Source organism: Panthera onca, chromosome D3 (assembly GCF_046562875.1).
Source record: "Panthera onca isolate mPanOnc1 chromosome D3, mPanOnc1 haplotype 2, whole genome shotgun sequence".
Classification (NCBI taxonomy): Eukaryota; Metazoa; Chordata; class Mammalia; order Carnivora; family Felidae; genus Panthera; species Panthera onca.
Genome location: NC_138350.1, coordinates 44,047,330 through 44,190,942, shown reverse-complemented (window position 1 = coordinate 44,190,942; position 143,613 = coordinate 44,047,330). Strand labels below are relative to the sequence as shown.

Below are 143,613 nucleotides of genomic sequence, written 5' to 3'. Positions count from 1 at the left end.
AAGGTTTATAATAAGGTCACCCAAGCTGGGGGAATCATGGGCATTGGAGATGTCTCCTTGAGGACAAGACATCCCTGCTGAGATCTGGGGGTTACTAGGATTTAATCAGGGAGGCAGGGATGTAAAGGGGGGAGGAAGATTTCAGGCAGAGGGGAAAGCTTGTGTAAAGGCCTGAAGTATGTGGGACACCAGTGTTTCCAGGAGCTGAAAGGGAGCCAACATGACTACAGAGAGGAGATTCGTGATCCAGGGGCGAGTGGCATAAATAAATCTGGAAGAAAGGCTGAACAAGATCTAACAGGGCCTTGTAAATTATGCTGAAAGATTTTAAACTTGAGAGCAAGGGGATACCAGGAGGATTTTCAGTTAAAGAGGGACATCATTTTTCCATGTACATTTTCAATGGCAAATGGATTGTGGGAGCAAACATGAAGAAGAGAGCCCTGTTGGGAAGCTCCTGCAGAAGGTCCAGATGAGAGATCCCAGCAGGTGGGTCTGGGGCACTGGTTATTATGTATTACCTGAAGCCACCCACAAGTGCTGTCATTCAATTCCTAAGCCCAAGCCTGAAGCAGTGAAATGGATCATAAATGCAAAGGAGTGAGCAGGGCTGAAGCAACAGGCCCCTGGTCTAAGAGAGAGCCGCAAAGGACATTCAGTGCAGCCAAAGACAATGAGGGGAAGAAGGTCACCTCCAACAGTGAAAGGTACAGAGGAAGGACAAGAAAAAAGCTAGTGCCTACTACTGCCTGGGCTGACGCTTTGAGCAACCGACAGGCCCAGGCAGACAAAAGGACACAGTTACCACTGGTAACTGAGCCAAGCTGCCTGCCAGCTCTGTAACCAGATCTGTGATAGCTCCAAATCCCTGCAGGACCAAAGTTCTGAAAACCCCTTTGGAACCTGGCTCTGACCTGGGGACCCCAGAGAACTGGTGGAGGAAATCTCAAAAACAGTGTGTGTTGTGGGGGCAAGGGGGAAGCAGTGGGGACAAGCCAGAGTAAGAAAGGCTAATTCAATGAAAGAAAGCCGATGAAATCAGCAATCAGAATAAAACTCACGCCAAACTAAATTTACTTTATAGAACACAAACTATATCATTTAGAGGGCTCAAACAATGGAATAACTTTCATTTTAAAAGTATAAGAATAATTTTAAAAACAAAAATAGACAAACAAGTATAAGAAATTATGAGACAGAAATAGTAAGAAATGAAACATGAACTAATGGATGTCAATAATCAAAAATCTTGGAAATAAAAAGACGGTCATTAGCATAACAACAAATAACTGGGATAAACTCTAGACTGAACCAGAGAATGAGTGACAAGGAACTAGTCCTGATGAAGGTCAGGCCTGTTCTCTCTAAAACTGTCAAAGGCAGGGGCCTTAAAGAAAGAGAAGGACTGAGGAATTGTTCTAGACTGGAGAAGACGGAAGAAACATGGGACCTAAACGCATCAGGTTTCTGGATGAGATCCTAGACTAGAAACCAAAAGCAGACATTAATGGGACATACGGCAAAATCTGAACGGCATCTATTGGCAATACAGCAATGATTTATCAATGTTGAGTTGGAAGTTATTTAATGATTATATGGTGAAGTGCTGGGGAATCGCACCCCAGAATATTTGGGATTTAAGGGGCATTATGTCTGCAGTTCATTCTCAGATGGTTCGGAGAGACACTAATGGTAACCATTAGGAAGAGTCAGGGGTGTGGGGTGAAGGAAATGGGTGATGGTGGTAAAAAGGTACAAACACTCAGTTATAAAATAAGTAAGTCCTGGGGATATAATGTCCAGCACTGTGACTATAGTTAACAATACTGTATTGTATACTTGAAAGTTGATAAGAAAGTAAATCTTAAAAATTCTCATCATGGGGCACCTGGGTGGCTCAGTTGATTAAGCATCTGACTTCGGCTCTGGTCATGATCTTACCATTCGTGAGTTCAAGCCCTGGGTCAGGCTTTGTGCTGACAGAAAGAAGCCTGCTTCAGATTCTCTGTCTCCCTCTTTCTCTGCCCCTCCCCCCTCTCAAAATAAATATTTTTTTAAAACTCTCGTCACAAGAAAAATCATGTAACTATGCAAGGTGATGGATGGTAACTTATTGTGGTAATCATTTTACAATTATATTCACATATGAAAGCATTCGGGTGTGCACCTTAAACTAATACAATGTTATATGTCAATTATATCTCAACAAAACTGGGAAAACTCATCAGGGAGAGAGGGAAATGGTGATAGAGCACACACAGTGAAATATTAATAGTTGGGGAAATTGGGCAGGGAGATTTGGGAGTTCTTTGCACTGTTCTTGCAATTTCTCTGGAATTTTTAAATTACTTCAAACTCTCTATATTATAAATAGAAGTCTTAACTATATTTGCTACTATGACCCAGCATAGCCTTAAGCATGAATAGCAGATTCTTCATACCAACAATTCTTAATGAAACAAGAAAACATGTGTCTTACTACCTAAAAACTATTTCTAAAACCCAGAAATAGGACGTCACCACTCTTCCTCTTGAAAGCAAGAAAGAAGGAAAGAAGGAAAGAAAGGTAGGAAGGACGGAAGGACGGAAGGATGGAAGGAAGGAAGGAAGAAAGGAAGGAAGGCCCAATTAGGCTTTATCTCAGGAAAAGAAATGAGATTGCTGTCTATGCTTATCAATAGTGAATTGATTTTTTTCTGTTTATCCTTCAGAAGGCAAGACCTCTTTAAAGAGTCAGGAAGGTTATGGGGTGCCTGGGTGGCTCAGTCCGTTGAGCGTCCTGCTTTGGCCCAGGTAATGATTTCACAGCTCATGAGTTTGAGCCTGCGTCTGGCTCTGTGCTGACTGTGCTGACTGATTATGTGTCTCCCTTTCTCTCTGCCTCTCTCCTGCTCACACTCTGTCTGTCTGTCTGTCTCTCTCTCTCTCTCAAAAATAAACACTGAAAAAAAAAAGAGGAAGGTTTGACTATCAACTGACTAAAGTTGAGGGGAAACTGCCTTATTGTCCTCAGTTATTCACTTCTCCCCATATTCATGACTTTAATCACTTCTTGTGGCTTTTGGGTTTCTTTCTTTCTTTCTTTCTTTCTTTCTTTCTTTCCTCTTGTTGTTTTTTTAAAATATATAGTGTTAGTTGTTTTAAATTAGCAATAATAATAAAAGTGAACTTTTATTAAATGCTTACTATATAAATGAAGTCTTCATGTGACTAACTTTTCTTACAGGAATGTAGGGAAAATTAAAGGCAGATAATTTACATCACAAAAGCAGGATACTGTTTAAAGTATTCAATATCCTACATGTGGTTTATATAGTGAGGTCCGTCCAACTTCGTTGTTGTTTTTCCTTCTGTGATAACAGAGAAATGGCAGACAGCACGTCTTAAGAGTGACATGGGTAAACGCGAGCGCTTCCTGAGGAAGTGACGAGATGGTGAAGAGTCTGGGAAACAAGGCCTAAGAGCATGAGTTCAAGGAAGTGAAGGTGTTTATACTAGAAAGAGAAGTCTTCAAGGAAACACAAGAACTGCTTCCACATCCCAACAAGACTGGGCTTGGAAAAGGGATTACAGTATTCTGAGTAGTTCAAAAGGACAAACTTTAACCAGTAAATGAAATTCATAGGATGGAAGATTTGGGACTAAAAAACAAATGGAAAACGCACCAATGATTCAAGCTATCTGACACAGGGTGGCTGCTGCCCTACAAGTATCAGAGCTTTAGAAAAGTGATTTTTTAATTAAGGAAAAAATTATACCAGATGATATCAAATGCCATTCCAAGTCTAAACTGCTATTATGATGCCTCCAAAATTATAATAGCTTTGATTCACTACACTACTGAATACTGAAAATTTTACTTTATTTTCTTAATTTGTTTTTGAGAGAGAGAGAGAGAGAGAAATAGATGGAGAGAGAGAAAGAGTGTGAACACCAGTGGGGAAGGGGCAGAGAGAGGGAGAGAGAGAATCCTGGGCTCCATCCCACGACCCTGGGATCATGACCTGAGCTGAATTCAAGAGTCGGACGCTTAACCGACGGAGCCACCCAGGTGTCTCTGAAAAATTTACTTTACATATAAATCTCAGAAACATACCTGTGATGAGGTCAGTCCACATGTATGTGATAGTTATGAACTCCCAAATACACAATGGACTGAGTGAGGATGAGAGGCTCTTACTGAATTAATGATTCATCATTTGGCAAAGAATGGGCCTTTTTAAAGAAATAGAATGATATTTAAAGTCTATAAAATAAGTGTGTATTCAGCCACATAATATTGATTTCTTGTACATCTGTATTAAACATATGCATGTTTAAATGGATGTTTAAACATATATATGTTTAAAATCACTATCCATTCCTAAGCCTTAGCTCTATTCTCTACTGGGGACCTAAGAGCTCTCATAAAAGAGATACTTTAGGGGCGCCTGGGTGGCTCAGTTGGTTGAGCATCTGACTTTGGCCCAGGTCATGATCTCATGGCTCATGAGTTTGAGCCCCACATCAGGCTCTGCGCTGACAGCTCAGCCTGGAGCCTGCTTCGGAGTCTGTGCCTCCCTCTCTCTCTACCCCTCCCCGACTCACACTCTGTCTCTGTCTCTCAAAAATGAATAAATGTTAAAAAAAAAAAAAAAAAGAGGTACTTTATAAGACGGGTGCACGGCTCGGGCAAGAAGAGCCCCCATTCTCAGCCTCAGGAAAAGCTGAGCAGGACCGAATCCATCCATGGGGTAATAATTATGCTTCAGAGCCAAAGCCTAGGTTCCCCCCAACACACACCCATGTTCTCTAGGGAGGTAGACATGATCTACACAGAGTAAGGGAGAAAAATTCCAGAGACATAGATATGCCAAGAAAGGTCTTTTTTTTCCCCCTTTATGAGTCAGCAGCAGTTTGAACACATGCTTTACTTTAACTCATTAGAATGCACCTCGGGACGAGGCGGGTGGTGCTGCCGGGAAGGGGCAGTGTGGGGTCCCCCCAGTGGTGCTGGCATGGTTCTGTACCTTGATTTAGGGGGTGGTCATCTGAATATACATGGTGATAATGCTGAACAGAACTACACACACACACACACACACACAGGCATGTTAAAATGGGTGAAATCTGAATATAATCTATAGCCTGGTTCACAGTTCTGTACAAGGTCAGTTTCCTAGTTTTGATAATGTACTAAAGTTACACAAGTTGATACCTTTGGGGAAGCTGGGGGAAGGCCAAAGAGGGCTCGGTAGTATTTATACAGCCACTTATGAGTCCATAATTATTTAAAAATAAAAAGAACAAAACAAAGGAAGTAGGAAGAGGAGGAGAAGGAAGAAGAAGATAGTGGTGCTTTAGTCACTTGCTTCAAAGCTGGGGAAGAAGAGGGAAATATGAAAGGGAAAGGAAAGAAACCCCCATAAGAACCGGATTGCCTATTTCCTGGATCCCTTAGTTGCAAAGAGTCCTTAACTGGACGTGTTTCCCTAGCCTTGTCTCCTTTAACTCCATGTTCCTCTTGGCCACCAGGTATACTTTTTAAAAAATCTGGCCAAGTCTCTGTCAAGCTTGCCCATCGTTCACAGGGCAGCTTGTCTGTACTGCTCTCCTCCACCCCGCGGACTTGGCCATCCAGGGATGCCTGAACACACTCTACCTTTTTTTTTTTTTTTAATGTTTATTTATTTTTGAGAGAGAGACAGAGACAGAGAGAGACACAGAGAGGCAGAGCATCAGTGGGTTAAGGGCAGAGAGGGAGGGAGACACAGAATTCAAAGCAGGCTCCAGGTCCCGAGCTGTCAGCACAGAGCCCAATGCTGGGCTCAAACTCATGAGCTGTGAGATCACGACCTGAGTCGAAGTCAGATGCTTAAGTGACTGAGCCACCCAGGCACCCCAGGCCTTTTAACACCTCCTCTCACTGGGAGCCACTGCCTGGTACACCCTTCCCTTCCTCCTTAACCTGACTCTTCCTCCTCTTTAAAGTCAGCAGCTCAGTACCCGGGATTCTGAGATGCCTAGTGGTTGGGCTAAGTCTCCCTTCCTTGGTGCTCTGCTTGCTTCTGTCTCCGGATATTCACTGCTGTCTGGGCACCGTCCACTCAGAGCAGCAGCCCAAACAGTTGGAATGCAGGCGGGTCACAAGCATCAGGTTTGCCTGAACCAAACACTCGAAGGGTATTTCAGTACCCCTTCTTTGTAGCCCTCAATTCTCCATGTTGTTTTGCAATGCAATATCCGTGTCTGGTCTGCTCCCTGGGCCGAGAGCTTCTCTGGACCCGTAGTGCCTGGCAGAGTGCCCTCCACAAGGTTGGTACACAACAAATCTATGTTGAGCTTACCTCACCAAGAAGACAGACAACCAGGCCAACGTGTTGCTTAGAAGCAACTACTTCCTATCCAAAACTAGGACGCAGGGCAAGCAGCCTTTTCCCAAGATGTAAAAAGGCAGTCAGAGAAATCACTGCGCCCAGAGTCAGTGGAGACCAAAGGAAGTGTAGGATAGAGACTGGGGTTGAGTCAGAGGGAGGCTGTGGAGGCTGAAATGGCACAGCTGATGGTGTGGCTCCTGGCCAGGATGGGCAAGATGGTCAGCGCAGGACAGCGACCAGCCACACAGCCAGGGAGAGGGCTCCTCAATCTGGGAACCTAACCAAAGCACGGTTTTCCTGAACACGAAGAGGGAAGTGTGTCCCATAACAGAGAATTTCATCAGATTCAGGAATGTGCGGATGAAGAGTCACAGCCGCAGAAAAGCAGGAGCAATTAAGGTAGAAAGCTACGTGCATTTCAAAAGCCACGGACGAGCCCGGCAGCTGGCTTGAGTCAAATACAGGACAGCAGTGGAAGAAGACCCACATCAGCAAGGATGCGTGGAGAAGCCCAGGAGGGGGTTACATGAAGGAGAACCAGGCCTAGAAGAGTTGGCCAGTCTCTTGCATTCCGCGGTGATGTCAATGTCACAAGCAACTCTTCCATAGTTTCCTCAGAGTCCCCCAGTTTTGTTTGGATGCTTCTCGATTTAGACTTCCAAGCCTCTGAGTGGCAGATTCTCATCTAAGTTCTATAAAAGGAGAAACGATATAAACCAGAGTGGAATCAGCCATCATCTCAGCCTGATTTCAATGCGTTTTTTATGGTCGCCCATGACTGAATCATCCGGGCCTCCAGGTTCATGGACACTGGCTTCCCAAGGGAGCTCTAACTTGTGAGATTCTAAAGATGCAGGCCTCAGCTGACCTTGCAAAGATTCAATGACCTGGCTGCGGTTTGCACTTGGTGAAGTCCTCAAGTGAATGTGGTTCAGGCATTTGTTGCCGAGGGAAAAGGGGACAATTCAGACCCTCGATGCTTTAAAAAGGACCTGGAACTCATTTTTTCACAAGTGTAAAGTCTTTGGGGCCTCCAGGGCAAATCAGGCAGATAAAACCTGCTCCCCTTCACAGCCCCTTCTCCTTGAAGGCTGCCCTAGGCATTCACTGAGAGCTGAATATTTCATTTGTACAATTATATTCTGGAAAGGAAGGGTCCCAACCAGCACCTATGGGTCTCCTCCTCTCCTCTCCCTCTGTTTCCCCAGCTCTTTAGGATACTAACTCTGAGCAGGTGCATGCACACATTGTATGCAGTGAAAAGTGGGAATAGAGAAGAATGCTCACATTAATTGAGTACCTACTTTGTACTCTCTCTGCCCCTCCCCTGCTTGTGCTCTCTGTCTCTCAAAGAATGAATAAATGTTTAAACAATTTTTTAAAAAAGAACAAGGAATAATTTAATTTTTTTAATGTTTATTTTTGAGAGAGAGAGAGAGAGGGAAAGAGGAGGGGCAGCAAGAGAGGGAGACACAGAATCTGAAGCAGGCTCCAGACTCCTAACTGTCAGCAGAGAGCCTGATGCGGGGCTCAAACCCACTAATGGGAAGATCATGACCTTAACCGAAGCCGGATGCTTAACTGGCTGAGCCACCCAGGCACCCCTTTTTTATTTAAATAATTTTTTTAAGTTTATTTACTTATTTTGAGAGAGAGGGAGAAAGCACAAGTGGGGGAGGAGCAGAGAGAGAGAGGGAGAAAGAGAATCCCAAGCAGGCTCCGCACTGTCAGTGCAGAACATGATGGGGGCTCGAACTCATGAAGCATGAGATCATGACCTGAGCTGAAGTCGAATGCTTAACCAACTGAACCATCCAGGTGCCCCTAGAACAAGGAATAGTTTTTAAAAATAATAAAACAAGGAATAAAAGCAAGGAAGAAAGATAAATAACTCCCAAAAGATCTGTTTGAGTTCCATCATGGTCCATTATTTTCTAAATTCAGGGAAGCTCTGTGTACAAGTACCTCTGCCAGGTAGCATTGCCTTTGGCTTGGAATCAGAGGCAGCTGGGGTTTCTGCATCTCTCAAGAAGTTTCTGAATGACAACCTCACACCAAGGCAAAGAGGTGTTACCCTGAGATCTCTAGCTGTGGGAGTTGGGGAGAGCATTAGTACAGGTCTGCTTTTCAAATATATTTACATTCCAAGGTAATGGATGGGCAGTATCTGGAAATTAGTCATGGAAAATGTTTTTTTTTGGTAAATGCCAACCTCCTAACCAAAACAGCTCCTTTTCCCTATTATTCCTCAATAGCTAAAGAAGAAATGGGGTAGGGGCACCTGGGTGGCTCAGTCAGATAAGCACCCAACTTCAGCTCAGGTCAAGATCTCGAGGTTCTTGAGTTAGAGCCCCATGCCGGGCTCTATGCTGACAGCTCAGAGCTTGGAACTTCCTTCAGATTCTGCGTCTCCCTCTCTCTCTGCCCCTTCCCCGCTCACACTCTGTCTCTCTCAAAGGTAAACAAACATTTAAAAAAATTTTTTTTAAAAGAAGAAGAAAAGGGGCAGGTGGTGAGGTGAGGGCATGGAGAAGTATCCCAGATTATTTTCCACCTGGCTTTGTGCAGTAAGCGGCATAATAATAAGGGCAAGAGTGCTTCAATAAGAGGCACTGACGAAAAAGGAGTTCTTACAAGCAGGTCCATCTTTGGGCCTAGTTTGTGATTCTTAGGCTAAGATTAAAAATAATCCCTCATGGAGTGCCTGGGTGGCTCAGTCAGTTAAGAGTCCGACTCTTGCTTTCGGCTCAGGTCATGATCTGACGCTTTGTGATTTTGAGCCCCGTATTGGGGCTCCCTGCTCAGGAGGGAATCCCTGCTTGTGATTCTCTCTCTCTCTCTCTCTCTGCCTCTCCCTCTGCCCCTCCCCTACTCTCTCTCTCTCTCTCAAGATAAATAAATAAACTTAAAAAAAATCTATTAAAAAAAAAGATCCCCCTGATAGAGACTCAGGAGGACCCTTGTGTGAAAGCCCCGCTCCCAGACCATGCCTGACACCTAGTCAGTGAGGATTTGCTGAAGTTCAGAGGTCAGCCTCACACAGGAGGAAAGGACAGAGGACATGGAGAAGTGCCTCCTGGACAAGGGGCTTGAGGCGTACTTGAGATTGGTTGCCTCCTGAGAGTCCAGAGGGCCTCTGTGTGGGTCTCGTCAGAGGCTCACTATCTCAGAGAACATTAGACCTTAATGATTCCAGCGCCTTTATTTTATGAATAAGGACACTGAGGCCTGGAAAAGTGATGTGCTATGTCCAAAGGTTTAGAACAAGCTGGCAGCTGGCACTTGGGGAGGCGGGGGGAGCCTTTTCCCAAATTTAGATCATTGATTTGGGCTAACCAATTTTTCTGATCCTGAACATAGGGGCTGCTGCAGGCTACTGTCTTGTACCAGAGGACTACCAGTGGCCTGTCCTGTCTTCTGTCAAAAGTATCCCAAACAATCAGAAAGAGAGTTTGGAGAGAAACACTCAAATCTGACTTTTTTTTTTTTTTTTTTTTTTTGTAGCAAAATGAAAAGAAAAAATAAATAAGTAGCCCAGCATCTCAGTGACCAACAATTTCTAACACGACTGTGTAGAGTATTTGTAGAGAACCATTAACAGAACCATTTGGAAAGTTTGGTATTGTTTTCCTAAAGGCCCACGCTTTGCCCTGCCTGGAGCCAACTGTGAGCTTGAAAGGCTTTGTCCTGACACTTTCCACTTCCTGCTCATCCTCCTGTTACCAGGATGTGAATGGGGTGCGGAGGATGACAGAAACTTCCTGCGGCCGCAGAGCGAAGACTGGGCTATTCCAAGCTGGAGGAGGCTCTGTCCAGTGGAGACGGGGAGGAGGAAATCTTGTTTCCTCTTAAATCACCCAAGAGGTGGTACAGAGGGATGTGTAGGAAGTCAGTTAATTGTTGCTGAAGTCACAGTCTGTTTCTTAAACAGAGGATCACAACTTCAGTTACCTTAGAGCTGAGACGTGGAGGGAACTGAACAAAAGTTTTCTTCAGCCACTTGGAGAATAAGCTGCATTTTGGCCTAGGAAGGTCATGAGACACCCCCAGCTGTGAAGTCCAGAACCGGGCCCAGTGAATGCCTTGCCTTCCCATAACCAAAACCTAAGGGCACCCCACTTAGCTTTTTGCACTGCCAAAACCAAGCAGGAATGAAATTCTGGTTTTGAGAGCTGTTGTGCTATCATTCAAACAGGACCATTCACCATGCTAGGGAGGGGGCCTAGGGAAGGAAGGCATTTGGGAACCATTGTTAGCTGGAGAAAAAAAACACACACACTGTAAACATGCATAAATGGTCAGGGTAACTTAGTTGCCTGAGATCCTGTTGAGAACTTTTACTCATTACTCTTGTTATTGTTATTGTCGGAGACATTCCCTCCTACACATCCTTCCTTGCTCCTGGCAGGAGACATGTCTTGATCAAAAGCAAAGAATATTCACTCTCCCCTTCCAATTATGAAAGATGGGGTTGGTCGAAGGTGAGGGGGGAAAGTACACAATCAGGGCAGTTTTTCATCATTAGTAAGGAATGGGGATTTTTATAGGCATGAGCCAAGCCGAGTAACTTCATCCAAATAGTGATTTCTGAAAAGGAGATACAAGGCCCATGCTGTAGAAAGCTATGAAGAGCAATTTAGGATTATCCTTCAGCAAGGGAACATGGACAACATGCTTTCTATCAAACCCACAGAGACCGGATGCCATACACAACCAGGGACCGAATACTCTTGGGTAGGAATTTACATTAAAGTCAATATAAACCTGGCAACCAGAAATGGGACAGCATTTTTCCCCCTTTAAATCAGGGCTTCATCCACCCTTAACCTGCCATCATTGAATCCATGAGATCGAATGTGGACGTTCATCCCTCAAGGCTTGGGTCCAAATGCTACAACATCCTCAAGACCCTCCCTGGATTCCCCAGTCAAAATAAACGTCTTCCCTGGATGATCCCATAACACCTTCTCCCTCCTCTACAGAGAGCTTTGCCTGGTACAAAATAAGCACTAAATAAATGTTCCCTCGATGGATTACTAATCCCACAAATCACTGAATGAATGAAAGATGTCAGAATCGCGGACACGTCTTTCAAAGTGAGGGCACAGCTTTTGCACTATAAATGCGTTGGGAACATTTATCCACTTCTGGAAATATTTTCAAAAAATAAAGATTGTACTTTGAGATTTAAACTTAAAAATCACACTCAAAGCAAGGAAAGGAATACTTGTCACTTATTCTTTGAGTAGTGGTAGAAACTAAATATTTGCCATGGCGCTTCTGCCTCATCCCACCCTCTGTGGCGGGAGCCCGATGCCATTATCGGGACCATGCCGCACAAGTGTTCTCTCTTTTCATTGAAGAAGTGGCGAGGGTTTGGAGAACTGCCTTCCTTTCCTCTGACCCACCTCCTTTTCTGGTGCCAACTCCCATTCAGAGGAGACTTACAAAGAATTGTTTGTGCAGGGAGTGGCCCGGCCTTCCCTTTCGGTCCCTGCGCCACCCCCTCCTGTGAGCTTTACCACCTAATTCCCAGCAGCTGGCTTTGTTGCCGCAACAAATGGGAACTCTTTCTTAATGTGGCACAAAGGTGTCTGTAGGCAGCCAACCATGGCACACCGCTGGCCACAGCTGGCTAACTGTGGCTTCAGAGACTTGTTTGTGCTCCTGTGTGACTAATACTTACCTACCCGCTGGCTGGCATGAGACCTCTCTCCTACTCATCTGGCACTTGGAACACAATTGACTGGCTTCCCAGCCACTGCCAAACTCATTCATAGCCAAGGCAGAGGGACCAGGTTTGGGTGGAACTGAAGCACAGGGCCTCCAGGGGTCTCGAGGACTCGGGGACATCAGGCGTGTTCTTCTCTTGAAGGCTGATGCCCACTCAGCTGACTAGGATAACTTCTGGGTGGTCTGAGCACAAGGCAGGGAATAGATAAGAAGGCCTTTAACTTCTATAGTTGCACAAGTCTCTCTATTTGCAAAATAATACTATATCTTAAAAAAGGAAGCTAGGTTTAAATCAGTCAAGAACTTAGAGTGATAGGCAGCACCTGACAGGCTTCGGGGTTGACATAATTAGTAAATAAACAAATGAGCGACAGATTAGATTTATGAATGGACTGATAAGGAAACAGAAGCACAGGGGAGGCAAGCAGTTCTCTGCATTCTAGGAATTTACCCAGCAGACCCCCTCTATACATGTAAAATGACTAATGCACAGATTACATAAAATATCGTATGTCTGTGGTCTGGAATACAAGGTTAAGTGGCTGTTTAAAAAATGAAACATCTAGGGGTGCCTGGGTGGCTCAGTCGGTTGAGCTCCTGACTCTTGATTTCAGCTCAGGTTACGATCCCAGGGTCATGGGATCAAGCTCCACATCAGGCTCCACACTGACCGTGGAGCCTGCTTTTAAGATTCTCTCTCTCTCCCTCTGCCCCTCTCCCCTGCTCCCACACTTTCTCTCTAAAATAAAATTAAACAAACAAACAAAAGAAAGAGTCTCTAAAAGGATATATGTGGGATTGGCGCCAATGGTTCCCTTTGGGGAGGCAAAATGGGTGGCTAAGGAACAGATAAATGGGAAATACACCTTTGCATGGTGTGTTATTTGCGTATTTTGTAATTTTGTGCCATAGGTACATGGTACCCAGTATTCTGGCCTAGGAGGATTAAAGCCTAAAAGAACTTGGAAAATCAAGTGGTTTATTTCCTTCAACACCCATATACGTGATTCCCCTTCTGGAACATTCTGTCTTCTTGGGAGCCGGTGTTCTGAGGCACCCACAAACGCACACTCTCCCCTGCCAAAAAGACCAAAGCACAGCTCCTGTTGTCTCAGCAGTCAGCACCCAGTGACAGCCAGCCTGCAGGCCACACTCTGCACGAAATAAGGAGACAGCACTAAAGTCAAACTATCCCAATACTGGCTCTGAGCAAATTATTCTGATCATTATTTGTCAAGTACCTACTACGTGCAGGGGCGGGCAGTTCACACCCCCATTTGTCTCTTAAATGTGTCAGGATCACTTTTAAGAAATCAGATTAATACAACCTGATGCAATGTCTATTTTTAATCCTACCTCCTTCAAACCATGGGTAGCGGGTAGAGTCTATCATCTACCAAAATTCCCCTCCTCTGGGGCCGCCTGGCTCATTCGGTAGAGCACCCGACTTGGGCTCAGGTCATGATCTCACAGTTCATGAGTTCGAGCCCTGCTGCTGTCAGCGTAGAGCCTGCTTTGCTTTGGGCCCTCTGTCCCCTTCTCTGTATGCCCCTCCCCTGCTCACTCTCTCTCTCTCAAAAATAAAAATTAAAACATTAAAAAAAAATTCCCCTCCTCTGGACAAAGTCACAATTTTATGTATAAGTCCATGACTGATCTAGCTATGTAGCTCCTAAAATAATTGCTCTAAAATATTCCTAAAATTGGCCCACATTTCAGGAGTCCCAGAGGAAGGACCCTTCTGTTCCTGCTGTGCCCACCCCAAACCAAGCTCTGAGGGGTGGGTTGCTGCTCAGCCTCTTCCCTGGACTCCTTGCCCCTCCCAGCAATTCTCTCTTCTTCCCTCTGTGCGCCAGTGACGAACAGAAAGATTCATGATTCACTCCAAACCCTTTACGTTTCTGCCTGTATCAGTCCCACTGGCAAGACGTTTGCCCCTCTCTACCAGGGTGGGGCCTGCTGTCAGGGCTGGCCTAAAAGCCCTGGAAGCTTTCTTTTCCTAGCCAGCCACCAGTCCTAGACAGCTCTTCTGTCCCATACTACCAGTCCTTCCATGATATCGACTACTGCTTTGGCAATTCATTGTGCGCTATCCTGGGCCAGATGACTCTTCCCTTGTTGTGAATCCCAGGACTCGTGTTTGCTGGTAACAATTACGTAGGCCTTACCAAGGGGAAAATGAAGTGGGCTGGCAGGACAGAAGTCATGTTTTGGCGGTACAGCCTGGCGGAGAGGTGGGAACCTGGTCGGAAGCCCCAGGGACTTTTCACTGCCTTCTGTGATGAGGAAGAACCGTGGAGAGGAGAGGAAGGGGTGAGAGGCAGGGCAGCTTTGACTCCACAGATCATCCCCCGCCTTGTCAGCCCTCCACAACCTGAGAAAGGAGTGGGTCTTGTGGTAGACGTGTTGTGCTCCACCCATGACCCACCCCTTCCCATCCCCACTTAAGTGGCTTTCAATCCCACAGCAGCGCCCCCAGGCTCTTCCTTGGACAACCACCCTCAGTCTACTGGAACCACATTACCCAAATAGCAGAGAGCCAGAGGGCCTGGAACTTCTTCCCCCAGGGCAGCCCTGCCTGGGGACTGACAGGTGCTGGGGTAATTCTGAGGCTTAGATTACATTCAGGATTCTTCTGCCGAGTCAGGCCAACCTATCCCCTGAGGGACTTCTGAAACCACACCCTTGCCTGGGGGACCTCTGTCTCCCCATCCTGCTTCTCCTGCTCCCTTACCTGTCTCTCCAGGGTACATGCCCTTGATAAATCATGTGCTGGAGGTTTTCTCTAAGGTCTGCTTCTGGGGAGCTTGACCTAAGACAGGCAAGGTGGGGGCTTGGGGGAACGCCCTTTGGCACACAGAGAAAGGAAGCAACGTGGTTTTGTGTTTTGTTTTTTGGTTTTTTTTTTAATTTCCTAAAATATCCAAGTTCTTTTGTGCTTTGGGAGCAGTGGCAACACAAGGAGACACAGGCTAACAGGATGGTGCTTTGACTTCTCTTGTACTTCCGTCTCATTAACTAAACGATTGTGAGCAACCAAGGTCAAGGGACAGGTATTAGACCTTCCTCATAATCATGACCTCCACTGGACTCTCCCTATGCCAATCACTGCGCTAGGTGGAAGCCCATTCTCTCTCTTTTATAATTCCTCAGTACAACCCCACATAATAAGACCCCCATTTAATAGATTTAAAACCTGAGACAGAGAAATGAAGTCATTGTCCTGAGGTGCCACAGCAGAGATCAGGCCTGCCTTCTGTTACGTGCAAGGTTTTGTGGGGGGTTTGGGGTTTTGTTTATTTGTTTAATGTTTATTTTTGGGAGAGAGACAGAGCACGAGCAGGGGAAGGGCAGAGAGAGAGGGGGAGACACAGAATCCGAAGCAGGCTCCAGTCTCTGAGCTGTCAGCACACAGCCCAACAGAGGGCTCAAACCCACAAACCAGGAGATCATGACTTGAGCCAAAGTCGGACACTTAACCGACTGAGCCACCCAGGCGCCCCTTGTTTGTTTTTAATTAAGTAGGCTCCACACCTAACATGGGACTTGAACTCATGACCCTGAGATCAAGAATCGCATGCTCTCCTGACTGAGCCAGCCAGGTGCCCGTTATGTGCATGTTTAACCATGAGTCTAGACTCTGTCCATCATGTGCCATTCTGGGACCTTCACATCATCCTTGCACAAAACTCTACTGATTGCTCTGCATGGGAGAGTCCTCAAAATAACCAGAAACAGCCCTCAAAACAAGACTACAAAATGAAATAACTGATTTTACTAAAATCTAAAGTAATCTAGTTGGGGAATAAATGTTAAAAAAGTTTAAGTCATGGACTTCCATCATTGCTCCTGTAGCCTCTTGAAAAGGCACAGGTAGGAAATAGGTCTGAGGTCTCCAGGGCTGATCTGATTTAAACTTTGTAATTTTACAATTCCCACATTTCCCCTAGTTCTACATAAGGTTTTTGTTTTTGTTGTTGGTGTTGTTATTGTTGTTTTGAGAGAGGGCTCAAGTGAGCGAGAGGCAGAGAGAGAGAATCCCACAAGGGACAGAGAGAGAGAGAGAGAGAGAGAGAGAAGCAGGGCTCGTGCTCACCCGACATGGAGCTTGAGCTCACCGAATGTGGGACTCGAACTCATGAACTGTGAAATCATGACCTAAGCTGCAGTCAGATGCTTAGTGACTGAGCCAGCCAGGCACCCCAGTTCTATGTGAGTTTTACCTTCTTCCCCTCTGCCCTCTCAATAGGCCAGGTAAGAATTTTTGTAGAAATGTTCTCCGTACACTTATAAAAAGTAAGAAAGAGGATGGAACGCTGAGCTTTTCTGGCTATCAGGAAATGGTATCTACTTTATAAAACCAAGTTCAAAACATATGGTTGGTCATATTAGGAAATAGGAAATAGGACTGCACAGTACCGAACGGTACCCCATGTGAAATTCTTCTTAAAATAGACTAAACTTCATCCCTTTGTTTGCTTTGTTAACAGGAGAGTAGCTCCATGCACTAACTTATTAGATGGCTATAAATACAGCTTAAACACAGCACAGCATCATTATCAAAAATACTGAGCACTGTTCGTCTACAAGAAAAAAAGAAAAGAAGGCTCCATTTCATTTATCAAGCTTGCCTCCCCTCTTACGTATCTTTGTTTAGGGGCTCAAATTGTAGGTATATCAAATAGGACTGAAGTCCTTCTCTTCCATGTGCAGAAGCAGCAGCACACGCAGGCAGGGGGGCAGGGGGGGTGGGCAGGTCTGGGGGGTTAGGAGGCAGCAGTATGCCCAGGGAACAGTAGCGACAAGGGACACTGCAGAGATGGTGGCGTGCCTGGTGGCCAAGCTGGAGGCAGGAAGGGAAAAATGGCAGACCACAGAGGCAGCTGCCCGAAGAGGCAGTGGAAACAATAAAGAGATTAATGATACCCAAGAGGGTTGAACAAGTAAGTATATGGGAGCCCATGGGAGCCTATTTCTCATCATCAGAGAAGGAATCTACAAACATTGAAAAGGAGAAAACCATAAAGAAAACTGAGGTTGGACTAGATTTAGATGTATCAGCGAGCACTCATTTTATAAAACATGTACAGAAATAGATACGGACATATGTGTGCATGTCTGCATATGGACCAGGTCCTGGGTTTCTGAGCACCATCCTCCACCGAAAGGAACCAGAGAGCTTCCTGGAGAAATGGCTGTTTCCTAGACTGGGGCAGTGAACTGGGAATATGTTGCTCCAGAAAATAAGGAAAAGCTAAAAAAGTGAATGATGGAGTCATGACAGGAGCCAGTTTGAAGATGTTCCTTCTGGTCAAATGTCACTTTGAGCATCAAAAGTAACTAATGATGATAACAATAGTCTCTTAAATGATGGGAATCCATGCATCTCTTCACATATGTATATATAGCAGATAAATGCTTACGGTAGAATGTCAGTGGTAGGCAGAAGGAATGATAAACCCAAAAAACCATGATTTGATAACTATCATAGTGGTGGTTGATTCAGAAGGGAGTCATCAGTGGGGACAGGCTGGTGAGAACAGGCTATTGTCATCTCACAAAATCCTTATCAATGATGAAGGGAAAATGGGAATTTTTGGTGGAGAAACCAGGTGATGGAGAATAACATCTCCAGTGGTTAAATGGCTGGCAACTTCTCAACGCATAGCATCATTTCTAAAAGATTCCTGCCAAGAATGTGTGACCTTAGTGTGGGCATTAAGAGATATCAGACAGACCCATTTTATAAAATGAAAGTCTAATACTTTTCCACTCAAGATCCTGAAAGACAGGGAAAAACTAAACCATTCCAAATCAGAAGAAACTGAAGAGACTTGGCCACTAACTGCCACATATGACCTTGAGTTGTACCCTGGACAAGAAAGAAAGAGGGGACATGGTGGGGACAGTTGACAACGTGTAAATCGAGTCTGTGGAGGATGGAATGATATATGAAAGTGACCGGCATGGTTGTATGATGTTTATATAGGAGAGTGTCCTTGCTTTGGGGAAATACACACCGGAGTCATTAGGAATGATGGAGCAGCGTGTCAGCAATTTGCTCTCAAGTAGTTCAGAAAAAAGACCATACATTAATTATTTATATATGTATAATATGTACAACCAAACTATATGGACAGAGAGAGAAGGCAAGAGAAAGAGCCTGCAAATACAAAATACTAATAAATGGGTACTCTGGGTGAAAAGGATATGAGATGTCTTCGTAATGTTCTTGCAACTCCTACAATTTTAAAATTATTTTAAAACAAATTATTTAAAAAAAAAAAAAAAAGATCCAGGGCACCTGGATCCAGGGCACCATCAGCTACGTGTCCAACTCTTGATTTCTTGGCTCAGGTCATGATCTCATGGTTCTTGGGTTCCAGCCCCACGTCGGGCTCTGTGCTGACAGCTCGGAGCCTGGAGCCTGCTTGGGATTCTGTGTCTCCCTCTCTCTCTGCCCCTCCCCCACTCGTGGGCTCCTGTGCATGTGTGCTTTCTCAAAAATAGATAAACAAATAAACATTTAAAAAATTAAAATAAATGCATTGCAAAGTATCTACAGTGTATTTCCAACTGGTTCCCTCACATGCCAAACCTGATTTTATACATTAATACTGTGCAGTAGGACAAGCAGGAGCTTTGCTATCAGACAGACCTGGATGCAGACACTAGTTAGAGCTCTGTGTTTGTGGGCACATTATTGAATTTCTGAGCCTCAGTTTTCTCAGGTGTAAGATGGGGATAATCACACATGTCTCACAGGTTGTCAAGAAGATCAGGGAGATCATTTGCAGAGAACACATCATGTGGGAGCGGACTACACGGGGTCAGCGGTCAAAGCAAAGTTCTTATGAGGAGTTCACTATTATTTGGGGTTTACACTGCACATCAGTGACTTTGAATTTTCACCCCTGAGTTTGCCACTTAACACTTTGTGTTTAAATAAAACAAAGCAACCCAAAAACTTGCAAATAGGGATCAGGACCGTTGTATACAGAGATTCCGATGTCCAGTGAGACACCCACTGTTTAAACAAATTCATAACCTGCTGAATGTTATTTATTTACCTTGTGCTTGGCAGAAGGTGCACAGCAAAATTGCCTCCATCCACTTCTGAAAAAAGTATCCATCAGCCACAATCCCTCTATTATATCCTGAAATTTCTTATATTTCAAATAAAATGTCTTGCCTTGTGATAGGCTTTCAGTATTGACCAATATTGACTTGTGAGTTTTCTTGACTCGTGAGCGCCTCAGATCCCATCTTTGTAACCACAGAGATATAGCCAGTAGTGGGTCCAGGACATCTGGTCAGGAGAAGATGAAGTTAAAAGTGGAGATTTAGGGAACTTGTCTTGAAGGAGTGTTTTTATAGCAAACACACCTTTGAGACAAGTTTAAGAAAAACAGCAAAGTTCCTTTGGAATTTCATACAGAATTGAAAAGAGAACAATTGTCCAGATCAAAAGACACTGCCAGCCTACCTCTATCTCACCAGCTGAATTTTAGATGCTTCTAGACTCAGTTCTCAGTCAATGACGAGGCAGAGTCCAGTCAAGCGCCTTCACTGTGCTATTATGTGTTACCCTATCTTGAGAATCTTACATGCAAAAGCAGGAGACAAGACCGAGAGGTGTGAGAAATAAAGGCAAATATAACCCAAAGAAGGAATATAACTAATCACAGCTAAGCAGTCCAGGGAGGAGCAGGTCGCAGGCATGGCTTCGGGGACAGGGCCAGCTGTGGAAGATGTGTGGGGTGGGGGGCGGAGGGGGGGGGGGGGAAGTCAGCAGACCCAGTGCTCTCTGTTGCTTGCAGCTATTTGAAAACAAAGGGAAAGGGAAAGGTTATTTCAGATCCTCTCACCAAGACAGATGGTTAAAGTATCCATGAAGAGCCCTCTCAATTTTTTTTTTCTAAATTGATGACCCCTCTCCAAGGAGTCTACATGGCTGAGCCGCCTGTATATTCCCAGGTTCAGCCTTCATTCTTTCCAGGGACTGCTGACAGCCTCAACCTGCATATCTATGAATTTTCTTCCTTCCAATAATGGAAGCAGGAAAAGCAGGCTTCTGGTGGTTTGGGCAAGTAGATTTGATGGCCAGGCCACCTCCAATGGCTCCTCTGCATGCATGTTTCTGGTCTGTGGCTGCAGGACCTGGTGCCCTGTGGGAGTCACGAGCCTTCAAGGTCCAGCCTCTCAGGAGCCACAGTAGGTCCTCGGAGGACCTCTGAGTCTGCAGACAGACTTCTTGAAAGAACAAAAAGGTCTGAGCTCAGAATATTCTCTCTTATCCACAGAGGCCATTGTCTAGATCTGAAACACTTAACTGATCATTCATCACGAGGTACAGGTTTTGTGGGCAGTACTCCCATACAAAACCCTCAATGCCTTTAACTTGGATTGCAGATGTCAATGTGTGAGAACGCTGGTTCTGAACACCAGGAATGTGTTTCTCTCAGATTGGAGGCCGGGGAGGTGAAAAGAGAGAATTATGCAATGCAAGCTATCTCCCTCTTCTCTTTCTTCCTTGGGTTTTTCTCTATCTTGAGTAAAGTTCGGTTTTCAGAAGATCAAACCTGGTTGTAAACACAGCCTTTGAAACCTTTGCACTGCTTTCCTGCAGAATTTATGATTTGTTTACATTTGAGGCGAGGAGCAGCAAGAAGGGTAATCCTGAAGCCTTTGGCAGACGACTCAAAAGAAAAAAGGGAATGCGGGACACATGAATAAAAATACTTCCTGGTTCCAGCCATGATTTGTGGGTGCAGAATTCTCCCAAAGAGGGAGGTCGTGCCCTAAGGAAGTTGACCCAACCGGCCCTTTGTAACCATTAAAATAAGCCCCTGAGGTCTTAAGAGCATTGTCAGGAAATCCACAGATTTCAGGATTTGGAAAATATACGAGAGAGAATTTAAGGCAGGTGCCTCAGTGGCAGTTTGGGGTGTTGCCAGCCCGAATGCCTTCTGGGAGCTAAAGAGCACTGGCCAGCAAGCATGGTGTGGTTCCTTCCTTGAGACGGAACTCAAGTGCTGTGGAGACCAAGCCCACAGTAGACCTTGGAACTGCCCCGGCCACACAGTGCACACCTGGAATGAGAATCTTCCAAATAGGAACCCAATTGTGAACTGTCCTTGTGGAGGGGACAAAAGTCAGAGGCCAAAGAGAATGGCTTAGTAGGAATCAAATCATCCAAGATGTTTTCAACATAAATCACCGAAGATTTAAGTTTCTCCCTCACAATTACAGAACTATTGGTCATCTCAGTAACAGAAGTCGTAATTAATATAAATGAATGGATAAAAGAGAGGAATTAAAAGACCCCAGTTCTAGTAAAAGCTAGAACCCTCTACCTACTCATATCTACCGGGGTACAAGACCTCCATCAAATAACACGCTAGGCCCCAAGCTTCTCGCCAGTGATATGGGAACACTGGCACTTGCACTCAGAGTTGCAATGAGGATAAGTTGGTGCATGAAAGGTCAGTACAGAAGGCGCTGTGAAAAGTTAGTCCTATAAAATGTAAAAAGTTTATTACTAATAATGGTGATGACGGCTGTGAAATAAACTATCAGTTCCTACTTTAGAACCAATGGGTTTTAGAGAGGGAAACGTTCCCCTCTTAGCAGGTCCACAGTGAAGGCACCCGGGAGGACAGCGGCCACTTCTGCAGTTCAGCCTCTGCCCACATGGCTGTTCTTCATTCCAGGCAAAGTGTGAGGCTTCTTTCTTCAGGAGGAGTATTGAAGTTCCGGCCAGGAGCAGGCATCGCCATGTTAGCGGAGAGCATCCCTGGGGTGGGGTCAGGAAAACTGGGCTCTGTCTCAGACTATCTCTGCAACTGGGGGGAAGTGTTAGGTCTAGAATAAACTATAGGTTTCCTACATCTTCTCCAGTACTGAACTCCTTTGATTCTCTATCGGGTGATAAGTAGATAAATTCAAAAGTAATAAATAGTTGACTTCAGGATCATTTTTTATGGTTAAGTAACAAAAGGGATGACACAGATCTATTGTGAATCAACACCAGGCAAGAATTAACTTGGGTTTTGTTGAAAAGACTTCTTTAGTTACTTTGTAACTCATATCTCCGCTAGGCTTGTCAGCCATTCTTACAGGCTATACCTCCAGTGTGCCGTTTGAAAGACAAGATTAAAAATCTTTAATCATTGATTTAAGGAATTTGAGTAATACTGTTTGGCCTTTTACCAGGCAGCTTAAATATTTGACAGAGAATGTGTCAGTATTTGGATTAAATGAAAGAAAGATGCAAGATACATGTGCCCTGTTGGTTATTGAGCTGTTCCCATTTCAGAAAGGAAGTAGATTTGGGGGCACCTGTGTGGCTTTGGTGGTTAAGCGTCCAACTTTTGGTTTCGGCTCAGGTTATGATCTCACGGTTCATAGGTTCGAGTCCTGCATCGGGCTCCACAGCTGGCAGCATGGAATCTTCTTGGGATTCTCTCTCTCCCCTTCTCTCTCTTCCCCTCCCCTGTTTGTGTCTTTCTCAAAATAAATAAAGAACCTTTAAAAAAAAAAAAGAAAAGAAGTAGATTTTGTTGCCAGTATTAAGCCGCCCTGGTGCCCAGCAGGAAGAAACAGATGAGGAAACAATTTGAATTTGCTTATGTTTTACCCTCCTTAAGGCATCTGTGACTCCACTCATGTATGGTACATAAAGTTAATTGGATTAGGTCATATAAATATGGAGGGAACTGTTGCTTATGGGTTTAGATTGTATCGTATCATTCTAAAACACAAAGGAGTGGGGTGCCTTGGTGGCTCAGTTGGTTAAGCATTCAACTTCGGCTCAGGTCATGACTTCACAGTTTGTGGGTTTGAGCCCCCTCTTGGGCTCTGTGCTGACAGCTCAGAGCCTGAAGCCTTCTTCAGATTCTGTGTATCCCTCCCTCTCTGCCCTCCCCCACTCGTGCTCTGTCTCTCTAAAATAAATAAACTTTTAAAAAAACCACAAAGGAGAACACAAGTGGGAAATTGTAAACAATAAAGCGATATAATAAAAGAACACTCATTTTGATCTTTGATCTACAGCCTGCCAAACTTCTAGACAACTGAAATGTCCAAGCAAACCTGAGAAAATTATAAATGACTTCCGAAATGTTTCAGTATATCAGGTTCAGGATTCATTTTGTCATTGCCTAGTTTCTGAAAAGCCACATCATTCATTCAGAAGTGCATTCATTCAGAAGTGCGTTCATTCATTCATTCATACCTAATAAGCCATGTGCTGGGCTGTGCAAGGTCCCTGCTGGGTGAGAGGGGCTGGCCAGTCCATCCCACCGACTTGCTCTCGGTGCTCCCATGAATGAGAATCTGATGGCATGAACTGTGTTTTAGGAAAGCAGTGTGGCAGAGAATTCTTCTGCTCTCCGCTCAGATTCTCTCACGTGACGGGGTTATTGAAATAAGGAAGATGAGGACAAAGAAGCTGTTGACTCCCCCCAAGAATATGAAAAGTTAGTCAGTTAGGGCAGGCAGGGAAAGAATGCTAACAATGGAAAACTCTCACTTTCCGACCCCAAAAGACAACCCTGTGTATGTCTTTTAGTAAAACATGTTCCCCAGAATAGACTGAGGGGTTTTGTCTGCCTTGGGCACTTCTAGAAAAACGTGTGGCACTTACGAGATGTTCAAATTTTGTTGAATATTGATAAAACATGGCTATTAAAGAAGTAAAATTACAGCTTGGTCTTGGAATTTAGTTTATTAACTCAAGGCCCCAAGCTCATCCAGATTCATCAGATGCTTACAGCTGTATCTTACAGATAAGGCACTGGAGGCCCAAGCGCACTATAGTGACTATAGCATGAGCACTGAACTGGGTGAAACGGAGTGTCTGCATTTAGCGAGGGGGTCCCCTGTAAACCCCTCCAGAAATGAAGGAGGCTATGCAGTGTGTTGGTCAGGACTGTGGGTTCTAAGTAAATTCAGGATTCACTGTGACTAATTATCGGCCCGAATGTCTCTGAGCTTTAGCTTCTCATCTGTAAAATGAGGATAATTATAGCACCCACCGCAGTGGACTGTTGTAAGAATAAATGAGGGAAGGCATGTAATCCCACTGACCCTGCAAAATCAAGAAAAGAAAGACAATTCTCTGCATACAGATATGTTGTGCTGTACATGCTACCTAAGCTAGCCCAAGGAACCCTTGTAGCGCTCACGCACCGCAAAGAAATCATAACCATCATCAGAAGCCACCGGGTGCATCTGAGAGACGTCAGAGCCAATATCTGCTGATGGAAGGGACCCTCTACTGGGTATCCTCCTAGTCACTGCCTCTCCCTTTGACACAGAAGCCAGGAAATTGAGATCTGGGGAGGATGGACAATGTCTCAGTCTCCCCAGCAGTTCCTGCTGCAAAAACCCGGTTGGGGTGGGGCGGGGTGGGGAGAACGACCACAAAAAGTGACAAAAAGGTGAACTGGATGAAGAGCGTAATTGCAGGATATTCTTAAACTCCAACACTAAAGCAAAAGGATTATTGAATAGCATAAACTTTACGTAGCACTTTGGAGAAGGCTCATCAGTTTTCATTGCACCTGCCTGCAGCAACTTTAAAAATCTTTATTAGACATCTCTCTGCAATCTTCTCATCTGCCACTCCCCTCCACCACCCCAAGGATTTCCGTCTCTGCTTCTACCCAAGGAAATGCTGGTCCTGCCTGGCTCTTCTCTCTGTTAGAGTTTTCCTTTTTCAAACTCCCAACTTTCAATTCTTTATGCCTCCTCTGTGTAAAGCTGATCACCCTCCCCCCACTACTTCATAGTCCAAATCTGGCACATTTCCAAAGATGGCACCAGCAAGATGGTGTCCATCTAATGGCATCCAGCATTGCTGGAAGGCAGCTGTGGTTACAGATAGCCAAATTTCTCCCAATACGCCCTAACATATTGCTTGGATCCCATAGTGAACATACATATCAGTCAACCCAGTATCCATCTGACCCCTTTTCAACTGAACCCATACTCCCCTTCTAGTATCTACCCTCCTTCATGCAGTCCAATGCTTTAATGGAAGCTGACCTTTATCCCAGCTCCAGTGGTGAACCCTGAATAATCTGAGTCAATTAGAGTATTCCCATCACCTTTGCCAAATTTCTTGTTTCAGGGATGGCTGCGTGACTAATTAGGGCTAATGAGAAGTGACAGGGGACTTTCTGAGTTTCTGAGAATGGAATTTTCTTGCTCTTCTGAGCAAGCTATAGGATGCCAGCTCTCTCCCACTGGACACGAAGAAGGAGCCTTAACCCTGACTGCTACCAACTGTCATCCTACATCCCAAGATGAAGCAGCCTTGGGGTTGGCAAAGGGAAATGACTCACAGAATCTGGGTCTTAAATAATGTCTAAAACAAGTCCACCTCTGCTGTCTGGTTACTTGACCAGTTACTTGTTTCAGCCAGCCACAGTTGAGGTTTTTGTTTCCTGCAGTCATAAACATTCTGAGGGGCGCCTGGGTGGCTCAGTGGGTTAAGCCTCTGACTTGATTCGGCTCAGGTCATGATCTCATGGTTCGTGAGTTCGCGCCCTGATCGGGCTGTCTGCTGTCAGCACAGAGCCTGCTTCTGCCTCTCCCCGCTCCTTGTGCTCTCTGGCTCTCTCGACATAAATAAATAAGCTTTAAAAAAAAAAAAAATTCTGAGATAAGCCCCATTGTTTCTTATGTACTGATCTTAATATCCAACTAAACCACAAATTCTTGAAGGACAGAGACTTAGATTTCTTTTGTATTTCCCACAGGCCTTGGGACAAAACTGCATAAGTGTAGGTGTTTAAGTATCCAACAATGGGCTCTTTTGTTATTACAAGATCCTTGAAGTAAGGGTCCTTGGTTTTCAGACATTCACTCTGAAGTATTAGAGTTCAGACTCCCATCAATAAACAATTATTAATGAAAATAATGGCTCTGGATATTCCGGAATTTTAACCATGTGGGAGTCGGAATTATAAATTACATCTCGGCCTGAGAGAATTTGAACATTTCTTTCCAACTCATCCTCTATATTCCTAAGAATCCACTTCCCACACAAGCAAAATCTGGTCAAACCCCCAAATCTGTAAAATCTTGGTGTTTTTTTTTTTTAGTAAATGTGTTGTTGAATCTGGAAGCATAGATTTTAGTGAACATATTAATGAACTTCAAAGAAATAACCCTTTTAATGAAAATTCAACTGAAAATTCTCCAAGGTCTTAAGAGAGAAATAAAAATTAGTTTAATCAAGCAACCAACCAGCCAGTGAGTGGAAGCTCCTATCCTTCAAGTTGTAGACTGTATTGTTTCAGGAGCCATACAACAAGCAAAACATTCAGAGGCCACCCAGAACTTTTGCCAAAATCACAGCACAGTCTGTATTCCAAGAAGCAACTCTGACCAGATTCAGTGGCAATACATTTTTACTTGCATGGAAAGCCTACTCAGAAGCCACACACCTCCATTTGAGGCCTTTAGTAAGACTCTACTGCACGAAAGGACCTGGCATTTATGCTGATTTTAGAAAAAGAAAGACAGGTTTATTAGGATTTCTTACAACACATTAAAATTCTTTGCTGTTAATCCAGGACAATATCTTGGTAATTTATGTAAGATTTCCTGCAAATTTCAGTGATCAACCTACAAATTTCCAACCAAAGCTCCAAGTCCTCTCTTGAGCCTTACTCTATCCCCTCCCTTGCATCTAGAACTTTCAGGCTGACACTCTGAGGGCTCCTGAAGTCCACTGTCTCCAAGAAGCAGTCGCTGACCCCCTGAGAGTCAGGGACATTTTCAGGCACCCTATCTGAATTCCCCGTCACTCAACACCCCACAGGCTGCATTTACCATAATGGAAATACTTTATCATAGGTATTTATTAATGCTGTCATATGTTTGTCTATATCACCATTGTATTGTTGATCACCAGCTTCTAAATGGCAAGGATCTTGTCAGATTCATTCAAGCTGAAAGACAGGGAGAACCACAAGGCAAACGGAGCTTTCATTGTTATTTCTCCTTTGCTCTTTTCAACTTTTCAGACATTTAGTGCTGCGGAATACCTGTGACCTCAGGTCATCTGCTTCGTCTCCTACCTCTCCTCTTTCAAAATGGATCTGTTCCTTCCTCCAGCACCTCAAAGCTCTGCTTTCTGCTAAATTCAAATAAGCTGCATTATAGTGAGCATGCCTTACGATGTTATCCCATCCAGTTGGCATAAAAGCAGGACAAATGATGGGAATTTGAGGTAACATGACAAGGAGCCGGGGCTGTTCCATCAGGCGGGTATCCATTTATGCTACCTAAGTGTTAAAGCCAGACTTGGTGAAGGGCCTGCCATGATACCGCACAAAAAGCAAAGCTTTAATAAATGTTGTTGGAACAAGAATCACTTCCTGTACATACTTCTTTTCCTGTTTATAAAGCACTTTCACACATATTACTCTGTTAATGATGATGTGATGCACACACATGTATGAAAACAGAATCCTAGCGTCCAAGTCCCTCGTTAAGCATGCCACTTGCATATTATACAGGGCAATGATGCCGTTGGCAGTTCTTTTAAAGGCAATTTTTACAAATTTAAGGAAACTACTGTTTTGTTTGTGGGTTCATTCTTCTATCTCCCCTAGATTGGCAGAGAGGGACTTGAAGCTATTCTTGTCTTATTTTCTATTCTCTCTTTCTAAACTATGACCATCCCCATACTTGGAATGTTCGTGGGAGGGAAGGAGAAGCTGTTTCTTCCTGCTAAGAAACCTGATCGCAAGACAAGCAACATGTCAGGAAGCAGTGCTCTTCAGAGGAAATGCTTAGGACTCTCTGATCCTCAGAGACTACAAAAGGGGGATACCCTTCCTCATCCTCTCCCTCAGGACCCCACATCATCCCATCTAGGGTGGGATGAGAGAAGAGACCTCAGGGAGAGGTGGAAGGGGGGGACCCAGGAAATTGGGGGTTGATTTCCCCAGGCATCACCGGCCTGTTAGACCCAACAAGAGATGAGTTTCCAGCCAGGACCTCTACACCTTCACACAAACATAAACATCGCATGCAGGGGTGTGCCTGCCCAACCTCCAGGTGGGACTGCCATTCCTTCCTTCTCCCCAAACACGCACGGTCACAGCTCCCTGGATTCCAACTGGGAGTAGGAGGTAGAGAGTGGAAAGGCAGGTCAATCAGATACTTAAAGATGAAACATCCCAGGTGTGAGGCCAGAGGCCAGGTGGCTCTGCATGAAAGGAAGGTGGCAGTTTTTGTTTATCTAGAAAATGCAGGAGGGGAGGCCTGGCATGCTCAGAGAGCTGTTTCTCTCTTCTTTTCATCCAAACTGAAAGTTCAACTCCTCAAATCACTGAAGAAGGATGGATTTCACAGCATTTTGTGGATTTAACAAATTCTAGCCACTGTCTACCGAAATCTTACTCTTCGCAAAATACCCCAGGAGATATGAAGGCAAGTCGGGTTAGGGTTATAGATGAGGCAGTAAAGGGAATTCAAGAGTATTGTGCACTTCACTTTTTAGTGTTTCCAAAATTGCTTCACTGGATACTTGAGGTTCCATGAGTAGACTACACAGGGAAATGCCACATATGATCCCCCCTCATGAAAACTCTCAACGTCTGTGAGTATATGCAGTGCTTTTTGGATAGATGGATGGATGGATGGCTAAATTAAAATCTTTATATCAAAAAGACAAGAGATAACAAGTGTTAACGAGGACGGGGAGTAAAGGGAACTCTTATGCACCAATGGTAGGAATATAAATTGGCAAAGCCACTATGGAAAACAGTATGAGGTTTCCTTGAAAAGTTAAAAATAGAATTATCATGTGGTCCAGCCATTCCACTTCTGGGTATCTAGCTAAAGGAAACAAAATCACTATCTTGAAGAGATATCTGCACCCCCATGTTCACTGTGGCACTATTTGCAACAGCCAAGACATGGAAATAACCTAAATGTCCAGTGACTGAATAGATAAAGGAAATAATAAAGCCATTTAAAAAAAAAAAGACGACAACAAAGAAGGAAATTCTGCCATTTGCGACAACATAGATGAACTCTGAGGGCATCACACTAAGTGAAGTAAGTCAGAGAAAGACACGCACTGTATGATCTCATTTTTACGTGGAGTTTAACAACACTGAACTCACAAAAACATAGAACAGACCGGTGGTTGCCAGGGGCACAGGCTGAGGGGGCAGGGACAGGAAATGCACGAAGGTGGTCAAGGGGAACACACTTCCAAAGACGAACAAGTCCTGGGGATGTAACACACAACATGGTGACTGTACTTAACAGCCCTGTATCTTATACGTAAAAGTTGCTAAGGGAGAGTCGATTTTAAAAGTTCTTAACACATACACACACAAAAATTATAACCATGTGACAGGGCGCCTGGGTGGCTCAGTCAGTTGAGCGTCTGACTTCGGCTCAGGTCCTGATCTCACAGTTTGTGAGTTCAAGCCCTGCATCGGGCTCAGTGCTGACAGCTCAGAGCCTGGAGCCTGCTTTGGATTCTGTGTCTCCCTCTCTCTCTCTGCCCCTCCCCTGCTCATGCTCTGTCTCTCTCTCTCTCTGTCAAAAACAAATAAACATTGAAAAAAAATTGTAACCATGTGAGATGATGGATGTGTTAACTAACCTTACTGGGGTGATCATTTTGCAATATACACATATATCAAATCACTAGGTGTACATCTTAAATTTCTACAATGTTACATGTCAATTACATCTCGATGAAGATGGAAAGTAAAATAATCACCTCTAGGTGGTTGCCACAGGTGTTCCTGCCTGGAGCCTTCAGGTCGCCAACAGGTCTCTGTATGAACTCTAAGTGACAACTAGGGCAGCCACCTCAGAGAAAATGGATGCTCTTTGATGTTTCCAGTCAGCCACAACCTAAAATCTCACGCATGTCTGTTTGACACCTTCAAGCTAAACAGGCCCAGAAGAGCTAAATAACAAACTCAGCGTCAGGGATAACAGGCACTTACCTGAAAAGTGACACATTAGAAACTTCTCACAATAGGGGCACCTGGGTGGCTCAAGTGGGTTGGGCATCCGACTTCGGCTCAGGTCTCATGGTTTGTGTGTTCCAGCCCGAGTCAGGCTCTGTGCTGACAGCTCAGAGCCTGGAGCCTGCTTTGGATTCTGTGTCTCCCTCTCTCTCTGCCCCTCCCCCCACTCATGCCCTGTCTCTCTCTCCTTCAAATGTAAATAAACATTAAAAGAAGGAGGAGGAGGAAGAGGAGGAGGAGGAGGAGGAAGAGGAGGAGGAGGAGGAGAAGAAAGAAGCTGCTCACAATAAACCTGCTCTGGGAGAGGATGAGATCATTTTAAGTAGATTTCTAGTAAATTCTACAACCAACAATTAATTTATATATATATATATATATATATTTTTTTTTTTTTTTTTTTTTTTTTTTTGAGAGAGAGAGAGTAAGTGAGGGAGGGGCAGAGAGAGAGAGGAGAGAGAGAGAATCCCAAGCAGGCTCTGTGCTGTCAGCGGGCCCGACTCGGGCAGAACTCACCAACAGTGAAATCATGACCTGAGCCGAAATCAAGAGTCAGACACTTAACCAACTGAGCCACCCAGGTGCCCCCTACAACCAACAACTTCAAGATACAATCTCAGAGAGATGAGGATACAGACTTCCCATTTTTATGAAAGTCTGTCTGTTCTCACATCCTTATGACTTTCAGAAATTGATCTTCTGAACTTCTGGGCTTGTCCATGTCAAGGAATGCAGTCAGATGACTGAGTTCAGTTCCACACTTAATCTGGTCATCTAGATTAAGACCTGAGTCAGGAACCTCTGGATCGTGGCACACTGCACTTCTAAATGTTCTCTCAGCCACTAATTTGCTGACATTTCAAAGAAATGATACCCACAGAGTGGATCTGAACACAGGCCTTTACTTCCCAGGGTCAAAGAATCAATTGAGCAAATGAAACCATGGAAGTGGATGAAAACAAAGTGGAGACATGACACGACATAAATATTTGAGTGTCAGCCTCTCAGTTGCTCACAGAACAGTTGGACAACAATTGCCTGGCTCTCCTCCCTATGGCCCCGTCACCCTGCTCACTCCCTGCACTGGGCTGTGCCCAGAACAGAGCTCTGAACGCTGCACCCACAGCACCCACACCCATTGCCTTCCCTGGTCCACTCCCCACTTAAAATAACATATCTTGCACAACAGTGTGCATGTACCTAAGTCACTGATCTATACACTCAAAACTAGTTAAGATGGCAAAATTTATGGTATGTATATTTTACCACAACTTTTAAAAATTAAAAAAGAGGGGAGCCTAGGTGGCTCAGTTGGTTAATAGTCTGACTTCAGCTCAGGTCATGATCTTACCGTTTGTGAGTTCGAGCCCCACTTCAGGCTCTGTGCCTGGAGCCTGCTTCAGATTCTGTGTCTCCCTCTCTCTCTGCCCCTCCGCCACTCACTCTCTGTCTCTGTCTCTTTCTGTCTCAAAAAGAAACAAACATTAAAGAATAATAATAAAAAAAGAACCAAGAAAAAAAATAGTATCTCTATTTCATAAATGAAGCACAGAGACATGAAGTCACTTTCCCAAAGTCACACAGTAATAATAGTGGATATACCAAGAGACTCTAAAGACATCTATAGGCAATTTATGTAATTTAATTAAAAGGTAATTTAAACACTTATGGTTTGTCTATTAGCACTTCACAAAATGCTCACTCCTGGTAATGCACCCAAACCTGCTGGCGATTCCAATCAGCATTATCAGGGCAGCATTATCTGCAGCATTTCTGGGGCAGTTATAGCATTCCAAAAATGACTCAGAAGTGCCAACTCTCTTTCAACTCACATGTTGGAACATTTCTGTTTAAATGCGTCATGTGGGCTTTACACGGTGTCTAATGGATGCTTTTAGCTGACTGGGCTTCCCTTTCCTCCCCTCTTCCAGTCCTGTTGCCTGAAAATACCTGAGGCTGCCATTTCTGGGCTGCATGTATTGACGATTTCACCAACACAAAGTCCAACGGGTTGTCTGGAATTTTAACAACACAAGAATGATACCCACGAGACAGATGATAAGAAGAGACGATGAAGGCAAATCACTGAATACTCATAAAGACAGGAAAAGGATGAGATTGCACCAGAAATTACTATCATTTCCATACCTGAGAGACAGCATTGCCCTAGACAAATTCGTAACGCTGAGCTTAAATTCTGATTCAACAACTTATTGCCTACACTCCCTTACCCTCTTTAGCCTCCGTGTTCACTGTACCTACTATATCTATATCTACTTCACAAGTTGTTATGAGACTAAAGAGAAAATATATATTAAAGTGCTTGCCGAACTATCGAACAACATGTGAATAGTTATAGGTATCCCTTCTACACAATTTGTCTTTAAAAATTCATGAATTCATAAACATCAACACATTTCAAATCCAAAAACAGACTCTACATTAAAAAGAACCCATTTGTTGGCATCTGGGTGGCTCAGTCAGTTAAGCGTTTGACCTTGACTCAAGTCATGATCCCATGGTTCATGAGTTCGAGCCCTGCATTAGGCTCTGAGCTGTCAGCACAGCTGGAGCCTGCTTCAGATTCTATGTCTCCCTCTCTATCCGCCCTTCCCCCACTCGTGCTCTGTCTCTGTCTCTCTTTCTCAAACATAAATAAACATTAACAAAACAAAACAAAACAAAAGAGCCCATTTGTAGAAACATTTTACTCAAATGGTATTTTAAATTTTTTTTTTAACGTTTTTATTTATTTTTGAGACAGAGAGAGACAGAGCATGAACAGGGGAGGGTCAGAGAGAGGGAGACACAGAATCTGAAACAGGCTCCAGGCTCTGAGCTGTCAGCACAGAGCCCGACGCGGGGCTCGAACTCACGGACCGTGAGATCATGACCTAAGCCGAAGTTGGCCGCTTAACCGACTGAGCCACCCAGGCGCCCCTCAAATGGTGTTTTAAAACCTGATCTGAAAGGCCCTTACCAGATAGGATTTTGATTTCTATCCTATTTGTAATCCCTATTTAACTAATGAAAGACCTTAGCTTAAAATTATCAAGGGAAGTTAGGTATATATTACTAATATCTTAGAATAAAGTAAAAAAGGATAACAGTTTACCCTTGGTTGATGTTGCGGAGAATGGACAATCCCAACAAGAGATTTTTATACTTGAAATATCCACTATAAAGTTTACCCTCCATTCCGAAACTTCAAATATTAAAATGTAGAAATTATCAAGGAGTTCCAGTCCCACTGCTCAATGTCACTGAAGGAGTACCCCAGCCATGTCTTTGTGTCACTCCTTTGTCTAAGGCCCTGAGTTCAACTTGGGACACAAAATGTATCATGAGGTGTTGTTCAAGTGTATAGCATCCCTATTCAAGCACCTACTTGAACGTCATTTCCCAGCAGCAGAAGCCCCAGACGCGTCTCTGAAAACATAGGTGAAAGCTCACAATGACCCCTTTCCTGTGAAAACCTTTTCCTTAGTGGTCTTCCCATGAAGCCCCATTCATTTCTAGCATGGGTTCTACCTCCAAGAACATCTACTCACATCTTCCAATTACCAACACCTCACCATGGCAACATTCTGAGTGCCAGCAGAGCTCTCTGTTCTCCATGGAGCATGCAGAGGCATGGCTCTTGCCTTGAGGGCTTGTGACATAAGCAGGACAAGAAACAATATTTAGATAAGACATCAGATCAAGAGGCTGATAAGATTCAAGTGTGAGTTGTTCCCTTCCCCCTCTTCCTCTGAAGGTAGCTCTTCAAAAAGGAGCCAGGACAGAAAAGAAGGATCATTCAGAAGAGACCCTTCTGGGGATGGGGTGATAGATGTTCTCAGGGAGTCCAAGGGGTGGATTGAAGCTGAGAAAAGATGGTTGGGAAAAGAAACAGGAAGAAAAGAGGGCAGAAGCATAAGTAGGAACCAAGGAGAGATATTTTATTTTATTTTTAATGTTTATTTATTTATTTTGAGAAGGAGAGAGACAGAGAGAATCCCAAGCAGGCTTCCCGCTGTGAATGCAGAGCCCAAGGCTGGGCTCAATCTCATGAACTGTGAGACCACGACCTGAGCCGAAATTAAGAGTCAGACACTTAACTTACTGAGCCATCCAGGCACACCTGAGGAGGGATATTTTTAAAAAAAAATTTTTTTAATGTTTTATTTATTTTTGAGACAGAGAGAGACAGAGCATGAATGGGGGAGGGGCAGAGAGAGAGAGAGACACAGAATCGGAAGCAGGCTCCAGGCTCCGAGCCATCAGCCCAGAGCCCGACGCGGGGCTCGAACTCACGGACCGCGAGATCGTGACCCGAGCCCAAGTCGGACGCTTAACCGACTGAGCCACCCAGGCGCCCTGAGGAGGGATATTTTAAAGGAACTGAGAAAGTATTTCAGACAGCAGCCCCCATGAGATAGCTTGAAAGCAATTGAGAATCTCCCTCCAGTGGGAACAGATGCAGAAGACTGGAACCATCTTTCCAGCAACTTTCTTTCAATTGTTACTGCTGGTATTTCCTTAAGAAAACAATTTCGGGGCACCTGGGTGGCTCAGTTGGTTAAGTGACCGACTTCGGCTCAGGTCATGATCTCACAATCCGTGAGTTCGAGCCCCGCGTCGGGCTCTGTGCTGACAGCTCAGAGCCTGGAGCCCATTTCAGATTCTGTGTCTCCCTCTCCCTCTGCCCCTCCCCTGTTCATGCTCTGTCTCTGTCTCAAAAATAAATAAACGTTAAAAGAAAACAATTTCAAAGAAGATAAAGTACCTACACACTAAAATGTTCCTGACTGTTTCAATAACAGAAAATCTAGAAACAATCAAAATGTCCATCAAAGAGATTGGTCGATCCATTGAGGATCAGTGTAGTAAGTATTGTGCAGACACATTGTGAAAACGATCATTATTAAGATAATATATAAGCATGGAGAATATGCAGGGTTAATATTAGGAGAAGATAAGCACAATACTTGGGTGTTACAATATTCAATAAATGGGTAGGCTACAATGAACTTGCAATAATGCCAAACAAACGTATACAGTATTTGTAGACAAAGACTAGGAAAAATGCAAATATAAAAAAACTACTGCAGTCACATTAAGACGGTAGTAGTAGAGGTCTTTACATTTTTTTCAAACGTTTGAAGCATTTTTTTACATGCATCTTTTCAGTTTAAAACTCCTCAGTGTCTTGGTGGTTTTGCTAATGGAGACATCCTTCCAGTGTCAATGCGAGTATGGCAGAGGAAGTAGAGGGATGAGAAGTTGTTCTTTTTAAACATCCACCTATAGCCTACACTGCTTTAGCAGGCAGAGGGGGTGCTAATTAGTCCTTCTCACATTTGCTAGTGAATAAGCCACCTGGTGGGGGAGGGGGGATCCACTTGAAGTATGGAACACAGGTCACTTGGGGGGCCCAAGTGAGTTGCTGGCTTGGAAGGGAAGCTGTGAAAGCCCAAGATGCTAAACAGCCACTGGGACCATTTGCCTCCAATTCTGATAACCCATCTTGTCAGCAACAGCCTAGCTCCCCTGAGGCCACCATGGTTTCACCCAGTTTCCTTGCCGCTCAGATGAGACCTAAGCTAGGCATCTCTCAGCCAAGCTGAGCCATTTCATTCAGCTTTGTTTTCCCGGGTATTTTGTTTCTTAAAAATTAGCAGTATGGGGGCACCTGGGTGGCTCAGTCAGTTAAGCATCCAACTCTTGGTTTCGGCTCAGGTCATGATCTCACGGTTTTGTGAGTTTGAGCCCCACGTCCGGCTTTGTGCTGACAGTGCAGAGCCTGCTTGGCATTCTCTCTCCCCTGCTCTTTCTGCCCCTCCCCCACTTGAGCTGTCTCTGTCTCTCTCAAAATAAATAAACTTAAAAAAAAAAAAGCACTATGGATAAAAATAAGAAAGGCTTAGTTAAGTGCTTGGCCTCAACAGCACAGACAAATAAAAAAAAGTCCTCTTAAAGAATCATTTTGGGGGCACCTGGGTAGCTCAGTCGGTTAAGCATCCAGCTCTTCAACTCAGCTCAGATCTTAATCTCAGGGTTGTGAGTTCAAGGTCCACATTGGGCTCCATGCTGAGCATGGAGCCTACTTAAATAAAATTCAAAATAAAAAAATAATCATTTTGCTTTATTGTTTTCTGCCCAGATCCTAAATCTCTTGAGAAAGTGCTAACTTTGGGGAAATCCCACAAATGCAAACACACAGGGTTAATTTTCTCCCTTGATGGCTACCAAGTTAGCCTATTTTACTAAACTAGTTAGCGTTTAAGCAGCACAAGCCCCGTGAGACTTAGGGCTTAGACGGCCAGAAACCCTGGGATGGGGAAGAGTCCCAGGAACCGTGGCCCATGTCACTCACGTCGCCCAGTGGCACCCAGCTGAGGCAAGCCACTCCACTCACTGAATTTCTCTTTCTTCAATACAGAAGATAAGCATCTGGCCTCTCCAATACCATCATTCACCCATCCGTCTACCAGATGCTGTCATGAGCATCAAATGCGATACAGGAATGAAAAAATTTTAAAAGCTTTACACGTGTGTTAGTAACATTATTAAATAAATGAAAACACAAGCAAAACACATAAAAGGGTGTGTTTCAGGCATGTGAAGTGCCCCTTGAAGTTGCCAGGGAGGGCACAGCTTGGGAACTGGGCTGGAACATCTGTACACCGAGATCCAGGACAGCCCTGTGCCAGCAAAGCCTTTGAAAGGGCCACCGCAGATCACAACCATCTATGGAAGAACAAAGGGGAAAACATGGCCCAAAACAACAGCAAGAAGCAAAAGCCAGCGCCTGGCACTTCTGGGCAGGTTAAAGCCCATGGTGGGAGCCTCCAGGCTCTCATGACTGATCAGCACATCCCGAAAGGGAACGGCACGTCCCCTGCCCCCTCCCACCGACTCCAAACCAGGGGCTGCTCACTGTCAGCGGTGTGGGCCCCTGAGTCACCCACACGTCAACGCCCTGGGTTTCCCTTGGATCCTCTCCCAGCGGTGTTGCCAGATGATGAGATCATGGCACTTGACAAAACCCTCTCTTTCAAAAGCACCTTTTATCCAAATGGATAAAAAAAGAATTTAACAGGCTTTATCTTTCTGGCTGTCCCATCTTTGGCAAGGCCTACAGCTCACATATTCAATTGTGTTGGGTTGTTGTTGTTTTTTTTAATATATATTTTTAGAGCGGTTTTCAGTTCACAGCAAAATTGAGTAGAAAGTACAGAGAGTTCCCATACACGCCGGCTCCCCACACGACCTCACTGTGGACATCCACACCAGAATGACACATTTGTTACAGTCAGCGAACCTCCTCATCACCCAGAGTTCATACTTTAAAACTAGATTCACTTTCAGTGTTGTGCATTCTCTGACATACTCGGTTTTCAAGGAAGGAAGTAGGCAGGAGGAGAATGGAAATTCACAACCAGTCAGTAAGCAAGGACTGCGTGCTCCACAAACAAAACTTCCCTCTCTCATGACATCTGTGGAAGGCTTTTCTTCAACCATCAAGCAAGGGAACCCCTGAGGTGCATTAACATGCAGGACACGTTTAAAAAAATAAAAAAATTCAAAAAAAAAACCGGGGTGCCTGGGTGGCTCAGGCGGCTAAGCATCCAGCTTTGGCTCAGATCATGACCTCACAGTTCATGAGTTCCAGCCCCGTGTTGGGCTCTGTGCTGACAGCGCTGAGCCTGAAGCCTGCTTCAGACTGTGTCTCCCTCTCTCTCTGCCCCTCCCCGCTCCTCGAAAATAAATAAACATTAAAAAAAAATTTTTAAATCAAGATGTATAAACCAGTGCTTCTCAAACTTTCACATGAATCTGTAACCCCAAGAGTCTTGTTAAATCCAGATTTTGCTTGAATAGGTCTGGGGTGAGGGCGCCAAGATGCTCCAACAAGCCCCTAGGTGACATCCATGATGCTGGACATTGGACCCCACTTTGAAAAGTGAAATTGAATGTGAGGTGTGTTGGAAGGGGAGGGAGCTTTCAAGTTGAGTGGATTTGGGTTCAAATCATAGCTCTGCCACTTACTGGCTGCCCAGCCAATGACTGTATCTATAAAAATGAGATGATCAAACTCACCCTGCAGGGTTTCATGAGGTATTGACTGCAAAGTTCAGTTCAGAGCTGGAACTCAATGAACTGAGCAGTAATTATCATTATTTTTTCCCCACTGCTTTTATCACTGTTATATCTGATTTTGATAAATTTTTCCTTTACCCATCTTTGTATAAAAAGCATATTAACAACTTTTAGACAAAGGCTATACATTTTTTGTAAATATTTCACATTTAATCTCGATAAGAACACCTCATAAAACCAGATTAGCATGAGTTAATAGACTCATGTAACCCAGAATTTCATATCTTTATAAGTGTATTTATTTATTTTGAGAGAAAGAATGCAAGCAGGAGAGGGGCAGAGAAGAGAGTGAGTCCCAAGCAGTCTCTGAACTGTTGGCATGGAGCCTGACGTGGGGCTTGATCTCACAAACTGTGAGATCATGACCCGAGCCTAAAATCAGGTCAGATGCTTAACCAACTGAACTACCCAGGGGCCCCTAATCCAGAATTTCAAAAAGATGCCCCCAATTTTTTCTTCTACTCTAGTTTTTGTGAAAAGTCAAAAGAAAGAGTTTTCTCTCTACCCTTCATCTTTTCCCTCAAGGCCCTGTCTGCATTCCAGTCTTTCCCACCTGGCCTCACACGTATTCATGTGAATTACATAATGTTAGATTTAGACAAAGCTTTGAGAGTTCCCAGCCCAGCTCTCTGATTTTAATAAGAAAATCAACATCCAGGAAGATTGGGTTATTTGCCCAAAGTGACAGTTACGTTTTCTTAGAACCAGAAGAAATTGGGTTTAAATAGGTTAAATTAATTAAACAAGGAGACCATTAGACTGAGGTAATTCTAACACCTTAACAGCCTATGTAAGAAAACCAAAACCAAAGCCTATAATGCCTCAAGGTTAAGAAATCCACACCTGGACAACCAATCACAAATGCCCAACTAGGCTTTCCAAATAAAGCAACAACTTAAGCCTTAGCCAATCCAATGATTTCCTTGCTTTGCTTATGCATCTTCCCTATAAAATTCTTGTCCTAAGACTTAAGGAGCACTCCTAGCCACTTCCAATTTGGTGTGGCCCAGCTCCAATTGATTTTTGTTCAAATAAACTTTTAAAATTTGTAACATGCCTCAGTTAATCTTTTAACCTTTTCTTTTTTCCTTAATGTTTATTTATTTTTGAGAGAGAGATCGTGAGTAGGGGAAGTGTAAAGAGAGAAGGAGACACAGACTCCGAAGCAGGCTCCAGGCTCAGAGCTGTCAGTGCCAAGCCTGATGTGGGGCTCGAGCTCACAAACCGTGAGATCATCACCTGAGCCGAAGTCAGACGCCCAACCGACTGAGCCACCCAGGTGCCCCTTTTAACATTTTCTTTAAGACAGCTTTGCACATAATAAAAGGCAACTCTCATGTACAGGGGACAGTTGGGGGACAGTGCTTCGCAACAGCACCCTTGGAAACCATACACAAGTATAAAGGCAAGCCTCTAGATTAGTGGTTCCCAGGATGTGAGATTTCACAGGCCAGAAAAAACAAAAAGAGATCGTAATTGGGAACGTTACCAATTTTTGACTTTGTCAAGAAAGAACTTTTTTCTGTAGTTATTCTCATTCACTATCACCATTATCCCATAAAAGGAAATAAAATATTTTAATTCCAAAAAAAAAATAGAATGGACATAATCCCACAATAAAGGACATTTCTCCCATTTAAGGTTTATGAAAAATTCAATTATAGCCACTATTTTTCTCATTTTATTGCAAATGAGTAATCGGAAGTGAACACTGATTCTTAATCTACTTTGTGTCATAAGTGCCTTTGAGAACCTGAGGAAAACAATGGAAAAAATGTACAGAAAAAATGTACATACCTACGTACATGCAATATTTTCAAGAAAGTCCAGATATTTGCAGGTCCCAGGTCAAGATCACCTGCTCTTAGCTGGTAATTTCGTCTCCACCTGACTCACTAGTGACTTCATCCTCTGGTCATCTTTAATGGATCTGCGATCCTCTGCAAACTGCAGGAGACTCAGGGCAAGGTCCTGTTCTCAAGCCCTAAGGCTATCAGAGCTAGCCTTCAGCACAGTTGGTCTGAACTTTCCTGAGAGGAATAAGAAGGAGTTTCTTCTTTTGCCTGGACCCTGCCCATTAATGATAATGCCAAATACAAGAAGATCCCCTCCCCAAAAAGCCTCAAAACCAAAAGTTCCTCTGGGTCCAGGACCAAAATGCCCCACTTGGTGGTGTAAGGCCATGGGATTCTGGGAAGTAGACTGAAAAAAAAAAGTAAAGGTCATTCTGAAACAGGACCAGATTTAGGTCCATCTACGTCTCATATCCAGATCATTCTCAAAGCCCTGTGGAAGAGGCAGCAGAAGTTAGGAGAGCTAAAATTGGTCCAGGTTCAGTCCAGTGGTCAATGGTATCGGAATGGGGTGGAGGGCACCTAAAAATCCCAGAACCAGTGTCTGGTAACACCCACGGAATGATGAACGGGCAGGTACACGCATACCATGACATATGTGGGTGACAAAAGCATCACAGCCTGCTTTTGAATGATGAACAATGGGAGAAGCTTCTCGACCTTCAGAGGCAGGTAGACTATCAGTACTGCTCAGAATGGCTTCTCAGCCATGTCTGTCTTAATATGATCAAACCTACCTGCATCAATCCATCCACCCAGCTTGTAGTTCCTAAGGTCACCCATACAGAACATATAATATCATTCTACAGTATCCCTGTGGAGAAGACCAGACAAGGAAAAGTGATCTTTGTTGCAAGCCTCAACGCCTGTGCATTAAAGAGAGGAAAATCACACTTGCAACCTCCCCTTCCACCCCTCTCCCCCTGAAAGAAAGGCATTTGCTTCTTTCTTAAGTATGTAGAATTCCTGGCTCTGACATCTGCAGAATTTAGGAAGATCAGGTAGCTAAATGGATGCTATTTACACGTATAGGTCTCCCTAGATGGATTATCAACCCGTTTTTTTGCAGACAAAGATTGGGAAAAACCCTTAATGGTGGCTGGGGTGGGGGAGAGGCTAATGAGAAGGCTTTGGGGAAGTAGGGAATCCTTCAAATCATTAAAACCAATTTTTATCTGGAGTGCCTGGTTTGTTCAGTTGGTAGAGCATGTGACTCTTGATCTCGGGATTGTGAGTTCAAGCACACATTAGGCATAGAGTTTACTTGAAAAAAATAAATAAATAAAATAAAATAAAACCATTTCTTATCTGGAGAATGCCAAAAGAGGTGAATATTTGACATATTTAAATATAAATGTATGGTAGATTCAGACACGTGAGTATTGATTATGTAGCCATAGGTAACTGAAAACTCCCCAGAGACCCATGAGGGATTAACTCCGTTAATGCTTTATTTCTTAAGCTGGGTGGTGGGTACCTGGGCATCTCTTTATTGGTCAAGTTTTTTTTTTTTTTAATGTCTATTTATTTTTTAGAGAGAGAGAGACTTTGTTGGGGAGGGAGAGAGAGGGAGACAGAGGATCTGAAGCAGGTTCTGGGATATCAGTGCAGAGCCCAACACAAGGCTCAAACTCAAAGTCAGACGCTCAAACGACTGAGCCACCCAGGTGCCCCTCTCATTATTATTCTTTAAACTGAATAAATGCAGATATATATGCTCTTTTGATTATATATTTCATCAAAATAAAATATCTAATTAAAGTCTTCTCTATTTCCATTGCCTTCCTTACCTGAAGTTAACAGAAGGAGCCAATTAGTGGGTCAGATTTGAGAATGTATCTTTTCTTTGTCTCCCTGTAGGCCTCTCCTTCTGTACTTCTTTCCTCTGTGTGGCTTCCTGTTTCCTGACCCTGCTGGAATGTGAGCAGCAAACCTTTGAGAAGAGAATTTGTGAACACGACTCAGGCTAGTCTCAGTCTTTTTATGTTCAGGAGTGAGGCTGAGCCACAGACCAGCCTTCCTGCCCTCCACTGCCTGGAGGGAGACACAGATGAGGCCAGGGAACAGAGGTGCCCCAAGGTGAGAGACAAGAAGCTGGCTATTGGACAGGCAACAAACTCCAGCCTCTTGGAGCCCAGCCCAGCACTGGAAGGGATGCCAAAAGGCACAGGCTCTACAGAAACAGTTCATTCAAAGCACCTTTACTGCCCTTTCTCTCTCCTTTCTCATTCACCATATAAATGGCAGCCATGAGTTCAGATAGAGCCGCTTGCGTTTGAGGCACAGGGAAGTGTCCACTGCAGGGAAAGATTCATGAGAAAAGGGAGCTTGCCTTTCTACTTTAGAAAAGGAGAGCAAGGAGCCCCAAATCCTTGGCCCCTGGGTAAAATCAACCCTGTCAGAAGTAGCTTTGTTTGCTCCACATGAAAGTGGAGTGGGAACAAGTGGCTGGCCATGTAGGCCAGCCCAAAGAAGCCATGAGCCTAAGGTCACACGTGACACTAATTCCCAACTGCAGCCATTTGGGGAATGTCAACTAAAATCACATTCATAATGTAGTAAAATGACCCCCAGCCACAATTAGAGGAAAGAATAATTTAGAACCTATCTTCTTTGAAGAGCAGAACAATTCAAAGAAACTGGTTAATGGTAACTACCGGCAAGCTAGAGCTTGAATGAAACCAGGTGGAAATAGAGGGTGAGACATCTCAGTCCAGCACAAATGATGCTATAAAGAAAATGGTCAGACCCCTGTGCTCACAGGGCTGGCCTTGTGCTGACCAAGCCGGCCTTGGGCTCCAGATGCACTGTGCCTTCCCCATTTTTTGCAGATGGAAAAGAGGCTAATTTTTAGTTAGTTAGCTATCATTACTTACCATTATTCTTATAGCTGACGGTATTCTAAGTCTTTAGCTATAAAGTAGCATTAAAAAACCTTTTTTGTGTTTCAAAAAATTTGAAGCCTTTTGTGGCCTTGGAGAGATCATGTCAGGGATGAAAACCATGACAGGATTAAATAATTTGAAGATGTCAACTTCAATCCTGGGATGCCCATCTCCATCCAGACTTCTCCCAAAATTGTTCTCAACTGAAGTTTCTAGTTTTAATTACTTTCATTGCTAAGGTACTTGAGAAAAACAAAGCAAATCAAAACTATTTCCTGTAATGATTAATCACTTCTTCCTAGAATGGAAGAATTGCTAATTCCTACAGTACAGGTTGTCTGCTTTACAAGTAAAGCAAAGCACTACTTGGCCTAACCTCCCCTTTCTCATCTGACACACCTAGATGGTAGCCACACACTGATGTGGGGTTTTGGTTTCTTTGTGTGGGGTTTTTTGGGGGGAGGGGGTGGCGTTTAAAGCAGATAAATTCTTTCACACCTCTGAAAGTGAGCCTCTTGCCTCAGACTTACTAATGGCACATAGGGCCCCAGAACTTCAGAAACAATCAAAGGGAAGAGAAAGGAGCTCATCTCTACTTCAAGTTCAGTCTGTGTCAAGTATTATGCTTGGCAGTTCACATACAGCATTCATTTACTTTCACAACAACTCTAGAAGATATCCCATTACTCTCATTTTACAGATGAGTCAACTGAGGCTCAGGGAAGTTAAATAGTATGACCAACGTCGCACAGCTGGTAGGTGGAAAAGCCAGGGTTTAGGTCTCAATCTCAGTCCAAAGCCTTGTTTCTTTCCAATATACTGTTCCCTAAATGTCAAGAAAGCTAATACAGAGCATGAATCTACCTAGCGCTTGGCTGTGAACATGTCTTTTTTTTTTTTTTTAATGTTTATTTATTTTGGGGAGAGAAAGAGAGACAGAACATGAGTGGGGGGAGAGACAGAGAGAGGGGACACAGAATCCGAAGCAGGCTCCAAGCTCTGAACTGTCAGCACAGAGCCCAACGTGGGGCTCAAACCTACAAACTGCAAGATCATGACCTGAGCTGAGGTCGGATACTTAACCGACTGAGCCACCCAGGTGCCCCAACATGTCTTTTTTAATGAGACATATTTTTTAAAAATATTTTTTAACTTATGTTTTTAAGTTTATTTATTCATTTTGAGAGAGAGAGTGTGTGGGAGAGGTAGAAGAGAGAGAGAGAATCCCAAGTAGGCTCTGCACCATCAGTGTGGAGCCTGATGCAGGGCTCAAACTCACAAACCGTGAGATCATGACCTGAGCTGAAATCAAGAGTTGGCCACTTAACCAACTGAGCCACCCAGGTGCCCCTAAAAATATTTTTAAATCTAAAAACACCTCTCAGGGCACCTGGGTGGCTCAGTCAGATAAGCGTCCAACTCTTAGTTTCAGCTCAGGTCACGATCTCATGGTTTGTGAGATTGAGCCCGAGACATGATCAGGGCTGACAGCACGGAGGCTGCTTAGGATTCTCTCTCTCCCTCTTTTTCTCTGCCCCTTCTCTGCTTCCACTCTCTCTCCCTCTCAAAATAAATAAATAAACTTCAAAAAATAAAAATAATAAATAAATAAATAAATAAATAAATAAATAAATAAATAAATATACCTCTCAAGTACTGATTAGATGAATGACATCATCACATCATAGTGATAGTGAAAAAGACATCCCTTTTATGGTTAATAAACATGTGATGTCAATTTTTAATACTGACTGAAAACATGGAGCCATATCCAAAAAAAGTGAAGCAATCGCAAGCTGTGAATTCCTAACAAGTCTCTGCAAATCTTGTACCAACACAAGAGGAGCAGAGAAACTCAGTGTTAAAAAGGGAGAAGAAAACTTCAAGTACACCAAGGCTACATGTCCCCCTTTACAGACAAGTTAGCTGAAGCCCAGAAGAGCCAAGTGACTTGCCCAGAGTCGCACAGTAGACCATGGCAAGCTGAGTTCAGAACTCAGCAGATGAGTGTGGACAGCTCCTGCACTTCAGGATAGCACCCCTTCTACAAAACTTCCCCCACCCAGTAAGAAACCTAAGAGAGTTCCCAGGATCAATCTAGATGTTGCTCTAAAGGTATTTTTTAGATGTAGTTAACATATAAACAGGAGATGGAGTAAAACAGATTACCTTCCCTAATGTGGGTGGGCCTGATCCAATCAATGGAAGACCTTACAAGCAAATACTGAGGTTTTCCAAGGAAAAAACCTTCTTCAGGAATACAACATAGAAATGCCCGAGTTTCTAGATTACTGCCCTGCCAAATTGAGACTCAAGACTCCAACATCATCTCTTTTTCTTTTTATCGTCATTCATTTCTCCCACCTCCCACTCCCTGCCTCTGGCAACCACCAATCTATTCTCTGTATCTATTAGGTGTTAGGGGAGGGCTTTGTTTTTGTTTTTGTTTCAGATTCCGTATATAAGAGAGATTATATAGTATTTGTCTTTCTCTGCCTAACTTATTCCACTTAGAATAAGGTCTTCAAGGTCCATCCATTCCATCCATGTTGTCACAAATGGCAAGACTTCCTTCTTTTTTATGGCTGAATATTCCATCATATATATGTGTGTGTGTGTGTATGTGTGTATATATATATGTGTGTGTGTGTATGTATATATATGTGTGTGTGTGTGTGTGTATATATATATATATATATATATATATATATATATATATGGATGTATGTATATAGATGTATAGATATATCTTCTTAATCCATTCATCCCTCAATGGGACACATGTTGCCTCCATATCTTGGCTATTGTAAATAATGCTGCAATGAACATGGGATTGCACGTATCTTTTAATGTTTTTGTTTTCTCCAGATAAATACCCAGAAATGGAATTGCCAGATCACATAGTAGTTCTATTTTTTAATTTTTTGAGGAATCTCCATCCCGTTTTCCATATTGGCTGCACCAATTTACATTCCTACCAACACCATGCAAGGATTCCCTTTTCTTCACAGCCTTACCAACACTCGTTATTTCTTATCTTTTTGATAATAGCCATACTAACAGACGGGAGATGATATCTCATTGTGGTTTTGATTTGCATTTTACTCATGATTAGTGATGTTGAGCACCTTTTCATGTACATGTTGGCCATCTGTATATCTTCTTTAGAGAAATGTCTCTTTAGATCTGCCCAATTTTTAATTGGATTTTTTGTTTTATTGCTGCTGAGTTGTATGAGTTCTTTATATATTTTGGATATCAGCCCATATCATAAATACAATTAGCAAATATTTTCTCCCACTCAGTAAATTGCTTTTTCATTTTGTTTGATAGTTTCAGTCGCTATACAGAAGCTTCTTAGTTTGATGGATCTTTGCTTTATTTGTCTTTGCTTTTGGTGTTTGATTCAAAAAAATTATCACCAAGACCTATGTTAAGGAGCTTATCACCTATGTTTTAGTTTTATGGTTTCAGGTCTTACATTCAAGTCTTTAAATTCATTTCAATTTTAATTTTGAGTTAATTTGTGTGTATGGTGTCAGATAGTGGTCCAGTTTTCCCAATACCATTTATTGAAGAGACTGACCTTTTCCCATTATATGTTCTTGGATCTTCTGTTGTAAATTAATTGACAATTTATACATGGGTTTATTTCTGGGCTCCCTATTCTGTTCCATTGATCTATGTGTTTTTATGCCAATACCATACTGTTTTAATTGCTATAGCTTTGTTGAAATCAGAAAACATGATGCCTCCAACTTTGTCCTTCTTTCTCAAGATTGCTTTGGCTATCTGGGGTCTTTCCATGGTTCCATGCAATTTTTAGGATTATATGTTTTATTTCTGTGAAAATGCCATTGGAATTTTGATGGAGATTGCATTGAATCTGTATATTGGTTTGGGTAGTATAGACATTGTAACAACATTGATTCTTCCACTCCATGAGTACAGAGTGTCTTTCATTTGTGTCTTCTTTAATTTCATTAATCTCTTGCAGTTTTCAATATACCTGTACAGGTCTTTCACCTCCTTGAGTAAATTTATTTCTAGGTATTTGATTCTTTTTGATGCAATTATAAATGAGATTATTTTCCTAATTTCTATTCCTGATAGTTTCTTATTAGTGTATAAAAACACAACAGATTTTTATGTATTGATTTTCGTATCCTGCAACTTCATTGAATTCATTTATTAGTTTTTTGATGGAGTCATTAGGGTTTTCTACATATATATATATATATATATATATATATATATATATATCATGTCATCTGCAAATAGTGACAGTTTTACTTCTTCCTTTCCAATCTGGATGGTTTTTATTTCTTTTTCTTACATTATTGCTCTGGCTATGACTTCCAATACTATGGTGAATAAAAGTGGTAAGAGTGGGCATCTTTGTCTTGTTCCTGATCTTAGAGGAAAAGCTTTCAGCTTTCCACTATTGAGTATGATGTTAGCTGAGGGCTTGTCATACAAGGCCTTTAGTTTATTGAGGTACATTCCTTCTATACCTCCTTTGTTGAGAGTTTTTATCATGATGGGTGTTGATTCAACATCAACTCTTTTTTTTTTTTTAAGTTTATTTGAGAAAGAGATAAAGCACGTGTGCACGTAAGTGGGGGAGGGGTAGAGAGAGAAGGAGAGAGAGAATCTCAAGCAGGCTCCACACCTTCAGCCAGAGCCTCACACGGGGCTCCATCTCACGAACCAAAGTGTGAGATCATGACCTGATCTGAAATCTGAAATCAAGAGTCAGATGCTTAACCAACTGAACCACCCAGGTGTCCCAATCCAACATCAACTCTTAAACTGAGTTATCAAATTGCTGGCCTGCTGTATGTATTTCAGACTTGTTATCCCCCACAATCACTGCATGCCAATTTCTTAAAGAGAGAGAGAGAAGATATATACACACATAAATATATATATACATATACATACACATACACATATACATACACATAACACGGTTCTGTTTCTTTGGAGAACCTTAATAGATGGAGAATGAATGAATGATGTTCTTCTAGGCTGCATATGGGAAATAAAAAGCAACTAAATTAGTTAGTGTCTATCTCATAACTACCACCGTGCCCAGAGTTACAAAAGCTGCTCTTCCCTTCACAAAGCTGAAGCTGGTGAGGCTAAAGCTGATGAGAGGGCTATGAAGTGGTAATATTGCTCTCCTTTCTGAAAACTGAATACTGTAGCCTGGAGAGTTTAAGTAACTTGGTCAAGCCACAGAGTTGGTGTTTGTAGTCAGGATTCAAACCCATGATTGCATGACTCCAAAGTCCACAGTCTTTCTACTTCATTACACTCCTGATTTATTTATAACATCATGAAAAGTCAAAAGGGGAGGTCTCAGGAAAAATGGAGTAGGCCATGATGTCAAATGCTTCAAAGAGGTCAAGGAAGGAAGGTTGAACGGAGAAGCAGCTCCCTCCCCTGCCCCAATCCAAGATACAGCCACCAACCAAGGCTTTCTATGGTCAGTTCTAAAATAAAAGAATCTCTCACCCATTTGTAAAGGAAAGGAAGCACCTTCTGGAATTTCTCCTGGAAGGACTCAACTAGAAATTTCACCAATGAATCTAGAGGTATCAAAAAAATCAGAAATGTTTGTGTAGACTCAAGTATGAGACAAAATGTAAATGGAAGAATAGAATAAACAAAAAAGAAGTCCTGGTAAAAGCATATAAGGAATAATACATGTGTAAGAAAGAGCAAAGGGATGATGAGTTATAGAAATGTTAAATATTATGTAATCTATGCCAGTGTGTTCCCCACAGACCAATTGGTATTCAGTATGGCTTTATAAATGATAGGTAATATATAACCGGTGTTCCCAAGATGATTTTCCATGACTAGGACAGCTTGTGTTTTAAAAATACAGGGTGCTCTGAATTAAACATAGTGGGTTTACAAAGCTCATTTGACTGGAGTCATCACTCTCAGCCAGCCTAGCTACTGGTCATTGACCAGCTGATTGGAGTCAGAGATCTTCCCTTTGCCAGATTCAACAAGAAGGCAGCATAAAGAATGCAGTCTCTTATTTACAAGCTGTGAGGCCTACAAAAACTTTGCAGAGTGTATCTGTCCATTTGGTGATAAGTGATCTCCAGGGGCTAAGAAAGGGAAGCTGTTTGGGTTAGCAAGTGTAGGTGTTTGTCCTGATTTCCTGCTCTCACAATTCCTGCTCTTTCATTTATTTCAGCAAATGCAGCCTGATGATTCATTGGAGACCAGTGGTCATTTGTGCTATTCCCTGAAGGTAACTCAAAGTTGGTGTCTGGGGACATATGCAATCTTTGAAAAAAACTTTACTGGCCTAAGTCTCAGTAGTTTGTTAATTCCTAAACTGATTAATGAAGCAACGCTCAGAGTAGTAGAAGTTACTAAGCTCTGCCAAAAGTCAAACTTTTGCTCACAGTGTTTGGGTCTCGAGTTTCATTTAGTGACCTCTCAGCCTAGTCCAGCCAGAGCCAAGACCACTGAGTCAAGAGTCTGGAAACCCAGGGTCCACACTGGCTAGCAGGACTTAACCTCTTAAGATTCAATTTCCTCCACTGGACATCAGCCAGGTCTCTTCCATCTCTAAAGTTAAATGAATCTAGGGTTTAAGTGAAGAAGTACATTAGAAGGTATGTATTTCCTTATCCAAGTAATACCAAGAGCAGGACTTCCCACCAACACCCAAGCCGCCAGCAATGCAAATAGAAACTGCATATCACCCCAGAAAGCACAAGAGAATCAACCAAAAAAGATATGAAAATTCAGGATGATTCTTGGAAACAAGCTTAATATACACTTAGCAGATGTAACAACCAACTCAAAAAATTAGACTAATAGCAGAAAGTGTGAAACACCTGGGGATAAACTTAACTGGAAATATGCACAGGATCTAAATGAAAAGTTTAAAATGCGGAGGGACACAAAGAATATCTAAACAAATGAAAAGATACTTCATCTTGGACAGGAAGACTTAACAAAATTAAGATATTAATTCTCCCTAAATTAATTCAAAATTTTAATATTATTCCAATAGAAATACCAAAAGGATTTTTAAAAACTGAACAAGTCAATTCTAAAGTTTATATGGAAAATAAATAAGTGAAAATGTGATCAATTTCTCATTTCTTAAAAGATTAATGAGAAGGGGTTAGCCCTCTCTCTATATTGAATAGTCAAAGAAATTTGGTATCAAAGCATGAATAAACAGATCATTGGTACAAAATAGAAAAATCCAGAAATAGAGCCAAATATATATAAAAATTTATATTATATATATCCACATAAGAATTTATACAAGAATACATGTACATATGAGAATTTACATATTTTTTTAATTCCCATTTTGAATCAGTGGGAGGTAAATGGATTATTCGGGAAATGATGCTAGGACAATTTGGTTGCCATTTGGAAAAATATAAGGTTAAATATATACTCTACATGTTACAACCACCGAAAACAAAAATTCCAGATGGAAACAAAATGTAAACCTCAAAAGCAAAACCATGAAAGTACTAGAAGAAAACATAGGATTAAAAAAATAATCTTAACAGTGAGAAGGCTTTCCTAAATATTATACAAAATTCCAAAGCCATAAAAGAAAAGATTGATAAACTGAAATACCTTTACAAAAGAAAAGATCATCATAATTTTTTTAAAAGTATAAACAAAGTCAAATGAAAAACCAGGAATAAATATCTTTAAAGTATATTTCAGACAAAAGGCTAATGTCCTTCATATGCAAAGAGCTTCTCAAATCAATGAAACCAATAACCCAATAGAAAAAAAATAGGTAAAGAATATGAACAGAATCAGGCAAAGAGTTCACATAAATGGAACTACACAAGGCTCTTAATCATAGGAAAAGATGTTCAACCTCATTCACAACAAGATAAATGCAAAACAAAACTCAGATGCGAAAATGACAAAGATCAGAAGGATAACAAAATCATTTGGCTAAGGGAAAACACACACTCTTGCACACTGCCTATGAGAGTGCAAATTGGACCAACCTCTGTAAGACCAATTTGGCAATATCTATCAAAATTAAAAGTAGAGATACCCCTTGACTCAGTAATACCACTTCTAGAAACTCATCTCATTGGTATATTTGCATATGAGTGAAATGACACAGATAAGGGATAATAATTGCAGCAGTACTCAAATAGCAAAAGATTGGAAACAAATGTTCAATAGGGCATTGATTAAATAATGAACTACCCAGATATACTAAGTGCAAAAAGCAAAATGCAATGTGTGTAGTATGCTACCACATGTGTAAAAAACAAACAAAAAAACGAGTATATATATTTGCATATGCTTGTGTATGCACCGACAGTCAATATGTATAATCAATACAAGAAATAAGAAGTTACATCTGGGAGAAGAACAGAGTGGCCTGTTAGAGCAGGGGTTAGAAGGGCATTTTATAACTTTCAAATTTTGTACTATTCAAGAAATTTTAATTAATGCAAAGCCAAAAAAAAAAAAAAAAAAAGCATTTTTCAGCCTTACACAGGACCTACAGAATCAGATTCTCTGGGGAAGGAGTCAAGGGCTCTGCAATTTTAACAAACACTATGCATGATTCTCAAGCAAACAGAAGTTTGAGAACCCCTGACAGAGAGCATCATTAGTAATGCACACTTATCAGAATAATAACAGCAACAATGACGTAAGCACCACGAACACTTATTTAAAAAGATAAAGCCTAAGACATCACCGCCAACATCTTGCACAAGTTTTTTTCCGAAAAAAATTCGTTGGCACAACCAAGCATAGAAAGATTTGACACCACAATGAAGTATTCCTTGTTCTCTCATGTGCAGTTTCAACTACAATTAAGAATTTTGCCTTGTTATACTTTGCAAAATGGTTTACCTTAATCTTTCAAGCTAGGTAAGAGCATAAGAAGCCTTACCTGAGGTTCTGTGAAAAGAAGGCAAGCAAATTGCTCCTACACCGCACAACACCTCCAAACTCATGACTTCACAGCTAACAACTACACAACTACACAACTACCTTCCACATTCTAAAGAAACCTGTAATAGGAACAAACAGACATTGACAAGGGGTCTTCCATCTAGGCTGGGCATACCTGTGCTGCGAATCACAGCTATCTCTGAGATGCTAGGGAAGAGATGAAAAACCTAGCCTTAATTCTCAGGCAGTCCTGGCTTCCATTCTGCATTCTTCAATTTCTTCTCCTTTAAATCAAGATGAAAAGACAATATGGCGGAGAGATTAAGAACATGTGCTCTGGAGCCGGACTGCCGGACTGCCAGACTGCCGGGACTCAAATTCCAGTTGTGCCACCTTGTAACCTTAACGTCTCTGTGCCTCTGTAGACACTATCTGTAAAATGGGGACAGCACCACTTCATTCACCTGGTATGAGGATTACATAAATCCACATACGTGCAGCACTTTGTATAGAAACTGGTGCATCGCTCTAGATAAATATTTGCTATTATTGTTTTGGACTAGTCTTGGAGTGTTAAAGGAACTGAGTTCACAAAAATAAGAGTAAAAGCCGGGGAAGGGGTGGAGAGACAGGGAGGAAAACTCCTAATGGCTAAAGAGAAGACACAGAAGGCAAACAACAATGAAAAGTTGGTTGTTTCCAAGAAATAAAAAACCAACTACAAGATATTGAAGCAATGGGCCAAGCAAAGCAAAGCTGTTTTTTCCTTGTTCTGTGGACTGCTCAGCTGCCAGACGTTTCCATTTTCCGGTCTGGGTCCGTATCGCTGTATAAGTTTTATATCAGGGGCCCCAGACCAAGCAGGTTTGGCATCGGGGGTGGGGCAGCACCTCTCACAAAGCCCCTAAGTTCACGAATACGACCAGGATTCTCCCCCTCTGCGATCTGAGGCAACAGGAGGACATGGCCTCCACAGATCAAGACTTGAGGTGGTGAGGGAACCAGAAGAGAGCTAGAAGGACATTCCAGGTCTACCAGCTTCCCACAAACCCACCATCACCCTTGCATGTAATCTACACAAGAGACCGTGGGCAGCGAATGCAGATGGAAGGAATCTGTGAGCAAACTTGCTGCTTGATTTCTCCATTTTATGGCTGATCCGGAGACTGAGGTCCAGAGAGAGGAAATGTCTTTGCCAAAGCGAACCGCTGATGACTGAAATATAAGCCCTTCCACTAATTAAACATTATTTCACCTTTAATTGCTATATTGTAGCCATTTTTTAAAAGTTGATTCTTTAAAAACAAGCAAAAACACAAAAAAAGGTTCCAAACAAAATAAGTATCTCTTGAACTAAAACAGTGACATCAGCTGTGGAACGCTCACTTCCCTGTGCCGGCTGCTGGGCAGGAATTGCTGTGCAGACCCCCTCACCCACCAGTTCTCCAGTGCAGAGGTGGGAGATGCCAGCGTCCTTGGTGGGAGCGTGGTCTCTTGCTCTAACGTCTAACTCAGAGGTTCGATGTGTATCTGCAACATCCTAACTTCTTCCTTTAGAAGCTATTTATAAGTATCAACCATAATTTATTTTATCCAAAGTCCCTATGAATTTACTTAGGCTTTCAGCCTACTAATAGCTTACATTTGAACCAACTGAAGACACCATGTGATTCTTTTCCTCTGCAGGTCCTACAGGTGGCTACCACCTTCTCCCTGACCCCCCACCACCCCCCACCACCTCCAGGGACCACAGCAGAAGAGTCTGCTTCAACTGCAGCTAAAGATTCAAGCAGCACAGGATCCGTCTCGAAGCCTCAAGTGGCCAGAGCTGTAGGCATCAAATTTTTACCACAGACCCTGTTTTGAAAGATGTGGTCTAGCAAATTTATCAATATTGGTTTCTCATTTAAAATAATCAGATTCATAACTTACTGCCCATTAAAGCTTCCAAACAACAGAGGATAGATAAGGAGTCTTGCCAAGCTGACTTGACATTTCAGACCAGAAACAAAATGCATTTTAATCAGCAAGAGCTGCCTTACCCTGCGTGAATGTTTGATCCCTGCTCCCCCATCTTGCCTTGCTTATACACACACCTATGATCTCCTTCTCAGAGTCACAGGATCTGAAGACCCCATGGAAAATGCCAGTACATAGAACTTAAGGCGGCAAAGCTACCACACTGCCCCAAATTAAAAGCAGCCTGGAATTTGGCATGGCCACCAGAGACATGCTGTATTGCCCTCCTAGCAGTCAATTTATCTATGATCTGAAATTACATCAAATTTCCAAGGACAGGGGAAAACACTCCCCACGAGCAACAAGTTAATTTATTTGCAGGGGGAAATGAATGGCTCCTTTTGCTTTCCTGACTCTCCCATAGGCACCAGGAAACAACACAAAGTGACCCCGAAGAGAGACCCCAGACAGAGCCTTCAGTTATGTAAGACGGCCTAAAATCAGCCATGGTGACAGAGGACAGGAATTCTGTCTGAATTCTGAATTCTGTCCACAGAAATGTGTCTGAAGATTCTAAGCTGAAGTGCACCATCTATTTAAATGCACTCCCTTTTGAGGGGCCCCTGGGTGGCTCAGTCGGTTGAACGTCTGACCTCAGCTCGGGTCACAATCTCGTGGTTGGTGAGTTCCAGCCCCGCACCAGGCTCTGTGCTGACAGCTCAGAGCCTGGAGCCTGCTTCGGATTCTGTGTCTCCCTCTCTCTCTGCCCCTCTCCCACTCATGCTCTGTCTCTCAAAAATAAATAAAAATATTAAAAATTAAAAACAAAATTATCAAGCTTCTTTATGCAATCACAGGTGAGAAAGTTACGATTGAAAAGGCCCCAGATTAAGGGATTTTGTTGTGTTAGGACAAGAAGCCCCATTTCCCCTTGTTCTGACCCTTGTAATTTATTTCATGAAAGCCAGAACACAGAGGGGAAAGAATTATATTTAAAAAAAAACAAAAAAACAGAGCCTTAGGAACCCAATGTTGTCTTAGGTTTGGAAGGAGCAACATCTGAGACCACCCCCAGAAAAAAGATTGTTTGGAAGCCCCAATAAGAAAAATTCATTTTCCAATCAGAGCATGTTAACTCTTAACAACTCCCAACCCACCAGAAAGCACTCAAAGTAATGAGAACCGAGAACCATAAAAGGGAGGAGGGAAAAAAGGAGTCAGTCGGAATAATGATTTTCTTCTGCTGTCACACCAACCCTGTCCTGGAAAAGCCAAACTGAGACTAGTGTCTCCCAAGGGTGCTCCCTCCCTCCATCTCTGCCATCCCTTGATCTGGGGATCCCTCATTTCACTCACCCCAGCTTTTTTCAAGCAGTGCAAGTGAGCCAAGGGGCACCAGACCCTCACACACCATAAACGTTTAAATACCCCACAGGGAGTAAGACATTCAAAACCTTCATGTGGTAAGAGCTCCTGTCACTCCCCCTTCAAAGTCAACTCTTAGTACTTACTACATGCCAGGCACTGCTCTAGGCACTTCACATGGACTATCCTAGGAGTTATATGTTAATTGGCCTTATTTTACAGATGAGGAAAATGAGAATGGGACAACTTGCCCAAGGCCACAGACCTCCTGTGTGCAGAGCAGGGACCTCAAGCCTAGTGGTCTGACTCCACACCAAGAACGTTGCTCTAGCCCGCTGTACAGTGTGTGTGGGCTTCAGGGACCTCCCCAGACACACACACTCCCCAGCCTTGGGTCTCACTGGCAACACAACCCACCACAAAGCAAGACTTCCCCTCTCTTGAAAGACTCAGACGGGCTCCCACAGAATAACTATAATCATACATGAAAAGAAGTAAGAAGTGTCCCACACTTAAGGAGCCAAAATGAAATGCCACCATTGAGTTATGAAACAGTCTCCCGGTTTTCTGAAATCCAAGACTGTTCAGATCCTTTTTTCCCTCTTCTGCTGAGTGTTAAGGACTTCAACCTCAGGTGAATGTGGAGGCTTGGTGGCACTTTGCAAAAGCAGGAACTAGAAAGGAAAACCATTCTGTTTCTGGGTCTTAGAGTAAATTTCATTCAGAGGGAAAGAAACTCTGGACTTTTTAAAAGTTTTTAGGGATCAGTCCTAAATAGAATGCTTATAATCTCAGACAGTCATATAATACTGGGTCCTTTTCACTTATAAAAGTTGTCCCCAGTGCAAATTGAAGATGATAACTGACTCCATGTGCCAACTTCAAATAAACCAAGGTATAAAGCAGCTCCAAAAGGACAATTCATTGAAAGGAAAGCCAACAGGCAATTTGCAAACATCACATGCGCTTGTTTTATAGGCGTATCTCTAGCCACATACAGTATCAAAATGAAACTAAAAGGGAAGGAACTCACTGTACAGAAGACAAAACAATACCCTTTTTATTTTTAAAACTCTGGTGAAATAGGTTTCCATAGGACATCCCATTCTTAAAAAATTTAATGTAAACCAACCTGCCTGTGGGTCAGTCACACGATAGACTTCATCGTAGTGTATACAGATGCCTAGAGTATTTACAAATGTTATCTGTTAGGTAGTAAAGTTTTGTTGAATTTTTTCCAGCACAAATTCCACAGTAAAATAAAGAGGGGATACTGGTGTTTTTGTATAAAAATTCTTAACAGATGGATAAAGGCAATTTTCCTGAGAGAAGATTTGTTCTTGAAATATTTCTCTTTAACAACTGGAAATATAGAAATGGGATGTAGTTGTAAAAGAAGCATAAGAATGTCTAAGTTAACATTTTTCTTTTAAATTATTTAAGTACCATTAAGTTAAAATGTTTACATTCATTATAAAAAATGTTGTTAAATCTTATGCAAATGATTTAACACTGATTGCTGCAACGCAAATTGCACTTTTTAAAAAAATTATTGTTTACATGGAAGAAAAATATCTTGTTTGCTACCCTGTTTACAAATCCCGACTGACCTCAGGTCAGTCCCACAATGTGAACTTTGAGACATCAGTCACAGTGTACGTTAAGTCATAATGCAGTCTTGCACACGGAGTAATATTTTTGACGAGAAACCTCACGAACTGACTCAGCCTCCAGAGGTGTGTACCAAATGGCCTCAAATGGTCTTCTCCATGAAAGCACGTGAAATTCAGGTGTGGAAAAGGTACGAAGAAATTCTGGAATAACCAAAACCGATCAGAAGAAGCACATGATTTGGGGCAATACACATAAAACCCTTTTTTAAAAAAAATCTCTCAATATTCCTTAGCAGGCAAGGCCCCAGTCCTAGTCCCAGTTTCTGGAAGTGGCACAGAGGATGTCAGATCCCCCGGCACACCCAGAGGCAGGCTGGCTGGAAGTGGCCGTGGCCAGGAGGAGGTGACGTGCTGTGGGCTGCACTGGCCCTTCCCTGGAAGCCCTCCATCTTCTCTCTGGCTCTTCAGAGTCAGGGGCAGGGTGGTAAGGCAGAGCAAGCCTCTTGGGAAATACATCTCTTTCGAAATAAAGGCACGGAAATCACGCGTCAGAGGAATGTTCTGTCAGCATACTCGCCCTGGTCTGGACGGCTTGACAAAATCCCCGCAGCGGGCTCAGGCCAGGGCGAGGGCGCACCAGGAATCCTGTCTCACCGAGGATGTGACTTCGGCCGGGGAGGCCAGGCTGACGCCTATGTACAACCCATCTTGACCTGAGTACTTGAGCTCGCTGTTCTCAGGATTAGTGCTCTCTCCCGCGCCAGACATCACTGAGGTGCCCGCCTGGCGGAAGAGACGGATAGAGGGGGAAAGAGAAGGGGAGAGACAGTTATCGATCAATCTGTCAGGCGGCACCATCTTGCAAGCTAAGCACATGGAGACAAAGGAGATGGGCAGGGGGGCCCAGGCAAGAGCTGCCCACCATGTTGCATGGTGCCACTGACCTACCCCTGGCCACGTAAACTCTTAGAAACATTCTCCTGTGAACTTGAGAACTCACAGCAGTAATTCCTGGCAAGATGCACAGCTGGACAAAGGTAGGAAAAAGGAACTGCAGGAGGCCTACTTGTAAAAAGTACCAAACTCTCAGCTCTCTGGCAGTGAAACAAACCACACCGCCTAGGTAAGTAGGTCTTAATGACGCCCACACAATCTAATCATTTCAAAAGAGAAAATGCAGAGCCCCCCCCACCACCACCCCCCGCCCCGGCACACACACAGCACAGCTACAACCTTAGCCGTTATGCCAAAGTCTAATATGGAAAGCCACACAGCTCAGCGAGGCATGATAAATGAAATTTTTGAGCACTGACTTCATGGAAAATGAACCCACGTGTACACAGGTTTAGTATCTACCGCATTTACCTGAATTCTTTTCAAGGAGAACCGGCCATTTTGAAGGCAGACCACATTATAAAGAAAATGCTAACATCTTATATCTGTCATGGTGGTGGCAATCATTTGTTGAAACAAAAGATCACTCCTCTTGTTTCATTCATTCCTTCCATCCAAATGAGAAAGGCCAAATAGAAAACATGGTATAATTTAGTAGAATCAAACCAAAATAACTAAAATCATGTTTAGACTACAGTTTAAGAAAACAGTTGCATTTGACTTTTTTAAAAAATTCTAAGCATGGGGCACCTGGGTGGCTCAGTCGGTTGAGCGTCTGACTCTTGACTTTGGCTTAGGTCATTATCTCGGTTTGTGGTATCAAGCACCACATCGGGTTCTGTGCTGAGCATGGAGCCTGCTGGGGATTTTCTCTCTTCCTTCCTCCCTCTCTGCCCCTCCCCTCCCAAATAAATAAACACTTAAAAAAAAATCTAGCCATGACTAGCATGGTTCCCAGGCGTGGCTCCTGGGTGTGGCCTGGTGTGGCTCGGAGGACAGGGGTCAATGACATCAACAACACCCAGAAAGACAGTGCCCCGTCCACACACAGTGCCCCCAGAGGTTGAGAAGCCCCAACATGTCAACACAACATGTCTTCCTGCCTCATCCTTCACCACTCTGAGTTCTAGAACATGCCCCCTCTGGTGTCGGAACTCAGCCTGCACACATGCATCAGCCATAACTTAGACCTGCAGAACATCCCGCTGTCCCCTCCTGCCAGGTACAGGAAACACAGCTGTGTTTCCCTTGGGATTTGTATGCATGCTACACTTAGATAAGGACTTACAAGATCTATAAGGACACAAGGGAACACGCAGGGTCCCAGGGGAAAGAACAGGGTACAGTGACAGCTGGCATAGCTTAGAAGTCTGCACGAACCAGCCTTCCTTCCAACTGAATGCTTACGACCCCATCCACAGGGCCCTCATTTCCTTCCAAAGAGAAAAAGACAAGAGGAAAGACCACTACTCTCTCAAGCGAGCCCACACGTTTTTGGAGAAAGAATGTAAGCCACTGTGGCTACAGAGGGGCCACGGGCCAGCATCCCAGTGACAAGATGTGGCACCACCCCACTGAGAAGGGCAGTCACCTCTGTGGTCTTAGGCCTGATAGCCTGGAACTTGGCCTTACTGTCACACAATTGCTGAATGAGGCTCACTGAGAAAGTATCAGAGCCCAGAGCAAGCTCAGAAGAACTGCCTAAGGTGTCAGGTCTGAGAAGGACACCTAGGGGACAGGGGCGCCTGGGTGGCTCAGTCGGTTGGGCCTCCGACTTCAGCTCAGGTCATAATCTCGCGGTCCGTGAGTTCGAGCCCCGCGTTGGACTCTGGGCTGATGGCTCAGAGCCTGGAGCCTGCTTCGGATTCTGTGTCTCCCTCTCTCTCTGCCCCTCCCCCATTCATGCTCTGTCTCTCTCTGTCTCAAAAATAAATAAACATTAAAAAAAAAAAAGGACACCTAGGGGACAGAGCCTTATGTCAGTTAACGGACCAATGCTGCTTCCACGGTCTGGATGAAAGCATCATGGAAACCCAAGGCTGGCATCTGGGGAAACTGAGCCAAGGGGTACAGTAGACCTCTGCATGACCTCTGTAACTTACTTTGAAGTGATTTTGTAAACCTAAAATCACTTCAAAGTAAAAAGTTTATTAAAAAATAAAGATAGAGGCTCCTGGGTGGCTCAGTTGGTTAAGCAGCCGACTTTGGCTCAGGTCATAATCTCACGGTTCATAGGTTCGAGCCCCGCATCGAGCTCCAGCTCAGAGCCTGGAGCCTGCTACAGATTCTGTGTCTCCCTCACTCTCTGCCCCTCCCCTGCTTGCACTCTGCCTCTCTCTGTCTCTCAAAAAGTGAATAAAAACATTAAAAAAAAATAAAAAATAAAGATAAAAATAATAAAAAATTAAAATGTAGCCATGATCCCATACTTAAATCATGGCTTTTTCCTTCTAGAAAGCTCTGAAGTTCATTATTTTTTCCTAGCTTTCAAGGCTTAATCCCACAAATTACTGGATGTTTGTTTTTTTGACACAGCTAGAATGTTTTGTGCTTTTCAAAACATCCATTTGTCTGGCTGAGCTGATGCTATATCTCCTTCAGAGAAACACGGGGCACCAGACACAGGCTGAACTGAAAGGTATGCTGAGCCCCCTTGGCTCCACTCGGGAGCCTGGAAGTCAGAGTGGTTTTGCTCTTTCTGGAAAAAAAAATCTTGTTTTTCTCTCCAATCTTCACAATAACCACATGAGGCTGGGAAGGAGGGTCTGGCCATGGGACTTGCTATCTGCCCATCTCCACTTCCTCCCAAATGGACAGACCAAAGCCAGCCACTCACAGCTAACCAATCCATCCCTTTCCTGGCAAAAAGGTGGGTTTGTAAAAATACAGCGACAACAGTACTGCCACACTCAAACTTCTTTTTAAATTAACACAAACTTAGGGGCACCTGGGTAGCTCAGTCGGTTAAGCAACTGACTTTGGCCCAGGTCATGATCTCACAGCTGGTGAGTTCGAGCCCTACATTGGGCTCATTGTTGTCAGTGCAGAGCCTGTTTTGGATCTTTTGTCCTCCTCTCTTTGTCCCACCCCCAATTCTTGCGTGCTCAAGCTCTCTCTCAAAAATAAACAAACATTTTTTAAAAATTGATTAATTAATTAACATTTTAACATAAGACTTAAACTGAGGGCTTTGGGTACATAAGAAAGCAAACTTCACAAAGTCACTGAGATGTCAAAAACTTAGAATTTGAAATAGCTGAAATAATCCTGTCAAACACACCAACAAAACTATGGATTTGGTTACCCGTATAAATAGGGTAAAGTAATTTTAGTCATTAATTCCAGAAACTCCACTATGAGCAAACCCATCACAGACCCAGATTTAATCCCCCAAAAAATAAACAAAAGGGTGATACTCCATTACTCCGCATTTTAGAAAGGAGCTATCATACAACCAGCAGAGTGGGTGCACTTATAAGTGATGGGTCACACCCAATTCCATATTGATCTACCTATTCCCAGAAAAAAGCACATGTGCATTTCTCTGACTAAATCTGACTTCACCACAGCGAGACTTTCTGAAAGAAAGAGGGTACCCACCCGGATCGGCCCAGGAAGCAGCCCGCCTCACATGGCCAGACATGCTGAGATAGCAGAGGGGTCGTCACCACCACAGGTCAGCAACAAGAAACATTAGCAAGATGTTTATGAGAGCCAGGCACTGGATCTATGAGCCCAAGGAGACAGACGCTCCCTGGGTGAGCTCCCAGGCCACATACATACTTGAAAGTAAGAATGGTCAACTGCCCATCACAGATGATAAATGAGTGGCTGAGACATTGAAAGGGAGCAGTAGGTCTAAAAAGGAACCACAGAGGGGAAAGGATTCCGGGGGTGGGCCACACGCAGCCTGCAACGCTGGGGACTAACATGGACGGACTTGCAAGCATTACCCTGCTTCAGCCGCCTACTGAGTGAGGTCACCTCTCCGAGCCTCCTCCTGGGGAAACTAGAAACTAGCCCTCACATCACCCATCAAGTAGGGCTGTGACAATTCAATGTTTGCAAAAGCATCAGCATGGCACCTTGCCATGGTAAGCATCAAGGGAAGCCATTATTACTGGTGAGGAAAGGGTATTCGGAAGGGGAGGCATGCAGGGCACATTCTCAAGCAAAGCCAGCTGAAACGGAAGGATTAAGCAAAAGGGGCAAGGGCACAATGTGGGAGAAGTAACCGAGAAGGCCTCATCTAAAACTCTCTATGCCTCAGGTTCCTCACCTTGAAAATGGAAGCTAAAAAAGACGCATCTGTATCCTGAGGTTATTGCAAGAACTCAATTCATTAAGATACATAAAGCCTTTACAACAGTATCTGACAACAGGAAAATGACAGAAGCAAACAGCACTATTAGTATTATTTTATTATTATTGTTAAGGAGCACAGACCTAATTTAATCTCCCCACCTTTGCCAGGGTGGGGAGACTTACCACCATCACTTGGTGGGAGCAAAGGTGGAACTCATTCAGAGCTAACTGAAAACCACCTCAACAATGACCATCTTTTTTTTTTTTTTTGCAAATGCTTATTTTATTTTTGAGGAAGAACGTGAGCCCAGAGGGGAGGTAGGGGGAGACAGAGGATCTGAAGCTGGCTCTGCGCTGACAGCATCTAGCCTAATGCGGGGCTCAAACTCACAAACCATGAGGTCATGACCTGAGCCAAAGTTGGACACTCAACCGACTGAGCCACCCAGGTGCCCCAGCAACGACCTTCTTCTAATTGTTACTGACAACTCTTCAGAGAACAAAACAAAACAAGGTGCTTCTTTAGCCCTTCAAAAGGCTCATGGGCCTTCTTCAAATAAACCACATTAAAGAAATCCTAATACCTTGAACATTATTCTTAACAACTGAGCAATAATCCTAACAGCTACCAACTGAAATACCTATTGTCTTCTTTGATCAGTCAAAAATGACTCCTACGTCAAAGGACAGGCAAATCCCAAATTACATGAGTGATGAGTACCTGAAAAACATCAGCAGCTCATTTGAAATCAAAAGTGACATCTGACTTTCTCAGAAAAAAAAATGTGCTTGTGCCCAACAACTGAGACCCTTATTTGTAGATGGGGATACACTATTTCAACATGAAATACTGCAGTGTACAGCTTTCTTTCGTATGTCACTCATACCTCAATAAAAAATAAAATGTTTATGGAGCACCTGGCTGGCTCAGTCGGTAATTTTTTTTTAATGTTCATTTATTTTTGAGAGAGAGAGAGAGAGAGCGTGAGTGGTGGAGGGGCAGAGAGAGAGAGAGAGAGGAAGACACAGAATCAGAAGCTGGCTCCAGGCCCCGAGCTGTCAGCACAGAGCCCAACGCGGGGCTCGAACTCACAAACTGCGAGATCAAGACCTGAGCTGAAGTCAGACGCTTAACCCGCTGAACCACCCAGGTGCTCCTAGAGCATGAGACTCTTGATCTCAGGGTCATTGGGTTCAAGCCCCACATTGGGAGTAGGGCTTATTTAAATAAAAAGATAAAATAAAAATAAAATAAAAATTTTATGTAATGATAATGAGATCACGTGATAAGATCTGATGAGACTCTGACAACCCCAGTCCTCTCATCCATGGCCGGTGCAGCTATATTCTGGTACATGCCTTAAGCAGAGCCATCAAGAACTTTATATCCTACTGAGCTCTGTAATTGCACTTCTGGAGATGTGTTTACAAGGAAAGAATTCAAAGGAAGGGAAAGGCTCCTCATGGGAAGACATTCATGGCACAGTTATTTACAATAGTGGGGATCACGTAAATAATCTAATACCGAATAATACAAGATGGTTTGGAAAAGCAAGGTCCATCCGCTCAGTGAACTATGATGCAATTATTAAAAATAAGATCATGTGGCAAAGTGGGAAAAAATCCTATAATGCAATGTTAAATGAAAAACAGAAGGATATAACTATGTCATCAGTAAAATTTATGCACAAGCGAAAGTATTTCAGGGGAACCCAAGAGAGGTAGGGCCAGGGGACCATCTATCAGCCATCTATACCTTCCTTTGAATATCTTAACTGAAAGGAGTAGTGCTGTCTAACTTTAAGGTTGAAGACATTAGCACCAGAAATATGATGCAAAAGCACTTGAGGGATGAGCCAGCCTGGAAAGAGTCATAAAGTAGCAGGGGAAAAAATAGAGAGGAACCAGAGAGGAGGAAGTAACAGAGAGAAAGGAGGGCCAGAAGGGCCATGTACCCCTGAAGTCACCTACCTCCATGCCACCTAGCATCGGTTGGAACCTAGCCAGCCATGTACACGTGAAACATGGTTGCATGTAAGTTAAAACACCAAACACTCAACACCAGTATTCTAACCATATAAGAAATCTAGAATTGGCACAACTCTCCTTTAGAAACCTGGCTTGTCACATCATTGTTCGTCTTAAGTGTCTTTTCCTCTTTAGTATATTCAAGAGCTACCTATCAAGATCAGTACAATTTGGAGGGAAAATCAAAAAACTTAAGACGCTAGACCCAAGGACATGCACACAAAATTACAAGCATAAATTTCAATTGGTTAATGTTTTTCCACATCTAGTTGAAACCTTGAAAGGACTTTAGTTCAGCAAAAGCAGGTATTTGACTCACCTACACCCATCTAACCCAGCCAGTGTTTCCGGACAGAGGCAGAGGGGAGCACCTCAGATTGCCCACAGCTGAACCATCCTTCCTCCTTCTGGTGGACAGTTCAGGCAGGCGGAGGTCCTGGCTCTTTCTCTGATCAAAGTACATTCTGAGGGTGGGGCCGAAATCTGTTCGGTGTTTCCATTCACAGCTTATCTGCCCTCCACCCTCCTACAGACAACTGAAAATGGAGGCACTTCCTGTTGAAAGAATGTGTTATCAGCACCAGACTCAGCCCGGGCTTAGCACTGAACCCAGGCCAGGCTAGGTAGGAGACCTGGCAGAGCAGCTGGGCTGGAAATCTCCCTCTTAAAGGAATAAATGACTTCAGGGACAACCAGGCTGCTGCAGCCAGGACACGGAAAATATCCACTAGCCTGTGAAGCAGACACAGCTCATCTGTAGGTCACATGGACTTTTTTCTTTTCAAGGATTTCTGATCTGATAAACTCATAGAGTCAGTGGCCAGCAGTGTCTGGCTCACAGTGGGCTCACCCACCCTGTCAGTTCTTTCTCCGCCTCTACTTCACACACACCCTTACAGGCAGGCCCAGAGACCCCTCCTAAGGCAGCGTCGGCTGGGCAACCCATCAGAGCTAAGGAAACACTTACAGAACACAGCCACCCCACAGAAGAATAACACAGGTCCTCTAGCTTATGAATTATAAACATAAATTTCATTTTTGAGGAAGGGAACCAAAAAGGAGTCAACTGGGGTGTGTTTAGTCCTCCATGCCATAATCTCTCTCGATGGAGCCTTGATCTGAAGAAACAAAACACTGCACCCCAGGCAGGTTGAGGGTGAGTGTGTGATCATTCCCAGAGCATGAGACTTTGATGATGATCACACTGCCTCTTTAACTCGAATTCAGACTGTCGGCTTCCATGGCCTCTGATCTGTCCTTCCTACACATCTAAGTAAGCTTGTGGTTACGGCTTTTTCTTGTGTGAGGGGAAGCCAGCCATCCCTCACTGCCAACGCTCTCTTCTCTGCTTTTGTAACCTCTAGGTTAGGCTCTTGCAGTGCTTTATAGTGGCCTGCCTCAAGTTAAAAAAAAAAAAACTAATCCCAACAAAGGAGAAACACTTTCAGATAAATCTTAACTTCCACCCTAAAAACTACACTCATTGCAGTTTGGATGGAGGTCATAGGACCAGACACAAAAGTGACTCACTAATAGTTTAGGAAGTGGCACAAGATACAGAAACACAAGAGTTCTGTCTCCATCAGGACCCGTGAAACCCGTCTCCAGTAACAACTCAAAGCAAGAGAACATAGCGCCTTCTCTCACAAGCAGGGAGAGTCATGATCACTGCAGCCAATGACCTAACTCAGTTTTCAGCAAAATATTTTACTTATTTCCTTGTAATTTAATAAGCAAGTTCTTTAATGAAGAGCTCACTGGCTGTCCCCTTGGGGCCTCACGCCCCTTCTGGGCCTGAGTAGCCCAGGTTATATCCAGTCCCCAGGACGCTGCCCTTTCCAAGTAGGTAAGGACAATTCTATACAATCTAACCTGGGCAAAGGATCCCATTGTTTCATGCATCTATGCACCCATACCAAGTTTGTCACGGTGATGAAAGGCACACCCAGTGTTTGTGAGTGCCCTGGGACTATCAGTAAAATGTTAACATACAAACATAAATGGCGGGGGCTGGGGTGCCCCACAACTTGAAGTCACCAGCATTCTAAAGAAAAAGTTTATCTTCTAAAATGAATCAAAATGGATGACTCTAGTTGTCAAATTAGGTGGCAAAGGATCCTGCGGAAAGATTTAAAACCTGGTAAATTATGATCTTTTATTTAAAAAAAAAAAAAAAAAACAAAACTGTTTTTTCAGATTGGATGAGTATCCTCATCTCCCCATTTCAATCGGAAAAAGCAGACCATGGTCTGAGAACCAAGCAGCATTTACAAGAAAGCGTTATGAAAGTACTGTCACAAGGAATGAAAAATTGTGGCGATCAGAATAAAATTATTTAAAATGTAGTTACTTTGTTAACACAATAGCTCTACATCTCTTAAAGGAAAGTAAGGATTTATTTCTAATGCCTTGGGATGAAAAAAAAATGCCATGCAAATAAAGCACATCACTATTAACTTCCAAGATTATATTTAAATAATACTGTTCTCCTTGAGCTTCAAAGAGGTCTGCAGGCATCTCCCACTTATGCTACACAATGCTCTTAAGGACCAGATGGTAGGAATTACTTTTCCCTTTTAGTAGGAGGAAAACAGAGGCTTTACAAAACCTTGGCAGCTTTACTACAGTCACACATAGGGCTGGAGCTAGTGCCTGGATGCCTGAATCGATTTCCTTCCAGCTGCTACTCCGTGAACCCCAGACTAAACTGCAGACCATACTAAGGCTTCACCATGAATCAAGCAAATAAGCTTAATCAGAGCTTTAAATTAAAAGTGTCTGTACTTAATAAGATAAAAATATGATTTTGGCACGTGCGCTTTGGTGAAACCAGGCCATGCTAACAACACCTAAAACTGCAGCACAGCAAGTAAACAGGCATTTGAACATCCTCAGATATTGACTTGAAACTCTTTACTCACAGGACTGCAACAGTACACTGAGATCAATACCTGTCGTTTATTTGTTCAAATCTTTCTTAAAATCTGAAGTCAATAAAATACTCTGTGCTCAGTCCCACAGATCCCAAGTGCTGGGTCTGGTGTGATAGGTAGCTGAATTATGAATTATCACATATGCCAACGCCTGTCTTTGTAGATGCTTTTTAAAGTTATTAAAATTTCAGAAAAAATTAACAGGTAGATCTAAACATGAACAAAGCAAACAGACTGTATTCAGTTCATATCCATTAGATCTTCATATCGCTAGTAACCCTTTTGGCAGACGCCCATGAAACGCATAATAAATTACTTTTGTTCCAGTAAAGGAATTCATTTTCTTCGAAGATTCATTTAGCAATAACATTTCAGAGCATTCTAAGCCAGATTTCTTAAACTTGGGCATGTTTTCCCGTAACATTATTTCATGTTTTGTGACAATTTGTATATTCTTACAGAGGCCCGGGTTGGGGGGTGGGGGGGGCAACTGCAAATAATTTGTAATCTACAGAGAAACTTTGTGTTCTGAAATGAAGCCTTCTAACCTGAGGCTATATGAGAAGGTGTGTGACATTCTCCCCACACTAATGCTCTACCTAGTATTCTGGCTTTCAGGTTGTGATGATGAGTCACTTATTAAACCACAGTCCTGTGATAAATTGGGTGGACAAATATATCATAAGCTATTTAAAGAACGATACAGTTGTGCTGTTTCCTAATATACAGATAAAGGCATTGGATATTAATGTAGCGCAATGCATTTTTAACGACTCCTCACCATCCTCCCCATAACACACAGACCTGTGTGCATACACACACATACACATGACACAGAAAGAGGGAAGTCTGGAAGAGGCCTTGAGATCAAAATGAAAGTATGTAAACCCCACACGCTTACGTGTTCCTTGCCAGGTTGGCGTGTGACTTTCACAGTGAAGGCCGATGTGGTCAGACAGGAACGTGAGTTATTAGAAGGAACTGAAAGAAGAAAGGGAGCCTGGCACATAGGGAGCATGAAGATAAAATGCCAACAAAATATTTACGTTCATGGCTTGTAGCAAGAGGCAAGTGGGATGTTAATAACTGTGATGATTGGTCAGCTCCCTGGGAGTGGTAGCAGGCCGGAGACCTCGGTTCCAGTCCCAGCTTCCACACTGGCTGGTTTTGTGACCTTATGGAGTCACTGCGGATTCTGGTTTATAAATGAGGCAATAATGATACCTAACTGCAAGACTCTCACAGACTCTTGTGGGAGATTAATGACTTTTCAACTCTGTTTTTATTCATTTAGAAAAGAGTATCGTAGACTATAAACTCTGAGGGAAATGGACACTTGCCTATTAAATGCTTTTCAATGATTTCATAAAAACTAACTAAAGGCAATTGGAACATTCTTAAAAGTTCCACCTAACTTGGCACTCACTGTGTATCAGATTGAAATCACACCCTTAGAAGGATGTTACTATTACAACCTTGTGTTTGATACTTTTAAGAGAGCTTTTTATAATCACATTAGGGACATCAACCACAGTAAATTTCACTGCCTGTTATTCTTTTATTACCCAATTGACATAGTCTTAGTACCATAATATATTTTATTTAGAAGTACGATATTGACAAGAAGATTTGTATAATGTGCCTTATGTATTTGGTCGCAAGCAAATCACTTCTCTGGCACCGTTTTCCCACCCGTTTCGGCAGGATGATTTCTGACGCTCAAACTACTAATGAAAATTGGTCAGATTTCTTTAAGAAAATATTATTTTTTCTCTCTGAAGATTTCAATATTGCATAATATCACATATTAATCTAGTATGCCATAATGATAACACTGATGGCCAGACCTGGGTCCAAATCCAAGCCCTGCCTCTTAACATATACACAACCTTGGGCTTGTTACTTTGTTCCGAGTCTCACTCCCCCCTTCACAAACCGAAAATGGAGATAAAACAACATACGTAGAGTGATAATTATGAAAGAGAAAAGGTACCTAAAACACCTGACATGTACAAGTACTTAGAAGCAGACTTCTGCTTTGCTATGTCCAGTATCTCATAAGTGATGAAGAATGGAAAAAGGAGAGATTTCTCAGAAGCAAGAGTACAATGATAAAATGCAAGGCTAACACTAATACCCAACTCTCCTGCAACCTAGGACACCTGTAAAATATTCAGCTTAAGAGATGAGCAGTAGGGGCGCCTGGGTGGCTCAGTTGGTCGAGCGTCCAACTCGGGCTCAGGTCATGATCAGTTCAGGTGTTCGAGCCCTGCGTCCAGCTCTGTGCTGATAGCTCAGAGCCTGGAGCCTGCTTCAGATTCTGTGTCTCCCAATCTCTCTGCTCGTGCTCTCTCTCTCTCAAAAATAAACATTAAAAAAAAAAAAAAAAAAAAGGCGAGCAGTAATTTTTTGTCCTGCTCCAGGAGCCTCCTGAACCAGAACTGCTCTGCAGAGTCCAATTCTTCTGAAGGAAAGCAACTCTTACAGTTTTTGTAAGTCCTTCACGAATGTACCTTTCAGCTACTTAACTATTGTAGGAATAGTTAATAATGCAGGATCTATTATTTTATGACCAATCATAATGCCATAGTAAATCCAGTGTGAATAATTACTTGGACAAAAAGACAGTGGAGTATAAATTTGCTAATAAAGAAGCTGTGATTAAAGTGGTGTTTTCCGATATGCAGCATAGGATGCGAATATCAATACACAAAATCTACAAAAAGATTTTTAAACATTAACCATTAACCTACAAAGTACATAACCTTTCTCCAGAATGCCTTAAAGATGTTAACTGTTGTCTTAAATTGTTCTTCAGAAGAACATCCAGATATCCTAACAAGTGTCAGTCCCTAAATCACTGCTGTAGCCATAAGCACTATGAGGGCACATTAACTCTTTCAAACCACTTGTAGCCCAACATTTAGCACCATGCAGCTCAGAAGTACTTCTGACAAGGTTGTTGAATAGAGTTATTACCAAGGAGTGACTGCAGTCGGGAAACAGGTCTAGCTAGGCACCTAGCATCCCAGAAGAATAAATGAGGCAGGAATGAAGACACCTATCTCACATCGAGAAAATGACCAAACAGCAAGTAAGGCCCACCCTCAAAAACACAGAACCAGCCAGCATCAAATCTGAGATGAGGTCCCTGCCTCAGTCTAAGGAGGTGTGCCTCTCATCGTGGAAGCTGTCTACTACCAGCAACAAACCACAGAGATGAGGAAACATTTCCTATCCCGAAGACACCATGCCTAACATGTCTCCATTCAGAGGAAGATTCACCCAGCAGCCACCACAAACCGTCTTGCCCTGAGAAGCCCTGGAGACAGAGAAACTAAACCCCAGGCCTACATCGCATGCCATGAGACCAGAGCACGTCACTAGCTCCAAGGGAGGGTTTTTCTAATTACGAAGGGAAACCCTGCTTGTACAACGTACAAGCGGGAGCATGCTAGCATTTGTTTACATCAATTATCAAAATACGCCATTAAGAATGCTTTAATTGTTGGACTCCAGCAATCCAGAAAAAGAAACACATTTGTTACTAAAGTTGGGTGCTAGACCAAGTCCATCATTTAGAAATGAAGGTACTTGGCGCCCTACTAAAGGCAGACTTTATATTGATTTGAGCCAGTTTTCAAAGTGTACTTGCACTCAATTCACCGGCCCCATCTCCTGCCTTTGGCTCCACACCCTACACTCTGTGACACTGGCCACTGAAACTATGTCCTTGAAGTACCTCAGATACCATGCTCTTCCTTCTGGAAAGCTCCATCCCAGGGTTTCCCCTGCAAAAATCCTACCCAACTAATTCAAAAGTACTCTGTGAAGCCATTTCCAACTCTGAGGTTGAATCAACAGCTCCCTCCTTTCGACTCCTACATACTCTACTGTGTCGTTTCTTTAACGCACTTCCACATCTAACCAGCAGTGAGATCTGTCTACACCTGCTCCCCACCACTACCACCACATTCTAAACAATCTGAGGTCAGATACCTTATTTTACTCCATTGTGAACAGGGCCTCCCGAAGCACAATACTATTTAAATGGAGTAATGACCATAAAGCAAGGATTAGTGAGATATAGCTCATCTCCATTTATTCCAACATTATAGAATTTATGAGGACCTCAACATTTGCAGTTTTAATATAAACTTAAGTAAAAAGTTTTTAAAGTTTTAATATAAACTTAAGTAGTTTTTAATTTTTTTCAGTAATTAGTTACAGAACTACCTCTAGGCAGGCAAATATGTTCGGTGATTTCTTATTCCCAGACATTAAGTCTTATTGCTGATTTCAACCCCAAATTAACCCTTCCTGTACCAAAGGAAAGTAAGAGAAATACTTTTGACCTATAAAATTTGAGGATAAAGAGATAAAGCTTATATATACGTACATAATAAATATGTATTACATATATAATATATATACCTATTACATATACATATCATATAGATTTTACATATATGTAAAGTGTTCTCTAGTTTTGCTAATTTTCAGCTACAAGTCTTAGAGGAATAAGAATATTTCATACTTATTAAATTTTACTTGGGAATTGCTAAAATAGAACATGTTCCCCTATTTCCCTCCTAAATAATAAAAAACAAAACTATAAAATGTAATTTAGTCAATAAATGGAATTCAATGAAAGATTTAAATATTCTCACAATCCAGAGAAAATATATATATGCCAAAGAAAATCTGTTATCTATTTAAGTTAACTAAATGCATATTTTTCAGTAAACCTACAGGTGTAAGAAAATTTTAGCATGAAAGACTTTTCTGGGAAAATGTATCTTTAAGTTCAAAGGGCACAAAAATCAAGTTAACACATTTCTTAACAAACACAAGAATTCCAAAGGAACAAACAAGACAGGGGCTATTTTATTATTTTATTTTTTAAATATTTACTTTTGAGAAAGAGTGAGAGAGAGAGACAGAGCATGAGCGGCGGAAAGGAGACACAGAATCCAAAGCTGGCTCCAGGCTCCGAGCTGTCAGCACGAAGCCCCACGCGGGACTTGAACTTACAAACTGGGAGATCATGACCTGAGCTGAAGTCAGACACTTAACCTAACCCACTGAGCCACCCAGGGGCCCTGTGGGCAGGGGCTAACATATACACCTCTAACATATAACCCACCTCTAACATATACACACCACACATACAAAACCTACAACAAAGAGAAACTGAGTCATAATAAGGTAGCTGGGTCAATGACCTGATGACCATCAGAAGGAATGTCTCCTTTTACAAGAGATCTAGTTAAAACACAAATTAGCAACAAGTATATAAAAAGCTAAGACATTGTAGCTTTACGACAAATAAGGAAAGAAATGAGGCTTCAGAGCACCGCAAAAATGATTTCTGTGGCACTTAGACACTTATCAAGGAAGAATGCCAAATGCTGCGTGCTAGGAATCCTGCCCACTCCTTCACTGCTGTTGGGGAGGGAACCCTGGAGCTTTTGCTCACAGCAGCAGACAGCTTCCCTCTCTCCAGAATATTCAGCTCCTGCTGGGCTAGCTCAGAAACCAGCCACAGACACCTGGTGTCCCCACATGAACATGCCCACATGCAGGACAGGGTAGGAACATCAGGATTTAAGAGGAGCCTGTTAGGCGCGCCTGGGTGGCTCAGTTGGTTAAGTGTCCTGACTCTTGATTTCAGCTCAGGTCATGATCTCACACTTTGTGAGTTCAAGCCTTGCATTTGGCTCCTCTGCCCTGACAGCGAGAAGTCTGCATGGGATTCTCTCTCTCCCACCTCTCTCTGCCCCTCCCCTGCTTGTGCAAGCTCTCTCTCTCTCAAAATAAGTAAACTTAAAAAAAAAAAAAAAAAAAAAAAAACACTTTAAAAAAATAAATAAAAGAAGGCCTGCTGGGAATGCGTACTGATCATGTCCTACACTTTCCCAGGGGGGAATTAAAAGGAACAGCAGGTTTGACGTGGACCTTTGCAACAAACATTCTGACTTCCTTGCTGTTACAATCATTAAGACGGACAAGCAGTTATGTCGCCACTTACATCTCAGGTGGCCCCCAGTTCCTGCCTTCCACCGGGAGTATGCCTAAGATTGCCCTTTGTTTTGTAGCTCGTGAAATAACCCTGAACTACTAACTTCCGCCACTTGTGGGCCACAGGGGCCACTGGAGATCAGTGGGACGGACCCATCATCAAAGAAGCCCACCAGGGTGCCATGTACAAGTACCAGGCACAGCCCTGCTTTGCCCAGTAACATTTCCCTCACCTGTGGCACTTCCCCAACTCCTAGAAGCATCCAGTCACGACACCGGCTCCCTCCAACATCACAAACTGTGACCAAAATGGGAAAAGGACACATCTTGTCAGCGCAGCCACCTTTCACAAATGCTTCGGCCAGCTGCTCACAGACGGCTCCCCCAGCGTGGTCCTCCTCACAGCTCTCCCAGCCCCTGGCCGGCCTCACACACCCAGGGAAGGCTCTGAAGGTTCTAAGGGGCCACTGAGTACACACAGTGGCACTCCTCGGCAGTAACCCGGCAAGACCATTCAGGTCTACAACAATTATTCCTGGAGAGGGACAGTTTCCAAAGGCAGCCAGCAGATTGCCTTCTGTGCGGTAGGCCTGGTTCCCCACAACAGCCACGTCAGGTAGGGGCTGCTGGAGACATCCGTGATGGACTAACCTTCGAGAGAACCCCCGAAAGCCCGGGTGCCTGTGGAGCCCAGGTGGGGGAAGGGTGGAAGGTGAGTCCCTACAGAGGGAAGGGAGGAGGGCAAGCAAGCTGTAGCCCCGGCCAGCCGTGAGAAAAGGTGTCACAGAGGCTTTGAGGCTGCTTGGGCTCTGCAAGCTGCCCCCTGGTCAGGTCCGCAGCTCGCATGGCCCGGCTCCCGCGGAGGCTGCACAGGCTAAGGGAATGCTGGGGGCTTGCTGCACGAGACTTTGCACAGAACTGCTCTCAAACTCCACCAACCTCCACAATCCTTACTGCTTTGCCTCCTGGCCTCTAGCAGGGAATGGAGCGTTCCTCCAAATGGCACTGACCGGCAAGCCACCTCCAGCATGCTGAGTCCCAGGTGAGAGATGCCCACTGAAGCACCCAGAGCTCAGCAGCAGAGCTCCCGAGGTCCCTCTTCCAGGCAGGCCAGAGCCGCAGCCCGTCACTGACTTCCCATGGCTCCTCCCCTGGAGGACAACTGATCAGACTTGCAAATGGTCCCTTCTGGTCAAAACCACGAGAGCAAAACGAACCCCACTCTCTGTGGTTCCAAGCCCCCAAAGCCCAATGAGGGGCAAACACCTGTATTTCTGTGCCATTTACCACTCACATTTGGCTTTTTCCATGCTTAAGCTCACCTTAACAAACAAAAGTGATCCGAAGCTGGCAGCGAGCTTCATTTCAGCTGGGAGAGACTGACATCACACTGAAGCCAAAAACCTGGCTGCTACCTTAGTGCTTTCAAAAACCGGTTCATCATTTTGCCCTATGTAGGTAGCTACTACTACATAAGTGTGGCTGAGGACTTAGGGTGTAATAAAGAACATTCTTAAATAATCTTTATCTTTCCATTTCCACACAGGTAAATGTTCTGTTTACCAGTTTGGACCCTTAAAATTACACCTAACCCTTCTGTTAAAGAAAAAAAATCATACACCAGAGTCCACTTTCATAAAGGCTAGAAACGTTCTTTAACATCTATCTATAACAAACAAAAAACAATGGAAAGGCTTTTTGCCTTGTGAAACTCAACAGACTTCTTGTGTGATTAAAGCAAAAAGCAAAAGCCCAACAGAATTTGGGATGGAGGACGAGAAATATCAAATATAATTTTAAGCAGCCTAAAAAACTTCTTTCATGTTTCATTTTTGCTTATTAAACCATTCGAAATATGACGAAGAGAAAACAGCTCTATGGTTCCCAAACCCCGGTCAGAAGACACCTCGAGGGCAACAGTTTCAATTTCACCTGGGGCGCTCGCTCAAATGGGGCGCTCGCTCAAAAACACAACTTTCCAAGCCCCACCCCCAGAGACTCTGACTCAGAAAATCCAGGGTGGGGCCCAGGAATCTGTAGCATTTCAAAGGACCCCAAACAGGGCAAAGCTAAATGTGAAAAACAATTACTAAGTAAACAGGGATTTTAATGCTCGTGTTTTGACTTAAACTAGTCTCGGTGTAATCCTTAAAATCACCGAGGCACGCTCACTGCCACAGTCCTGCAGCCCAGACCTCACCCGCTGTGGTCTAGAGTGAGGCCTGGTCATTTTTAAAGAGCATTCTGGGTAAATGTGGGAAACACTGGGTAAATGTGGGAAACACTAGGTGCTCGGCAGTTGAGAAAAACGGAGTTTCCGGTCACAGCTTTACAGAAACTGTGATCTTCGCGAAGACCCTTGCATCTCTACCCTCAAGAGCAGGAATTACTCACAACCAAAATTGCTCCCTGGCTTGCGGCAAGGCTGAAATGAGCCTGGGTGCCCTGAAGGTGAGTTAGAAGAAGGCAAGGCAGGAGGGCAGTGGATAAAGGAAGATCGGTGAATATAGCAGCACAGCACAAACTGTGATGAACTTTTCTTGGGGTAAATGATTTTATTAAAAAAGAAAAACGGGGGGAGGAAGAGAAGAGAAAAGGGAAAAAAGATGGGAGTCTCTCTATGATAAGCAAAAGCAATTTAAGTGCCATGGGCACTGAGATCTATAAAACCTCTGACTCCTAGTTCTCCTGGTCTACGTTAGAAATACATATATATGGCAGCTCAGATAGAAACCTGCAACTAAAACTCTGGAAAGCACTTCAAAACTTCTTGCTTTTACTTGGGTTAATTTAACCATAAAAAATGATATAGATCTTAATTAAGAGGTTTGTAAAGTACTTGCGTTTGTCATTCTGTTGACATTCAAATGTAATCTCCTCTAAAAACTATTCTTAGGTATCAGCTAACTAAACCGAACTGTTGGTTTAGATTATTGTACTACCAGATAAGATAAAATTTGAGATAATAGACTAGAGAGCAAGCGCAACCCCCTAGCTTAGAATGAGTCTATATACTGCTTTAACACTTACCCCTGAGGATGTCGGTTGTGTTGTAGGGGAAGTGTTTTTGCTGCAGTCATCTGAGTTAGAAGAGGTGGAAGTTGGAGTCATAGGAACAGAATTATTGCTACTACCTGCAAATCAAAATTAACCTCATAAACACACACATACTCTGCTGTTCAAGTTAGCAGATGCTTTACAATCAAATAGCATTTTACTGTATTTACCAGAGCAAGCTTTTGACTTATTTATGTTCTTAGGTTTTCTTTTCCTGGTTTGAATTCCCTCTTTTTTCATAGCAAGCGGTCGAGGCACCTAAAAAAAATGTTCATATAGGCCTTAAGTTTAACATTATATGGAAGAAAACACAACTTTTAACTAAAGACTCAACATAGGTACTGAAAGCCCTCATTTATAAAAGAAGCTGGCATGAATTTCAGTCCAATTTTGATACATGCGCAACAGATTCCAACCTGGACAAAGGCTACACTTTCCCGATCAAATGCAGATTCCCTCAGAGAGAATGGGGTTATTTGCCAGGGAAAATTTATTCCCTCAACTCACTGTTTATTGTTTTAAACAGCTTCAATTACAGAGTAAAACCAAGAAGTACATATTTTTATTTCAAAGAGATCATGTGTTCTCTCCCTCCTACACATACAAGGTTAATTTCCTTTTTAAGATTAATGTGTTTATAATATTTTGTGCTATGCTTAAAATGAGTAACAGAATGTTGCTAACTATAACTATCAAATATATTATTGCTCCTTTGCATAAATGTACTTGCTGCATTCCCCAAATGTCAAAGATATAGTTATTGTGCATTTCTAGTTGGTTCCATGCCTTTTTTTCCTCTGAATATACAGTTTTTTAAAAAGGTTACTACCATGTTGTCGACTCTAAAATGCACATTTTTCACATTTTAGTATTTCTAAAATTGGGATGTCTTACAATGGATGTATGTGACAGTTCAATTGGCAGTATTTTTTTTGTTTCTTACTAGTATATGAGATAATAGTTTATATTATAATTAATAACATCCTAAATTCAAAAACATGTACATAGGAAATCAGATTTTTCATTTTCATCCCCTCTCCTTGGCTGATTTTTTTCTTGACTAAAACCACGTACAAATAAGACCCTAAACACGTATACACATGAGCAGGATACGCAGCATACCCCATGGAGCTTCATGTAGAGTCCACAAGCATTGCACACAGGTTCGCCCTCAGCATTTCTGCGCCACAAAGTGGTGGTTGTGGTGTGGCAGTTGGCACAGGACAATCCAAGCCGCCGGGAGGAAGGCTAAAAAGTAGCACAAGACAGTAAGTGCACAGATATAAGTGATTTTATGTATATGCTACGTACATCCATGCAGCGTGTCCCTGTCATCAACAAGCATGTACTTTATTATAAATCAAAGGTCCCTGGGGAAAAGAATTTGAAGGGTAATTAGATTGACCTTTCTGGACCAAGAAACTGGAGTTTCAGGTGCAGTGCTCCATCCCATGTGTGTGTTTGGTTTGCTCCAGCATATTAGCGTAGATGAGAGAATAACCAGAACGAAGTCACAATGTTGGCCAATAACTGTGCTCACTGTTGTCAGAGGTCTGAGATAGAAGTCATGAAATGCAATCACAAATCACAAATGCCTGCCAGTGTTCTTAAGTGGCTTTGTGCAGTCTCCACTTCACCTGGAAACTAGAGATAACCACTCATTTCTCAGATAAATCCAGAGAAATAACCCAAAAACTTTAGAAGGGCCTATATACGTTATACTGATAGGAACGGATCTTGGAAAGTGTACGATATTTTTATAAAGAAATATATTTTAATACATGTCTTATAATTATCACGGTTGACTGCTGAGCTTTTGTATTATTCATTTTACAAAGGATAAGCAAATTTGATGGCATTGTTTTAATGCTGGCATTACCTTACATACAGTGATAGGGATATATTTTCTTCACCCTATCAGTACGATACCCAACTTTTGTTCATACAAAGGATTAAATGGTATTATCAGAAAGGGCACTGTCATTCTGATTTCCATGTTCCCTTTATGCCTATAATATCTTTAAAGGGAATTCATCTCATCTAAATTATTATGTGTAAGTTATAAAGAGATGATTTAAGCTAGTAAAAGTTACTCTCCAAAATGCCAAAATCTAAATTTGTTATTGAATTACCTAGAGAGGCAACTAAAAAACAGTGCCATGACTTCAGTAAACAAGCTGTGAGGAAAAATCCAAGGACCAAAATAAGTTGAAAGTTAACAGAATTTGGGAAGTTAGCTACATAGATTAATTTCACAAAGGAATAGTTTTAAAGAATGTATAACAAAAATATGAATTGAGGGTGTACTGGATATTCAGATGAAAGGACAGATTTTTCAAATCCTTTGCTGGCAAATTTAAAAGATAAAACTGAATTTTCCATTTACAATTCACATCCTATTGTATCACTTTCACATTATTCTTTATAGACAAGTCATAAAAACAAAGAGACACTGGTAGTAAGCCTCTTAGCGCTACAACATTTTTAAGAAGTCAGTGCTAAGAAAAAATAGATTTGACTTTTGGTTGAAATGAATATGCTTGGCTGACAGGCAAACTATTTGGGGAATTGCTTTGCTAAAACAATAAAAACACAGAAAATCTTATGCATCGGGTTTTTCTTTTTTCTTTTATGGTTAAAATAAAATAATTTCCTAGGAGAGCACTGCTTTCTCTGTGTAAATGTGAAATCATTAAACAAAGGACAAGAAGGTTCATTTTATAAACAGGTCATTTATGACAGTTTCCAGTGGAATTTGAAGCCAACGTGAAGTAAACTTGTTATCAGAATTTGCCATTATAACAAAGAACTTTATGACTGTCAACTGCAAATCATAAGTGAAGCCAGTCTCCATAAACATGTGAAATGAAGGTGAATGGGTTATAAAAGGTCCTTGTAACAAATGATCTCAGTTATATTCATCACTGACAAGGAATTCAAGTTACACCATAAATCTCTTATTTTGCAATATATTACAAGTTCAAATTCACAGTGATTGGTTCTGTACTGCTGGCTAAACAAACTTGGGTTCAACATTCTGAGAACTAAGCTAGATCCATCAAAACCATAAATAAGAAACTCACGAGAACTAATTGATGAACACGCCCTTCCATTGGTATCATTTATAACCCATTTACAAAGCACAATGGCTGACCTTGGTCACTGCCAAAACACCTGCCACACAGAAGGAAAACTAACAGATTCAGAGATGTTAAAAACTCTTTTCTGCTAACAGTTATTTTTACAAGTATGCAAAATGGCACAATCTAAATACGGATGTTACTATATCAAATTTAGAATGCAACTAGAACCCAAAAGGCTACTATTCTATCAGTATTTCCTTCAATCTCAAGAAAATGTCGTCTTGCTGAACTCAGCTAGTATTCAGCTCAGTGTGCCTTTCAAAAAAAAAAAAAAAATCAGTTTCACTGTTCATACACGGAAACAGGGAACTTCCCTGGAATATTTTCTGACCACTACTTTTTCTTTTTTGAATATGATACGTAAGAAATGAAAACCATACGGAGTCAGACGCTGAAGTTGAGGATGCCCTTTGAAGACGATTGTTAAGCTGCGGGAGGCTATATAACAAGTTTAAGGTACATACGCACGTTAAATTAACCTCAGCTACTTTATTTTAAATGCATTAAAAACAAAACAACCATAAAACTAATTGCTTCTCTTTAAGGTGTCAGACTTCCATTGTGATGCAATTTCACCCTAATCTATTTAACACAAACAACATGTGTAGCATTTGTTCCTGCTAATTAGAGTATAACAATTAAATAAATTACTTGGATACTTAAGACGTCTGGCATCTCACTGTAAAATATTTTACTTTAAAAGGTATTAAGAGCCTGAGTGCTTGGTTAAACAAATGTTAGCCTTACAGTGGGGCCTGTGAACATTTTCATTTATTCTCTCTAATCACTACGGCAGTAAATGCCCTCTCCTAAAACCACACCTAACAATAAGGGATTTTTCCCTGAAGAAAATCAGAATTCCCATAATTTAAAACATAGTTAAAAATGTGTTTGGATTGGTGAAAATCCCCAACTTGAGAAGAACATGACTGCATTTTTCTCTCAAGTTCTATGTAGTTTTCTGAACAGCCAGATTTCAAAATAACTAAGGTTAAATTTTCATCAAACTCAAAGACAATCCAAAAGAGGGATGGAAATGGGGGCTAAAATCTGTCTCACTCCCAGAAGAGGTAGAAGGGACCCAAAGGTATAAGGAACAAAATCAAAGGAACCCAGGACGAGGCTGTGGAGAGTAAGGGAATGTGGATTTTGCGGTTGTCATGTTCTATGGAGGGTGAGGGGGTATAAACCAGCACAGTTTTCCATAATAAAATCCAAACCACACCAAAGAGTACACAGAGAAAAAGATCTTCATCTGACCTGGGTCGGTATACTCAGAGGTTACGGTCATGACCAATTTCTTGTGTCTCCCTCCAAAATATTCTAGGGCATTTACAAGTACATCTAGATTTATATAAATATTGACTTTTGTATATTTTGAAAATGGTAGCTCCCTACACCTTCCCCCTCCCCCTTTTATAGACATCATTTCCTAGGTGTAAATGTGGGGAAAGGCTGTCTTCGTTCCCCCAGACGCTGGTTTCGGGACGACCTCCACTCGGGCGCGCACGGGCGAGCGCTCAAGTGGCCGAGGAAGGAAGGGGACAGCTGGGTTCCCGCGCTCCTGCAGACCCTGGTGGCCCCGGGCCGCGCCGCACCTGTTCCCGCGGGGGGCGCCCGGGGCGAGCCGGAAGCGCCCGGGCTGCTGGAGGAGCGCCGCTCGGGGCCCGGCCGCAGGGGAGGGCGGCGCTCACACTCACCACGCGCTTCTGCGGCTTGATGAGGGGCCGGCTGAGGCCGTTCATCTTGCTGTAGAGGCCGCAGGCGTTGCACAGGTAGTGGCCGGTACCGTCCCGCCGCCATAGCGGCGTCTGGATGGAGCCGCAGTTCACGCACTCACGGCTTTCAGGCAGGTCCTCCAGCAGGTCTGCGACGAGAGCGGGGACAAGAGGCTGGGTGAGGTCGCGCTGCTCCCTGCCCTCCCCGGGCCCCCCCGGAAGACCCCCGGTACCCCTGGCCGCGTGCTGGCGACGCGCTGCCCGCCTCCCCGCCCGCGCCCTTCCCCACGGATCTTTCTGCTCCGCAGCCAAGCCAGGAGCCGGCTGTGGTCACTATTGCTCTGGTTCAGCATTTGTCCAATACTTCTGCAGCCCTGGGAGTGACCAGTAAAACCCCAGGAAAGGAGCAGGAGGATATGGTGCTGAAGGCTGAGTCCCAATCATCCTCCTTCTGTCTCCAAGGACCTCGGAATTGAGATGAGCTGTGGGGAAGTCACTTTGGGTCCCCTGACCCCTCCTTTTGGGCTGTTCCCAAGCGTTTCAAAACTGAAATCTATCTTAATTACAGTGTGCCACTTATCAAAACTGAGCAAGCCATACAATATCAACACGGATCACTGACCCCTGCAGCAACCCACAAATATCCTGGGACAGAGTAGGGCCCAAATAATTTTTTTATTTCTGTAAATCCCAAGTCACTTTTATTTAAAGTATTTACTATATCTGCCCCCTTCCTTTTCTTAAAAAAAAAAAAAAAAATAGACAAGTGAATTGAGAAATACTGTTCTTGAGCACTTTATCGATTAGAAAGTGACTCAGGTCTCCTAAGGGGAAAAAAAGACACCAACATTAACACACAGAGATAAATGTTAAGTTTTATGTTCATGCCACAAGGACCGAACACTAAAACATTCTGACTTCCACGTGGGTCTAACTGCTTCTATCTGCAAAATTTCTACAAATGATTGCTATTTTACTGATTCAAACATTATTAAAACCATTTCAGTGCTAAATAAAACTGTTTCCTATTTTCCTACACTAAAACTTCAATTCATGCAATCTATCTAAATTGTGTTTATGTCATTTTGCTATTTGGGTGGTTTCTGGTGTTTACAACTAACCTAAACCTGTTCATAACCAAAAAAAAAAAAAATCTTGAAAATAAATGGTTGTAGCATTTATTACATCTGCTTAAATTGATTAACTATGAAAAAAAATTGATTAACTATGAATGTATAAGCACGATCTAAAATGAGATAGGTACAAAAGACAAATAAAATAAGATAGGTACTTATTAATTAAATAAGTACTTTTAAAATAGACTGTAAAAAATAAAAATATCCTTCTGTTTAGGGTTATTTATAGAGGATTTAAATGTCCGAATTTGGCTTTCTTTAAGAAGCATTTCTGAATCAATTTTTAAAATAAATAAGCATTACATTTTAAAGTTTTATTTGAAGTTGTGTGCTAGCAAACCTTTCTATTCCTTCTCATTCCCAAGCAGTTTACAGCTTGTTTCTACCACTCTACTTGTAAAGATATTTAAATGTGTCTTTGGCATGAATAGTTTTTAATTCCATTAATACTCTTTACCCTACAAAACAAGTCTCCTTCCTCCTCAAGAAATAAGTTTAAAAGAAACTAGCATCCTACATAACTGGAGTTCAAAGTTGTCATGGGGATACAGCAACTTACAACACATCACAAAGATTTATTCTTCTCCGCCCTAAAAGCCACTATTGACTACGGTAATCAGTAAAATGCTCAGGACTTCAAGGACACTGAAGTTAAACAAGGTATTTGTCTTAGTTGTTGACTTTAAAATGTTACCTATCAGAGACCCTCTCGATAGAGGAGTGGGGCATTCCCTGGAGAACCCAGCCCTATGCCTGGCCTCCTTCCCCCAGGCTGGAAACAATAAAGACTCCCAGAAGACAGCGTGAACACTCCAGGTAAATCTCTTTAGTCATCTGAAAACCCAAAGACAAAACTTAAAGTCCACTTTGGATAAATAAAATTTCCAAAGTTCGTTTATTTTTAATTAAATCAAATCTACAGCTCCCATTTTCTCCCTACCACTTACCCAGCAGCTACAATCCTTTGACTAAAATAAGAAAACTTTTTTTTTTTTTAACAATTACAAAATCTTGATTGTGCTAGACATTCATTCATCAGTTTCTCCATCTACCCTCACCCCCACAATTCATTATCGTCTCCCAATACGATGACTTGGGATCCCCTGGGGAGAAAAAGGCTGTGGGGAGAGGGGCACAGCCAGTGAATGCCGTCGCAGGACCCTGAAAATAATGGAACACAATTCGGGAGCTCAGGAGGGCGCTGGGCTCCAGGACTGTAGCGCTGTGAGGACTCCCCCCAGGACTCCCTACCACCTACTCACCATCAAAATCAGGGAGAGGTGTATGGAGCACGTTCCCAGAGGCCTCCACACTGTGTAGGTAGAGAGAGCTCAGCGCTAAGGTTTAGCCCTGCTGTCTGCCTAAATCTATTAAAGAGTGCCTTCAAAAATAGTCTGTTTAAAAAAAGAAAAAAATCGAAGCAGAGAGGCAGGGAATCTAGCTAGGAAGCTGGGAGGAGAGGTTTTGGAGGTCAAGGTTTCTCTAGCAAGAGAACACCTGTGAAGACAACCGAAATTAGAGGTCTTTTGCCTCCCCCGACCCCAGACTGGCTGATTCTCAGTAGCTTCCTGACTTAAAAGACTCTATGCAGAAGCTGGGTGTTCCCAAGCCCTTCCTAGTTTTGGGTTGTTGTTAGTGAAAGTTAGTGAAAGGATAAGCTAGGTTTAAAATGAAATTTGTAACTCGCCTACTATTGCACCTTACTGCCTCTGAAAAGCTTTTCTATACAAAATAAGTTTCTTTAAAACATCCAATGACTCCGATTATGACTTTTGGGCTACTTCTCTTTCTGTCCTGTGAAATGCTGGAGGACTAGGGGAAGAGGGGCATGGAGACTACACTAAGGTGTGTCAGGAGATAAGTAGAGCTGCAGGATCCAGCTCCCACTGCGTTGCCCCGACCCAACCCTACACACTCTTTTGGATTCCCTGCTGGATTCCCGACTGACAAAAGCCTCACCCTAACCACCACCCCCCTTCCCTTGCTTTGAAGATTCCTCACCTCCCAGTCTCTCAGCTCCAGCCAGGGAGCCAGCCAAGGGTTCCTGTGCCACAGAAAGGGTGACAGCGCTCTGTCTCAAGTCTATACTCAACAGGGCCCTCCCTACCCACTCTACACCGCAGTGAAGACAGTCTCCAGGGCCAGCTTCCCAGAGGAAAGCAGAGGGAATTTTGAGACCAGAGTCTTAGAAGAGGTAGAGAAAGAGAGGGAGGGCTTGTTACCAAATAATCCATTGCCCCCTCCCAGTGTTACCAGGAGGGCTATTCAAGTCAGATCCTTCACTTTCAGGCCACTGCCATTTCCAGTGTGTCTTTTGAGTACAAGGTTGGCAATTCCTCAGTTGATCCTAACTAAGTAGGGGCCCCAGAAGACTTGTCCCAAAACCGAGCACTGAGGCTCCCAGGAAAAGCCCAGACCTAGGGTGTGAGGACACCAGTTAGGATAATTGAAGCTGACATGCCTCCTGCCTCTTTGCCACCTCAGTGACTCCCACACCTCGCCTCAAACAAACAACAGCCCCCCCTACCCCAAAAAAAGTTTTGTCTTAGGAGTCTGTCAGTTTATCAAATGGGTTAAACACAAAGCGAGAGACCTGTAAAAGCACCACAAAGTACCCAGAACACTGCAGCAGCTGAGAACAGAAGCCAGAGTGGTCAGGCCAGGTTAACACAGTTCATAACCTCCTCTGCTTGAGCAGAAAACTTTTCAAAATGGGGTGTTTCCAGGTATTTTTACAACTGTGTTTTCCCAGTTCACCCAAAATTGCCCCCAGACATTGGAATGAAAGTATGGATGGCATGGAAAACTGGTGAAAAATCGGTAGGCTGAACTCTGGAGGAAAAACAGATGTGGGAGTGCCAGGATCCCTGGGTCCCAGCCTGGCAGGGGCAGACAGGGGCAGCAGCCCCAGACACCGCCGCCCAGGTGATGTCCAACCAAAGGGCCCCTCCACCAGCTTTCCCTCGGGATAGTCAGAAGGCTGACCAGCCCAGGTATCCCCCCTCTTTTCTCCCTCCCACTGAAGGGGAAGCCAACTTGGTCCTTAGGTCCTTTTCCACTGTGGGGCTCTTAAATACTCTCCTTGAGGAAAACACAGTTCCTCCCCTCTGGAGAGCTGAACTGGGTGAGACTGTGTTTTAGGAGAGGGTGAATCAAGAGCCCAACACTCCCCTAAACTTACCCACCCCAGTAGAGTCTCATTCTCCCATTTAGGCAAATTAGGGTCTGTGACAGATCTCAGGCCCTGTCAGCTCCTTCCCTGGCTTTTTTTCTCCAGTTGCCCACCCCATTCACTGTTAAAGTCCCTCGAGCTTCTCCAAGGCACTGAGATGAATACGCGCACCTTGTCTCCTTCGTGGAAAGGAAGTGAAACAATCCGCAAAATAGAAGCACCTCATCAACACTGCCAGACTCTGGGTGGCCCTGCCAAAGTTCTGCAAATCCGGCCTGGGGCCAGGCGGACCTCTAGGCACCCAGACAGAAGAGCTCTAAAAACAAGGCCCAAGTCAACCAGCTGCTCCACACCCCCCACAGGCCCCAGCGCTTCAGGCCCCCGGGCTGCGGCGCGCCTCTTACCTGCACTGGGGCCCCGCGGGACCGGGAGCGGGGCTCCGGCACGGCTCTGCAGGCTGTGCAGGACTGGGGTCTCGAAGGGTCCTGCGGGCCAGGCGGGAGTCAGCGGCGCACCCACGTAGGGCGAGTAGGGGTTCGGGTGGTGGTGATGGTGATGGTGGTAGGTCCCGTTCAGCGGCCGCGCGGCCGACAGCGAGCTGTACTGGTGCTCGCGGCCGCCCATGGCAGCCAGGCTGCCGCCGCCGCCGCCGCCCACGCCGCCAGCGCCACCGCCACCCGCCGCCGCGTAGCCCCCGGGGTCCCGCGCCGCGCCGTTGGCCACGGGCGGGCTGGGCGAGTAGGGGAAGCGCGCAGAGACGTGCGCTGCTGCCGAGCCGGCGCTGCCGGGCCCTGCGGCCCCACCGCCGGCCGCGCCGCCCGCGCTGCCGTACGGGGGGCTGTCGGCCGAGGCCTGAGGCCAGCCGGGGTGCGCGCCGGCGCCGCCCGCGTGGTTGGCGGGCCCGCTGCCCGCCCCCTGCAGGTACGGCAGGCCCGGTAGCATGGAGCCTACGCGGGTGGTGGGCACGTAGACTGGGGAGCTGGCCGCGGCCGCGGCCGCTGCGGCGGCGGCTGCCGAGTGCACGAAGCCGCCGGGCGCGCCGTCGTAAGCGGCCGGCCCCTGGCTGGAGAGGGCGGCGAGGGTCTGGTACATCTCCTCGGGCTGCTCGGGGGCGAAGGGGCTCAGCTTGGCGCCGCGGCTGGACCACAGCAGCTTGCTGGCTGTCGCGGCCTGGTCGAGGTCAGTGAAGAGCAGTAGGTCCTCCCAGCTCGACAGGGCGCTCCCGGGGCCTGCGACCCCGGGCGCCGAAGGTCCGTGGGGAGCCCCGAAGGGATGCGAGGCGTATGGGCTGAGCAGCAGCGAGCGGGCCGGGGGTCCCGCCGCTGCCTCCGTATCGAGCTGAGGCGTCCTGCAGTTGCTGGCGCCGCCGGGGCCACGCTCCCCACCCCGGGAGCAGCAGGAGGAGGAAGAAGAAGAGATGGGGGACGGCGGCGTGGAGGGCTCCCGCGCTGGAAAGGCTCCGGAGTCGCTGGCGTCGGCAGCCGCGGCCCCGAAGCGCTTCGGCAGGCACCAGCCGCCGTCAGTCAAGGCCATCCACGGTCCGGCGCCTCTCCAAGCTAACTTCTAGTTCCTGAGGCGGGGTGAGGGGAGGCAGGGACGGGAGGAGAAATCAAAAAGGGTTACAAACGCGCAGGCCACACATCTCACTCCACTGCCTTTTCTAGCTAATGAGATTTCTCAAACATCCCGTTTCTGCCCTGGGCGCGGGGTTTGGGGAAGGAGAGGGGAACGGAGCCTGGGCAGTCTCCGCCGGGTCCTCCCAGGACCGGGATATCCGCCCTCCCTTGCCTGCACCACTTGGGTCCCCTCGTCCTCCCGCCCACCCTCTCCGCAGCATCCTTCATCTGCGGCGCGCTAGATCCCAGGGGTGACGAGAAGCCTGGCGGAGGTTTCCCTTCCGCCCCAAAGTGGTTCCCTCTCGGCCGATGACACACAAAAGAACTTTTAAAGTAGTTGTGCTGGTCGGCGCTGCCTTGTCCCGCCTCGCTACACGTGCCCCTAGCCCGGAATACCTCAGCGTGAGGTCTACCCGCGTGAAAATCGTTAGCGTAAGGAAGGCAACCTGTCCGCGAAAACGAAACCGCCGCGTTCTCCCACACTGGCTTTCCCAGAGCTTCCCCGACTACGCTTGATGGGACGCAGTGCGAGCTCCAGAGAGAAGCGCAATTCAGCCCAGGGAAGGTGGGGCGCCGGGGCGGAGACGACAGTCTCTGACCTTCCGGGCCCAGGCACTGCTGGCTGCCCGCGGGGCCCGAGTCTCACGCCCAACACTAGTCCCCGTGGCGCCGCACACCTTAGACACGGCTCGAGTTTGCACCACCAGCGCGTGCGCTCACGCCGGCTGAGCCACCCCCTCCCACCCTGTGGTCATCCCCAACCGCGGAAAGGCCAGACCGTTCCGGAATCGGACGTAGCGGGGTGGAGCGGAGCACAGAGGAGGGGGAAATGCAGGGTTGGGGGGGGGGGGGTGCGTGTGAGACCGCCCCGGAGCCGAGGCCACCCCAAAGGGGAGAGCAGGAAGAAAGACGGGGAGACTCGGAGGGAGTGGGGAAGGGAGGCGAACTGCAGCCGGGAGGGCCTCCTCGGAGCTACTTTTCCAAATCGCTTCGTCTCATCGGAGATAACCATACTAACATTAATGCCCACACACAGACCCGGGCCAGATAGCAAGAAAGAAGTCTCTCTGCTCGCCTGACTGCCGGCTCCCGCCCCTTTGCGCCAGATAACTCGGAGATAAGGCTGTGCGCAGATAAGCGCTTCAGGGAGAGGAAGAGACAGCAGAAGTTGGTCCGCGGTGTCCCAGGAACCTGGGAGCCGCTACAGTCGGCCGCGACAGGAGAAGGAAGACACCCTCAGAGCCGACCGCGGCCCGCAGAGGGCCGGAGAGTCCGGGGCTGAAGGGCCCGTGACGGGTGGGGTGTAGGGAGAGGAAAGAGGGGAGCCCGAGCAAGAGAGGAAGCAGCCGAACCTCGGGTGCGCGCTGCGCATGGAGAACCGCCACCGCGGAGACCGCTCTTGAGCGCGGAGAGAGGCTGAGGGCGCCGGCAGGCAAGCGCGAGTCCGGGGTCTGCCCGGCGCTGCTGGTGAATAAAAAGGAGAGAGGAGGCGCCTCTTACTGCTCTGCCGGAAAACTGCAGCCTGCGCTCCTGATTGGACTCATCGAGCCTTAAACAAACAGCGCTCGCCGAAGGGTGCCAGGCTGTGGGTCGGAACTGCGCTGCGCGAGCAGCTGGGCGCTGGAGGTGAAGAGGAGGAGGAGGAGGAGGAGGGAGTGAGGGGAGGAGAGAAAAGAGGGTGGGGAGGGGACCGCGGGCGGCGGGGGGAGGGGAACGCGCCGCCAGGGCAGACAATGAGCGCCGCTCAGCCTGCGGTTGTGGGCCGAGCCCAGAGTACCTTCCCGGGAGTGGGGGCGAGCCCTTCGAGGGGGCGCAGAGCCCTGGGACGCCCGGGGAGGGGCGGAGGTGGAGGAACGCTTGACCTGGCTGGCGACCCACACCCATCCGGCGGCGCAGCACTTTCCTCCGCCCCTAGTTACACACGCACTCACGGGGGCGGGTGGGGGGAGCAGTGGCTGTGCAAAGCCCCGCGCTGCCACCGCGGCGGGAGGGATGCGCCAGCTTTCGGGTCAACGTGCCCCCCAGAATGAGGGGGAAAGTGCTTTGCTCTTCGGGCCTGCCCCGCTCTTCTGTCCACGTTAGAAGAGTTTTTGTTGTTCTGCAGCTGTATGGGACTGACCTTAAACTTTCCCCGACCTCTTCTCGAGACCCTGGGGCTCGGGTCGTGGTGGCCACCGGGGATCGAGGATCCAAATATATGGAAAAGAAGGAACTCCAGTGCCCAGCTTCTTATCTCTACCCTGCTTTTTAGAAACAGACCATAAATTCCTAGGAGGTTTCGGGAGTTCACGTCTGCACTCACCAGCTAACCTTTGGGAAAAACCTTTTGATTCGGGGTCCTGGTGTACTTAAAGGCTAGTCCCTGAAGGTGCGCGTGATGGAAAAAAGGGCTTCCACCCCAGTCGCGCCCCAAGATGCTCTCCAAGTTTTGGCGTCCCGTTTGCTCTGAGCTTATCCTGGAGAATTTCAGGTAAGTATTGGATAAGTCATTGGAAAGGGGGAGGGGGGGCAACTTCCCTGGACCCAGCGGGAAGTACCGCTTCCCCACCCCCACCCTCACATACACACCCCTTCTTCGCTCCCTCCAAATGGTTATCACAACTGTGTACAAACTGATACGGTCCTGAGCCGGCAAAGGGACTGGAAATGAACGTCGCAGGGTTATCAGCGCCGATCTGTCAGCAGCGAGGCGCGCGGCCGCAGGTTGGTCCGCAGGAGCTGTGATATATGTCTCGCTCCCTTTAGCGCACAAAAACATTTCTTCCGACAGACGTGACCCCAGAAGGCCGCGGAGAGAGAATTTTAACTAGGGCAGGAGGAGTTGCTTTGTGAGAATGGATTTTACAATTTTTTTTCCAGGTAAATCGAAGTAAATGATTTTCTAAAGGTCAGTCTCCCTGAAAGCATTTGGGCTCTCTCTCGCTCTCGCTCTCTCTCTCTCTCTCTTTTTAATATTGTGTTTTTCCAGTTGGAAAAGGAAGACAAGACTAAGAGAGTTGAACCGGGGTAGGTAGGGACATTGTAAAATATGGTTTAGAGAAATCGTGAGACTGAGTCGCTGAAAGTATGTTTCCTCACTATAATAGTGAGCTGTGAACCTGTGTGTTGTAGGGAGAGAAGGGGACAGACCCTGGCAATGAGGGGGAGGAGGTCGCCGAATCGAGGAAGTCGAAGAGAGTTCTTTTTTTAATTTTTTTTCCGTTCTTCGTTGTAAATTGCTGCTAAACACTTCTGACTTTTAAATTGCTGCTAAGACGGTCCATAAACCGTTCTCATCCAATTTAGTCACTTTTATTACATTCCTCTTTGCTTCCCCCAATCACTGTGGCGGTTCCCAGTTTCAATGTGGCCACAATCGGAACCAGTGAAGGTAGAAAACTCTGGAACAGAGATCGGCGACCGGAGCAGGATTCAGGGGCTTTAAATTTTAACCTGAGTTCGATCGAATGGGACTGGCAGAAGAGCTGACCTGGCGTCCGCCTGCCACTTAACTCCGACCAGGGCTGAAAGCTACTTTCTTTTGGGTTTTTCATGAGTTTCCGACCAAGTTTTTAACAGACTCAGTTTTTTCAGAAGCTCATTTGTAAGCAGTTACAGAAATGTTGTGGACATTTGATTTTCTTCGGGGCCAACTGTTGTCAAGTGCTTCTCAGTTTTACTCTTAAAAGCAAAGGGTTTTGTTTTTTTTTTTCTTCATATCTCAGTGAGGTGATTTCTAATGCGGACGAGTTTTTAAAAATCCTCTGGCTAATTAGATTCCAGGATGTGAATGGCCTCCAAGCCTGAGCCCTGAGAAGACCCAGACCCGAACCTGATTCCTGTTGTGTGTGTTTCTTTATATTAGGAAGTATGAAGGTGTCTGAATTTCCTTGGACAATAGCTAAGCCCCCAGGGACGTGCTTTCCCCGCAGCTCCGCAGCAGCTGTACGAGGGTGCACCGGCCCTGACACCGCTGGGACAGAGGTGAGCAGCGGTACAGACCGTGACCGACCCCACAACGTGCGGTTTCAAAGGGCTCGAGAAGGCGCCCGGGATTTTACCTTCCAGATTCCCAATCTCTTTTTAACATTGCCTAAAACAAGGGTGGGCAGTTGCAATTTGCTCCTTTGCACGGTCACAATTTTTTTTAGACTGGTTTTCCAACTAAAGGAGACAAGGGGTAGTAAAATGGTTTTTCTTTTTTTTTTCTTTTCAGTTCGCTTAAAAATAAAACAAAACCGTTTAACCCGTAGAGTTTATCCAGACAACAAGCTAAGGCTGCCTGACCCATCCAGTTTACCATTTCCCCAATGCATTGGATTTGGCCCTGGGGAAAACACCCCCGGAAGTAGTGGCACATTTTCAAAGCCACCCCTAAGGGACCCTGGGTCCCGCGCTTCCTTTGAGCACACCAGCTGGTCCAGAAAGGAGGGCAGAATAGGGATGCGGAGGGAAGAAGTGCACCCCAAACTAGGGAGGAACCCGAGAGCTGGAGAAGTCCCCCATAATTCCCCAGTGAATAGGCTGCTAGAAGTTCTATTCTCTTCGCGGTTTTTTCTTTATCTTTTTCCTTTCCTTTTCCTTCCGTCTGACTCCTTTTTGAGGAGATTTACTAAACTGAAACGAAATTATTTCTCCCTGGACTATTTAGACTCGAGGAGGGGCCCCTCTCGAGTGAGCCTTCCGTCCTCAAGCCGCCCTCCTCGCCCTCGGAGAGGTGCTGGCTCCGAAATGCGACCTGTCCCCAGGGCTGATTTATTTGGGCTGCGCCACACTACTATTTGCGATTCGAATCCAGCCGGAATCCGGCAGCCAATTGGGCAGGGGGCGGAGGCTTTGCTGCCAAATGCGAAGGGGTGTTTGGGAACCCAGTGGTGCTCTGTTTCCAGAGGAGCGCGAGACCCGGGTGAGGACCCGAGAAACGACACGCCTTTACCCGCCCCCCGAAACCTTAAGCTCAATAAGTTGTCAGTTCACAAAGCTCCCGGCTGCTCCAGCGAGGTTTCGGAAAGAAAGAATACAATTTCTGATTTAAAACGTAGTTTTAACTTGAGAGTTTTAAAAAAGATCTCTGGGGCCTTGTCGCCGTTACCGTATTTCTTGCTGTCCCTGGGACGCTTTTGACGAAGGACACGGGTCGCCCCGGTGCCCCCACCCCAGCCAGCATCCTGCCCCAATAGTCGGGTTGGGGCGGCCTGTCCCCCGGACTCAGCGGCTGCCAATCCAATGCAAGCGCGTCCAGAGAGTCCAGGCGGTGTTTGGGGTGGGGGAGGGCGGGTTTGGGTGGGAGAGGGCGGGTTGTCTCTCTCTCTCTCTTTTTTTTCTTTAATTCTCGGTAGCCCAAAAACACTCTTTAGGAAAGTCAGGTGGTGGCGGCGGGAGCTCGAGAACTGCGCAGCCTAGAAAGCCGGGTCGCCCCCACCCCCCGCCCCCACCCCCGCCCGGCTCCCCGCCCCCTCGCCCCGCTGGTCACCAGGAGTTGGGAACTTGCCGCGGCAACGCCGGGCCAGGGCGGTCGGCACCGAGTCCCGGCGCGCGCGCGGCTGCTGCAGGCCCGGCCCGGCGGCCCCTCGCCCCGCAGCCCCGGGCCGCCCCCCGCGCACCGCCCCGGGCCGCCAGCGCGGCGCGGAGAGGTCACCGCGGTGGCATTCCTCCCCGCGCGCTGTTTACGTGACTTAATGTACTTCATACGCCGCGGGTAAGTTAGGGCCGCGATAAGCGGGCGACCAGAGAAGGGTCGCTGTAAAAGCCCCACGCTGGGCGCCTCCTAGCCCTCCCCTCATCCATTAACCTTTTTACTTTCTTCTTCCCTCTCTCTTTTAAAGCTTGTTATCTAGGCCACCCATGACCGACGAAAGATCTTCCCTCCTGGCTTCTCCCAAGGCCGCTTTAACCCAAATAAATTTGGCTATTAAGGGCCAAGATGCCTGACAAAAGATCGAAAGGTGTCTATCCGTGATCGCTTAAAGAAGCGGAGGAAAAGCTTGTGGCTCTCTGATCCCGATAAAGACATTCCACCCGGCGCCGGCCTCCCTTCCCGCGGCCTGGCTGCGCCCTGACACCCTGAGATCGCGGCCTCACTGGCGCACACCTCCACGGGCCCGGCGGGACCTGTGTCCGCTGCACCGGGAATGTGGAGGTCCCCAGGCTGCCTGGGTCCCGGGGTCCGTGGAACTCCAGGCCGGACGGAGCTGGGCTCCCAAAACAGACACCCTGCACTTGCCAGAAAAACTAAACCGAGCTCACTGGGGCCTGAATTACCGTCCCGTTTTGATTTTTTTCTGATGTTGAATAATTCTACCTTCCCACCCCCCACTCCCTGGGGTTTTGCCGAGGGGCGATGTTATTCCATATCTCTGGTCGTCTGGAGCAGCCCTTCTTTGGAACCCCGGTCAGACCCGATGGGTGGAACTGGACAGCTGAATTAGACTGAGGCCAATGCGGCGGGTGTGGACTCGCAAATGAAGAGCGTGCAGGTGGGAGGCAGAGGTCCAATCCCTCGGTCATCCCCAGGTTGGGTTTGGTTATGAAATGCGGTGTTTATTATCATTATTAATTACTATTGGCATAACTACACAAAGCCTAGGGCTGCCAGCTGGGCCGAGGCCCTGCCCCTGGGGTGATCCTTTTCACTAAAGCGAGGCAGGACTATCCACTTTGCTGATCCAGGACTGAAGAGGGGGCTTGGGGAGTCAGGTGCCACGGTTTGGAGGTCTCCGCACTGAGTCGTTTCTTCTTCCCTTAAGTAGATGTAGCATTCCCCCGGACTGTAGTCTCACCTAAGCCTTTTCTGCCACTTTGCAACATGGGTAGTTAAGAACCTTCAGGGGTGGCAGGTTAGAGAGACAGCGCTGGCTTCCCTGCAACGGGGATTCATTCCTCTTAGATCTTCTGCTGTCCCCTTCTGTTCTATGGTGAAGCTGGAGACAGGACTCTGAATTCCAAAAGCAATCTAACATCTTCGGTTTCTGTCTGTCACCTCATGCTGGGTCCCGGAAGTTAAAGATGACTCCCTTTTCTCAATGCCTTCCTCCAAATAAGGTGAACTCCAAAGCCATCCACCTCATCTAATGCTTCCCCCTCATCGAGCCACCCCTCCGGGGTGGGGGGTGGGGGGGATAGGAAAAACCAGAGCATCAGAAGGAAAGGGATCATTTCTGCTCCCCCAAAGGTGAAAGAGACAGAAATTTCCAACACACTAGACATGAAAGACCTGAATTTTGCTGGTATCACTAGATGTGCAGATAATGCCAATTCTAGGGTCAGAGTCCAGATGCCACTGCCCCAGAGCTGTCTCAGCTCAGAGACCTTTCTGTTTCTCTTTTCTTGGTTGGGGGGAGGGGGTAATGTTGCTAAGAGGGAGCAGAAAAGGAGGTGATAAGCTTTTGGAGATTTGCTAAGTAACTAATGCTCCTCCTTGAGTCAATTAAAGGGGAGAGAAATGCCCCCAAAATAAAAAATTACTGCATTTGCCACCCAGAACTATGACCTCTGCATTCAGTTATGTTGCAAATATGCAGAGAATCAGGACCGAGAGTTGTCTACCCATATGCAGCCCTCCAGTTTCCTGCGCTTGCCCAACAACACTACTGAGTGTATATACTGCACAAAGAGAACTAGAAGAGTTAGCTCCTAGTTTTGAAGTGTTTACAGTCTAGAAGTTTGGGACTTCTGTGGAGCCAGCTAGGCAAAGTACCACAGACAGTTTCAAAGATGGAGGGAGGTGTTTGAGCCTTTCCCTAGAAGAGTTTACCCAGGCTCATATTGTCTTCTAGGCTTCACAGCGAGTTTGTAAAGAACTGAGTCACTCTGGCTTACAGACTAAGAGAATTGCCTGGGTTGGAATCTTGATTCTGCCACTTTCTAACTGTGTGACCAGGACAAATTGCCTAACCTCTCTGTGCCTCAGTTTTCTCATCTGTAACATGAGGATGATAAAAGTAACTCCCTGACAGGATTGTTTAAGGGGATTAAAAGATTTCTTTTTTTTTTTAATTTTTTTTTAATGTTTATTTTTGACACAGAGAGAGAGACAGGGCATGAGTGGGGGGAGGGGCAGAGAGAGAGGGAGACACAGAATCTGAAACAGGCTCCAGGCTCTGAGCTGTCAGCACAGAGCCCAACGCGGGGCTCGAACTCACAGACTGCGAGATCATGACCTGACCCAAAGTCGGACGCTCAACCGACTGAGCCACCCAGGTGCCCCAAAGATTTCTTAAATGGAAAGTGCTAAGAGTACCTGGCACATAGTAAGCACTATGTTAAGTGTGAACTATTATTACCAATATCTATATTGTAATAGACTCACATATACTACACCGAATTTCAATTTCTTGTGTGACCCAGCTGTTCCCTGGAGCGAATTAATTTCCAAGAAAGAACTTCTTTCAGCACCCATTCAACTTTGAGTCTTGCCATTCATTAGAGGCCTCAGGCTTTTTCTAGGTACCAGCACTGAGGATTTTATTTATTGCATTATGGTAGGAAAGTGTAGGCTGAGACAAACATAGTTCTTTACTTGCTTTTGGTTCCTTTGAAGAAGAAACGTTCCTTGTTGTTCTCCCTTGCAAATCCCAGCAGCAGACTCCAGCTCTTCTCCAGGATGAAGATAGTAATCTTGAGGCTCATCCCTTGAGAAAAGTATCCTGGTCGGCAACAGCACACCCCCCCTCTCCCCCCTTCTTTCTGGCAGCAGATAGGAGTGAGTTAACAGATGGGGCCATGAAGGAGGGGAACCTGTGGACTGGCATTAGATAAAAGGGTTGGGGGGACTAATTAAATTGACCTGGTCATCTGACTAGGTCACCTCACACTTTTCACCTTTAAGTTTGGTATCACTATTTATGCAGGAGACTTATTTACAGTCATATTTTGTTAAGGAATAGAATATTAAAGATCACTCATAAGCTATGGAACACATTATTGATAGAGGAAAATCTAGGCCATTTCAGACATTTTTCAACTAATTTTCTTTCTGTTGTTGTTGGGGTTTTTCCCCCATATAGCACCCCATCTTCTAAAACAAGATCTAAACTTCAATAATGAAAACTTAAAGAGAGAATCCATGGGACAAAACAAAGAGCACCGTTCTCTAGATAAAGTGACATAGAAAGAGATTTGTTTTTCAGAAGGCACAGTCTGGAGGGAACATAAAAGTCTCCTCCTGCCTGCAGGTTTTCAGTGGCATTTGTGCCCAGAGCCTGTTTTTCTCTTGTCTCTGACAGTCCTGATCTTCTCTACATTTGATTTACCGAGTGCTGTCATTTCTCTGCTCTTTACTTTCACAATCACACATTCAAACCTGATAAAGTTCAAGACCCTGAATACTTGCAGCTTTCCCAGATTTACAGTCCTCCTGCCCCCCACCCCGGCCAGCAGCCCTGAAGCTGATTGAATCCTCATGGACAGAAGCCTTGGGGGATCAGCAGAGAGCCAGCCAGTCCAAGAGGGCTGGGTCCATGGAGTCGATAGCCCCCATGCCAGCTCCGTTAGCCAAAGCAAACTTTGGTGGCTTCCTTCCTGGAGAAAATGATGGTCAACATTCTCTCATGTTAGTTTCAACTTCCAGTTTGTAACCTGCCCACTGGCAGGTACAGGAACTGTAACTTGCAAAATTTTAAATTGGTGAGAATTGGATGCAAAATCATGGTGAGCTTGCATCAGTGCCTGATTTGCCTTGAACTACTAAACAGCTTTGTGATCAAGGGCAAGCCACTTAACCTCTCAGTGCCTCAGTTGCTCCATCCATAAAATGGTAGAAATATTACTTTCCACAAACATTAATCACAAACTAATGACTTGAGCCCTCCTCCCTGCGTGTAGCTCTGTCAGGGCCCCAGGAAAGACTGCTAGCATATGTCTGATCTGGCTCTTTGGATTCTGTCAGGTTAAATACAAACCTACAAGTTAATCTAAATACTATACCAATGGGCTAAACAAAAGGAATGATTCATCTCCAAAGACTGAACAGTTAACTCAGGCTCAAGTTTGCAAACCAATGAAATGCCTGGATGGAAGATGCTATCTAAATAACCTATTCTTTGTCTATAAGTGTATAATAAGTAACTTTAAATCACAGGATACTGATGAAAAGCAACTACTGATGATGAATATTCTTATTTCCCATATGGTTACTGTATGGGGACTTCACATTTACTAAATAATTATTTGTACATGATTTAATATTTTTAAATGTCTTGAACTCTCAGAAGTTTCTGAGTAAGGTAAACATTTTAGGCAGCAGTGGTTTAAGTAGGTCTTTAAAAAAAAATCACTGTTTCAAATCCATGAACTAAAAAAGGTGTGATTTTTTTTTCCTTTTAAAATTCATATTCTAAAGAAAGCTAAACTGTCATACTATTTAAAGGGAAAATTGTGTTCACCTGTTAAGGAAGGAAGCAGAATTGTTCCTTACCTTCTTCAGAAGTTCCCCACCCCCCACCCCAATCTGTCAGGAGACATCCATTAGAATATATTACAGTGTTGTTTTTTCTGGACCATAATAATATTCACCTCTACAGAGGTGAATAAAAATAGCAACTTGACTTAATGGATATCAAATAACTTTCTGGATACTCCTAAACCAGATTACTGCTCTGTTTATAATACCACAAATTAAAGGCACGCAATTATCCAACAAAAACAGTGTGAATATTACACCATTTTTAAAGGCTGACTACCACAGAGCTGGTGCCCAGCCGACTCCAGCCAAAAACCACAGTGTAGATCCACAAATAAAGCTGTCAACCTTTGCATTTCAAAGGCATCTTTCTGTAAAGAGCTCGGCCTGTTCTGAGCAGCAGTGAAAAAGCCTTGGTGAATAGGAAAGAGCCTACCCAGTGGCTGAGCTGGTGGGCAGCACAGAATATATCCTCACTTTAGCACTGTGGCCAGACTAAGCACACACGTGGAGGTTGAGAGTGTGGAGCTCTGGGTTCAGATCCCAGCTCTGCAGCTTGCTCTCTGGTTGTGTGTCCTCAAGCAAGTTTTTAAATATCTCTACCTTGCATTTTTCTTATCTGTAAAAAGGGGGTGGTAGTAACAGTAGCCATCCCCAAAGAATTGTGAGTTGGCTAAGTAAGTTGATTTTTATAAAGAAGAGTGCCTGGCTCAACAAGCAGATTTGAACTGTTTGATAAATAAGTAAAAACACAAATTTCTACTTAAGGCCAGCTCTTAAGGGGAAAGGAGATGAGGGGGAAGAGAGGAGGTATTAAGTGCTCAAAAAATTAGGTAGGAAGGCAATCAAAGGCATAAAGAAAACTAAAGATATGGGAATATCCAACGTTTCCTTCTGCAGATTATTTAAGATCATAAACTCACCCTTTCTGTATGTATAGCACCTTCCAATATGCTGTCTTCACAATGACAGATATGCCAACAATTTGATCTATGAATGGAGTCATAGGCTTTTGCCCAGCATGGCATGTTTACATCAGAGGCAAAAGTGAAAGTTGCAGAGGCAATGAACCTCTTCCAGGGTACAAATGTTTGAATGTCTAACAAATGAAAAAGGTTCTTCTTTCTGGCAGCGTCAATAACCTTTCTCACTTGAGAAAGCACTGCATGATGGCTACAACTTGGCCTGGGGTTTCCGCACCTGTTCTGTCCTCATGAGCTCCCCAGGTTGTGCCCACAGTCACAACTGACGTGATTCTAGTGACTGTAAAATCCATCCCCAAACCAGCAAAGAATGCCACAATATGTCTCAAACACAGTGGCCCTCTTCTTCGTCCACCCACCCCCCTGCACCCCCCAAGATTATGGCTGCCCCCTTTCTGCGTAGGCACTTTGTGGTCATTGTGACATATAGTAAATCACCAGTAGCTTGTCTTTACTGCATCCCTGTATTCCTCTAATCTGTGAGACCTGAGGGGCACAGATCATGCCTCATTCATTTTTATCTCCCCATTAACACATACAGTGTCTAGCACAAGGCACTCGCTAAAAGCTTGTTGAATAAACTGTTGAGTGTGATAATATTGAAAATTTCAGATACAACGCTACAAATTCAAAGCATAAAGTCCAGCATTATCAACACCACATCATTTTGCATTAAAAACAATGATATCTCACTCACTCACTCGCTACTTATTTATTTATTTATTTATTTATTTATTTAGAGAGAGCGAGTGAGAGAGAGAGAGAGAGAGCATGAGCAGGGGAGGGACAGAGAGAGAGAGGAAGAGAGAGAATCCCAAGCAGGCTCTGCCCTGTCAGCACAGAGCCCCACATGGGTCTCGATCCCATGAGCTTTGAGATTGTGACCTGAGCCAAAATCCAGAGTCAGATGCTTAGCAGACTGAGCCACCCAGGCATCCCAAAACAATGATCTCTTTATATGACTTCCTAAAATTCAATTTTTTTTCTACTCCTAAATAGAATCCTCAACCAGAATGTTTGAACAGCTACTTTCGCATGGGGTTTTATATTGGCTATAGCTGATTATCAAGTGATATGTACATGAGTCATTTTCTGATCCAATAATCCTAATACAAATAAAATGTGACTACAGCTTGTGAGTTTGTGGAAATTTTCTACTCCTTAAAGACGCTATCTTGGGACTATCATTGCAGCTGAGGCTTTGTCTTAGTTTTTATGGACTATTTCACAGTATTCTACTACCTTCCAACTTTAGAGTACTTTCCACATTTTTCTTCTTAATTCAACCACTTAGAATATTATATTGCCTGTGTTCAGAATTCTATATTAGCCAATAATTTATTAAGCCAATTGGAAAGAGCACTTTTTTTATTTTTTATAATTTATTTATTTACATCCAAGTTAGTTAACATATAGTGCAATAATGATTCCAGTGATTCATCCCCTGTTTAACACCCAGTGCTCATCCCAACAAATGTCTTCCTTAATGCCCCTTGCGCATTTAGTCCATCCCCCCACCTACAACCCTCCAGCAATCCTCAGTTTGTTCTCTGTATTTAAGAGTCTCTTGTGTTTTGTCCCCCTCCTTGTTTTTATATTATTTTTGCTTCCCTTCCCTTATGTTCATCTGTTTTGTATCTTGAATTTCACATATGATTGAAGTCATATGATATTTATCTTTCTCTGACTGACTAATTTCACTTAGCATAATACCCTCTGGTTCCATCCACATAGTTGCAATTGGTAAGATTTCATTCTTTTTGATTGCCAAGTAATACTCCATCATATGTATGTATGTGTGTGTGCGTGTGTGCGTGCGTGTGTGTGTGTGTGTGTGTGTGTGTATATATATATATATATATATATATATATATACCACATCTTCTTTATCCATTCATCCATTGATGGACATTTGGGCTGGAAAGAGCACTTTAAAAGAATTAATGGCACAGGGCACATGGGTGGCTCAGTCAGTTAAGCATGTAACTCTTGATCTTGACTCAGGTCAAGATCGCAGGGTCGTGGGATCCAACCCCAAGTGGAGCTCTGCACTGACAGCATAGAGCCTACTTGGGATTCTTTCTCCCTCTCTCTCTGCCTCTCCCCTGCTCATGCATTCTCTCTCTCTCTCTCTCTCTCTCTCTCTCTCCCTCAAAATAAATAAATAAACTTAAACAAAGAATTAATGGCTGGGGCATCTGGGTAGTTCAGTCAATTAAGTTTCTGACTTTGGCTCACAGTTTGTGAGTTGGAGCCCCATGTTGGGGAACCTGGAGCCTGCTTCAGAGTCTGTGTCTCCCTCTCTCTCTGCCCCTCCTCCACTCTCTCCCTCTCTCTCTCTCAAAAATAAGCATTAAAAAATTAAAAAAAAAAAAGAATTAATGGCTAATTGTTCAAATCAGGAAGAATTCGTTAAACATTAATGTGACATCTCCATTACCATGAATGTGAAGCAGAAATGCAACTTCCTTTTTCAAGTCTGGCCACACGCTCCTCTTTTGTTTCCATTGTGCCAATATTAAAGAACAGATTTCAGGGACATCTGGGTAGCTCAGTCAGTTAATCGTCCAACTTCAGCTCAGGTCATGATCTCATGGTTCATGAGTTTAAGCCCCACGTCGGGCTCTGTGCTGACAGCTTAGAGCCTGGAGCCTGCTTCAGATTCTGTGTCTCCCTCTCTCTCTGCCCCTCCCCTGCTTGTGCTCTGTCTCTCTCTCTCTCTCTTTCAAAAATAAATAAACATTGAAAAATTAAAAAAAAATAAAGAACAGATTTCAGTCTCAAGAGCAATGCCTTTTGCCATCAGTTATAACATAAAAGAACAGATTTATGACTGGCACACACTAAGCTTTTGCTTAGAAATGCGAGCCTGTTTGGATCTCTCAGGTTTCCATAAAGCTGACAAATCAAAAAATGAGTTTGCTGTGGGAAATAAGGTATTCTGTGCATAAATATTTAAAGGCAAGATGTGAGCAATATCCTAGAATTTCAAAAATGGTTAAAATAATGATGGCAAATCTTCAACTGCTGTGAAAACAAACAAGATACAGCTTGCTGACCGGGAAATGCACAATCTTCAAGTGCCATACTATTCAAGAATGCTGCCCTATTACAAGGTTTCACTTTTACTCACCTAAAATGAACTGGTAACAAAGAATCATAGAATGATAAAGCTAGAAGATACCTTAAACTTCCTCTGATGTGACATCCTGGTGAGAAACCTGAGATCCAGAGGGTCCCCAAAAGTTCATTTGTAAGTTGCTTATTTGGAAGTTGGAGCAGATATTCCCATAGAAATAACATGATAAGTAATGGTTAGAACCCAAATCTGTCCTTCCCCCTCTTTTTATACAGTACTGTATATACCTGAACAGTTATTACCTTCTAGTGTTGTTCACTGCATGTGTTTTGAATCTACATTGTAGGTTAATATGAGCAATATGGTTCAGTTAGTAGAGTGTGCAACTCTTGACCTCAGGGTTGTAAGTTCAAGATCCACATTGGATGTAGAGATTACTTAAAAATAAAATCTTAAAAAAAAAAAGAAGAAGAAGAAGAAGGAAGACACAGCCCCTAGACATGAACCTTAATATGCTTAGGTACAAGATACCTCCACCCCTCTGTGAAGAGCTAGAATGTTTTTGGTTCCAAGACACAGACATCTTCTCTAAATGCATTGAACAGTGAGGATACTCATGTGTTCGTGTAACTGGAAGTTCAGAGTGGGGCAAGCTTCAGAGTCATTTTAACCCAGGAGCTCCTGCTCCATTTTTCCGCCACTTCCTTGTATGTGCTTGCCCCCTTTGTTGACTTCATCTTTAGGTCATTCTTGTCTGATGGCAAAAGGACTGCAATGGTTCCTGTACTTCCTGGAACAAGGAGAGAGAGAGAGAGAGAGCACCCCAGTCATAGGATCTCAAGCAGGAATCCTGAGATTCACCTTGATGGGACCTGTAAGTCAGATACCCTCACCTAAACCACTGCCCTTAGCTTGGAAGTGGAATGGGCTGATTGGAGTAAGCCAAGATCATCTTGCCTCAAAGTGCGTGGGTGATGGTGTCAACTAAAATGAAAATGTGGGGGGCGCCTGGGGGGCTCAGTCGGTTAAGCGTCCGACTTCAGCTCAGGTCACGATCTCACGGTCTGTGAGTTCGAGCCCCGCGTCAGGCTCTGGGCCGATGGCTCAGAGCCTGGAGCCTGCTTCCGATTCTGTGTCTCCCTCTCTCTCTGCCCCTCCCCCGTTCATGCTCTGTCTCTCTCTGTCTCAAAAATAAATAAACGTTAAAAAAAAATTTTTTTTAAATAAAAATAAAAATAAAATGAAAATGTGGGTCCACTGAGATAGGGAAAGAGGAGAAACAGGCAGAATACCAACAATATCCACTAAACCATTTTTCCCTTTGCCCCCAGCCCCAGCCACCCAAGGAAGGTATTATGGAGCTAAGAAAGCTAGATGAACAGGGGCAGGCATACACATGTGGGGATCAGAGGATGGAAATGGACGTTTTTACTTCTGCTCACTTCACCCTAAAGTACAATCTACTTCCATCCTTTAGGATCCCCGAACCACACTCTTTTCCAAATCCCAGCTACTTAAACCTTCACTCCAGCTTAGAACCTTTGGATCAACCACCACCACTAGAAAGGAAAATGTCAATAAAAAAACATATCTTTTCTTGCATCATTTAAAAGTGGTCACACGTCTTTCACCTTCCATTCCCATTCCACTTCCTTGTTGAAGGGAAACATAAGGGCCCCAGAAATATGACTTATTCTTTGTCTCCTGACAAAATAGCTTTGGCATCCATTGACTTCCCAGCATGCTTTGGGACAAAACTATATTGGCTTTTAGTTCACTTTTGATGGTCTGTCTTTAGTCAATCATGCACTAAGATTACAAGGTTAACCATGAGAGACTGTCTAAAGAAATGTACAAAGAAAGGGGGGTCAACACTGCTTTCCCAACTACCCTCATATTAATAAAAGCACATTACCCCAACTCTCTACAGAGTATCCTCTTTTTGACTAATGGCGGTTACAGTGTTTATTCATGAGCCATCGAGCTGTAAAATGTAATAAATAGGCTTGTGATGGAAAAAGAAGCTGGAATGGGATTCATGGCAATCAGTGAAAACACAAAATAAAATAAAGGGTCAATCACTCAGGCTTCTCAGTAAAATTGTCCCACATAAAGATTGATTTCAGTCTCACTCCCACTGTATTCTAAAAATCCCACTTTCTAAAATGGTGGTTTCCCACCACACAACTGGCTCAGAGCCCAGAGCTCAATCTCTAGAGCTTTCCACAGAGTTCCAAGTATTGCAGCCTTTGCTTGACTGGACACCTGGAAATAGAATTGTCCTACCAAGGGTTAAATTTTGAATAGTTAAGCTCTTCTTTTGCAATAATAATACTTTACATGTTTGTAATGGCTCACAGTCATTTTGAATGCTGACTTAATAAAGAGATGTGTATGTCCGATATTTAGGAACTGAAGGATAACTTTAGGAACTGAGCCAAGTTTCCAGTCTGACACCTGATCTACCAGTCTTGGAGGTGGAATCAGCAGATGCAGAAAAAAACAAGGGCCAGAATAGAATTTTTGTTTATGATAATGGCAAATTGTTTTTGGAAATTTTTGTTATATATTATTCTTGAAAATGAAGTTTTTCTTTCAGAGTGAAGCAAATCTGTTCCTCAGAAACAAATGCTAATATTTTTTCATTTTTATTTGTTTTTTAAATGTTTATTTATTTAGAGAGAGAGAGAGAGAGAGAGCATGTGTGTGTGTGCAGGTGTGCAAGCAGGAAAGGGACAGAGAGAGAGAGAGAGAGAGAGAGAGAGAGAGAGAGAGAATCCCAAGGAGGCTCCATTCGCACTGTCCACGAAGACCCCAACTTGGGGCTTAAACCTGCAAATCGTGAGATCATGACCTGAGCTGAAATCAAGGTAGGACACTTAACAGACTGAGCCACCCAGGCACCCCTAATTTTTTTTATTTTAAATTTTTATTTATTTATTGAATGTTAATTGTTTTTTAAAGTACTCTCTCCTTTTGACTAGTTTCCAGCCCAGATATTTTTTTCCTTTTCACTAGCATGATTTTATCTTTTGTAAAATAATTTGGGGGCATGAATAAAGTGACCACAACCAACATAATAATATTAGTTGTTTTGTGTTATTAATCACTCTGGTTGGGGTACTATTGCTCTTTGCTGTATCCCAAAACCTTTTTTTTTTTTTTTTTTTAAGGGCTAATACTCTCTCTTCACTTTACACTGAGGTTTCCAGCCGTGTTTTCCAAATTATCCACTCCCCTGTGATTTACCCTACCCTTCACAGGGGCCCAGAATTAAGTCTGCAGGAAAAGGCTAGCTCATTCTCATGACATGGAAGGCCGTTCAAAAGGAAAGGAGTAGTTTCGAAACCCTTGTTTCTCAACTGTCAGCATTGAAAATCTATGGAGCAAGTGGACTTAAACGGATATAATCTTTTCAGAAAGTAACTTGATAATCAGCTTTACTAGTTGGAGAACTTATTGTGTAACATCATAATGGTGGCAAATTGTACAGAATTTATATGACCCACAACAAGGAAATTATTAAATATAGCATATCCACACAATGGATCATTCTATTGCCATTAAAAAACATGTTTTTGAAGAATATTTAATAAATGGAAAAATGCTCATCTTTATGGTGTAATCATCTTTATGGCTGGCAAGATAAGGAAGGGCCTTTATTTCCTCTGTGTGTGTGTGTGTGTGTGTGTGTGTGTGTGTGAGTTTTTCTATTTTACAAGTTTCTATAATGAGCATGTATTATTTTTTTGAAATAAGAAAAAAAAAATCCCAGGAATTCAGGAAGGCCCAGGCTGGGCCCTCACCCTGGATGTGAATGAAGTCTGGCTGTCAGTGGGTCAGTAGATCAGTCAGCAAATATTTATCCAGTGCTTACTTTGTGCCAGGGACAAGGACAAACACCGGGGACACAAATGACTTAAAAATAAAACAAAATAACACTTACCAGAAGGGGTACCTGCTCTGAGGCACTGAGTTCACAGTGAGTTTTGATTGTGTGAGCAAATGCAGATGCTTGCTGTCCCATCGGTAAATGCTAATTACTGGTGCCCTAAAGAAAAGAAACTAGTTTAACAGACATATTAGTAACTTTTTAAAATCCAAGATACCGATCATCAGAAAGTCCACCTAATCTAAAATTTCTTTCTCCTACATGCTATTTTTAGGAAAGAAGATAAATAACAAGGAAATAAGATAACGTAGATATAAATTTTTTAATTAGCTTATTTCCTACCTCATGTTTTAATTGCACCATGCAATGAGAGTTGCTGTTCATACTAACATACGATACTGTCCGATTTTAGAGAATACTCTCCCTTCGGGGCACCTGGCTGGCTCTTGATCTCAGGGTTGTATGTTCGAGTCCCACGTTGAATATAGAGATTACTTAAAAAATAAAAAATTAAAAAATTTAAAAAAAAAAGAATACCTTCCCTTCATCTTTGTGCTTGGATTCTTTGAAGAATGGTATTTAAAGGGTAATGTTCAGTTAACCAGAACCTCTTAACCATTCTGGTTAAATGGAAGATTCCATATTTAGAATTTAATGAGGAATCATGAGGAATTCAGCTTGAGATGAAAACAGTCAATGAAATGTACATCTGTAAGAAGCTTATGTTTAAATATTATTATTATTATTATTATTTGCAAATAATAGAGTAGATTATAATGGTGAACAGTACAAAAAAAGCCAAGAGTGATAGTCTGATTGATAATAATTTTGTTCAAAACTACATCTTCTCTTGAAGACATATCATGTTATCCATATACAAATAGAAGTAATATACTTTTTAGACCATCCCTGATAGGAAGTAAAAAACCTCTAGGAACTGGAAACTAGTTCCAATTGTGCCGCTATCTGATCCAGGCAATGTATCTACCTCCTTGGGGTTCATTTTTCTCATCTGTAGAATTGAAGTGGCAATTGCTACTTCTTTATTATTTTACAGTAATGATTTAAGAGTAACTAATATATGAAAGGGCACCTGGGTGGCTCAGTTGGTTAAGTGTCCTACTTTTGCTTTTGGCTCAGGTCATGATCTCATGGCTCTTGGGATCGAGCCCCTCGTCAGGCTCTGTGCTGACAGCATGGAGCCTGCTTGGGATTCTCTCTCTCTCTCTCTCTCTCTCTCTCTCTCTCTCTCTCTCAAAATACATAAATAAATAAAGGGTAATGTATGAAAAAGTGGGTGTGTTTCCTTGGCAGAATGAGCTATAACTAGCCGAGGAAGATTCAGAAAATCAGGAGCCAGTGCAGATACATGAGGGTGCTCTGTCATCTCCAAGCCTTTGGCAGCCCCCTTGTGTCTTGATAACAGGAACAACACAGGCTGAGCACTAGATAAATAGTCTCTTCTTTTGCTCTAATGGAAGGATGACCTAGGGCTATATGGGTTACAGAAATCTATGAAATCTGTCCAAGGAAATTACAACTAATAACAATAGAATGAATAACAAGAATAGTAAAATCATCACTTGGAAAACAGTAATAATTGGTTCAGAGAAGTATCATCAACAAAAGCTAAAATTTGTCAGTGAAAGTATAATGAGAAAAAAATCCCCACAATACTAAGAGAAAAATAGTAACTTTACAGTAACAGAATCTGACACCACCTTCACCAGGTGATTAAAGTTAACATTACTTGTAATGGGACAGATGTACATCATGTGCTTCCCACAGAGATGTTCTGAGAAGGACCCAACATCGATATGGTGCTATGAAAAGTCCATGAGGAGATGAGATACAGGACAACTCAGCTGAGGGTCATTCTAGAAAATGATTGGCCAGTACTTTTCAAAAGTATCAAGGTGTGAAAGGCAAAGAAATATTGAGGAAGTTTTCTAGATTAATAAAGACTAAGGAGACACAAGGGTTAATGCAGCCTGTGATCCCTCATTGGATGTGGAACCAGAAAAAGGACACAGTGGAACAATTGGTGCGATCTGAATCAGGTCTATAGACTTGATAAGAGTATTGTATCCATGGTACTTTTCCAGTTCTGATCATTGTACTGTAGTTAGGTAAAATGTTATCTTTGAGGGAATCTGGATGAAAGGTATATAGAAATTCTTGGTACTAACTTTCTATTTTTTAATTTTGGGGGATGCATTTAGAAAAAACACTGTCCAGGATAGGCAACTGGATAGAAATTTCTTAAAATTATTTTTGTGAAGTGATACTCAGGAAATAAACAAATCTGACTTACTTAATGTAACATGTCAGGGTATCTCAAAAGACCCCTTCTTAAAAGGAATTAAAGATGGAGAAGATCATTTGAGAAGTGGTTTTCATTTCCCTTTGCCAAACAAAGAATCATAGAATCTCATTGCTGGAAGGAACCGCAAAGGGAATATTGATAAAGAAGAAACCAGCCACAACCTTAACATCCAACAACAGGGAATCATTTATTATGCTTCACGCACTCCATGGGCTGAAGCAACAATTTAAAGTTATCTTTGTGAGAAATCATGTAGCAAAATAGAAACATGCTTATACCATAATTGTATTCCTTTAAAAATCAGGATGTGGGGTACCTAGGTAGCTCAGTCAGTTAAGCATCAGACTTTTGATTTCAGCTCAGGTCATGATGTCAGGGAAAAAAAAAAAATCAGGATGCAAAATATATGTACACTCTCTATAGCCAACTACCTAAAATATGCATACATGAAGAAAGACAAAGGAAATGCATGGTGAATTCAGTTAAGATGGTAGAATTGTGGGGGTGCCTAGCTGGCTTAGTCAGTAGAGCATGGGACTCTCGATCTTGGGTCATGAGTTCGAGTTCCACACTGGATGTAGAGATTACTTTTTTTTTTTTTTTTTAAGTGGAATTGTGGGGAGATGTTTTTCCTTTTTCTATTTTACAAATTTCCTATGAAATTTTAAATTGCAAATGTTTTTATAGAGAAAAAGTGAAAGTTCTCTTCGTTTTGAGCGAAAATTTATCCTTCTATATAATAAATCCTAAATCTGCTTTCACACAACTGCCTTGCATACACCCCCTCCTCAGCCATAGATACTAGAGACCTCACACACAATGATGTGGCCCAGCCCCTGGGCCACTGTGCCCGAGTGCAACCAGCCTTCCTGGGCTCTTACCACTTTGTATTTGATGTAAGATCTTTCATGTTTGGGAGATAAGTTTTGGGAAAGCCCATGTGAGCAGTCTTAACTTCATAACATTTGCCCAAAACTCATTAGACATTGTCTCTGTTCACCTTTTTCATTTTCATTCCTCCCCTGGGACTGAAGCTTCACTCCTTTGCTGGTTGTCACCCTTACATACTGTCTGGTTCTCACCAGTCCCACCCCGACTCCCAACTCTTGGGGGCTGAACTCTATTTCCAGGGGATGAGTTTGCCCAGGCTGCTGTAACAAAGCACAACAGACCAAGTGGCTTAAATAACAGAAATGTATTATCTCATAGTTGTGGAGGCCAGAAGTCCAAAATTAAGATGTCAGCAAGATTGGTTCCTCCTGAGGGCTGACAGGGAAGTCTCTGTTCCAGGCCTTTCCCCTTGGATCTTTTTTGCATGTCTCTTCACATTGTCTCTTCTTTATGTGTCTCTATGTCCAAGCTTCCCTCTTCTTAAAAGGACTAGTCACTGGATTAGGGCCCACCCTTATCTTAACTTGATTATATCTGCAAAGACATTATTTCCAAATAAGGTCACATTCTGAGGTACTGGAGTTAGGACTTCCACACTGGAATTTGTGGCAGGGGAGACACGATTCAACCTATAACACTCACATCCCGAGCTACTGATAGAGTATGGCTTCGCATGCAATTAGATCACCTGAGAGCATCAACATGCCTCTGGCCTGACACTTGCTAGAGACTTCCACTGTTGAATTTTTTATCAGATCCCTTTGAACAGATTAATGATCCTTTGGCTACAGGGGGTTATTAACCTGGCTAGAGGGCTATCCCCATGGGTGAGTCGAGTGTATCTGCCCATCATAAAGAATCTATTTGCCTTATCATACAAGTTTCATTATTACATTTGTCAATGGAAAAAAAAAGGAAGTACTGTTTGATTCTCTATAGTCCTATTGTGCATATTTAAATAGTTATGGATGGTACTATTGTACATTTTTAAATAATTATAAAAACATTTTAATTTTTTTGTCACCACCCATTTATACGACAATTATTTTTTCTTGATAGAGATTATTGAGCATTTTAAGAGGTCATTTAAAAAAAAGTTTTTGTCAGAAACCACATGTGGCTGTTTCAAGCATAAAAATGGATATGAAAATCTTATGTTCATGAGATCAGGGTCAGATTTTTCATTAAAAATTGTGGAAGAATTTTGTTGAGATATTTTATACAAATGTGCAATTTAGGGGTGCCTGCATGGCTCAGTTGGTTAACCATCCAACTCTTGATTTTGGCTCAGGTCATAATCTCACAGTTCATGGGACTGAGTCCCACATTGGACTCTGCACTAATAGCATGAAGCCTGCTTGGGATTCTTTGTCTCTCCTGCTCTCTCTGCCCCTCCCCTGCCCTCTCTCTCTCTTTCTCAAAATAAGTAAACATTAACAAAAATAAATCAAACATGTATAAAATGAAAAAAAAAAAAAAGACAAATGATGGGGCACCCGGATGGCTCAGTTGGTGAAGTGACTTTGGCTCAGGTCATGTTCTCACAGTTTGTGGGTTCGAGCCCCGTGTCCGGCTCCGTGCTGACAGCTCAGGGCCTGGGGCCTGCTTCAGATTCTGTGTCTCCCTCTCTCTCTGCCCCTCCCCCACTGGTGCTCTCTCTCACAAAAATAAATAAACATTAAAAAAAAAAGACAAATGTGAAATTTAATTTTTCCTCATTACCTTCTGGCCAAATGGTATATAGTAATGTTCTGATTCTCTCCTCCTAAATGTTCATCTTTATGCTCTTCACTGGGCTTCTACTTAGTTCCCCTATAACACACATGAATCGCCTTCCCCACTTCATAGACGTGCTTCCTTTGAAGAGGGCACAGGTTTGATTTCCTCACTATGTGTAAGTCTTAAGTCTCATCCACAAGGTTTCAATGAGAACTTTATGTTTACACCTGATGTTATAACAGTTACTTTGCTTGTTACCTATGCCTTGTGTATTTGTACACAGACATCTAAAGCACCAACTATTGTTTCTGGCCTCCTTCCCAACTGTTTCCTCACGTGAATCATGAAACACCTCCCACTCCCTTATTCTTTCCGTACTATGCCTATTACTCTTCAAAGTAACGGGATTCACAGGTTCACCTGGGTGCTTTCCTCCCTTCCCTTATTTATTCTCTTTTTAAGCTCCATCGGTAAATTATTATTTATCCAGTAAACACCTGGGCCCATTATTATTTCCCAATTTTGTGAGATGCCCTCCATCCCAAATCAGAAGTCCATAATTTTTATAACATAACTACCTAGAATTAAGATCTATAAATCCAAATATAGTAAAACAAAACCATCTTCATGACCCGCCACTCATGTCTCAGAACTTCTTGCTTTCAAACTCATAAATGGCAGTAAGATACAAAGGAAATGATGGACTGGGCTCCCAAGTCACTCATTTCCACAGGGGGCAGAGTGATCATTTTTCAAAATCCTGGGTATTATCTTCAAAAGCAGCCAATCTCCCTCACTCACTTCAGCCAATCCCAATATCCTGTCTGGATCTGCCCCATTTCTATGCCTACTGCATTGCCTTAATTGAAGCTCTCATTATATTCTGTTCGAAACATCGCAGTGATCTCTTTTACAGGTTAGTCTCCACACTGCCATCAGAATTATTGCCGGATGCTTCTCAAAAACTGTCCGTGGCTCTCATTACTACACAGTGAAATTTATTGCCTTTGACAATATGGCCCCAGGCCTCATCCTACTTTTTGTGCCAATAATCTTGTACAAAAAGAGAAACTTGCAGTTCTCTGAATGTATCATATATGTCCATGCTTTGGGGCCTTTTCCCATTCTCTAATTACCTAGCTATTATGCCATCTTTCAAAGCTGATTCAGAGACCCTTCTCTGGTCTGCCTGCTTCTCTGTACTTAGCCAAGGTTAATCATCCTTCCTCTAGCTCCTCTTTGAGCTCTCCCACTATATCTCTGTTGCCTGGCAGACAAAGATTGCATCAATATTTTTTTTCCATCTCCACCAGCACTTGACCCAGAGCCTGGCATATAAGAACTTGATTATTAAATTTCCAAGAATCTGTGAGCTAATTACTCTTACGTTGGTTGCTTGAAATTAGCCATTATGGAATTATTTATACCATGGAAAACACTACAATAAGAACTTTTTCGAGAGAGAGAAAGGGAGAGAGAGAGAATGCTGCTTCTGAAACATTTACCAGCACACCACTGATTATACAAATGATACATGGGTGCAATAAAAATCAACGGTCCCATTTAATAGCCGCCATACGCAACCCCAATCTCTTTCCCAGAATTCATCACTCTGGTGTGTATCTTCCAGACCCCCTTTCACATGTTTTATGTATTATAACAGGTGCTGAGTTTAAGCCTGTGAGTTCATTGCCCCTTGTCCATGAAGCTTTCTCTGGCTGTTTCTGACATCACCTTTGCAACTCCTCTGACTTCCTTCAGCACCAACTGCATCATTTCCAACTTCTTTGTGCCTTGTGTTAGTAAGACTTTAAGTTGTTTGGAGAGAGTGATCATGCCTGAATTATCTATGGAACAGACCCTCATTCAGATGAGTAAGTTCAGGGGATCGAATGTACCTCATGGAGACTGTAGTTAACAGTACTGTGTTCTATACTTGAAAGTTGCTAAGAGAGTATCTTAAATGTCACCACACACACACACACACAAACGGTAGTTATTTGAGGTGATGGCCTTAGCTAACCTTATTGTGGTAATCACTTTGCAATATATACATATATCAAATCATCATGCTGTACACCTTAAATTTATATAATGTTATATGTCAGGTACATCTCAATAAAGCTAGAAAAAAATCAAAATCAAATGAAAAGAACAGATCCTAAAAATGTCAGTTGTGTAGTTCTTTGATTCAAAACCTACTAGTGCAGTCTGAATATACCATTAGATTTGAAGGTTTGCAAACAATAATAAAAATGATTGGAGTTTTTTCCTTGTTTGTTATATAAAAGGCCACTCTGATTTTCTCAGGGTATTGCAGTGTTTGGGGTGCAGGGTTAAAAGACAAGGGAACAATGCTGTGTTTCTCTCTGTTAGCATGTCTTTAGGTAGTTAAGACTTTATCCCTCGTTGCTCCCCTCTGCCAGCCTGGAACCATCCAGTATAGGAGAGAACTTCCATGCTCTCAGAAAACAGAAATTCTATGCCTTGCAGTCTTTCTGTGTGGGTATGGAGCTACCATGTGACAGTAAATCTGCAGCTGTGCCCAGCAAGACCCTGTGATACAGCCTGAGGGCCAAAGTGAGACGCCCAGCTTGGGTAGCAGCCCCAAATTTCAGAAGAGGACATATCTAATGAGTCCAGTGCAGCTGAATTTCTTTATGACCTCCAAGAAGCAGAAAGAGGAGGGAGTCTTCCAGCAACCCCTGCCCCACTATCTACCACAGTCCCCCACAAAGTGAGATCACCACACCATCCTATCTGAAAGACACTAAGAAAAAGGCTGTAGTATAGATTAAGGCCAAGTGAGGCCAGGCCTTTCCACAATAACATGATGCAATTTGGATATCCATGGCAAGGTGATAGAGGTCACAGCTCACAGTTCTGATGAGTTGTTTTCTTAAGTGTTGAATGAAAAAGTTCAAGCGAATGTGGGTATACATGGGAGGACTTAGTCCTCTTAATTGCTATATGACAGAGGCAATTAAATCTTCCCCAGAGATGAGAAATTGCAGATATGGCTACCCTGTACCTGCAATCGCTTCAGAGCCATATGGAAAAACTAGGAGGTGGTGTTCTCCGTTGAAGGAGAAATGAGTCCTGCGTCTTTTTAAAAGTCTTCCTGACATTCCGAATGTCTTTTCTTCACTTCTTTTCAAGTAAGTAAAGAGGGTTCATTCCCTTTCATTCAAAACTTCGCTGTAACGATTTAGGGTAATTATACTATAAGGCTCACTTCTGGCAGATTCCAGGAAATAGGAAGCAAGTAATTGCTAGAGGGCAGAGGCCCCAAGAACTCACCAAGGCCAGGGGCCCCCAACATCTGCATTACCAATACCCGGGCTGACACAGCAGCAAAGCCAGTCTGGCAAATTCAGTTCTCTTGACTCACCAATAGACTCTTCAAGTGAGATCCCTGACAGCCAGCAGCCCTGCAGCCACTTTGTTTTTCTTTCCCGAATGGGCATAGGCAATCGCCTCACTGATTTCAAAAAGCAATTTTAGCGTACAGCTCTGGTGTGGTCAGCTTCAGTATCTCCCAGAGCCAGCTGTACATTGTAGATGCGTCTGGTGCGGGCACCTGGGCTTCCCTCTGCTCGGAATCTGCGGAAGAGGTGGGAGATATCACAGTGTTCGTTGCACTATCCTTTCAACTTTTATGTAGCCTTGAACGTTTCCAGGAAAAAAGGTTGAAGGAAAAGATGAACTGAAAAAGGTCACTAAATTTCTGACTCACAGTACCTAGGATATTAAGTCTGATGAATTTGGTCCTTCCCCAAGCACAGCAGCAGCCCTACCAGGATCTAAAAGCCCTTTGAATGTAAAGGTGGTTCTGTCTGCCTGAGTGAACACCAGACGGGGCGGGAGGGATGGGCTGGAGCCACCAGGTGGGGACAGGACTACCGGAGTAAAATATCCCAACTTCCGTCAGGGGAGGAGGTCCCCCTGGAGCCTCGGGTCTGCCCAAGGAAAGCTTGAATAAGGACATTGTAAGTGGAGCAAAAATCTGAGCTGCAGAGCTGCACCCGCCCCGCCCCTAGGAGCAATGGTGCGCTACAATTGCTCACAGGTGCAGCCCCGCCCCTGGGAAGTGGCCTCCAAGGACATCAGCACCTCACCTGGTTCCACAGGGCACCACAGATCTCCACCACAGGGATCACTTTCCCAGGTTCAGACCCCTCTGCTACCAGACTGCACCTACTGATCTGAGTCCAGACCTTCATCCCACTGCAGCCACATCTTTGACCTGGCCATCCGGCCACCATACCCCCCCACTTTGGAGACTGGGAGCAGTTGAATCGTTCGCCACTCGAGAAAGTGAAAATTCACAGCATATCTTGGCTCCCATTTCAGAAATCTTCAGGACTCAAATCCTTCTTCTCTTTCATTTAATGTCAAACGGTGACCTTGTCCCAGCAACCTGGCCCCCCAGCACCCACAAGCCCTTCCTCATGCAGTTCCTTCCTCCAGATAGTGAATCCTAACACAGATCTTTTCTGGTGAATGTTATCTCCATTCCACACATGAGAAAACTGACATGTCGAAAAGCTAATAAGTGGTAGACCCAGCATTTGGAACTGGTCTCTGTTTCCAAAAACTGCCCTTTATACCTTATGTGAAAGTGTTTTTTCCTAAGTAATTTCATTTGAAGTGGAATGAGTAACTTGCATTCTGAAATAGTGTTGAAAAGTAGGCAAAATTTATCCTCCTAAAAGGGTGGCATTTCTGTTCCCTTGAAAAGACCCACATTCTGTCCCTTTTCTCCACATGGTAATACTGTCCTAAAGGGGCGAGGCCAGTAATATCGCCCCCAGAACACCCAGTTCTGTCAATGCTGCCAGCAAGGGCTGGAGTGATCCCAACAGTTCTTCCCCAAAGTCTCTGGGAGGCGCCAGTAATGGAGTTGAGAACAAAGTCACCTGCGCTCCCCCGGTGACTCTGACCTTTCCTCTGTGTCCTCAGTTGAACCATTAGACTGTTCTATTCCTTAGCTCCCAACTTACAAAATGGCCTTAATTATGTTTGTGTTAGATATTTTGCCAGTCATCTGGAGGGTAAAAAACTGGTAATAAATGTAAAAATATTTTAAAGCTAAACATAATTGTATAGATTTTTAAATGTGCGTGTAAACATTATTATAGAAATCACAAGCTATATTAAGGCAAAGTGTAAACTTTATTTTCTGGTGCATAGCCAGTCACCCAGATGGACATGTGACATGCTAACAGTGAATATGCATGGTTCTGGAAACGTAGGGGTTTGCTTCCCTTACTGTACTTCCCCATATTATATAGCTCTTTTAAATTTATATTAATTCTAAAGTCAAAAATGAAAAAAGAAATGTGTTCCCTAAGTACTAAGTGATAAGTGCTGTGCTAGGGATGCAAAGATGAATAAGGTAAGGTTTTGTTCTCAGAATACAGACTAGCAAGGGAGGCAGAAACGTAAACCATCTATGACTAACTAGGAAAGAATGTAAATGGCTTTTATAAAAAATACAAAAAAACTTACAAACTGATGACAGTTGTATCATACAAGTAGACAACTTTTCCATCTCCTGAAGGAATCTGCCATTGCTCAGAATATTTTGGGAGGATTCCAGTTTGAGAATTGTATTCAGATTCAAAGGCTCCCTTTCTGAGTGTTTTCAATGGCTGAAAATATTCATCCTTTAAGGATAAATTCAATTTTTAAAGATTGTATTTTTAATGACCTCTACACACAACATAGAACTTGAATTTACAACCCCAAGATCAAGGGTCTCATGCTCCACCAGTGATCTAGCCAGGAGCCCCTAAAACATTTTCTAAAGAGCCTGGAACATCCTGTCATATCAGAAAGAAAAAAAAAAACTATGGAGGAATATTAGGGTCGTGTCAAAAAGACATGAGAGCCCATCTGGAGGGACTCCTACCGGACAAAGATGTGTCCATTTGTGCATCAAAAAGGGTAACTGCATTGGAATGAAACACAGCAAATGTGTTTAAGTCTTTGAAATCATGATACTAATAAAGAAACTCGTTGTTCGCCTGTGGAAAATAGCAGGGAACAAAGTCATTATTTTGAAAGCTAGTAGACAAAGCATTTAATGTGCCTTTTTCCTATATAAACAGTATCTCGGGGGAACTAAATAGGTGAGGGAGAAGATTCCCTTTATTAAGAGATTCCCTTTATTAATAGAACTCATCACAATTTTTGCAAGTCCTAAGGAATTCATTGTCCAGGCAATGACCATCAATGGCCACAAACAGCATAAAAAGAGACAACCAGACATTATGTACCTCCTAAGGGAAGTATACATACTACCTATGAGGTAATCTTGATTTTTAAAAAAAAAAAACTGCATCAAGTCTCAGGTACTGACTATCAATTTGTAGGAAAAATAGAGGATATTGAATATGTTCTAAAAATACCACAGGAATATAATCAGTACATCCAGGCTATAGGAACCGTATAGGACTAACAACCACTGTCTTCAACATGATCCACAACAATAAATGTACAGTGGAAAAGAAATTAAATAAAAAACCATAAATTAAGAGACATTTGAGATGTATCAATTGATCACAATTATGGACTTATTTTAGATCTGAATTTAAGGAAAAAAACCACTCATATACATTTATGACAATGAGAAAATGTGAATGTTGACTGGATAATTAATGAAATTAAAGAATTACATTTTAGGTATGATTATGTTATTGTGCCTATGTTTTTTTAAGAGTTCTTATCTTTTAGAATGCATACTGAAATACTAATACTTTTTATTTCTAAGACACCACTGGCAACAAGGTTTGAAATGATTCTTCAAATGTCTGGTCAACATAAGCATTTTTAACGCTGGACAACATTATTTGCATTAACAACAGTCTTATGTGACTGGTAAATCTATTAGGCAGATAAATGCAAAAGAGAAATTTTCAGCACATGCAGCATTTTCAGGATAAGTTTTGATCTTTTCAATGAGATGCATTTTTACAAATCAAATTATCAAAGATTAAAGAAACAAAAAAAATAGCATCAGTGAAATTTAAATCAAGTAAGCACAATCATATCTCGCTGGAGCGTGTATTGGAGCAGCCCTTTAAAAAAGCAATTTGATAATATACATTAAGAGTTAAAAATCTCTGTGCTCTCCAACCCAGTAATTCCACATCTGCAAATGATTTGAACTCTAGAAAGAAATTATGCACCAAGATATTCATTGTAGCATTTTTAATAATATCCCTAAATTTAAAATTACCCAGTCCTACAGGAGGAAAAGGGTTAACAAATTTTGATCCAACAATATACATTAGAGGTTATATTTATGATGAATCTCTAGGAACACTAAATATGCTTTTTTATGTTAAGTAAAAAAAAGTGAGATATGATATTTTTACAAGACTTAAAACTATGCAGTTTTAGTTATAATGTTTAATTTTAATTTTGTTTCATATGTTCAAAATCAGATACCATATAAAAGAAAATGGTAATTTTGAAATGTTGCTTTTTTCCCACTCAGCTTAGGGGGAAAAATTAACTCTTTATGAATACCTTGAAAACAGTGTCTTTTTCTTTGTTAAATGGCATTTTATGAAGTGACATTTACACACACAGAAGAGTATAAAACCATGGATTTATTGCTCAATAAGTTTTCTCTAAGTGAGCACCGACATGTACACACCAGAACAAGAAATCAAACATTTCCAGTACCCCAAAAGCTCCCTCAGGTCCCCTCAGTCACCACAACACAAAAAAATAACCAAACTTCATCATCATAAATAAGTTTTGCCTAATTCTGAAGTATATAAGTGGGACCATGAATATGTACAGTCGACCCTTGAGCAACATGGGCTTGAACTGTGAGGGTCCACTTCTACATGGACTTTCTTCAATAAATACAGTACAGTACTGTAAGTGTATTTTCTTTTCCTTATGATTTTATTCATAACATTTTCTTTTCTATAGTTTATTGTAAGAATACAGTGTATAATGCATGTAACATACAAAATATGTGCTAATTGACTGTCAACAGTAGGCTATTAGTAGTTAAGTTTTTGGGAAGTCAGAAGTCATAGGTGCATTTTCCACTGCATGGGGGGTCAGGGCCCCTAACCCCTGTGTTGTTCAAGGGTCAGCTGTACTTCTTGATGTCTTTCTTTTTTGCCTAATTTACATTTGTAAATTCATCTACATTGCTACCTTTAGCAATAATTCTTTCTGATTGCTGTGTTGTGTTCCCTTATATAAGTATAGCATTTAAATCTATTCTATTGATTGACATTTTGCCTCTCTAGTTTTAGGCTGTTACAAATGGTGCTTCAATAAGCATTAATTCTTATACATGACTTTTGTTGCACAAATGTACCCATTTCTATTGGGTATATACCTAGGAGAGAAATTGTTGGTTGTAGGGTATATGTGTGTTCATTTTTAGTGAATTCTGACTTAAAGTTTTCCAAAGTGTTGTGCCAATTTATACTGTCATGAAAAGCGTATGAGAGTTCCAGTTACTCTACCTCCCCACTAACATTTGATACTATCAGTCATTTTAATCTTTGTTATCCCAGGAAGTATGTAGTGGTATGTTATTGTGGTTTTAATTTGCATTCCCCTTATGAATAATGAGTTTGAACTCTTTTCCATATGTTTATTAGCCATTTGAATATCTTTTTTAAAAAGTAAACTCTACACCCAATGTGGGGCTCAAACTCACAACCCGAAGATCAAGAGTCACATGCTCCACCCACTGAGCCAACCAGGGGCCCCTTGAATATCTTTTTTAACAATATGCCCATTCAAGACTTTTGCCCATTTTTCTATTAGATTGTCTTTTTCTTTTTAATTTGTAGGAACTTTTTAATATTCTAGGTAAGAGGCTTGTGTCACTTTACTGCAAGTATCTTTTCCCAAGAATGTCTTGCCTTTTCACTCTCTATGCTATGTCTATATTGGGTTTTCCAAAAAATCATTATGTGGAAAAAAGACAGCATAAATAATCTCAAAATACAAACAAACAAATTTCATTTGTTTTTTTTTTTCATTGATGGAAAAAATCTGTGACATTCCCCTTCTTATTTTTGCTCCTTTCCCCACATTTTTATTTATCATTGTAAAATAATAAAACTTTTTTTTAAAGAACAATTATAATAGAGTCCAATGATGAAACCATTAAATACTAATGATGATGATAAAGCAGAAGGGAAAAAATCTGGGAAACAAATTTGATTTTATCATTGAAATGAAGAAGGAGTTTCTATTATTATTAGAAAATAGAATTAAAATAGAAGATTACTAAAATTCCACTGGGAAGTGCTCAGGAGATAATACTGTGGATGGAAGAGAGAGCCTTGAAGGCAAATTGTCTACGGGGAGTTGTGTGCTCCTCATCTTTCTCCACTTGTCTAAAGAGCAGGCACCTGCTGGATCATCACTTACCTGATGTGACATGACACGGGGCGCTTCAGCAAGCCTGTGAGTTACTCTGTCTTTCTTGGGATCAGAAGGACTTAAAGCAGGTGGCAGTCTGGTAGGTGAGAACTCTCCTGGTCAAACTTGAAACACTTGTCAGGACACTGGATCAAACTATTATCTTTATATATTTATATATTCATGTTGGGACCATGAATTTAAAAGAATATAGATGCAAGTCTACTTTCAGTATTCTTTTCTGAACGTGAATTAGAAGATCCGATTACTGAGGAGGAAACCAGTGGAAATGAAAACGATTTGGATGTGTGGTGAGCTGCACTGTTCCATTGGGAGTGATTTCTACTAACGTCAACCTCACCCATTTGTGCTTGGACACAAGGCAAACTTCCTTCCTTTGCCATTCCTAGAGGGTATTTTTATGTCTTCTTTTGAATGGATTTGTTTTATGGGGACACAATTATTTTCCTACATTACTTCATAACTCTGGGAACATATTCTTGACCTGGAAAATTCTTTTTTTTTTTTTTTTAATGTGACATGAAGTGTTTTTGGAAACTGCAGGTACCTGTGAAGAAATATACTAATTCTGTTTAGTTCTATTTTCCCTTCCCACCCCGCAAATACTCAAAAGACATTCAAAGATCTCATTTTTGTCTTTCCCAACCATGTAAATCTATAGAGTTTCCAACTGTAAAACAGGCAGCATGAGACACCTTTGAATGATGCATGGAGACTTAAGTTTACCTTCCCCATGCATCTATGATCATACTAATACATTTCTTAAAACTTCCATGTTTAAAGGGTCAAATCAAAGTTCAGCGTTGTCCCCCAAATAGGTGAACTGCTCTTTGAAAGTGTTTGTTTATGACCCTGGAAAGTATTTGGGAAGGATTCAGGGTACAGGATAGCCCAAAAGGGCCTGGGTCCTGTCTGGCACAGTTAAAGGCATGAACACCCTCCCTGAAGGACTGTACTCATGTTTCAGGGATACACAACGTGCACAGTTACCTGGATCTTGTCCTGGCTCCCCAGCCCCAGCCTAGGAGGTTCTGGCCATGCTCCCCTCTCACATTCCCAGCGCAATGAACAGCTCCCCCACCCCTTTCCTCTAGTCTCCCCTCCAGCCTGACCAAACCCTTCCTTCCTACCTAAATACTCACAAAGCACCAGCACAGACTTCGGAAGCTGGAAGTCACATGACCATGGTGACTTTGCCACCCTTTTATATTCCTTACTAATGTCCACTCTGAAGTGTGGTTTTGTTTTTAATTTGTTTTACCTTTTACAACATTTCTGTAACCGTGACGAGATCAAACCTTGTCACTGATCTAGCGCAGCCAGCCCTCAATGGCATGGTGTGACAGTGTCCTCTGTGTGACTCTAAGATTCTCCTAAATGCCCTATACTCTAAGTGACGTCAATGCTGGCAGCAATTAAGCTAAGGCAGTTTGTCTCTCTGGTTTTCCTTTACAACATTGCCACCGAGACATCTGTCAAACTATATACAGTTACTTGGAGGGGCAACAACAGATATGTTTTGGAGGAAAAACACACTCTGGAGACCCAAACCCACCGAGAGTTTCCCCATATATTCCATCTGGGCTCTTCCTTCCCAGGCTGCTCAGAAAAGCAGCAGAATAAGGGTTTAATTTCCTATTTTCTTTTATGGACTAACCGTGAAAGAAACAACCTGCAACATCAACAACAAAAAGTAATTGCTTGAGTCTCTGGTTCTCTCAAGACTTAACTTCCCCTCCCCTTCTTTGTTCTTGTGTCTTGCTCTACAGAAGCACAAGCCGAACCCACTGAAAGATGCGCCATCGAGAAGAACAAATAAATCCCTAGTTCCCACTTCTTCTCATTCTCCAGCCGTCCATCCCTGGAGATTCTTTCTCAGCCAGGATGCAATCTTCATCACCGGGAAAATTTGACCCTCTTCTTTGAAACACTTCAGGGTGTGGTGGGTTTTTTGGTCTTTGTTGCTAAGTACAGAGTTACTTAGATGCCTCCTGCAAGAGAAAGGGGCTGTTTTCCTCTTGACTTTCTTTTCTACTGAAGTGACTGGAAACAGGTGTACGGATTGGGACATGAGATGGTGTAGAAATCCTAGTACCGCGGACCATGCAGGAAGAATCTCTGGGTGAGGGAAGGGTCGCTCTTGATTCGCCAGAGTATCCTACATCGGCTTGTGTGTAATCCAGCATGCATAGTGCCAAGTTCTGCTTCTTAAGCCTTTTCTCTTCCTTACTCAGTGAGTGGCAGATAGGGGAGGTGGATGAGGTGAGATACCTTTCTATTTGGGTCAACACCAGTAAATTAATTAAGAGTAAGCAAGGTGTTGGAGGTTGGTTTCCAAAAGAAATAGTCTGTTAGAATCATCTCTTTCTGTTTTCAATTCATCAAAGAAACCATAAAATCCCCGAGACTTTGAGCTCTCCAGATGATTCTAACAGGCAGCCAGTGTTGAGAATACTAGTCTCCCCCTCCCAAATAGACACCTGTCTATCAATAAGGCTTTTTTTTTTTTTAGTAGGCTCCATGCCCAGCATAAAGCCCAATGTGGGGCTTGAACTCATTAGCCTGAGATCAAGACCTGAGCCAAGACCAAGGTTGGACACTCAACCGACTGAGCCACCCAGGCGCCATTCTATAAGGCTTTTGAAGAAAGTGCATTAAGTCAGTCCCTTTGCTTGGAATGTATTCAAATAGGCACTACCCGAAACTCACTCCAGACCCTGGAGCCAGCATGTCAGAGAAGCAGCTGTCCCTGACAAGGTATTAGGCACCCACCTCCCTGTTTCCCACGAATATGTTCATACAGATGAACTCTGTTGCAAGTTAACTTTAGACCAAAAGGGAGAAAAGCTGTCTCACAAATCCAGAGAGAGGTGGACGAGCACGGGAACATTTGCCTCCTGTCCCTGATCCCCTAGACCGGGATGCTGAGTATTATGGGATAAATTCTGTGTGTATAAGTTGTAGGTCTTTTACAAGGATCCTATTCATTTGAACCCCATAATTTTCCCTTTCGGGGATGCCTTATGGGTATGTCTTCAAATGCAGAAAGAGTCACCATATAGGTCACTCCAAGTGACATATACGTATATATATCTCTCCCACACACTCAAGCTTAATGACAAAAGTCCAGCTAAATCTGAATTCATTACACCTCAAGGAGGCCATTTGTCTCTTAAGGAAATGAGCCTTACACAAAGCCACATGCTCCTTCGGAGCTTCTTTGGTGGAAGCAGATTCCCCACCCTCAGACTGGATGCCCAGAGTGCTGTAGCCTGATGACCCAGGGGGATGCCAGTTACCCGTAGGTACAGGGCACCTCCGGTGTGGCCATAGCAGGCAGGCAACTACAGGAATCTGGTCTCCTCACTACGGGGTTCAGCTGTCACACCTGCTATCTTTATTGTGTAGATATATTAATGGTTTTCTTTCATTCACTCACATAAATCAAAGAGGCCCACATGTTCCAGATAACTCTAGATAAAGTGTGGCAGCCATCCATCCAAGGCAAGCCATAGCACAGTGTAGGAAGTGCTCCCTGCGCAGCAGCCTCACATCTCAGACTTTCGAGGAAATTCCCAATATATTTATAAAGCAGATGCCTGCACACACATAATGCTAACCATCGGTTAACGCCAGTGTGAGGGCCTTTCAATCCTCAGTGGAAATAGAGCCACTGAAAATATATACCTGAAAAGAAATCAGTTTGATATATACGATCCCTGGCATGTATTTAGAAGTGTAACAGAAGAGCCAACCATATTTGTTTACTAAAAAATATGCCAACGGGTACCGGGCTAGCTCAGTCAGTAGAGCATGAGACTCTTGATCTCAGGGTGGTGAGTTCAAGCCCCAAGTTGGGCACGGAACCTACTTAAGGACGAAAAAAGCCAAGAGGCTCCTGGGTGGCTCAGTTGATTAGGCGCCTGACTTCTTGATTTTGGCTCAGTTCATGATCTCACGGTTCGTGAGTTTGAGCCCCAAGTTGGTCTCTGTGCCACCACTGCAGAGCCTACTTGAGATTCTCTCTCTTTCTCTCTCTCTCTTTCTCTCTCTCTCTCTCTCTCTCTCTCTCTGTACCCCTCCCCTGCTCGTACACTCTTTCTCTCTCAAAACAAATAAATAAACTTTTTAAAAAAATATATATGAAAAAAAGGCCAAAACTCTACTTTTGTGAAAATGCACTTTTAATATAACCAAAAGTATATTAAAATTTACAATGAATTGAAGACTCACAACAACCACACTTATCCATGGAGTGATAAAACACTGACACTGGAAGGTCTATCCTTATCCTGTAAGATCTGGGAAACCCTGCTGTTCCCCTTGTCTTAGAGCTTGGGTTCTGCACAGGAGGACAGCAGTTTCCAACTCAGAGAGGGATTTCTGCTGTCCAGATGCTAAGGCTGTCTTCATCCAGGTGGGAACTTTTCAAGTACTGATGGCAAGTGCTGGCCACGAAGGCACAGGAGGAGGGTAACTGTTCTCACTCTGTCACTGCTCCTGTCACTCCCCCACAACCAGAAGAAGCCCACCCATTCCACCTCCCTTGATGAAGGCCCCACTGACCCTTATGCTGTGAGAGTTCTTAGGGTGACAGGAGAGGGAGTGCCTGGTTTCAATTTGGGGACACATATCTTTCACGAAGGCCATACTCTTGATGGCTGGGCCTGAGCCACTGCATTACCTCCTCCCATGGTGCAAGTGAGTATCCTGAGTCAGTGAAAGGTAGGATCCTAACAGAACAAGAGCAAGCAGGGAAAGGGCAGACAAGCCAGGCTCACAGAAGTAGGGAACTGCCAATGGAAGATCAAGTGAGGACCCTGGAATTCACCCTGAGTTGGGGACAGGTGCATGTTCACCAGAAGAACCAGATGTCTGCTTGAAATTCCACAGAGCCACAAGTGAACTAGAAGTAATGCTGGAATAATCAACAGACAGAGTAGATGGCAAAAATGAGACACATCAATTTCTAATATTTACATAAAAATTTAATAATTTTTTTTAATGTTTATTTTTGAGAGACAGAGACAGAGTGTGAGCAGGGGAGGGGCAGAGAGAGAGGGAGACACAGAACCTGAAGCAGGCTCCAGGCTCTAAGCTGTCAGCACAGAACTCGACGCAGGGCTTGAACTCATGAACCATGAGATCATGACCTGAGCTAAGTTGGACGTTTAACCGACCAAGCCAACCAGGTACCCGTATTTAAATACAATTTCAATAATAACTTAAGAAAATGTCCTTTCTCCAGGCTCATTGAAATGTTTAACGTAAATGTATCTCTCCAAAATCTAAAGTGGGCAAAAACATCTTCATTTTGCCGTCTTGAATCCACATCTTATTTTCAGTGTTTTTGTGCCATATTTTGAATGTTTATTAAGTTGCCTTCTCTGTTATACAATCAGAGCATTGCAATGGTTTTGTTGTTATTGTTGTTGTTAATTTAAAACATGATTTATAGTTGGGGTGCCTGGGTGGCTCAGTCAGTTAAAGGTCTAGACTTCCACCCAGGTCATGATCTTGTGGTTCATGAGTTCGAGCCCTGTGCCAGGCTCTGTGCTGACAGCTCAGAGCCTGGAGCCTGCTTCAGATTCTGTGTCTCCGTCTCTCTCTGCCCCTTCCCCACTCATGCTTGCTTGTTCTCTCTCTCTCTCAAAAATAAATAAACATTAAAAAATTTTAATGATTTATAGCTCATTGGCTTACAATTTTTTTTAATTTATTTTTAACGTCTATTTATTTTTGAGACAGAGAGAGACAGAGCATGAACAGGGGAGGGTCAGAGAGAGGGAGACACAGAATCTGAAACAGGCTCCAGGCTCTGAGCTGTCAGCACAGAGCCCGACATGGGGCTCGAACTCACGGACTGCGAGATCATGACCTGAGCCGAAGTAGGCCGCTTAACCGATTGAGCCACCCAGGCGCCCCATTGGCTTACAATTTTAATGTCTCTTATGAAAAATATTAAAATTAAGCAATGACTAATGCTTTGCTCTTGAGCAAATATGGCTCCCAAGAAATCAAATGAGTTATCTAATGCAATTTTGGGTATTTTCCTTATTCAGTCAACTGGACTTCATTTTTCTAGCTAAAAATCATTTTAATTTACACACACATTTATGTCTATCATTTAAATAGACATATCGTGATATGTCTATCATTTATGTCTATCATTATTTCTATCATTTAAATGTCTATCATTACATCTATCATTCTAGACATTTAAAAGCTTAAGAAATGTCATCCAAAATAAGGCACCAAGGGTGATAAGAAGGACTCTCAGATCTAGAAAAATGAAGTCTGAAGGAAGACTGGAATAATTATTCTTAAGTGTCATCTTACAGAGGAGGATAAAAAGACATCAGTGGAAATGGCACTGTCACACAAGTGGCTCGCTCTCGCCCGGGCCAGCGTGGTCCGCTCCACTCTCCTACCCTGCCTTTGGGGTCCCCTTCGAACAGGCTCCTGGCTCCCCTTCACAGGTTACCTTGGGCACCTGCTGAATGCAGGGGGTTTACCAGATACTGTGAAGTCCCTTTGGCCTCCTAAAGCTCTGGCGTGTCCGCAGGTGGTTGGAGCTTTCCCGACAGTCTTGTCCCAGCTCTGGAAGGTGCTGGCTGACTTGGAGCCAGGGCCGGTGACAGAAGAACCTGGTGCCTTATATTCACCATCACGTCTCATCTTTACTGCACATCTGTGAGGAAAACACTGTGCCTCTCCCTTTACAGATGAGGAAACTGAGGCTCAGAGAGCTCAAGTAACAGGCAAGGCCACAGGGTTCATTATTAGGAAAGCCAGAATCCCAGTGTACGTCTGCCTGACACCAACATCCATGCCTCTCCCACCCCACACCTCCTCCTTCCACCCAACCCATGAACTGGGTTCAGGCTCCCTGAACTTTGAACTTTGAACTATTGTTGTTTCCTTGAACTATCTCTAAACTTACCTGAGCGGATCCAGCACCTGATGTGATGGCACACTTATGCTTTCCCCTGTTTCCTTCCTCTGTTCTCTGGGTGATTCCAGTGGTAATGGTGGTAGTTGGTGAAAGGCAATGTGAGTTGAGGAAGATGAAGTAACTAGGCAGAGCCAAAGCAGTTTATGTCCCAGCATCTGGGGCTTTCCTCTCTCTCCATTTCAGGAGGAAGTGAGATGCCTCCAGAGGCAGATGTATGAAGGAGCAGACCAGCAACCAGGGCTGTGACTCACCACTTCCACAGGAACCACACCTGGGGCAACATCCAGCCCAGTGGCCACTCACCCTAAAGGCCTTCTTCACCATGTGAAGAGGTTAGCAGGCCTGTGTCAGATCTGCCTACCACCATAAGATGGGTAAGCTTCCGACACCAGACTGCAGGGCAGAATTCCAAGGTTCAGGAAGCTCCACTGACCCAGAGCTAATGCGGGTGATCTTGGGAGAAGCCTGTAGAACTTCATGATGGCCTGTGCAGGTCACACATGGGGAAAGTGGGGTTTGCAGGTGGGGGCCACAGAGGAAGCATGACCCACCCAGGTGACAGTGGGAGACTCAAATTCCCAGCAAACACTTGCCCTAATGCACACAATGGCCTCCCTTATAGGCCACTGCAAGAGCTCCATTGCCTGAAAATGTAAGGAATGAGAAAAGCCTGGTACGGAAAGCCAGGAGGAGCTAGCCCTGCCAAGGGATGAAGATGTTGTTTGTACCAGGATGGGTCCCAGCAGCACCATCTGTTGGTGAGCTCACTTCATTGAGAACATCTCACATGAGATTAGTCAGGTGTTGTTAAGAAAGGAGAGAAAGAAAGAAAGAAAGAAAGAGAAGGAAAGGAAGAAAGAAAGAGAAAGATAGAAAGAAAGGAAGAAAGAGAGAAAGAAACAAAGAAAGAGAGAAAGGAAGAGAGAAAGAAAGGAAGAAAGAAAGAGAAAGAAAGAAAGAGAGACAGAAAGAAAAGAGAAAGAAAGAAAGAGAAGGAAGGAAAGAAGGAAAGAAAGAAAGAAAGGAAGAGAGAGAAAGAAAAGAGAAAGAAACAAAGAAAAGAGAGAGAGAAAGGAAGAGAGAAAGAAAGGAAGAAAGAAAGAATGAGAAAGAAAGAGAGACAGAAAGAAAGAAAAGAGAAAGAAAGAAAAAGAGAGAGAAGAAAGAAAGAAAGAAAGAAAGAAAGAAAAGGAAGGAAAGGAAGAAAGAAAAGAGAAAGAAAGGAAGAGAGAGAAAGAAACAAAAGAGAAAGAAAGAAACAAAAGAGAAAGAAAGGGAGAGAGAGAGAAAGAAAGAGAGAGAAAGAAAGAAAGAAAGAAAGAAAGAAAGAGAAGGTGTTCAAGGACATTTCCCCGTGCAGGATTGGTCACATGAGGCAGCTACAAGGGAGCAATAGGGGCAGGAGCCCCGGGGCCTCCCTGGGGCCAAGCCAAGAGCTGCATGGGCTGCAGACACAGAGCTCTGCAGCTCAGGACTTTGCTTGACAGAAATTGACCAGCCAGCACAGGGAAATCTTTGGAAACTTTGGGCTCTCTGAAAGTTTCTGGATTATCTTTCCCCATATCCTACATGTTCTTGCCCATCCCTGCTTAAAAATATATAAATACATATGCAGTGTGTGTCTAGAGATTTTGTTCATTTTGGGTGAAGGGGACTGGGCCAGGAAGGTCAGATGCTACAAAAACTGTGTCTGCCGTGGTGCTGGGGATGGCCAGCGCTGGAAAGAGAATGCCAGCGAAAGTGTCCTGAGAGACACCTTCAGACTAACTGTTTTCCCACTGATGAAAGAAATACAATCTAACAATTACCAGGGCTCCTGGGTGGCTCAGTCAGTTAAGCATCTGACTTTGGCTCAGACGCTTAGTGAGATGATCTCACTATGCATGAGTTCAAGCCCCACACCAGGCTCTGTGCTGACAGCTCAGAGCTTGGAGCCTGCCTTGGATTCTGTGTCTCCCTCTCTCTCTGCCCCTCCGCCACTTGCACTCTGTCTCTCTCTCTCTCTGTCTCTCAAAAATAAATAAACATTCTAAAAAAAGATTAACAGTTACCATCCTGTGGGCCAGAACATTCCACAAAATGAAACTTCTTTTTTTTTTTAATATAATTTATTGTCAAGTTGGCTAACATACAGTGTATACAGTGTGCTCTTGGCTTTGGGGGTAAATTCCCATGATTCACTGCTTACTTACAGTACCCAGTGCTCATCCCAACAAGTGCCCTCCTCAAATGCCCATCACCTATTTTCCCCCCACAAAATGAAACTTCTTCGAGATCTTTCGTCCCTATAAAAGAGTGTTTTGGAATATAGCATATTTCCTCTCAATTTTATCCAAAGAAGAAATAAGCACTGAAATAGGAAAAGCTTAATTTTGCTAATAACTAGGCATAATAATGATAGTAACTCATACACATTTTCATTAGAATAACTTTTAACATTGATATAACTTCATAGCTAACATGCTCAGGTTATCTTCACTGTCTCCTCCAACTCCAAGGCTACCTAAGCAATCGTCTGAAGACACCAGAGTCATTCCTCCTGTGTACAAGCCTCAATGGCTGCCCAGTGCCTACAGGAAAAAGGCCAAGCTCTTTGACCAGGCCCGTCCTCCGGCCCCAGGCTAACTTTCACATCCTCTTTCCACTGTAGCTGAAATAGATGCTGTTCTTTCTTCCTCGAGTTTCACCATACTGTTCCCTATTCCTAGAATTGCCGTTTCCCCCTTATCTGCCTCCCGAATGCTCATCCTTCGGGATCCGTTCAAATAGTGCCTGTTTTCCTGATAATTTCTCATTCCCAATGTTAACTATTCTCCCTTCTGGGTCCCCACTTTATGACTTAGTGTGTGTACCTTCTAACGTATTCAATGATTTGTTTGCCTGTCTCTGACAGTATATTGTGATCTTAACAAACAGAAGCTTGATGTTCACCAATGGATACCTCTAGAACCTAGCACAGGATATCACAAGTACTGTCTAAGCATCGTTGTGCTGTAGAATGGGGGGAAAATACCACCTCTCAGGATTTCCATGAGATTAATATCATATGCATAAGAGGTCTAGATGCCTAGAATGTAGTATGTATCCATTAAAAATATTGCTATTACATATTTGTTAAATGAATGTTTGTATCTTACTTTATCAAATTATACTCATATGGTCGAGAGGAAAGTTCAAGTGTTTAAATTTCTGCAAAGCTGTTGTGGTAAGAGAAGACAGTTTGGAGGCAGAGCCTATGAATGAGCTCTGGAAAGTTCAGGCCTCTTGTCTGACTCACTTTATCCCTCTTTGGCTCAGTTTTCCATGGTCTACAAATTAGCCATGAGTGTTAGTCACTGACCCACACCACAATGCAAGCAGGTCCAGGGGAACCAGTTGATAACATTTCTGGAGTTCCATCAGTGGCACTGAGGACTCACTGTGAGGTAAGGACAGTGGTGGACAGAAAAATAAATCAGTATCTTCCTGGATCTCAAAGGACCTGCCCACAATTTCATGTGAGCAGCAGAGACATCACTAGGGACAATAGCTCAAGGCAGGATTTGGTGCCTGTTATAAAAGAAATACAAGCAAAGCACATTCACAGCCCAAGAGAGGGAGAGAGGAATTTTACTTGAGGGGTAGGAGGTAGGGGCTCAGGTGTATTCTGTGCCTGTCCCGTGCCCTGGGTGTTGCATGCGTTATCTCATTGAGTCTTAGTAATATTGTGAGGTAAAGGGTGTTAGCCCATCTTAGAGATGAGCACGGAGACTGGGGGAACCCACGTAAGTTGCCTAAACCACATTGATAATACACGAAGCTTCAAATGCGTGGCTCTCTGATTATGGTACCAACTCTGTATTGCACCAGCCTGATCCCCAAGTGAGCTGGGAAGGCTTCACAGAAGCAGTCGTGAGGGTTCCAGGTAGAAGGGATCATGTGGGAAGAGACCCAGAGGACAAAGTTTAAAGAAAGGGTATAACGTATGGGTATGTGTGGGTGACTGGGGTACGACAGGAGGGAATTATGGCTGGAAAAAAGGCTGGTAGGCTACCAGGCTAGCTAGGGCCAGGTAATGGAGTAATTTGAGTTTCCATTGTAAAAAAAATGTTTTTTAATGATGATAATGATACTCCAATAATAATACTGCTTTGTGATTATTGTAGTGACTTTCTGGGGAACGACTTAAAACCATTTCAAGAACAACTGGGTGGCTCAGTCAGTTAAGCTTCCGACTCTTGATTTCGGCTCAGGTCATGATCTTATGGTTCCTGAGATCGAGCCTCGCGTCAGGCTCTGTGCTGACAGAGCAGAACTGGCTTGAGATTCTCTCTCTCCCTCTCTCTCTCTCTGCCCCTCCCCTGCTTGCACTCTCTCTCTCTCAAAATGAATAAACATAAAAAAAAAAAGAGGCATTTCAAATCTGTGATGTCAAATTCCTGCTGCCATTTACCCTATTTTATGGATAGAAAACTGAGACAGCAAGCATTTTTGTAACTTGTGCAAAGTGGTAACACAAGAGGCACCTTGGACACCTAGTCCCTGCTAATCTACAATGGTCTATACAAAACTTAATAACATATGAACCCAGTCTCCTAATCTGTAAAATGGAGGCAATAACATCTAAAGGGTTGTCTTGAAAGCTTTTCAAACTTTATCAGATAGGGGCGCCTGGGTGTCTTAGTTGGTTAAGCGTCTGACTTCGGCTCAGGTCATGAATCTTACGGTTCGCAGGTTCGAGCCCCGCATTGGGCTCTGTGCAGACAGCTCAGAGCCCGGAGCCTGCTTTGGATTCTGTGTCTCCCTCTCTCTCTGCCCCTCCCCTGCTCATGATCTGTCTCTCTGTCTCTGAAAAGTAAAAAATGTTAAAAAAAAAAAAAATGTTAAAAAAATTTTTTTTGGGGGGGGCCTGGGTGGCTCACTCGGCTAAGTGTCCAACTTTGGCTCAGGTCATGATCTCATGGTTCATGGGTTTCAGCTCTACGTTGGGCTCTGGACTGATAGCTCAGAACCTGGAGCCTCCTTCGGATTCTGTGTGTCTCTCTCTGCCCTTCCCCTGCTTGCATTCTGTCTCTCTCAGAAATAAACATTAAAAAAAAACTTTTTTTAAATTTTTTTTTTCAAACTTCACCAGAAAGCAAGAGGTAGGATGTGCAGATAGGGAGATAAGCAAATATTTTCTCTAACCCTGGAAATGTCATTAGGGCCCTTTGGAATAGGGCTCAAATATTCAGAAAGATGTATCTGAAAGAAAGAAATCTGCAACCCAGTGAGGCTTTGCCGGGGGGCACTGGGGAGAGGAAACCACCACCTTTGCACATCTCAGCCACTAACAATGACTTTTCTTGCTGAATGTGCTACTTTGCTCCTACTAGTAAAATCTTGTCAAACAGGAAACAGGTTTTTAAGGCAACGGGGTCCCTGTGAGTTCAAACTTCTGCTTTCAAATGTTCTTACAAGATGCACAATTGGCACAGGCTTACAGGAAATATTTAATTGGAATCGGAAGGCGCTGGCTCCACGGGCCTTGTTTTATATTGTCTGCAGACTCCTGCTGAAACGACTTTGGTGTGTAAGCATCGGTCACTCATTTTTATATATGCCAGTGGGGAGTGAAACCAAAACAGGCTCCAAGGGTGCTTCGGGGGCACAAGTGCAGTCTCCACAAGGTTAGGAAAAGAAAGGGGGTGAAAAAGCGTCATATGAGAATTACTCTTAGAAAAGAGAAGGGCAGAGACTGAACTCCAAGTGACATATTTATGAGCTCAGTATCGGTTGCTTGTGCTGATAAGCGTTGGTCATTCAAGGAAGGAAAAGTCACCTTTGTGTATATAAAATATACAAGATTCATAGTCTGAAATGACTGAACAGGAAAGCATTAGGTAAATAGAGGATATCCCTTAAAGTATAATGTGAAAATTAAATTACTTCAAGAAGGAAGAAAGGAGGTGTTTCTTTCGGAGTTAAATGTTGAGAACGCTAACGACTTCTTAATTTGAGATCAAGGTTAACTGGCTTTCAGCCTTTTGTGGCCCGGTTCTGAGACAGCACGGGAAAGAAATTCCTCTTCCCCCCAAATAGCCCTTCAGTCTGCCTTGTGTGTGCCCTGTGCCTGGCTTCAGTGTGACAGGACAGGTTTTACAGTCAACTGGATGGTTTTAGGCTCTCAGATGTGCCTCTAACTGGCTCGATGAGATTGGGCAGATTACTGGAGCCTCCAAGTCTCCATTTCTTTATTTGCAAAATACGGATAATAGTAGTGTGTGTCTGCTTAGATTGCATGAGGATTAGATGGGCAAATGCACTTCAGCTGCTTGCCACAGAGCCCAGCATTTAGCAAGTGTTCTGGAAAGGTAAGCTGTTGCTATTATTGCACCATAGACCACTGGTTTTCCCAGAGTTTTCCAATTTGGGCACAGCCCAGGGCTTGACAAGTATGCCAACTGAGAGTCAAGAAATTGTTTCAGTTCCCTCAAAGGAACAGGTTTAATTTTAAAATCAATATCCCAGTCGAGAACACTGTGATAGGCAAGGGTGGGGGTGAGGATAGGAGAAGAGCATTTGCCGGAAATTCTAGCGTGGTTTGGTTTCCCAATCCCTAAAGTACCTTGATCCACAGAAATGATCCCCTTCCTCTCCCCACCCCATGCCTTGGTTTTTAGAATGCCCAATGGCTTCTGGATTAAGTCTCCCAAAGTAGATAAAGGTCCTTCTGCCTACTCCAGATCCCCTTAAACCTTCCCCCATTCCTTATTCCTTACTTCCTCTAGGAACCTGCAAGATTCTGCTCTGATAAGCATATCTCCGTGAGCAGTCAGGCTTTGCATATCTCAGAACCCACCCTGACCCTCAGAATATCTACCCCCATAATCCACTAGCTGACCTGTCCCCATTCAGACACAATTGTAGGTTCCTGTGTGATGATGGTTTGTGACAAAATGTTCTTCCCTCAAGGTGGGTTAGACAAGATATTCTCAAAAGGAAAAAAAGACAGGAAAAAGGCCTTATCTTTGTAGAATTTTCTATCACACAGGATAACCTCCTGTCAATTTGCATCCATCATGTATACTCTTAGGAGCCCCCTTTCAGTGTCTCCTGCTTGTCAAGGAGCTGACTGCCTAGAGTAAAAGACATTCACAGAAGCCCAAGTCTCATATCTGTTATAAATCCCCTTTTCCCTCCTCAAGCTCCTCTCTGTGATCTTCTAACGTGTCTGGGGGTGGGGGAACTGGCTGGCTCAGTTGGTGGAGCATGCGACTTCTGATCTCGGGGTCATGAGTTCAAGCCCCATTCTGAAGATAAAGATTACTTTAAAAATAAAATAAAATACATTTCTGGTATGACCTTAAGTCTCTGCTTCACAATCCCTCCCATGGAATTCGCCGGAGATGAGAACCTCAGAGGCATCCTAACCCTTCCCTTTATCTCATACCCCACAGTCCATCGGCAAACTCCAGTTTGCCTCCATTTATTTCCACCACTCATACGCTCATCCCCTCCTTCGTTGCCGCCCTGGTCGGAGCCACCACCACCTCTCACTTGGTTTCCTGTAAGTGTCTCCTAACGGGGCTCCCGGCTTCCACCCTGCCCTCTTGAGTCTGTCTTCACACAGCAGCCAGAAGGATCCTTTTGACACTAAGTCAGATCATGTCATTTCTCTGCTGAAAGCCCTCCAATGGCTCCCCCATCTCATTCTGCATAAATGGTGAAGCCCTATATGGCTCACAAGGTTCTCACCACCCAACCTCCAGGTACCTCTCTCATCTCATCAGTGGTTCCTCACCTTGCTCGTACTTCTGCAGCCATGCTCCTTTTCGCTCTTGAAGCATGCCAAGCATAGCCCTACCTCAGTGTCTTTGCACATTCCAACTGTCTAGATGGTTCTTTCCCCAGATAGCCACGGGCCTTACTCCCTCGCCTCCTTCTGCTCTTTCTTGAAGTATCATCTGAATGAAGCCTTCCCTGACTGCTCTATTTAAAATTGTAACTCCTGCTCTCATATCTTATATATTCATTTTCTGATTTATTTTTCTCCATAGCACAAGTCACCATTTAACTAGTATATATTTGTTCATTTATTTGGTTGGCTTTACATCTCACTTCACTGGACCCCACTGCAATGTAAGCTCCAGGAGCGCAGGCGTTCTGTCTGCTTTGGTCTGGTATCTCCAGTACCTAGAACAAGGGCTGGTACCCAGTAGATGCTGTAATCATATTCAAGCACAATAAATGAATGAATAGGATGAACACCCTTCATTCAATGCCTCGGTCCTGTGCAGGATGGACATAGTCATTCCAGCGAGGATGGGAATCAGACAGAACTGGTCTTGAAGCCCATCATCCCCCTTGAGCAAAACAAAGGGGACGATGTAGCTGTACCACCTTGAGCAAAACATCTGACCTCAAAACCTTAGCTTCTCATCAATAAACTAAGAATGATACCAGTATTCACCTCATAGGATTGTGTGGGCAAACAACTGATGAAAAGTGCTTTGTCCAGTACTTCGAAAGTGCTAGATATATTTGCTGTTATTATTATTCTCAGATGTCATAAACCCCCAAAGAAAAACTTCAGCCACAGAGTGAAAGCAAGAGAGCAGAGAATCTTTTTTTTTTTTTAAATTTTTTTTTTTTTCAACGTTTTTTATTTATTTTTGGGACAGAGAGAGACAGAGCATGAACGGGGGAGGGGCAGAGAGAGAGAGGGAGACACAGAATCGGAAACAGGCTCCAGGCTCCGAGCCATCAGCCCAGAGCCTGACGCGGGGCTCGAACTCACGGACCGCGAGATCGTGACCTGGCTGAAGTCGGACGCCTAACCGACTGCGCCACCCAGGCGCCCCAAGAGAGCAGAGAATCTTTTCTGAACTAATTACCAAATGGAAGAGTGGCTGCAACAAAGGAGCCCATTGGATTTCTCACTGGAAATTGCTGCATTCTCATTACTATAAAGTACACCATCAATAACTTCCTTAGAGAAGCAAAAAGGGGCCTGGTAGGAAGTAGAAAAATATTTTCCAACCACTGCAGATTACAAAATAGACTCCCTGCATCAATCAAGTGTTTTTTTTCTTCCAGTGGGGTAATCTCGAGTACATGACACAAGATAAACACCGAGCCATGCTCCATGAAATTGATGAAAGGATGTTGTTTATTTTTATCACATCTATTAGACTTGAAAGATATCCTTTAGTTCTCAAATCACCATCAGTGTCCGTGTTTATTTCTGGCTTGCTGAGGGCTTTCACAAATAATAAAAGGCTGGTCTTTCACCTCTGGCAAGCTAGTCACATGCCAGAGGGCAGAGGGTTTCCGATGGTTGGGGCATGCTGGGACACTGCACTGATGTGTTGGGGTTTTAAAGCAGCTTTTTCGGGGGGTTTACCAAAAATTGAAATTCTGTACGATTCAGAAAATGGCAATGGTCCTATCTGCCAAGGGAAGCCATCAAGTCTGAGTAGGCTGTTCGGAGCCTGATGTAGGCATCTCACAAGTGGTAACGACATTGCCCATAATTCAGAGGAGTTCGGTGCTCTGCCTCCGTCTGTGCTACAAGCAGCTGATAAATAGCCCTAATAAACCCCCTCTGGCTGCCTCTTGCGCTCTTGCCTTCCCTCCCAGTAGTGCTGTCTTCCATACTGGAGAAGTCTAAGGAATGTAGAGGTCATAGCAAGAACAATGGAAGGGTGCTCATGCCCTGTAATTCTGTCCAGCAGTGCCACTGCACATTCATGCATGCAGTTCCTTGTCCCGGGGTCCTTCTGCCCTATTTCTGAGCTGAACGGGGGATCAGGGAGTTGTTAGGCAGTGAAGATTTCTCCATCTGGTATCCTTTACTATCCTCTTACTATCAAAAGTATCAAAACTACTATTAATTCCAAATAAAAGTAAAACCAGGATCTCAGACTTCTTTTGTTAAGAAGAGAAGTTGGCAGGATTTATGATGGAAAATGTTCAAGGATAGGTGCCCTAGGAGGGCTCAAAATATTCTCCAAATCCTAAGCAACAGGCGTGGTGTGACTACAGTACTGAGGGCTAAGTAGGGTTAGCTCTTGGTACTTGGAGATTTTTCTGTGTTACCATCAAAGAACATCTGCTGTTAGATAGGTATTTCCACAAGTTCCACCCCCCCTCCCATTACCGTTTTCAGTAAATGTCCTTCCCCCAAAATTAGGTCCAGTTCCCCCAATCCCCAGCACACACTGTACCCTCGCTGGTGTCATCATATCTCTCCAACATACTGCTCATCCAAAAATCAATACTTCTAGGTTTTTACACACAGTGAGGATGGGAGCAGGTACCTGGGATCAAGCCCCCCAGGAAAGCCACTGTCCCCAACACACTATCAATTAGTGAATCCCCCTAAAGATACCCAGACTGTTCCCAGAAAGGGTCTCCCCCACCCCCGGGGTGGGACGGCGACCAGCTTAGAGGTCTGAAACCTGATTGTCACCACTTCTTTGGAGTTAGGACCACACTAAGGTGATAACCAGTCTGACAAAACTAGTCACTTGCTCTTCTAAGCAAAGGCCAGGTCTTTGCATTTAACCTGGAAGAGAAGGTCACCCTGAAGAAGCAAGACACTCTGAGAAATAGACATTCTTTGCTCATGCCTGGGAAGGCTCCTGTCCCTCAGTGAGAGACAGTTTATTTTATTTTTTTATGTTTATTTATTTATTTTGAGAAAGAGAGAGCATGAGCAGTGGAGGGGCAGAGAGAGAGAGAGAGAGAGAGAGAGAGAGAGAGAGAATTCCAAGCAGGTTCCATGCTGTCAGCGTGGAGGCCAATGAGGGGCTAGAACTCACGAACCAAAAGATGGTGACTTGAGCTGAAACCAAGAGTCAGATGCTTAACCAACTGAGCCACCCAGGTGCCCCGAGAGACACTTTATGATTAAAACAACTTTTACGACTGATAAAAGGATGATTGAAATTTCCTGATCATGCTAAGAATGCAGCGACTTGGAGAACTTATGCTAAGCAGAGCTTCTAACTTTCCCTTTCGTTTCCTAATGCTCCTGGAACCTATAACATTTTGGGATGAGCCCTGACTGCTGCAAAGCACATTAGACTCATTCAGCAGACCTGGGAATGTCTCTCGTCCATCCCCAGCCTCTGTGTCCCCGGCTGTAAAATGGAGACTGGACTTGATGGGCTTTAGAATCCCCTCCTGCTTCAAAGTTTTGTGATTCTGCAAGAGTGGTTCCTTCCCCTGTTAGGCTTTTTGTCCTAGAGTGAGGTCATCAGAGTAGTAACCCGTGGCCTCTAGGTTCTTTTTTTTTTTTTCCTTAAAACGTTTATTTTTGAGAGAGAGAGAGAGAGAGAGAGAGAGGCAGACAGAGTGTGAGCCGAGAAGGGGCAGAGAGAGAAGGAGACACAGAATCTGAAGCAGGCTCCAGGCTCTGAGCTGTCAGCACAGAACCCAACATGGGGCTCGAACCCACGAACCGTGAGATCATGGCCTAAGCCGAAGTCCAGCTCTTAACCGACTGAGCCACCCAGGCACCACAGCCCCCCCTCCTCCCCGGGGTTCTAAAAAGTCTTCTCCAGAGTTGCATGTCTACCAGGCTCAGAATGCCTGCCCCACAGGAGTCAACTCTGCAGGGCCCAGTGGAGGCCCCTGATCCCCCGGGGAGGAGGGAGCTTCCTGAGTGTCAGTGCCCCGCCCCAGAGGACATTCTGCAATTACTGTGGCATCACCCCTGGTTTATTGATGAGAATCCTGAGATGGGTCCTCAACTTGTCTAACAGCTTGGTCATTTAATCATACCCTCTTTTTTTTTTCTTTTTTTTTAACTACCAAGATTTTCCCCCGAAACTAAGGGTGGAGAGTAGCTGTGAGTCAGAGGTGCAAGAACAAAGGACACCATCCCCCCCAGAGAGGAAATACAGAAAGGATTATCCTTTTTCAAAGGTGCAATAATGAAATACTTTCCTTCCCCTGAACAGGCAATTTTATCAGGGTTCACTGCAGGGGGAACAAGATGCTATTGTCTTGATTTAATTGGCATAATATCTCCCCTTCCTCCAAACGAGAGTTCATACATCTGCTAAGTGCTTTCTTCTTGAGGATGAAATCCTTTTCAACTTCGCACATTTCCTCTTACTCAGGCCTCTCACCTGGCTCCAGAGGAGAAAGTCCTTTCTTCTGCCCAGTGACGGCCTCCCTCGTTGAGCTGGTGGGTCCAGGTTCTTAGGGCTCTGTGGGACTCTCTCTGGTCCTGTTATCTTCATCACTCACCTCAACACGGCACGGACACTAGACTAGTCCACAAGGGAGCAGGCTCTCCAGTTCCTACAAAAGTCATAGAGTTCCCAAACTGGATCTTTGCTGAGACTGTGAAGCTGTTGTGAAGGGAGTCCAGGAATGGAGAAGGAAAGGAGGAGAATTCTGCCAGGAAATCCTGATCTTTTTGTCCATTGGAGTGGAAGAAAAGGAAGAGTTGAGTAATCGACGGAGTCCTGTTGGCCAGAGCTCGCATGACCACAGCATTGGTCCTGTGCAGGATGGACATAGTCATTCCAGTGAAGATGGGAATCAGACAGAACTGGTCTTGAAGCCCATCGTCCCCCTTGAACAAAACGATCTACCTGTGGTCCCTCTTCCTTAGTGTTCTTTCCATACACAGGCCAGCTGTCCCCTTGACATCAAAGTCAGGTTGGCTGCATCGGGGCAGGGCTGGCCAAGGGACCACTATTGTTATCCCTACCACCTTCTGGCTCAGAGAACATGGAGGCGAGCATTCCAGACACCATAGCTGCCTGCCTGCCCCTCTGGCAGCCTTATTTTCAGAGGCATTTGAGAACAAAGAAACTCGGAAGGGGATCAGGTAGTGGGTTGGAAGGTGTAACCTCACAAGGAGAACAATGGGAAATCCAAATATCAGGCAGATGGTATCGGGAGACACTTGCATACAGAGCCACACTTTGTCCTAACTCTAAGCTTTCTTGATAACTGAATCCATGACTAATGCACCTCCCACCCACCCACCCCAAATCATGCATATTGTTGAATGGGACCCTTAGACGTCAGGGTAGAACTTCAACCCAATAACAAGTTAATAAATTCCTAAAGGTCAAATTAAACTTGCTCATGGAAATGCTGTTCATTCCCCACCCTCCACGTCCTCCCCATTCTGTGACTAGGAAAAGAGGATTAAAATCTCTAGCGTTTCTTATCAAGAACTTCTCTAACCCAACTTGTTATGACAGTGCTTTGGCATGTGGGTTTCAACAGCCCATCCGTTCCTGCTGTGCCATGAAACTTACAGAAAAACCAGGTCTCGGGGTGCCAGGGTGTCTCAGTTGGTTAAGCGTCCGACTCTTGATTTTGTCTCAGGTCATAACCTCACAGTTGTGAGACTTCAGCTCAGTGTGGAGCCTGCTTGGGATTCTCTCTCTCCCTCTCTCTGTCCTTGCCCTGCTCATGTGCAAGCTCAAGTGCAAGCTTGCGGGCACACATGCATGTGCTCTCTCTCTCAAAATAAATAAAAAAACATTTTTTAAAAGGAAGGAAGGAAAAGAAAGAAAGAAAGAAAGAAAGAAAGAAAGAAAAAAGAAGGAAGGAAGGAAGGAAGGAAGGAAGGAAGGAAGGAAGGGAAAGCCTGGTCTTGAATCAGGCTATGAAACCCTACATAAGTTACAGGTTTAACTGTCAAGAAACAAGAGATTCATAGTTGTTTTATTCTTGTGGTTTTAGGTTTTTTGAAAGTCCAGAAAGCTCAGAAAGACTTTGTCAAAAATATCTCTAGAAGTGGGGGAATTCCTAGCATTATTTTTCACCTTTTCCATTGGAGAGCACCTTTCCTCAAAACTGAATCCCACAAAAGATCCTTCATACCTCCAGACAAAAAAAGATACAAGAAAATAAAAACTAACTCAAGAAAAGAAGCCTTTTCCCCTCCCCCATTTTGTCAGAAGAATATGATAAACACTCATTTTTAAATTTTAATTCTGGAACATAACATTAGATGCATTATAAGCAGCCCAGGATAAAATCAGTGTGTTAGCCCACCATGACCCAGGTACTTTGGTCTGGAGGCACTTTTCCAAAGCTCTCATGAGTCAAAGAAAGTTCTGCCTACCAAAGCTCTCAGACTTCTGAGTGGAAAGGGATCTTTTCCTTCAAAGCCTTTTCCAGCCTGTGTGAGCAGCTCAAAAAGCAGAGTGATGGTCACCTTGTTTTATGAAGACCCCTGAGCCAAGAATGACTCAAGACTAGAGGCTTTCATCTTCCACAATGGTGATCTCTAGCCCCCATTCATATTCCAACACACAAACACACAGATGCACCAACAGCTGTCAGGACCCATGAGAAGGGATATTGGCTTAGAATGGAAATAAATCTGAGTTGTAAAATATGGGTTTGGACTTCCAGATATAAGACGAAGATGTCCTAGGGATATAACGTCCAGCAAGGTTGACTATAGTGAACAGTATTACATCGTATATTTGCAAGTTGCTAAGAGAGTCTATCTTAAAAGATCTCATCAGAAGAAAAAAAAATTGTAACTGTGTGTGGTGATGGATGTTAACTAAACAAATTGTGGTGATCATTTTGCTGTGTTAACCTATATCAAATCATTATGTTGTACACCTCAAAATAATCCAATTATATCTCAATTTTTTAAAAATGTGGGCTTGGAGCTGAGCTTCATTTCATGAGAAGGATGTTGCCCTCAGAGCCTTTCCCCTCCAGCAAACCAGGGGTGGAGGATGGGTGGGAGGGTAGGGAGGTGCTAATTTCCCCCAACCAAACCTCAATAAGAAAAGTGTTGACATCCACCTGAGACATAGCTCCAAGATGAAAGGAGGGAAGGGGGAGTCCATGTCCTTGCTCTGAGTCAGTATTTCACTAAACCACTCTGATTTTCTTCTCTAATGCCTTTTACAGTTAACATTTTTCCAATGGCTTTCAATCAGGCCTCTGGTCCTTAGACCACCACAAGTGAGCCAATGGGTAAATCTCTGTCTGTTTTGCCCATCTGACCCGGACTGAGAAATGAGAAGCAAAATGGCGGACAGAAGGACAGAAATGAAAGGTTGACCTCCCAAACCACATGACAAAATGTATTGACTTTTCTGCGTTTTAACCCCTGATTGAAAGTTCATTTTGCAGCTCTGCCCATAAAGAGACATTAAATATTTTGCAAAAAGAAAAAAGAAAAAACGCACAGTTATTAGATCTGAGAGCCAAGTCCTATTCCAGAATGAGAACTGTAAAGTTACCTGATAATAAAAAGGTAAACAATGATGAAGAATGATGAGGTCTCCACAGCCACATAACTGCTGGGTGCCACTTAGAGCCATGCAGTCCGCCCACCCACAGGGTGGCCAAAAACAGTGTCCTCTGGTGCGGAGTGAATGAGCAATTCAACCTTTCTAGGCAGTTGGCTATCCATCCTCTACCAGAGAAAAGGCTGCCCTTTGATTCCTTTCCAAAATTCTGAGTTGTTCATGTGTATGTATTTTTCTATTGCCACTTACTTTTCTACCACCAAACAAAAGCCAGAATTTTTCTATCCTCTATCTGTCTGTCTATGTGAGTGCATAGGAGACAGAGAAAGTGGTATTACTTAAAAATGATATTTCATGGGATGCCTGGTGGCTCAGTTGATTAGGTGTCAGATTCTTGATTTAGGCTCAGATCATGATCTCACACTTTGGGAGATCGAGCCCTGCATTGGACTCTGTGTTGACAGTGTGGAGCCTGCTTGGGATACTCTCTCTCCCTCTCTCTCAGCCCCTCCCCTGCTCACTCGTGTGCACACACTGTCTAAATAAATAAATAAATAAGCAACATTTTAAAAACATGATATTTCAGGGGCTCTACGTGGTTCAGTTGGCTAAGTGTCAGACTCCTGATCTCAGCTCAAGTCTTGATCTCAGGGTCATGAGTTCAAGCCCCCTGCTGGGCTCTGCACTGGGAATGGAGCCTACTTAAAAAAAAAAAAAAACAACATTTTTTTTCGGAAAAAAAATTTAAACATCAGATTTTCCTTCTTTTGTCTTTTTTTTCTCCCAGTACGTTTCTCCATGAAGACTGCTTTATTCTGCTAACTCTTCTTTTTAACAAGCTTTGACCTTTCTGCTGTCCTTTAGGGCACAGTCACAGCTTGGTTCTCCTTTTGCTTTTCCTAATAACAAGGATGTATTAGTTCCCCTTTTGTAGACACCTAGAACTACCACTGACCTCTTTCGTCGTGAGGTTAAGACTTTTATTTCCTCAAACTATCTTCCAGAGTTTTGTTTTGCTTTTAAAATACTCCTTAAATCATAGAAAATTGGCTTATGATCCTAGACATACTGTTCCTAGTCTTTATGTCTTGTTTATTAAAAAAAGAAAAGTGGAGAGGGGACAGGTAAGGAGAAGTTTTGATACTTAAGAATAGATCGGGTTTCAGCTGGCATTTCTCTTTTCTATCCCATTGAGGGTTTTAACATCTTGTTTCCAAAAATGTGTTCTCAAGGGAGGTTCACAGTAAATTGTCAAATGCTTTTGATGCTCCTTTTAGCAAGTTCCATAGTTAACCGATGTATCAGGAGAGTTTACAGCCAACATTTGTTGCTCTCGCTGTTTGTCTCTACAACTTGAGGCAATGGTCCTGGTCTGTGTGCCAGAGTGATGGGGAAGCACCAGAAGGCTGGGTTGGTGGCCCCAGAAGCAGCTCCGTCTGCTCAGTCTATGAGTGATTCACTTAGCTTACTGGGTCTCTTTTCTTCATGAAAAATGGACTTTCTTTCTGCCTACCCACAACTCAAAGCCTTTGCAAGATTTAATAGGAGAGTGCTTCCAAAGCTATTTGCAAGAAAAAGCAAAAAAACAAAAAAAGTGGGAATCATTAATGAACTCATTCAGTGTGTTTCATGTGGACCTAATGTGTGTCAGACACCTACCCAGGCACAGAGATGAGGAGAGAGGTGGAGCCTGGCTTCTTAGAGGTCTTGCTGTGTCATCCAGTGGGCCTCCATCAGGTCAGAGAAGGGCACGGGGACAGCCACAGGGGGAAGACTGGTGAATATCTCCAGTGACCCCTGCTATGAAAGCAAGAGAAATTCTGCATGTGAGCAATGGTCCTGCCTTTAAACCCTCTGAGTTAT

The 143,613-nt window shown here is 43.6% G+C and overlaps 1 protein-coding gene and 2 long non-coding RNA genes across 8 annotated transcripts; 2 read left to right on the top strand and 1 right to left on the bottom strand.

Annotated features, from left to right (window-relative positions):
* Positions 1–22,438: 22,438 nt before the first annotated feature.
* GATA6 (GATA binding protein 6) lies at positions 22,439–88,501 on the bottom strand. 4 transcript variants are annotated; one of them, XR_009604307.2, is made up of 8 exons: positions 88,233–88,500; positions 85,669–86,834; positions 80,939–81,105; positions 77,218–77,343; positions 76,266–76,353; positions 76,069–76,172; positions 58,223–58,358; positions 57,531–57,640 (listed from the first exon to the last, which is right to left on the bottom strand). XR_009604307.2 is itself a non-coding variant. In XM_078435381.1 (7 exons), exons 2-7 carry the CDS (start codon positions 86,795–86,797, stop codon positions 22,600–22,602), a joined length of 1,632 nt encoding a protein of 543 aa, XP_078291507.1. In that variant the 5' UTR covers positions 86,798–86,834; positions 88,233–88,501; the 3' UTR covers positions 22,439–22,599. The 4 variants fall into 4 exon arrangements, 3 of the variants coding, with proteins under 3 accessions (XP_078291507.1, XP_060469412.1, XP_060469414.1); XM_078435381.1 differs by lacking the exons at positions 57,531–57,640; positions 58,223–58,358 and adding an exon at positions 22,439–22,617 and having other exon boundaries at positions 88,233–88,501; XM_060613429.3 differs by lacking the exon at positions 58,223–58,358 and having other exon boundaries at positions 51,449–57,640; positions 88,233–88,496.
* A 13-nt stretch (positions 88,502–88,514) lies between these two features.
* Positions 88,515–127,348, top strand: LOC132665840 (uncharacterized). Of its 3 annotated transcripts, XR_013551265.1 has the most exons (4): positions 88,515–89,350; positions 121,350–121,522; positions 126,719–126,909; positions 127,158–127,348. It is a non-coding gene; the product is annotated as an uncharacterized LOC132665840 (long non-coding RNA). The 3 variants fall into 3 exon arrangements; XR_013551266.1 differs by lacking the exons at positions 126,719–126,909; positions 127,158–127,348 and adding an exon at positions 104,008–104,190 and having other exon boundaries at positions 121,350–125,217; XR_013551264.1 differs by lacking the exons at positions 121,350–121,522; positions 126,719–126,909; positions 127,158–127,348 and adding exons at positions 104,008–104,190; positions 104,584–110,770.
* On the top strand, positions 92,183–92,797 carry LOC144613838 (uncharacterized). The gene is made up of 2 exons (XR_013551267.1): positions 92,183–92,557; positions 92,685–92,797. It is a non-coding gene; the product is annotated as an uncharacterized LOC144613838 (long non-coding RNA).
* Positions 127,349–143,613: the final 16,265 nt, after the last annotated feature.

Coding starts and splice junctions, on each gene's coding strand:
- GATA6 (XM_060613429.3), bottom strand. CDS start 86,797: ATGGCCTTGACTGACGGCGGCTGGTGCCTGCCGAAGCGCTTCGGGGCC. Junction 77,344..80,938: donor TCAAGCCGCAGAAGCGCGTG/GTGAGTGTGAGC, acceptor GCTACTTTTTAG/CCTTCCTCCCGGCGGCTTGG. Junction 76,173..76,265: donor TAAGTCAAAAGCTTGCTCTG/GTAAATACAGTA, acceptor TTTGATTTGCAG/GTAGTAGCAATAATTCTGTT.